The 127731-nt window shown below is 45.3% G+C and overlaps 3 protein-coding genes across 9 annotated transcripts in view; all 3 read right to left on the bottom strand.

Annotated features, from left to right (window-relative positions):
* Nucleotides 1-884, bottom strand: part of KIAA1549 (KIAA1549 ortholog) — a 135922-nt gene extending 135038 nt beyond the window's left edge. For 3 of the 4 annotated variants that reach the window (XR_006199058.1, XR_006199057.1, XM_042925960.1), the window contains exon 1: nt 814-878. Coding sequence is in view for 1 of the 4 variants with exons in the window: in XM_042925960.1 (XP_042781894.1) it covers nt 814-844 (31 nt within the window). In the remaining 3 variants the exon portion in view is untranslated. Of the gene's footprint in view, nt 1-813 lie in introns of all 4 variants that reach the window. The other variant, XM_042925976.1, reaches the window with a different exon arrangement.
* Nucleotides 885-33489: 32605 nt separating this feature from the next.
* Nucleotides 33490-43196, bottom strand: ZC3HAV1L (zinc finger CCCH-type containing, antiviral 1 like). Its single transcript, XM_042926022.1, has 4 exons — nt 42829-43196; nt 41824-41959; nt 36949-37207; nt 33490-35179 (listed from the first exon to the last, which is right to left on the bottom strand). The coding sequence occupies exons 1-4, from the start codon at nt 43194-43196 to the stop codon at nt 35046-35048; spliced, it is 897 nt and encodes a 298-aa protein (XP_042781956.1). The 3' UTR covers nt 33490-35045.
* A 7130-nt stretch (nt 43197-50326) lies between these two features.
* Nucleotides 50327-111780, bottom strand: ZC3HAV1 (zinc finger CCCH-type containing, antiviral 1). 4 transcript variants are annotated; one of them, XM_042925988.1, is made up of 13 exons: nt 111378-111780; nt 94800-94935; nt 89775-90027; nt 85109-86245; nt 84565-84663; nt 81133-81256; nt 77641-77815; nt 74483-74603; nt 69747-69849; nt 66930-67011; nt 66051-66181; nt 64639-64772; nt 50327-54242 (listed from the first exon to the last, which is right to left on the bottom strand). In XM_042925988.1, exons 1-13 carry the CDS (start codon nt 111683-111685, stop codon nt 53977-53979), a joined length of 3069 nt encoding a protein of 1022 aa, XP_042781922.1. In that variant the 5' UTR covers nt 111686-111780; the 3' UTR covers nt 50327-53976. The 4 variants fall into 4 exon arrangements, with proteins under 4 accessions (XP_042781922.1, XP_042781930.1, XP_042781935.1 ...); XM_042925996.1 differs by lacking the exon at nt 111378-111780 and adding an exon at nt 97340-98264; XM_042926001.1 differs by lacking the exon at nt 111378-111780 and adding an exon at nt 97015-97278.
* Nucleotides 111781-127731: the final 15951 nt, after the last annotated feature.

A 127731-nucleotide genomic window follows, 5' to 3' on the forward strand; every position in this document is an offset into this window, starting at 1 on the left:
GGTAGCTTGCTTCAACTTTTCTAGAGAGCAATTTGGCAATATGTATCAAATGTTAATATACGAATACTGCCTGGTCCAGCAATTCTATCTCTGGGAATGTATCCATCCTATAAGCAAATAATTAGAAAAGTACGTAAAGGCAGATATACAAAGATGCTCACAGCAGTGTCTTTTATCACAGCAAAAGCTGAAAGCCACGGAATTACCCACGAACGGAGAACGGGCTAAATAAAGTATAGAACATCCACAGCGTCAAACAAAATCATAATGTGGATCTACATTTCCTAACAACGTAAAGATTCGATGATAAAGTGTGAAGTGCAAAATAGCAAGTTAGCAAACAACATGGCGAGGATGATACCGTTACTTTGCGTGTATGTGTATGTGCCTGTACGTGTGAAAAAGAAGTCTGAGAGGAAAACCACCAAAATGTCATAATGGTTATCTCTTAGTGATTTTCACTTTCCAACGTACATCTTTTTGTACCATCTGAATCCATTTAATGTGCAATCGACTTTACATCTGAAGCTTCATCATATCGCTCCTCTGCTCAAAACCCTCCCGCCGCTTCCCACCTCACCTGGAGTAATGCCCAAGCCCTCGCGAGGGCCCACGAAGCTCCATCCCAGCGCCCACTTCCTCTACCCCCAGCACCCACCTGAGCACCTGCTGATCCCCGCCCCCACCTACTCACCTTTGAGCATCTGGGCCTCCTCCCCATCCCCCAACACCAGGCATACTCCCGCCTTTACGCTGGCCACTTCGTCTGCTGGGAACAGTTTCCCTAAATACCTGCTTGGCCCATGCGCTTACCTCCTTCAAATCTTTGATCAAATGCCATCATCGTGGGTGAACTGAGTCCTCCCCAAATTCCTATGTTGAAGTCCCCACCCCCAATACCTCAGAATGTGATCTTATGTGATTAGTTAAGATGAGGTCATAGTGGAAGAGGAGGATGGCCCCTAATCCAATGGAACTGTCCCTGTAAAAAGGAGAAATCTGAACACAGGCAAGCACACAGGGAGAAGGCCACGTGAGGATCAGAGGCTTACGGCCACAAGCCAAGGAATAGGGGACATGCCTGGAAACGCCCTCCCTGAGCGCCTTCGGAGGGAACATGGTCTTGCCGACCTAGATCTGGGACTTGTAGCCCTCAGAGAACCATGTGCCAATAAACTGTTGTTTAAGCCACTCAGTTGGTGGCATTTTGTTACGGCACACTCTAGCGAACTAATAGACTCACCTTCTCAATGAGGCCTCCCTAACCACCCAGATTAAAACTTCAATTCCTCACTCCCAAGCCCTCTCCCTGCTCTCTATTCCTTCCTGTGCTTATCACGGAGTCACACAGCATACAGTCAACCCGATGTATCCCGAGGACCCGCCACAGTGGCCAGTCACTCAAGAAAGGGTTGAAGAGTGAATGAGCAAACCACACAGAGGGACACAGGTAAAGTCTGCCCTGATGAAGCCTGCGGTCTAGTGGATGGAGACAGCGAATAAACAGACATATGCAACGTGTGGATAAGCACCACGGAGAAAAATAAAGCAGAATCAGGAGCAAGGAATTATGAAGGAGGTTACTGAATTTTTAAAACTTAGTTAGAGAAAGCCTCCCTGACCGCATGAGACCTGAGCAGACCTGAGGGATGCAGTAAACCATGCAGATAATATCAGAGATAAGAATGTTCTAGGCAGAGGGAACAGTACATACACATTATTGCCATGAACACATAATATTTTTATAATCGGGAAAAAAACCAACAAAGCTACTATAATCCTGAAAATGCATACAAATATTTAAAAGCCCCGTTTCCAGGGGCGCCTGGGTGGCTCAGTCAGCTGAGCGTCCAACTTCGACTCAGGTCATGATCTCACGGTTCGTGAGTTCAAGCCCTGCATCGGGCTGTCTGCTGTCAGCACAGAGCCTGCTTTGGATCCTCTGTACCCCCCTCTCTCTGCCCCTGCCCTGCTGGAATTCTCTCCCTCAAAAATGAATAAAATACTTGAAAATAAATAAATGCCTCATTCCAAGGACTAGGAAGAAGAATCTGATTTTACAAAGTCCTAAGGCTCTATTCAGCCTCTATTTAGGCCCAAGTCGAAACCTCCAACCCTATACCCCCAGTCCAGTCCCCGAACCCATCCTCCATCAAACAGTTGCCCAGGAGAAAAACATTCAATAATACACAGATGGTGCCGTGAGATGAGATGAAGGGAGAGGTGAAGGGAGAGGTAAAGGGAGAGGTGAGAGGAGAGGTAAAGGGTGAGGAGAGGGGTGATGGGTGAGGGGAGAGGTAAAGGGTGAGGTGGGGTGATGGGTGAGGGGAGAGGTAAAGGGTGAGGTAAGGGGCAACGGGTGAGGGGAGAGGTAAAGGGTGAGGTGAAGGGTGATGGGTGAGGTGAGGGGTGATGGGTGAGGGGAGAGGTAAAGAGTGAGGAGAGGGGTGATGGGTGAGGGGAGAGGGGAGAGGTAAAGGGTGAGGTGAGGGGCGACGGGTGAGGGGAGAGGTAAAGGGTGAGGTGAGGGGTGATGGGTGAGGGGAGAGGTAAAGAGTGAGGAGAGGGGTGATGGGTGAGGGGAGAGGGGAGAGGTAAAGGGTGAGGTGAGGGGTGACGGGTGAGGGGAGAGGTAAAGGGTGAGGTGAGGGGTGACGGGTAAGGGGAGAGGTAAAGGGTGAGGTGAGGGGTGACGGGTGAGGGGAGAGGTAAAGGGTGAGGTGAGGGGTGACGGGTAAGGGGAGAGGTAAAGGGTGAGGTGAGGGGTGACGGGTGAGGGGAGAGGTAAAGGGTGAGGGGAGAGGTAAAGGGTGAGGGGAGGGGTGAGGGGTGAGGTGAGGGGTGATGGGTGAGGGGAGAGGTAAAGGGTGAGGGGAGAGGTAAAGGGTGAGGGGAGAGGTAAAGGGTGAGGTGAGGGGCGACAGGTGAGGGGAGAGGTAAAGGGTGAGGTGAGGGGTGACGGGTGAGGGGAAAGGAAAAGGGTGAGGTGAGGGGTGATGGGTGAGGGGAGAGGTAAAGGGTGAGGAGAGGGGTGACGGGTGAGGGGAGAGGTAAAGGGTGAGGTGAGGGGTGACGGGTGAGGGGAGAGGTAAAGGGTGAGGTGAGGGGCGACGGGTGAGGGGAGAGGTAAAGGGTGAGGTGAGGGGTGACGGATGAGGGATGAGGTAAAGGGTGAGGTGAGGGGCGACGGGTGAGGGGAGAGGTAAAGGGTGAGGTGAGGGGTGACGGGTGAGGGGAGAGGTAAAGGGTGAGGTGAGGGGTGACGGGTGAGGGATGAGGGATGAGGTAAAGGGTGAGGTGAGGGGCGACGGGTGAGGGGAGAGGTAAAGGGTGAGGTGAGGGGCGATGGGTGAGGGGAGAGGTAAAGGGTGAGGTGAGGGGTGAGGGGTGAGGGGTGAGGTGAGGGGTGATGGGTGAGGGGAGGGGTAATGGGTGAGGGGAGAGGTAAAGGGTGAGGGGAGAGGTAAAGGGTGAGGGGAGAGGTAAAGGGTGAGGGGAGAGGTAAAGGGTGAGGGGAGAGGTAAAGGGTGAGGGGAGAGGTAAAGGGTGAGGTGAGGGATGACGGGTGAGGTGAGGGATGACGGGTGAGGGGAGAGGTAAAGGGTGAGGTGAGGGGTGAGGGGTGAGGGGAGAGGTAAAGGGTGAGGTGAGGGGTGAGGGGAGAGGTAAAGGGTGAGGTGAGGGGCGACGGGTGAGGGGAGAGGTAAAGGGTGAGGTGAGGGGTGACGGGTAGGATGAGGGGTGAGGGAAGAGGTGAGGGGTGAGGGAAGAGGTGAGGGGTGACGGGTGAGGGGAGGGGTGACGGGTGAGGGGAGAGGTAAAGGTGAGGGGACAGGTGAGGTGAGGGGAGAGATAAAGGGTGAGAGGGGAGGTAAAGGGTGAAGCGAAGCAGGCCTGAGGCAGAGAGGCCTGAGATCCCAGCCGGTGCCGTAAGCCAAGTGCAAGGGCTATGAGCCCTCTCCTGGCCACCAGACGCTGACACGTCCCCCTGCCCCAATCCAGATGTGGCCGCTGATGGTCTGCAGAAGCCCTTTCACCCCAGCCTGTCACCTCGGCCCACCCGTCCCCACGGTGAACACCTGCTGCGTGCTCCTGCCCTGCCCCCAGACCCCCACCCAACCAGCTAGTCCTCACCCAGTCTCACCTTGGGTGGTTTTTTCTTTTTTTAATAATTGTGGTTTAAAAAAAAAAAAAAGTATTAACCACCCACTTCTAAGTGTACGATTCGGTAATGTTACGTATGTTCACACCGTCGTGCGACCGGTCTCCAGAACACTTTTCATCTCGCGGAGCCCGTGAAACACTAACTCCCCTTTGCCCCCCTCCCCTCAGCCCCTGGCAACCACCGTCCTACTTTCTGTCTCCACGACTCTGACAACTCTGGGCACCTCACGGAAACGGAACCCTACAGTTTTTGTCTTCCTGTGACTGGCGTTATCTCCCTAAGGCCCATCCGTGTTGCAGCCTGTGTCCGAATTTCCTTCTTTTTTAAGAAGGAATAATTCCATTGTAAGGATAAGCCATATTTTGTTAATCCGTTCACCTCTTGACAGACGCTCGGGTTGCTGCCACCTCCACGTCAGCTTTGACACCTGTTTGCTTCAGCCACCTCCACGTGCTTTTGTAATCCTCGGCAGCCTCCCTCCCTGACCCTTGCTATCAGCACAGAGAAATTAAGGGCCAGGCAAAAGGCTTCCAAGTACGCTCAGGGCCCGTGGGGAGACACGGAGCAGGACCAGCTCTGTGACGTGCACGTCCAGCCAGACACCAGCTCAGCTCTGAACGTGCTACAGCTCCCTGCCTCAGTTTTCCCAAGCAACTTTAAAATCGGGGCTGTTTCGGGGCGCCTGGGTGGCTCAGTCGGTTAAGCGTCCGACTTCGGCTCAGGTCATGATCTCATGGTTCGTGGGTTGGAGCCCCGCATCGGGTTCTGTGCTCACAGCTCAGAGCCTGGAGTCGCTTCAAATTCTAGGTCTCCCTCTCTCTCTCTGCTCCTCCCCTGCTCATGCTCGGTGTCTCTCTCCTTCAAAAATAAATAAAAACATTAAAAAAATTTTTTTAATAAAAATAAAATAAAGTAAAATAAAATAAAATAAAATAAAATAAAATAAAATAAAATAAAATAAAATAAAATAAAATAAAATAAAATAAAATAAAATAAAATCGGGGCTGTTTACAAGTTAAAGACTCTTCAGTAATCAGGTAACAACTTAAAATGTCTGAAATGCACCCAACCTCAATGAGAAACGGCCGAGGCCGGAGCTTCTCAGCCCTTACTGTGCGTACAAATCCCTGCGAGATGCTGGTAACAGGTACATTTGGTAGACCTGGGGTGGGGCCAGAGACTTCCTGTCTAACAAGCTCCCAGGGGCTGCTGATGCTGCTTGTCTCTGGACCACACCTGGAGCAGCAAAGGCCTAGCACCTTCTCACCACCCGTTCACACCTGTCTCCTGGGCTTTGCCCAAGTTCCCCTCAAAGCTGGCTTCAGCAGATGGTTTGTTTTGTGTGTTTGAGGCTTTCCCCCTTTGAAAGCTCCCCAGAGGTATTTACCCAGCATTTTAACGCAGCCCTTCAGGCTGTCTGGCTCCAAAGTTAATCCTAGCACCCAAAACGATAGGGATGAAGGGTTCCTTCCACAGGCCCAAACAGGAGACAGGAGAACAAAGAAGCAAAAACCACTTCTAAATGACTCTGCCGATCACCAGGAGGTGGGGGGCTCCTGAGGCCCACCTCGAGCCAAGACATGCCAGGAGACAACCCTGGGACACCGTCGCCAAGGCTCTGGGCCACCCAGGGCTGCTAAAGCAACAAGCAGAGGGCACTCACCCAGCCTGCTACCAAAACCGGCCTTCCGACTTCCCCAGACCCCCGCCACTGCCTGGCAATTAGTGCCTTCACCTCTTGCCAGGCTCCTCTACAAACCAGTTGTGTTTTCTCAAGCCCCCGAATCCCACCCCTGCTTGCCATCCTCCCAAAAGATCATCTTGTCCACCTCTCTCCACAGAGCTATCCCCTCCCCAATGTCTGTCTCCAGAGTAGCCCCCCCATTTCTCCCTCCCGCCCTCACTGCCCCCTTTCCATCACCTCCTTTAGCCCCACAGAGTGTCTCATTACTCCTATTTCCTAACTGCACAAGAAGCCCCTACCTTTCCACCCCCCCTTTTACCTTCCCCTAACTTTCCGCCTTATTTCACTCCTTGAACGCACACAGCAACCCCCCCCCCACCCCAAAGTGGAAGATAGTCCTCTGCAGGCTGCTGGTCTGTCACCACAAAGTGCACCCTGGGGTTGGAAAGCCCTTCGGCGCTGACCCTCAATGTCTACAAATCCTGAGTGCCTGAGGGAGGGCATGGAGGCCCCAGGCACTTGAAGGGTTGGAGATGCTCAGTATAGCAGCTATTTACGGACTGGTATGGTAGTATTTCAGTATTTTCACTCCCAGCCAAATGTCCGTAATAAACGAATGGGTTATAAATCAGGGCAGGTCTAGTGAACCGTTTTGTGCTAAAGTTCCCTGGTCAAATGCAATAGGGCTCTTACACACTATGCACATAGATTCAATCCCTAAGGCAGGTGTATCTCAAGGTCTCTGAAAATCTGGATTGGCTCCAGAGCAGTCTGGGCTGACTCAGGCGCCAGTGATCTAACACCACTTACTCCCAGATGGTTGGAACAGGAGGCATTACCTCTTAGCCCTGAGCTTCCCCAACTTCAAGTGTATGTACGAAATCGCCTAAGGATCTTGTGAAAATCCAGATTCTGACTCAGAAGGTTTGGGGTGGGACCTGAGATTCTTTCCACATTTCTTTTTATTTTTTTAAGTTTATTTATTTATTTTGAGAGAGAGCGAGCATGTGAACGCATGGGAGGGGCAGAGAGAGAGAGAGGGAGTACGAGGAAGACCCAAGCAGCCTCCATCCACTCTGTCAGCACAGAGCCCTATTTGGGGCTCAAACCCACGAACCATGACAGCATGACCTGAGCTGAAATCAAGAACTGGATGCTTAACCAAGTGAGCCACCCAGGCGCCCCAAGATTCTGCATTTCTAACAAGCTACCAGATGGTGACGGTACTGGCCTGTGGACCACACGTTCACAGTGAGTGGCAAGGTTAGATTTTCACTAATGAGGAGAAGCGATGCCTAAAGCTCTAAGCCACAGCACTAGCACACCTGAAGCATTATCACTGAAGATGGATAAAAGGAAGAGACAAAGAAAAAGACCATGAGAGAGCAAAGTATGTGTCCCAGGGGTGGGGATGCAGGTGGTTAGAGGATTTAAAAAAAAAATTTTTTTAATGTTTTATTTTTATTTGTGAGAAAGAGAGAGAGAGAGAGCGCGTGCGAGGGAGAGGCAGAGAGAGAGATACAGAATCCAAAGCAGGCTCCACACTCTGAGCTGTCAGCACAGAGCCCAACGTGGGGCTTGAACCCATGAACCACGAGATCATGACCTGAGCCGAAGTCAGACACTCAACTGACTGAGCCACCCAGGCGCCCCGAGGATTTTCTTTAAAAAAGAAGAATGGAATGAACTGCCTTGAGCAAGTCACTGGGCTAGAACGACAGGACAGGGAGAGAGTGACACAAACATTTGCCAACATTCACGACACCAAACATTCACAGGACTGTCGCTGTCTGTAACCGGCTCATTCCAAGGTATCCAACATGTGGACTTGAAATATAAGAACTAAAAGGGAATTTAGAGACAATCTCAGTGACCTCTCCTTACAATGATGAAGAAACCCAGGACGAGGTAACTTGTCCACGGTCACAAAGCAAGTTATCAGCAGAAAAGAGCACACTCCACACTCGGGTCTGCTAACTCACAGTTCAACGTGCCTTCCAACAAATCATGCTGCCGGAGCACGTGGAAGAGAAATCACGTGAGCCGCTGATGGAAGGTGGGTGGTCGCAACTTGGAAACAAATTAGACCAGTTACGGCAGCATCCTCCTATATGAGAAAATCAACCTAATCATAATTGTAATTGCGGTAACTAGCTGCCTCTAGCACCCAGGGCACTGATAGACAACCTGTGACTCCCAGGTCCCCAGCGAATTTTAACAACTCCCTGGCTGGGTTCTGTTTTCAGGATTAAGCGAGGCATTTCCTGACAAAGAAGGTAGCAGCTGTTCCCAAGTGGCCAGGACTGAGAATTTAAAACGAAGTCCTCTATGCCCTTGGACTCCCATCCCAAAGAAAACCAAGCGAACAAGACTGAACAAAAAACAATTTCAACATCACAATTTTCAGTCAATCGTTCTAATCATGAAAAGACAATTGCAAGATATTAAGTGGTGTACCCCCCAAACGCTATTAGTTTTAAGCTTCTGGGATTACATTATCTGGATCAGTGGTTCCAAAGTTAAAGCGCCTAAAACTCAGCTATAAACTTGTTAAAAATGAAGATTCCCAGGCACCACCACCGAAGATTCTAATATAGATACGTCCAGGGTGAGCCCCAGAAATCTAAATTCTTAACAAGCAGCCCCACATCCCTTAGCGATGTTGATGCGGGAGGGCCAGGGATCACACCTGTGAAACATTTAAAGTCTTTGTAGGATACTAAATTGCTCAAAAAGTACAACAAATGCTCGCCTCAAAATGACCAATAAAATAAGTACATTAAGATAAAAATTTAACAAGCCATGAGAATAAATGCAATGAAAAAAGTTAGAAAAAGAAAATCAGATTTTGCTAATCAAAATAATCACAACTTCCGCATTTCTAAATTATGAAAAATTTAAAAGAAAATGCGTTAGAAAGGGGAAAGTACAACAAATGAGAGGAAAGTGGTCCTTATCCTTCATAAAGATGTAAATATACCCAACACATAAGTGATCAAAAACACAGAAAATTCACAGAATACAAATACAAAATATACAAAAAAATACCCAACCCAGAACTAATAAAAAAATTTAAGCAAGGAATTACAAATTTATTTTACAAAAGTTTTAAAAAAATGGGAATGCAAGCTAGTGCAGCCACTCTGGAAAACAGTATGGAGGTTCCTCAAAAAACTAAAAATAGAACTACCCTACGACCCAGCAATTGCACTACTAGGCACTTATCCATGGGATACAGGTGTGCTGTTTCGGAGGGACACGTGCACCCAATGTTTATAGCAGCACTATCAACAATAGCCAAAGTATGGAAAGAGCCCAAAAGCCCATCGACGGATGAATGAATAAAGAAGATGTGGTATATATATACAGTGGAGTATTGCTCGGCAATCAAAAAGAATGAAATCTTGCCATTTGCAACTACGTGGATGGAACCGGAGGGTATTATGCTAAGTGAAATTAGTCAGAGAAAGACAAAAATCCTATGACTTCACTCATACGAGGACTTTAAGATGAACATAAGGGAAGGGAAACAAAAATAATATAAAAACAGGGAGGGGGACAAAACAGAAGAGACTCATAAATATGGAGAACAAACTGAGGGTTGCTGGAGGGGTGGGTGGGGGGAGGGGGAGGGGCTAAATGGGTAAGGGGCATTAAGAAATCTACTCCTGAAATCATTGTTGCACTGTATACTAACTAATTTGGATGTAAATTTTAAAAAATAAAATTTAAAAAAGTTTTAAAAATAATACCCAAAACTGGAGATGATGAAGAGAGGCAACTGCATAAATTTTTAGGATTTCAGTGTTACAGCGTTACAGAAATAGTTGATTCATTCAACAACCACGTATGGAGCACCTAGTAGGTGCACCGAGCACCCTAAACAAAACATGCAAAGATTCAGCCTGGTAGGTCTTAGATTTAAATCACATTCTAACTCCCCTTCTAGAAATGTATGCCAAACACACACACACACACACACACACACACACACACACACACAAATACAGACAACAAATACAGACAAAGCCTTATCTACATATCTATTCATCATAGCATTATTTATAACAGCCAAAAAAGCTGGAAATATAAAAGAATAATTAAGGAAATTATTAGGAAGGAACACCATGTTTTCAAACAATATTTAATGAATAGGAAAATGCTTAAATTAAATAATGAGCGAAAAAAGTAGTAAATGTATTTGTGCAAATATTTCATTTCACTTTTTTAAGGTGAACAGCAACAAAAAAACTATTTAGTGTTATCTATGGGTTGTGGGATTATGAGTATCTGTTTTCTGTACCTTCTAGTAATTTCCAAATTCTCAGCAAAATTATCACATTCACAGTAACTATTATTTTAAGGACTTATCCCCGAATAAGATGAGGAAATGGAGCACAATTCTTTCTTTTTATACTGTGGACGTGGGATTGCCTAAAAAATACATTCAAAAGCAAGTCCAAAGTACTACAAGTTGTTTCCACAACAGTGAACAGTCAAGACCAAACTTATAAATGTTTAAACAAACAAAAAAAAGGGCACACTCAAAATGCTGAATGAAACCGAAGTAGGCAAGAAATCAATAAAACACAGGAATTTAAATATAGACTGAAAGGTGGACTCCATTTAACAGAGGTTAATGAGAAGACTGCCGAAGGAGATGGTTTTCAGCCGGCCACACGAGCGAGACTGCTGCCTAACCCAGGAAATCCCATGCAGGATTAAGACGTGCCACTTTCTGAACAACGCTCTTTAGAAAGAGAACCACCACAGCAGGGTTCAGCAAAGCCTCCCCCCATCCCCACTCTGATGGTGAAAAGACAACACTCAGGACGAGGAGCCAGAGGGTCCTAGTGGCACAGAGGAGACGTGGGCCAAACAAGTGAAACGCAACCTCTTCCCAGGATTCAACCAGCACTCGCCATGCCCAGGCCTCCACCGCTGTGGCTTCTCACAGCCTTCAACAAGGGGGTCAGGGGCCACCTTTAAGACAGGTCTTCTCTAAGGATGGCCCACGCCTTCCTGCCTGCCAACAAGTCCGCGCAGGGATCTGCACTCGCTTTGGGTTTCCAACTGGATCCTTGAGGACAGACGCCATGTCCTCCACTTCTAGCATTGAGATTCTATCACCTGGCCTAGAAGCAGCCATGCAAACCCGAGGAGCCCGGTACACAAATCAGCGAAAGGATGAAGTCTCCACTTCAGTGAAGTCGGCTCCAGCACCGAAATATAATGAATTTCACATCTCCAACTTGAACGTTTGCATTGGGGGTTGATGGGAAACAGGAATGACTTCTAAAGACAAGTTACAGAGGGACAATGCAAACAGCTAGATACTTTAAACTTAGCAAAAGAATTACTTCTACTCTCCACCCCATCTACAAGTACATCCCGATGGCCACGCTCACACAGGGAAGCTGTGCAGAAGTTAAATGCAGAGAGTGTGGAATCAAACAAACCTAAACTCCCGAAGTCTTAGCTTCCTCATCTGTAAAATGGGTATAATCGTGCCGAACTCAAGACATGATTGGATCATGTCTACAAAATGCAGCATCTGGCACAGAGGACGCACTGCGTAAATGGAAACGATTAGTGTGCCAGGTATCAGATGGGCTTTCTTTGCCAACTAAAGCCAAGGGCACTCTTCATGATTATCTCTTCTCACAGAAAGCCCGGAGTCTCCTCTCCTCTGAATAGGCAGAAGGCACTAATGAGAACTGACGGGCTAGGGTAGGCGAATTGCTTGCACTCTCTGTATACTGCCTTCAAGAGACCCGTTCTGTCGCCCATGCTCTGGTGTGGCTCCCTGAAGCAGGGTTAACCACCCCCCCTCCAGCTGTGGGAAATCTTTGTGGAGGCCTCAGGTGTCTATAAGCCTAGAGGTCATGGGGCAGTAGGGGAGAAATGGAAAAGTAATGAGTTTGCACTAACTAGCCAGTGACCTTGACCAAGCCAATTCTCTGTATCAGTCTCCTCTGTAGTAAGGGGAGTGGTTCCATTCTATGATTCCTGAAGTCCCCGCCTGTGTTTCTATTGCACCATCCCTTATGTGGCACTGGTTATAATTCCGACAGTGATGTCCAAGGGACACCTTCAAATGTGTTCCATTTCCTTCCAAAGCCATTTGGCAGTCCTTTGGCCCTGCTCCCATGAGAAGGGAGGATTCGGAGGAGATTCCGTGGCTCTGCTTGTGCTCACCGTGCAGAAGCCCTCCACCCAGAGCTGCTCATTCCACCTTTTCTTTTCTGCCCCCAAAGTGGTCGAGTGTGTGTGCCGGGCCAATCACCAGCTTGGAGCGTGTCAGCTCAGAGATGGTTTCCAGACCATCCTGTGTGTGTGCTCGGGGTGGACAAATAAACATTTCAGACAAGCAATATGAATTAAATCATTTCAACAACAAAACCCGCCCACATGCTCCTTCATAAATGACGCCTTTTAATACCATGCTGCCGAAGAGTCAGTAAACTGCATCTATTATAAAACAACCCTTACTCCTTTCATGCCCTGACACTTAAGAATCACAATATTTTCACACTCTATTGTACTGATGCATTTGCAGAAGTAAGAGCAATAGCTATTTCCCTGGAAAGATCCATGGCCAGGGCGCTTTCCAAGAGATTTTCTTTGAATGTTCTTTGTGTCCTGGTGCACTGGGGGACACCGCCAGCCTGCCTGCATCTGGGGGACGCTGGGCTACTCGGACTAAGGCAATGCCGTCTCAAAGCACACACCCCGAATGGGCCCCTTCGCCCCTACAATAAAGTATTCCCAAACATTTGATATACCACACTGATAGAAACATGCACAAATACAATTTCAGTGCCTGCATTTTGCAGAGAAAATAAAGGCACATTTGGAGAAGCCACAGACCCGCCTCCGGCTTCGTGGATACCAGGAGAGCTTTGCAGACCTTTGGCAAGACTGGCCAGAATCCGTTCGCTTTTTTCCTTTTATTTTCGCCGTGCCTTTTATTTGCTGGGCCCAAGAAGAATGGAAAAAGCATCTCAAGAAAGGAGGGCTAGGGAGCGGTGGAGAATAAAAGAGGGTGGGCGGGGAAAGCACGATTTTGAAAATAACAGCAATAAAAAAAGGCAGGGTCGCGGCCCGAGGGTCTCGGCGGTGCTTACCTGGGGCGCAGGAGACCGGCCGGGCCAGCAGCAGCAGCCAGAGGCCGGGGAGCAGCAGCCCCGGGCGGCGGCGGAGGCGGCGGGCGCGGCGGGCGGAAGGCCCGCGGCCGCTCGGCCCCGGGACCAGCGCGACCCCGGCGCGGGTCTTCCCCTCCATGGCCGCGCCTCGGCGTCGGCGCCGCGCCCCCGGCAGTCCCGGCCGGCGCCCCGGCCCGGCCTCGCGGCTCGGCGCTCTCGGGCCCGGGAGGGGCGGCCGCTGCGGCTGCGGCTGGGACGGGGCGCCGCGCACCGGCGCGGAGGGAGGCCGGCGAGGCGGGGGCGGGCCGGGGGCCGGAACCGCGGACAGGGGCCGCCAGCCGCACGCCGGCCTCGCCGCTCCGCCCCCTTCGGAGCCTCCGAGCCGCTGCTCGGCAACGCGCGGGCCCGGGCGCGGGGAGGCGAGCACCACCTCCCGGCCGGCCGGGCGCCTGCCTGCGGGGCGGCCGGGCGGCGGGCGCGGGGCTGGGGCGCGCCGGGGCCGCGCCGCGCGGGGCCGGTGCCGGGTCTCCCCCAGGACCCGCCTCCCGGGAGGAGGCGCGGGGGGAGCGCGGGAGGCCTGGGCCCGGCCGCCCCGCCCCGAACACCGGGGCCCGCGGCCCGGGTGGCCCCGCGCGTTCCGCCCCCGGGGGCGCCGGGAGGGAGGGAGGCAGGCCGGCGAGGAGGGGTCAGGGCCGGAAAACCTGGCAAGCCCGGAGAGCGGCGGGCCTCTCGCTCCTCCTCTGGCGCCTGGCTTCGCTCTGCTCCGTCCAGTGCGGGGCAGCAGGTGTGAGTGGGACGCCGGAGTTCGTAGGACAGCCTTCGGGGCTGCAGAGGGGACAAAGCGGAGGGAAGGTCGGGCTCCCTTCGCAAGAGCCCCACGTGCAGTATTGGAGGTGAGAAGAGCGCACGCACAGCTCTACCCGTCCTTTCTCCCTCTAGAGGTTCTGCCTCCGGTCTGGGTCGTTAAGGAGCCACCGGACGCTCTGGGCCCGGGAGGCTCGCCAACCCCGCGCGTAGTAGGTCTTCGGAAGGCGCCTGCTGAACCGAATTGCCGCGGAGCTGGAGAGAACCGCGCACGTCCAGGCCCTCTTAGGGAAAGCAGCCCTCTTAGGCAATGGAGAGATGTCAGGGGATGAACGTCGGGAGAGTCAGAGTTTGACAATGGAGGGAACGTGAGGAAAGCGAGGAAGGGAGTTAACGTTTGTCGAGTACCTGCTACGTGCATCTAACTGAACACACCTGGTGGTGTAGAGGTCTTGGAACGTGGAATTGGCAGTTTGGGTTCGTTGCGTCCTGTTAGGATGCTTGCACTAGGCAGGGGATGAAAGGTGTAAGCTGGGGGCACTATCTAATTGCCCGGGAAACTGTGATGGTTAAGTGGAAAATGTGAATCATCTCCATTGACAAAAGGGTCCGGCTTGCTCTCCAGTCGGGTTCCCAGCTCCAACCCTGCTGGGCAATGTGCTCCCTGGTGAGATTACTGGAGAATCAGTAATAGCCCTTCCTCTGAATGAGTCTGAGGCACCCTTCTAGTACCTTCCGTGTTAGTTTCAAGGAAGATAATTGAGAATAAAGGTTAAAGACCGCTTTTGTTGACGTTCCTAATTTGTTTTCTACTTTACCATGCCTCCCCATCACAAACGGTCCCATGTTCTCCTCTGATTCCCCACCGGCTCCATACCTTACCATCAGCCCATAATCTCCAGGAGTACCTCTGTGGAAACATTGCCAGGGCACCTAGGCGGCTCAGTCGGTTAAGAATCCCACTTCGGCTCAGGTCATGATCTCACATTTCGTGGGTGAACTCATGTCGGGCTCTGTGCTGACAGCTCAGAGCCTGGAGCCTGCTTCGGATTCTGTGTCTCCCTCTCTCTCTGCCCCTCCCCTGCTTGCACTCTCTCTCTCTTTCAAAAATAAATAAACATTTTTAAAGAAGAAGAAGGAGAAGAAGAAACATTGCCTGTTCAGGCAAGTCTGACGCCTGGATACGATGGCCCTAGATCTGTGACCTCTTATTCATGCCTGTCTTCATCCATTGAACTCATTGTATAAAGTGTCATTTGACTACAAACCACTGACTTGAGAGGATTTTTTTTTTTTTTAGAGAGAGAGAGAATCTTTTTTTAAATATATCATTTAATGCTTATGTATTTATTTTGAGAGAGAGAGAACAAGTCGGGGAGAGGGACAGAAGAAGAAGGGGAGAATCCGAAGCAGGTTCCACGCTGTCAATGCAGAGCCCAACGCAGGGCTCGATCCCACAACTCTGGGATCCTGACCTGAGCCGAAATCAAGAGTCAGACACTTAACCAACTGAGCCAACTAGGTGCCCCCTGAGATGATTAAATTGTCTTGTCCTGTCGTATTATCTTCTGTTATGAATGTATGCTTTGCCTCTGGAACCAAATTAATATGAAGTTCGAAGATGGTGTCATCCTGCTTAAGAATTCCCAGAGCACCAGTAAACCCCCGTTTTACTTGAGCCAGAATATCCACCCGTCCAGCGAAGAGTTCAACCTTTCGGACTTGGCCCCAACCTCCGGTCAGCTCCCACCTACATTAGAACCAGGGTGTCAGGGAAAGTAGGCTCCCTCTCCATTCTCAGCCAATTCAAAGAAAATAAAATATTTGCCCAGCCATTAAAAAGGGATTGACATCAGTGGGAAATAAAAACTGCAAATCTGAGATAACAGAAATGGCTCAATGTCACCAAGTCCCTATAGAAAGTCTCCTAGTTTCCACGCTCTGAAGGCGTAATACTGAATGTTACCCTGTTAGGATTTAGAGCATTCTGCCTGAGTGTCTAAGAAAATATCTCCTGGGCTCTAACCATCCAGCTAGCAGATTGGGCGACTTGGAAGTCCAAAACAGACTGGTACACAGTAGAAGCACATACATGCCCCTACACGTGTAAACACACACAGCCATACACACTTGTGTCTGAGAAGAGAAGACCTTAAGGCCTTAGGGCATTCATACCAAATTATGCAAAAAATAAATCCAGCAAACACTTCTGAGCACCTACTATGAACTACTAGTGCTGTAGGGAGATATAAAAGATAAAAACAGGGGCGCCTGGGTGGCTCAGTCGGTTAAGCATCCGACTTCAGCTCAGGTCACGATCTCGCAATCCGTGAGTTCGAGCCCCGTGTCGGGCTCTGGGCTGATGGCTCGGAGCCTGGAGCCTGCTTCCGGTTCTGTGTCTCCCTCTCTCTCTTCCCCTCCCCCATTCATGCTCTGTCACTCTCTGTCTCAAAAATAAATAAACGTTAAAAAATAAATAAATAAAAATAAAAATAAAAGATAAAAACAGGGGCACCTGGGTGGCTCAGTGGGTTACGTGAGTTCAGCTCAGGTCATGACCTCATGGTTCATGGGTTCAATCCACACGTCAGGCTCTGTGCTGATGGCTCAGAGCCTGGAGTCAGCTTCAGGTTCTGTGTATTCCTGTCTCTCTCTCTGCCCCTTACCCGCTTGTGTGCTTGCTCTCTCTCTCTCTCTCTCTCAAAAATAAATAAACATTTTTTAAATAAATGATAAAAATAGTGATTTTAGAGATTGTCTCCTACAATTCTCATTGTATAGATAAAGAAACAAACCAGAGAGATGAGTTTACTGACCTAGGGCTGAGCCCAAACTGGAATTCTCATCTCCTGTTTTCCAGTAAAATATAATCTCTAGGGGAGGAGGGAAAATTAGCCTGGGTTCTCAAAAGGTTTGCTGTCTGGTTTGGGGAGGGTGAGAGTTAGGATCAGTACCACCCTTAGACCTAAGCACAATGGGCCTCAGTTTCCAGAAAGCCCACTCTGGGCCTCCTCCAACTGCACCTCTCCCCCATAGGACAAGAAGTCGGAGAAGCCAAAGGAATACCCGACAAGGAGCCCACTTTCCCCCATGCTTGGGTACCTAGGACCCCAGAATTCCCTTCCTACTTGGCCCCATGCTCACTTCCAAGGCCCGTATGGCCTCTTATTCTCAAAGGGTGGGCCAAGGTATGTCTAGTCCCAAGGAGCAGCCAGGGGTAGGGTAGGGTTCAAGCAGCAGGTAGGGTGAGATGAACATGTGAAACCTAAGGGAATGAAGCCAAGAACCAGGAATGGGAAGAGAGGGTGGAACAAGTTCCATATTTGTATGGCAACTTGGCTGCCATATTCCTGCTCAGGATCTCCAGGAGTCTGGGAATTCTCCCTTTGAATCTAGCCTACAAGGTCATCATGAAGGTATGTTCATCAAGGGAGGAGGGTAGTAATATTTAATAGGTTGCTTGCTTGGCATATAACTTACTGGTATTTCAATGAATGCTATGTAAGCCTCCAGTTGTATTTTGAAACTGTGCCCCTTAATTCTTAGGAGTAGGATAGAAATGAAGACAGACTGACTACCCAAAATGTTGGAAATGACTGGAAGGCAGTAGGGGATAGCACTGAAAGTCCTGGACTGGGAATCAGAACAGCTGAGTTCTAAGCTCTGCTCTGTCACATAAAAGTTTCTTATCTCAGGGAAAAGCTACTCTCAAACCTCAACCTTTCTTATATGATGCCTGGCTTGATTATGCCTACCTTGCCTAATAATATATAAGTGTATCAAACCATCACATTGTATCCCTTAAACTTGTACAATGTTATGTGTCAACGATACCCCCAAAATCTGGAAGGAAACGGGAATAAGAACCATTGAGTTAGAGGTTTGAACCAATCTCTCTGCTAAAAATGAGAAGACAGGAATAGAGAAGAGAGAAAGGAGCTGGGGTAGAGCAAGGACGCAAATATCTGGCTAAAGGGTCTGGACATAATTTTGTAGGCCATGGGGTATCGTTAATAATTTTCGTGAGATATTATTAGAACTAGGCACAAGAAGGATCACTCTATTAACAATATATAAGATGATTTGGAGAGAGGAGAGAGTGGAGAGACCAATTAGGACAAGGTCTTAACTGTGCATGCCTGAAGTTTCAGGATCATAACATTTTTCACCATCAAATGGACAGAACTTTTAAAAAATTGATTATATCCATTTGTGCCATAGCGTGGGGGAAATAGGCATTCTCAAATTCTACTGGTGGGGGTATAAATTGGTAGAGCCATTTTGGAGGACAATTTGGCCTTATCTATCAAAATTTAAAATCAGCTCACCATCTGGTGTAGAAAATTCTATATATAATACACTTTTGCTTATCCCTTTTTTTCTTTTTCTTTCTTTCTTTCTTTCTTTCTTTCCTTCTTCCTTCCTTCCTTCCTTCCTTCCTTTCTTTCTTATCTTCTTTCTTTCTTTCTTTTTCCTTTTATTTTCCTTCAGTTTTTGATATTGTTGTTATCGTTTTTTAGTTAGGCTTAATTCAGATAGGTAAATTCAGTAATTTAATCAGGTAAAATTCACCTTTTTTAAAGTTTACATTTTAATTAGTTTTGGAAAATTTGTGAACTCCTATAGCCACCACCATGTTCAAGACATAGAACATTTCTGTTACCCTAAAATTTTCCCTTATGCCTGCTTGCAGTTTACCCCAACTCTATCCCAATCCCTGAAAACCATTGATCTAATTTCTGCTTCTAGAGCTTTGCCTTTCCCAGAATTTCATATACAAGAAATGATACAGTAGACTTGGTGTCTGGTTTCTTTTACTTATCATAACGTCTCTGAGATTCATCTACCTTGTTACATGTATTGGTTCCTTTCTATTGCTAATGAGTATTCCATAATGGTTGTACCACAATTTGTTTATCCATTCACCATTTGATGGACATTTTGGTTGTTTTTAGTTTATCGTTTCAGGGGGTTGTTTTGCTTGGAGTTTTTTTTTTTTTTTTTTTTGGTTTGTTTTTGTTTTTAAACTGTTTTCTTAATGTTTATTTATTTTTGAGAGAGAGAGAGACAGAGCGTGAGCAGGGGAGGGGCAGAGAGAGAGGGAGACACAGAATCTGAAGCAGGCTCCAGGCTCTGAGCTGTCAGCACAGAGCCTAACATGGGGCTTGAACTCATGAACTGCGAGATCATGACTGGAGCCCAAGTCGGTTGCTTAACCAACTGAGCCACCCAGGCAGCCCTTGCTTTTTTGTTTTTTGTTTGTTCTTGGGTGCTTGTCTGTTTGTTTGTTTTTGGCTTGTATGAATTCAGCTGCTATCAGTGTTTATTTCCAGGTCTTCATGTGAACATATGTTTTCATTTGTCTTGGGCACATATCTAGGAATTGAACTCCTAGGTTATGTAATAATTGTATATGTAACTTTAGAAGAAACTGCCCAATTGTCTTCCAGAGTGGGTATAGTTTACATTCTCACCAGCAATGTATGAGAGTTCCAGTCGTTGCAGATCCTTGTCAGCACTTGGCTTTGGTCAGTCCGTTTAATGTGGTAGCGTATGGAGTGATATCTCCTTGTGGTCGTAATTGGCATTTTCCTAATGACTAACAACCCTGAGCACCTTTTCATGTGCTTATTTGCCATTGATATTTCTTTTTTGGTGAAGAAACTCTTCAAATCTGTCACTCATTTTTTTAAAAAAATTTTTAATGTCTATTAATTTATTTTAAGAGGGGAGGGAAGGGCAGACTCGGTCCCATGAACCAAGAGATCATGACATGAGCTGAAATCAAAAGTCAGATGCTCAGCCAACTGAGCCATCCAGGTGCCCCAAATCTTTTACTCATTTTATAATTGGAACATTTGTCTTATCACCAAGTTGTAAGTACCGTTATAAATCCTGCATACAAATCCTTTTGTGGATTAGTATTTTGAAAATATTTCCTCCTAGTCCATAACCTATCTTTTAATTCTCTTAACAGTATCTGTCAAAAAGCAGAAGTTTTTAAATTTGATGAAGTCCAATTTTTATTTACTCCTTTTTTTGTGTCCTATGTAAGAAATCTTCACGTAGGGGTGCCTGGGTGGCTCATTTGGTTAAGCACCTGACTCTTGGTTTGGGCTCAGGCCATGATCTCACAGTTTCATGGTTCAAACCCCACATCGGGCTCTGTGCTGACAGTGTGGAGCCTGCTGGGGATTCTCTCTCTCTCTGTCTCTCTGCCCCTCCCCTGCTCTCTCTCTCTCTCAAAATTAAAAGAAAAAACTTTGTGGGTTTGAATGGCAATTAGAAAACGGATGAGACATATTCTGGATGCTAAATCCACTGATGAAATATAAAGAAAGAAAAGAATAAAAGACGGACGATTCAGAGACTCTAAGGCTACATACGTAAGGAGAGATGAAGGGAAGTCAGTTGGACAGGCTGGATTAGGGGGAAAGATCATGGGGGGCTGAGCGGTTGGCTGTGGAGGCCGGCCAGCACCCAGGGAGCAACGTTAACACAAGCAGTGGGCAGTGAGGGTGAGCTGAGGCTTGGGAGATAAGGCAGGTAGGGCTCAAAATACAGATACGGAAGTCATTTGCACAGAGCTGTTAGCTACAGATGTGCGAGTGAATGGCTGTGTCTGGGAAGACAGGCGAGAAGAAAAGAAGAGGGCCGAGGACAGGCCCCCAAGAGAGAGCTTCATTATGGAAAAGCTGAAAAGGAATGAAAAAAGTCAGAGAAAGACTCTGAGGGAAAGGCCTGGGGGAAAGTTTCAGAAGGGAATGGTCCGTGTCAGAAACAACAAGGACTGAGAAAAATCTCTTTGGACCTGATGATGTGGTCATGAAAAAGAGACTTGCCACTGAAATGGTGGGGGAGAGGGGCAAACAACTAGGGTAAAAGAATGAGCTGCTTGGGAAATAATGGCGGCCACAGAGAAGGGTACACAGCAGAGCTGAGACCTATTTTAGGACAGATAAGACTGATCATCCCTGGAGACAGGAGGGAAGGTGTCTGAAGACAGTGAGGGAATAAAGAAGTGCAAGGGAGGGATCACCGAGTACAGTCTCAGAGCTTAGAGGAGATGCAACCAAGAGGAACACGCACTTCTTTTGAAAAGGCAGATCCAGTGCCCAATGTATCAGCAGAAGGGCTTAATGAAATCATATTACAGTAAGGAGGGAATGCATGCTCCTCTCTCAATAAATGTAGAAAAACATACAGCATGTTGGGGTTATAACGTTAAATGGGGAAATAAAACCTAAATATAAAATGGTTTATGGGCTAATATAAAACAATATATATGACTGGAAAGGAATTGTGCAATACTTAAGATTGCTGTAGTAAGATGAGGGATTATGAGCATTTTACCCTTCGATGTTGTTGTTCCATTTGTCTTGTCGATAAAACTGTTTGGAATGTCTTCCTCCAAGAGAAGATGATCATGGGCCAAGATGGAGGCTTTACGTGGTCTCTAAAGTGTTTCTCACTCTTCAACACCACAAGTCGCAATTTGGGGTGACAGAATTTGAACTTTAAATGTGAAAATCCAGGGGCACCTGGGTGGCTCAGTCGGTTGAGCATCCGACATTCGCTCAGGTCATGATCTTACAGCTCGTGGGTTCGAGCCCCACGTCAGGCTCCGTGCTGACAGCTCAGAGCCTGGAGTCTGCTTCGGATTCTGTGTCTCCCTCTCTCTCTGCCCCTCCTCTTCTTGTGCTCTCTCTCTCTCGCAAAAATGAATAAATATTTTTTTAAAAAGTTTTTTAATAAATAAGTAAATAAATGTGAAAATCCAAAAAAAGGAAAAGATCGGCATGAGCTACAGTAGGTAGGAAAAGGGTCACAGACGGCATGGGTCTTAAGTTGGGTCTTGAGCGATGGGAACAATGGATAACATTTGTTTAAAAAAAAAAAAAGAGATGGGGCACCTGGGTGGCTCAGTCAGTTAAGCATCCAACTTTTGGTTTTGGCTCAGGTCATGATCTCAGGGTTCATGGGATTGAGCCCTAAGATGGGCTCCACATTGACAGCATGGAGCCTGCTTAGGATTCTCTCTCTTCCTCTCTCTCTGCCCTCTCCCCACTCCCACGTGTTCTCTCTCTCAAAATAAATAAATCAATCTTAAAAAGGGAGAGAGCAGGAGAGAGGGGATTACAGAGGAGAGAAAAGTAGAAAGGCAAGGCAAGACAGTAGAAATTAGCAGAATGTGGGCAGGGGCCACTTGCCTATCTGGAAGAAAAGCTATTTAGAAGGAATTTGGGGACAAAAGAGCAAATAGGTAGGATCTGATGAGCTTGTAGCAAGCAAAGAGTTTAGACCTGCCATGATCTAAACTAAAGATAGGTTTCCCCCGCTATTCAAAAGTAGGGCGCTCCTATGAAACCTTTCTTAAATAGAAATAGCACAAAGTGGAGAGTATATCCCACTTTCTGAAAGTTGGAAAGACATACATTAGTACAATAACAACTATTTTCATAAAAGTGAAAATGTTCTTTGGATTTCTTTCATTAGCAAAAACAGGTACTAATACAAGTCTTTTACAAAAGCGAAGTGGCCTAATGTGAACTTGCAGAAAGTGTAGGATACTTGTCATTACAAGGACTTCCTGCCTATCAAAAGGGAAGGAAGCCTTTGGAGGGAGTGACATTGTCAAAGCACCCATGACCATAAGTATAATGTTTAAAACCAGGGTGCTTGTCCTGGATGGAATGGGCTGGAAATGTCTGTCCCTCTTGCACAGTTTAGTAGCCATCATGGCAAGTGAGACTGTTCTTGAAGCACAATCCTGACCTTGCCTCTCTGTCTGTTGCAGTTTCCCCTAAAATCCTTCCCCCCCAACACACAAGCTGCCACTGACCAACTGGCTAAGTCCTCTGCCCACACTCTCCATGGTCATTTCCCACTATAGCCCCACACCCAGCAGCTCCCTGAGGCATGCCAAAAATCCACATTAGAATCACGGCAACAGTTGGTGAAAGCTGTTTTTAGAATCACCCTCATTCTCTGGCATTCTACTAACTCCAACTCACATATGACTGTGTTCTCAAACTCAGGGGCTCTGGCTCAAATTCAGAATGAGAAAAATGATAGTCGTCTAGCTCAGTCTCTTATTCTTCCGTCTTGTCGTGAGTTCGACCAACTACATGAGTAAATAAACCAAACCCATACTAACTATGTATCTGTCCTGATGACCCTGATTCTCTAGAAAACCCCTTCTTCCCTCAAAGCCCTCAATGGACACCCTTGCTAGGAGAGATCTCTGCTCTTGAACTTCTTGGAATTGCGGGCAGAGCATCGCTTCTCCAGAAAGCCTTCCTTGATCTGCCAGAGCTGGCTTTGTTGCCCTTCCTCTGGGCTGCCATAAGTCCCCGTGATGCCCCTGTCACGGCACTGACCACACAGGATAAGACTCCATGTGTCTCTGAGTCCTTCAAGGGCAGAGACCTTCTCATTCGCAACTATTTATTCCCTAGTGTCTAGTGCGGTGCATGGCAGGTTTTAGGGCTCAACTCATGCTTGTTGAATGAATAAGTAGAAGTACAAGTTTCCAAGCCAGCCTCTTCCCTCACCTCATGCCTCCCTGCACTCCAATGAACAATTCACCTAATTAATCAATTAGGTTAACTCAGCAAACTACCCTAAGGGGAGCATGAGTGTCCCCAATTCTTTGGTGCCCAGGCCAGAAGGGATACACTGACAGAGAACTTCTCCGACCTCAAAGGACGTCCAGAAATGCCAGATTCCTCTACTCTACACTATGAAACACCAATGGAGACTGCATGAAAAATATAAAAGGTCACTTCAGGTATGACATTACCTTGGTCGTACACAGAATTCAGTAGGCTATGGTCATTGGCTGCAGCAAACATTTATTAAATTTAGTCAACCAAGACTCTTCACAGAAATAGAGGAAAAACACGATCTCTGCCCTTTAGGAAATGACAATCTCCAAACAATAAAATATGCTTACAAAATTTGAATTTTATAGGCTCTGGATGAAGAGCATTGGATTGTGAGAAGCTGGGTAAAATTATCTGCCCACGAACAACTGTGTGTGGAACTCCTCTGCCCTTTAAAAAGGCAAGTTAAGAAATTTCTAGACCGGCGTTGTCTACAAGATGGAAAGTTTCTGGGACATTGGAAGTGTTCCATAAATCTGTGCCATCCAGTGAAGAAGCCACTAGCCACAAATGGCTCTGGAGCCCTTTAAGTGTGGCTAGTGTAACCAAGGAGCTCAATTTTTAATGTTTAAAAAAAATTTTTTTAATGGCTTCATGGATTCAACACACTATTTTTTTTTAAACGTTTATTTGTTTTTGAGAGGGACAGAGACAGACAGAGCATGAGCAGGGGAGGGGCAGAGAGAGAGAGGGAGACAGAGAATCCCAAGCAGGTTCCACGCTATCAGCAGAGAGCCTGATGCAGGGCTCGAACTCACAAACTGTGAGATGGTGACCTGAGCTGAAACCAAGGGTCAGATGCCACCCAGGCGCCCCACAGACACAACTTTCTACACCAGAGTTTTCTCATTTGTAAAATGGGAATAATCATCACTACCTCGTACCACCCCATAGCACCCTCTAATCTTCTGAGCATCAACTTGAACTTCGGGGTTTGGGTGTGATGGGCTTGTCTGCCTGAGATTCAGACCAGAATCGAATGCAGCCACCATCTCCTGTGACCATAGATGTCTGAGGGACTCCCGTGTACAGCACAGATTTGCCACCAGGTGAGCAAAAAATAAGACATCTGCCGATAAAACAGCTATAGTGAAGACAAACACTTCATAAATATAGATACAAAACTTTGAAAACTCCCCTTCACGCTTCAGATAAAATCCATTGCTCAGCACGCCCTGCAAAGGTTCTCAGACTCCTGCACGAGAAGTCCAGCCTGGGAGGACGGTCCTCTGGTGGCCCCAGCACCTGCTCCTCTCCCACAGCCCCCTGTCCTTCACCCACCATTGATTCGAAGCGCTCCTCCTCATGCCAGCCCTCCCTGACTGCTCCATTCCCATCTAAGAAGCCATTTCCCTTAGCCTCTTATTCCTGAGCACCTACTGCTCACAACTGCATGCTTCATTCTGCCTTCGGTTTCATGTCTATTTTGCCACTAAACCGTAATCTCCCTGAGGACGGACACTATTACTTCTTGTTAAGAGAGGAGTTTTTACACGATGGCTGATTGCTCAGACTCGGGCCAGGACTCTCTGTATTTGTGTTACATCTCCACTACTTGTTAGCTATGACACATTAGCCCCTTTGTGCCTCGGTGTCCTCATCTAGAGAATGGAACAATAATAATAATAACTCCCTCACGAAGCTGTATGAAGATTAAATGAATCGGTATACATAAAACTCTTAGAAAAGAGCGTAGCACATTGGCAAGCTTTACGTCAGTGTTAGTGTTAGTTAGTAGTACCCATGGCCACTATTTGGTCAATACCTGGTACAGGGTCCAGCACAAAATAGGGTCTCAGTAAATGAATGGATGAATGAATGAGTGAATTTCCATCAGACTACTACAGTGATGTTTTTACATTTTTTTAATATTTATTTTTGAGAGAGAGAGAGAGAGCAGGGGAGGGGCAAAGAGAGAGGGAGACACAAAATCCAAAGCAGGCTCCAGGCTCCGAGCTGTCAGCACAGAGCCTGACACGGGGCTCAGGGCTCGAACTCACCAACTGTGAGATCGTGACCTGAGCCAAAGTCAGACACTTAACCGCCAAGCCACCCAGGCGTCCCTGTTTGTTTGTTTTTTTTAATACTATAGTAATGTTTTGATCTTTTTCCTTCTGACCCCTTTCTGCCAGGTTGAAGCATTGACAATAATCTCTCAAAGCATGCTAAGTAACTATGATAGTGACTGGTCAATTTCTGATTAATGTGATTTTTCTTGTTTTTAAAGACACAGACACCAAGTTAATGAAGTACCTGTTCCCAGCTTCTGAGAGTTTTTAAAAATATTATACAATGACTTTGCAATACCCACAAAGTAATCTTCTGATGTTCAGTATTCATCCTGTTGACACGATGAATATATTCGGAGTTTCATGATCTGCTAGTCTTGTATTTCTGGAGATAAGTTCTACTTAGCCATGGTATAGTTTGGAACACTGGGTTTAGATGAAGACAGACCTGACTTTAAATACTGGTTTACCATTCATTCGATAACCATGTAACTTTGGCCGTGACTTTTCCGAGCCTTGGTTTCCTCACCTAAAAATGGAAATGTTAGTAGAATACCTACCTCATCGTGTTGTATGAAAAGAAGTTAAAAAATTGGGTCCCTCAGTAGTGTTATTGGCAGTAATAATATACCATGATAATTATTATTGTTCCGTACTTTGCTGGAATTTTATTTAAGAATTCTGTAACTAGATTCAAAAAATGAAACTGGCTTCTAATGGAATCTTTAAGGAATTTTCCTTGTCAGTGTTAAGAATAGCACCTACTTAGCTCACAGAATTAAAATGGGATCATGACATAGCTCTCATTTTTCTAAAAAGAACTTTAATTTTTTATTACACATTGTAGAAAAGGTAGGAGATACAGGGAATCAAGTTTATGAATATTAAAATTATCTATAGTCTCACTTAACCAGAAGAAGCATTGTTAACATTAGACTCTATGCTCTCCCAAGCATTTAAATGCATAAATGTGTGCACATACATACCCACATTAACATGCTGATAAAAAGTTAGGATCGGGCTGCACACAAAATTTTGTTGCACTAAACACTACATTATGAACGTCTTTTTACCTTAATAGGTAATACTCCCCAAACTCCCATCATTTTTAATGGAGGCATTGTATTCCAAAATACAAACCTATCATAAGTTGTTCAGCACACTCCCTAATGTTGGACAATTAGGTGGTTTCCTTCATACGTAATGCTGCCTCAGACATCGTGCTAGGTATTTCTATTGGCCCACGATCCACCCTCCACCCTTCTCCACCATGCTGTTTGCTTCGAGAAGCGAGACTTTGCAAGACTGCCTCATTGGGCTTCCTCCCTCTCTGGCTTCCGATGCATCTGGCCAGTGTGGGAGGGGGTGGGGGTGGATAACACCAGCAAGAAATCTGATCATGGAAAAGGAACCAAGGGTGTTTATTCCCCCAGCTCCCACCCTGAAAATACTACTAGTTGGCCGTGTCCTCAAGCATAAGAGCTAGAATGCATCTGGTGGGAGGTTCTGTCCTATGACTACTCCTGCCGGGTTCTTGGAACAGCTCCTTCCCTTTGTGCCTTCATGCTTAGGGTGGTATGGTGCCCCCACCACTGCTAGCCCAAGTTATGCCACCCACCTTTGTGGGTTTCCCTTGACCCTGCCTACCTCTTCATAGAGAGTCCTTCATTAAATTGTCTCCATTTATCCATTTTAAGTGTACCATCTCCTTCTTGCCAGGAACCTAACAAATATAAACAACTTTGTAAGTAAATTCCTGTATACATCTTTTATTATCATATGATATATTTCTCAAACTGGAATTATTTGATCAAAGAGCATGTGTATTTTTTTTAAATTTTTTAAATGTTTTTATTTATTTTTGAGAGAGACAGAGACAGAATGAGAGTGGGTTAGGGGCAGAGAGAGAGGGAGACACAGAATCGGAAGCAGGCCCCAGGCTCCGAGCTGTCAGCACAGAGCCCGACGCAGGGCTTGAACTCACGAGCCACGAGATCATGACCTGAGCCGAAATCAGACGCTCAACCGACTGAGCCACCCAGGCACCTCAAAGCATGTGTATTTTTAAGACCTTTTACAATATTGCCAACTTGCTCTCCAATATACCATTCCTCCAGCAGTACAGAACTTCTGCCCTCAGGCTCCTTGTCCAACTGGATATTATAATTTCTTTTCATCTTTTGCTATGTTCGTAAGCACTGCTATACTATAGAGACAGTCTCATCTATGAAAGTCTGTGTTGGGAGGAGATCAGCTAGTAATCATTGCGGTCTATTTGTTTTAGTTTTCCCTGCATAACTTTCTTGGTGTTTTATTCTATTACCTGTTACAAATTGACCGGTTAGCCCATATTTGGCCTTTAAGAATTCATTAAAATTATACCTGGTTTCATCCTACCCATGTGTAAGGATGCCACCTCTCCCCCATGCTCTGTCAAAGCTGAAATCATTTTTATGTCATGTCTTTCCATACACAACCTTGTCACTCTTTGGATTTCAGAACTTGACTTATGACTACTCTCTTTTTAATTAATAATTTATTTATTTTTTAATTTACATCCAAGTTGGTTAGCACATGGTGCAACAATGATTTTAGGAATAGATTGCTTAATGCCCCTTACCCATTTAGCCCATCCCCCCTCCCTCAACCCCTCCAGTAACCCTCTGTTTGTTCTCTATATTTAAGAGTCTCTTATGTTTTGTCCCCCTCCCTGTTTTATATTATTTTTGCTTCCCTTCCCTTATGTTCATCTGTTTTGTAACTTAAAGTCCTCAAGAGTGAAGTCATATGATGTCTTTCTCCAACTCATTTCGCTTAGCATAATACCCTCTAGTGCCATCCACGTAGTTGCAAATGGCAAGATTTCATACTTTTTGATTGCCGAGTAATACTCCATTATATATATATATATATATATATATATATATATATATACCACATCTTCTTTATCCACGCATGTATCGATGGACATCTGGGCTCTTTTCATACTTTGGCTATTGTCGATAGTGCTGGTAAAAACATGGGGGTGTGTGTGCCCCTTGGAAACAGCATACCTGTGTCCCTTGGATAAATAACTAGCAGTGCAATTGCTGGGTCATAGGGTAGTTCTATTTTTAATTTTTTGAGAACCCTCCATACTGTTTTCCAGAGTGGCTGCACCAGTTTGCATTCCTACCGGCAATGCAAAAGAGATCCTCTTTCTCTACATCCTCACCAACATCTGTTGTTGCTTGAGTTGTTAATTTTAGCCGTTCTGACTGGTGTGAGGTCGAATCTCATTGTGGTTTGGATTTGTATTTCCCAGATGATGAGTGGTGTTGAGCATTTTTTCATGTGTCGGTTGGCCATCTGGATGTCGTCTTTGGAGAAGTGTCTATTCATGTCTTTTGCCCATTTCTTCACTGGATTATTTTTGTTTTTGTTTTTAATTTTTTTTAATGTTTATTTATTTTTGAGACAGAGAGAGACAGAGCATGAACAGGGGAGGGGCAGAGAGAGAGGGGGAGACACAGAATCTGAAACAAGCTCCGGGCTCTGAGCGGTCAGCACAGAGCCCGACGCGGGGCTCGAACTCACGGGCCGTGAGATCATGACCTGAGCCGAAGTCGGCCGCTTAACCAACCGAGCCACCCAGGTGCCCCTGGATTATTTGTTTTTTAGGTGTTGAGTTTGATAAGTTCTTTATAGATTTTGGATACTAACCCTTTATCTGATATGTCGCTTTCAAATATCTTCTCCCATTCCGTCGGGTGCCTTTTAGTTTTGCTGAGACTTATGACCAGTCTCTTACTCTTGACTTATGACCAAGCTTGAGAAAAGTTACGATTTTGTAGGTTATCTGATTCTTCTTGTGACTTCCCACATCCTGAACTGAAGTGCAACTCCACATTTAATTTTTTGAAAATTTAAGTAAATCAAGAATATTTTTTTTAATTTCTTAAAAGCTTATTTATTTTGAGAGCGTACATGTGGAGGAGGGAGGGAGAGAAAGAGAGAAGGGGGGAGAGAGAGAAACCCAAGCAGGCTCCACGCTGTCAGCCTGGAGCCCAACAGCGCGGTACGCAATCCCACAAACCATCAGATCATGACCTGAGCCGAAACCAAGAGTTCGACGTTCAACCAACTGAGCCACCCAGGCACCCCGAACTTTTTGAAAATTTAAGTAAATCAAGAATATTTCTGTAAAAAACAAGACATAAAACCATATATTCATTACCACCTTCAATGTGCATGTACTTGCTAATGGGAGAAATTGAATCCTGCCTCTCGCATGCCACATGGAAAACTTCTGCTATAAATATTGAAGAGTAATGTGAATTGGCTAATAGTGCAAAAATGTGCCCCAGCTGCCATGTGTACTTGCAGTAAATACCACACAACTGCAGGTATGCCCAGAGCTACTGATCAGAAGACAAAGAGGAAGGGAAATGGATACTGGAAACCACTGATTGTGCAAGGATCTACAGTATCCAGGCAATCCGAAAGGCAAGGACCTAGAATATCCAGGCAATCCAAAAGGCAGGCCTTGACAGGTTGATTCGTTTTTGCTTCCCACACGTTTCCACCACAGAAACCCTCCACAAAGTCTGAAACTATATCTGTTTCCAATGATGACAGTGGTTCAGCCCACAGACCTGCACAGAGTTCACAAGCAATCATGTTTTGTGTTGAGGACGTAGGATAAGAGATGTGGAGAAGCATTTCCGTGGGGCCTGGGTGGTGTAAGTCATAAGCAGAGAAAACCTTTTAAAGCAGAGGCCCAAGGCAGGGTCCTCTCTTGCCTGGGTCAGGGCAGTACTGATTTAACTCATCTGTGTTTTGATCATTAAACAGGGTAGTATATCTAAAGAACTTAGAACAGCACTACACAATGGTATTATGAGTGATTATTACTTCCTTCTGAATACATTCCTGTATTCTCCCAAATTTCTACAATGATATAATACTTTATTTTCCAATAAATCTCTTGGAAAAATATTGCTAAATAAGAATAGAGAAATTCAATGATAGAGTAATACGTTATTTTACAAATAATAATGAATATGAGGTGATGGATGTGTTAACTAACCTTAGTGTGGTAATCATTTCACAATTATATACATGTATCAAATCATCATCTCATACACCTTAAACTTATACAGTGTTATATGTCAATAATATCCCAATAAAGCTGGGAAAAATTTTTTTTAAATAATAATGACATTCCGGGGGCGCCTGGGTGGCGCAGTCGGTTGGGCGTCCGACTTCAGCCAGGTCATGATCTCGCGGTCTGTGGGTTCGAGCCCCGCGTCAGGCTCTGGGCTGATGGCTTGGAGCCTGGAGCCTGTTTCCGATTCTGTGTCTCCCTCTCTCTCTGTCCCTCCCCCGTTCATGCTGTCTCTCTCTGTCCCAAAAATAAATAAATAAATAAATAAATAAATAAATAAATAATAATGACATTCCGAATCAATGTACAAAACTCAAAACAGTGCTTAGAATAAACATACTTTGAGCATATAGCAATAAAAATAAAAAGGAAATTGCATACACATATAAAATATAAATCAATTTTATTTATGAATGTATAGATGTATATAATTATAACAAAAATTACCAAATAGTGAAAAGAAATACATTAGAAGAACATATGTCATAACAGAGTTACTCAGAATTTAAGGAGGTTTTAATATAGTAAAACCAGTAACATAATCATGTTAGGTGGTTAAATGATAAAAATTATATGATTATACAAAGATACCAATTCTTACTAAAAGCTTCCAACAATAAATGTTTTTTCCCTTATTAAATAGAGAACATTTGTTTAAAGCCAACAATAAACTTCATATGTAATGAAGAAACATCAGAATTTATATTTTAACACAATTTTATTTAACACAAAGCAAAACAGAAATACACAAGAAAAGACAAACATGTCTTTTTTGCAGCTATGGTTTTACATTTGGAAGAAACAAAAAGGCCACCTAACACTGGTAGAACAAAGATAATTCAACAAAAGACAAACATTTAAAAAATTAATAGCATTCTAATGACAGAGATTCCCATACTGAGTAGCAATACAGATGTATTTAGCCAAGAAAAAATTAATGTAATAAGGGATATATAAGGCCTAGATAAAACCAAGAACAAATTATCACGAGAGAAATCAAGGAACCCATCAGTAAGGAAGCGATTTAATTCCTTGATGGGAGGAATTAGTGTCATAAGCATAAGTCTTAAGCAGTTCATTTTAGGCCTTGATGATTCCAAATGAAGCACCAAAAAGATGTTTACCTTAAATAACACATTCCTTAGGGGAAAAAAGACTTTTTGAAAATTAAAAATATATATGTGGGGGCAAAAAAGAACAATGAAGACCAGTATCATACTGATTCCATGGATTCAAACACAGAGTTTGATTCATTACATGACAAAAAATACTTCTTCACTGCGAAGTGTCCAAAAAGAAGAAATTACGGTTTTGTTTTGGCTCAAAGCTCGGGAGTTAAAGCAGAAAGCCTGGCAAAGCAAGTACTACTCTGAGAACTTTGAGAATGCTAAGAGAACGGCCTCTCTTGGGGTCAGGAAAGACTAACTAGCATTTTAAAGAATCTGGTTTTGCCAGGTTTCAAGGCAGGAAGAGGGAAGGAATGGCACTTAACAGGAACATCCTTTACAAACAGAGAGTCATAAAATAAAATGGCACATTCCAAAAATTACAAGTAGGTCAGTACACACAATATTGGTCTGCATTTTCAAAACTCAGTCAAAGGCCAATATTTAAAAACCTGAAAATGTATCATAAAATCTGGATCTGGCTTCTTTCGACTAGTTGGACAACATGACAGCCTGGGTCTGCTCGCCCACATGGGTATGAGAGGCAGGTGCCCCCTCAGATGGGCAACTTGCTACGACACGTCCTCTCTCCCCCCATTTCTCTTACAGCCAGCTCACATCATCCATTTAGGTCATCTGTCTCATCCAAGAAGGCATTTGAGTTTATGACTCCTACCTTGCATTGTGGGGACCAATGAAGGTTATGGCAAAAGATAGCATGTGATTAGATCTGCATTTCAAAAGCCCAACTGGGCACAGGGTGGAAGGCTTGGAGATGGTGGGGTGGGTAGAAGGTGGTAAGGAGACCAATGAAATCCACAAAAGCCTATTGTATGAAAAATTAAAATGGGGCTGCCATCACTGAAGGAAAGCAGGGGGCTACCTCACACCTTCTATAAAAATACTCTCACAAGACAGAACCGGAAAACCAAGGAGTCCTGGATCTGTGGCATAAGAGCAAGAGCTGATGAGGATTGGAAACAAGGCTGTGTGTAGGGGATGGAAAGAAAGGGGCAGAGGAGGACAAAAACTTGAGAGTTCTGAAGGGAAACTAATCTCCAACACTGGGTAACCAGTCTGACATAAGGAACCAGGAGAAAGACGAGTATGAGGACAATTTGTAGGGTTTTGCTTTAAGTTGGTAGTTTGTTGATACTCCAAAAATAAAGAAACCAAAGAAGGGACGAGTCTATAGGAAAGTTAATATTTAACCTAGGTTATGTTGAATTTGTGGGGTCTATGGATGTGCACCTTCCCTCATACACCCTGATAAATGACCAAAGAAAAATCATCTCCAATTCTCCTGTAGTAACTTTCCAACAGCTGAATCATGAGCTGGAAATGAGGGTCAAGTATAATTATATAAAATATCTTTACAGAATGAATACTAACAGAACTAAGCTTTAAAGGGAATATTATACATTCCCTATGTATTCACTATACATAAAATATTGTAACAGAGATTACAGAGGGCTAATAACTGCACATAAAAGCATAATTAGAAGATGTGTAAAAAAAAACACAATACTGTAAAAGTCCACCAAGTCTCTTAATAGACAGGATATACATTTATACCCTACACTTTCCATTAAGAATTTAAGATGGCTAAAAAAATTTAATGAAAAATTAAAAAAGAATTTTAGATGGCTTATAGCAAAAATACACATAGTAAAAGGATAAAATGTGAATAATAATAATAAAATGTAAAAATAATTTTGTAAAAAAATAGCACCAGGAAAAATCAGAACTAGGAAAAAGGAAACAAGGTACGCAGAACAGAAGGGCTTTCAGAAATACTGCTGTGGACAACCAAAGTGAAAAGATTAACCGCGTGACTCTCATTGTCCATGAGGAGAAAACACAGCAATTTCTCACTCTGAAAAGGATGTTTCTGCACACCTTCCCCAGTAGAGAAGACAGCATTTCATGATAAAACATGCTTCTAAACTAAATTAATGCAGCTTTACGAAAAACTCACTACCCTTGTCCCTATTTCTCAAATGTGTTATCGCAGGAAAGTTAAACTTAAAAACAAACAAAACTTTACACACTGACATTTGGGGATATCACAACAGGAAACCCAGAAAAAGATCTCATGATGCTGCTTCTCCGTACCCCTCAATGAAAACAAAGAACCAAACATCTGAGCTTAACTGGATGAAGGAAGCTGGGCGGGGTGGAGAAGGGAGATAAAGGCAACGTGAGATGGGTGAGGTATATAGGTTTCTGATGGTCTCTCCTGATCCACAGAAAGAATGGATACGACTTCGAGGAACAGAGGAACAACATACTGTTTAAACGGCAGCAATGGAGCTTTGGCAAAGAAATTTAATAAAAAACGGAGAGTGGACAGAGTGAGGTAGAAATCTTTGGTGAGCACTCAAAAGTTATAAAGCTATGGTACTGGCTGAGGACGGATCCACAGAGGCGGGTATCATATGAGCAGGTACAAGTGATATCCTCTCGTGAAAATCGAGGAACCTCATCGAAAGCCATGCCATATCAGCACAGAGGAGGGCCCCAGGAACTGAAGGGCAAACACGAAATGCACTATATAAGACATACAGAAAACACACACAGGAAAATACTCACTTGCATATACTTAAAGAAACGCAAACCAAAAAGACGGTATCCTTTAGCACCTACAAGCCTAAGCAAAAGAAGAAATTCAAAAATTCAGTATGGTAAGGATTTTAAGAGTCCTATTCAAAATTTGTGAGAAAGAATTGAAATATCCCAGAATAAGGGAAATAGTGAAGTAAGCGATCATCTGATAGTGTATCCGTGCATTCAAATGATTATACGTGATAAAATGCGAATAGGGAAAGGTGCTTATGAAACTTTAAGAAAAAACAAGAGTACAAAGTGTACGTATTCTAGAACTACCACTATGTAAACTGCGTATACGGGCGCATAGGAAAAACCCTGGGTGGGTCACAGAGCAAGTCAGCAGAACCCACTCCTTTTGGAGCTCCCGCCGGCCTGGGGAAAGCTCTTGGGGACTTCGGGCAGGATGGGCCATCTTCACGGTGCACGCTGGACCGACCCCAACCATACTCACGTCCTATCCTCTCTGCCTGCTCAGCGTCCAACCACATCCCCGACCACCGTCCTCTTTGATTTTACAACAACTTGTGAGGTAGGTACTACTACGACCGTGACTGGTAAATGATGAAATGAATGAGCTTACAAATTAAGCTCAACAGAAGCTTTGTTTTCAGACCTTCTAGTTGGACACGCTTCTTCTTTCACTGACGTCCTTTAAGGTTTACCTGCATGTGGTTTCTTGGCTGACTGAGCGGGGCCGGGCACCAGAGGGCTGGCCTCTGGAGCGCCGGCTACGTGTACTCCTGGCTCCTCAAGGCCCTGTGAACACTCAGCAGAAGCTGAATTCCCTAAAAAGAAGACGAAGAGATGAGCTTTCCCGGGACACCTCTTTTATCGCTCTCCATTTCGTTTTGTGTTGGGAGCATCGGCCCAGCAGATCAGATCCCAGCCAAAAGTCCCAACACTGCTCTGGATTTGGAGAGTTTGTGTTTTCTAGATTTATTTCACACACACACATACACACACACACACACACACACACACACACACACACAAGTTCATAGTTAGGAGAGACCCACTAAACAAGACCAGATGAGGGTGATGACAGGCCCTGTACCTGGCCTAGAAGATCCCCGCCATCATTCAGGCTTCCCTAGACAGCCTCCAACACTACCTTCAAACCACCCGATCAGGAAGTAAGCCACGACCATCCCAACAGAAGAAAACTCCGTATCAAGAAGCACCTGAGTGGCCCAGTCTGCTAAGCAGCCGTCAGCATGGAGCCCATTTCAGATCCTCTGTTCCCCTCTCTTTCTGCCCCTCCCCCCCCACCTCTCTCTCTCAAAAATAAATAAACATTTCAAAAGAAGAAGGAAGACAAAACAAAACTCCGTATCAATAGTTTGGAGACTCTGACTTTGCTGGTTTTGTTTTCCCAAATTCAGCAATTCTCCTAAGCCTACCACCCACTGAAACTGATTTCCAGCTATAAACAAATCGAATAGAATAAGTAACCTGAATGCATTGTAATTAAAAGTACACCAAACCACACTTTGTAGACCCATTTTTTAATGGTAGACTATGCAGCAACATGGGAAAATATTTATGATTCTTGATAAAGTGAAAATTTAAGATACTAATGCACACTTCGACCACAACTAGACCGGAATTTGTATAGTAACAGGAGGGACGGCCCTGCAAAATAAATGGTAACAATCATTGTGGATGGAGTGAGTGGAATAATGCAATTTATATCTCTACTCTCTACTTCCTAAATTTTTCTGTAATATGGTTAAAATTTCTTAATAACTAAAAAAGAACATACTTTCTTAAAAGTTCTCATCACGGGAAAACAAACTTTGTAACTATGTATGATGACAGATGTTACCTACACTTAACTGCGATCATTTCTGCTGTGTATACAAATATCGAAATACGTACCTCTGAAACTAATACAACGTTGTATGTTTACTACCTCAGTAAAAGTAAAGAAAGAAAAAGAAAACACTTGAATTCAAATTTAATAAAGAAATCCATTCCTGTGTTTTCCTTCCCTTTCTAGGCCACTGGCCCACCTCCTTCCTCTTTCTTCCTAACAAAGCTGTGAGGACAGTTGTACCTACTTCCTGGCCCCCAGCTTAGCGAGGAGGTACACTGCTCAAACCCTTGGGCAGATGTTATTAGCCGGCGGTGCAGAAACTAAACTCTATCCCTTCCTTCCTTTAGTTAGAACCACAGTTCTAGGGGCACCTGGGTGGCTCAGACGGTTAAGCGTCCAATTCTTGGTTTCAGCTCAGGTCATGATCTCAAGGTTTAGTGACTTCGAGCCCCACATCGGGCTCTGTGCTGACAGCGCATGCTTGGGATTCTCTCTCTCTCTGCCTCTCCCCTGCACGTGCATTCTCTGTCTCTCTCAAAACAAATAAGTAAAGTTTAAGAAAAAATTAAAAAAAAAAAAAGAAGAACCATAGTTCTCCATCAGAAAACATCAGAAAATATTGGTGGTCCGGTTTCCCCAAGGATAGAGCAAAACTTACAATGTGAGGTGCTATCCCCCCCAGACTCACTTTCTGGTCAAAACTATGTGTCGGTAGTGTTCTCCCTCTTATATTCTCACCTTGACTTTCAAGCACCTTGTGCAGCTTCATATGCTTGTAGGTAGAGATTATCTGAAAATTAACGACACTTGGGACACTCAGTCCTTGGTCCTGCAGCAGCTTCAGGGCTGCGGCATGAATGAGCTGATGGGACCGTTTGCATTTCTGAAGTCTGCACTCCCCTCTGACAAAGGACTTGCACACGTGAAACTTGTTGCACTTCTCCTTCATGTTGCAGTAGCCATGCAGCGCTTCCCCTTTGTTGTACAGCAAACACACCTGGCACAGAAATGAAGCGACGCTTGACACGTTTGTTTGCACTGTCATTTACGGCAATTGACGAAAGAAAAAAAAATTTATTTTTACGATTTTAGTTTTAAGTCATTTCTACACCCAACGTGGGGCTCGAACCCACAACCCCGAGACCAAGAGTCACACGCTCCACTGACTGAGCCAGCCAGGCACCCTGAGAAAACATTTCTGTAAAAGAAGTGTGATCAGCAGAGACTTGGGCCAACATATGTTAAAATATAAACGAACTGAACAGTATGACACTGGTTCAGGGATGTAGAGGAGATCAAGAAAAAGAGATCCTACACCTAGCCTCAAAATAAAAATAATCCATTCCTTAAAGATTTGATAGAGCTCCACAATAAAACTGTATGAGCCTCATGTTTTCTTAAAATTTTTTTTTTAACGTTTTTATTTCTTTTTGAGACAGGGAGAGACAGAGCATGAACAGGGGAGGGTCAGAGAGAGGGAGACACAGAATCTGAAACAGGCTCCAGGCTCTGAGCTGTCAGCACAGAGCCTGACACGGGGCTCAAACTCACGGACCGCGAGATCATGACCTGAGCCCAAGTCGGCCGCCTGACTGAGCCACCTAGGCGCCCCAAGCCTCATGTTTTCTTGTAGAAGACTTTTTAACTAATACTGTGGTTCCGTGCGATTTTAAATTTTTTCTTTTTTTAAAAAATGTTTATTTATTTATTTGAGGGGGGGCACAGAGAGAGGGAGAGAATGAATCCCAAGTAGGCTCTGTGCTGCGCAGGGCCCAACTCGGAGCTCGACCTCACCAACTGAGATCACCACCTGAGCCAAAATCAACAGTCACTTAACTGACTGAGCCACTCAGACACCCCTAAATTTTTTATCTTAATGCTTTTGTTGTTCAAAAATAAACACTATTCTGGCTTTCTGTATTTTCTTAAAACAGTTTTTTTTAATGTTTATTTATTATTAGTTTAATGTTTATTTATTTTTGAGAGGGAGATAGAGTGTGAGAGAGAGAGGGGGAGACACAGAATCCGAAGCAGGCTCCAGGCTCCGAGCTGTCAGCACAGAGCCCAACGTGGGACTTGAACTCGTGAACCACAAGATCACGACCTGAGCTGAAGTCGGACGCTTAACCAACTGAGCCGCCCAGGCGCCCTGTTTATTATTTTTGAGGGAAAGAAAGTGATCAGGAGAGGGGCAGAGAGAGAGAGGGAAAGAGACAGAGAGTCCCAAGCAGGCTCCACACTGTCAGTGCAGAGCCTGAGGCAGGGCTTGAACCCACGAACAGTGAGATCATGACCTGAGTGGAAATCAAGAGTCAGACGCTCAACCAATGGAGCCACCCAGGCAACCTGAAACCATTTGGATGAGTCATATTTTTTTCTAGAAATGTGTCCATTTCATTGAAGTTTTCAAATGTATTAGTATCACATTGTACGTATTTCCAATGTGTGTTTCAACACCACCAAGTAATTCTCAGAGGACAATGACCAGATGTCCCACAGATTTTAACTCCACCCGAATACTGTCTACCTGGACGTAGCGGCAGATCCCACAGGTTAAGGGCTCAGTCCCACGAGGCTGCCCCACCTCAAATGTCCATCTGTTGCTGCCTGAACTGCTATAAAGGTCATCACCACCTCCTCCTCCAGTTAATGTGCCAGAACAGCTCACAGGAGTCAGATGACCACTTTATTATAAAATGATATAACCCAGGAACACACAGGTAGAAGAGCCGCACGTGGAGACGTGAGGGGAGAAAAGGTGTGGAGCTTCCATACCCTCTCCTGGGGCCTCACTCTCCCAGCACCTCCGTGTGCTCACCACCCTGCACGCTGTCTGGAGGTCTGTCCTTTTGGGTTTTTATGGAAATTTCCTAACACAGGCATGATCGATTACATCATGGGCCACTGGTAAATGAACTCCATCCCTAGGCCCCTCTGCCCTCCCAGGGGGTGGAAGAGTGAGGGGGAGGGGATAAAAGTTACAACTCCCGGGGCGCCTAGGGGGCTCAGGTGGTTAAGCGTTCGACTCTTGGTCTCGGCTCAGGTCATGACGTCACAGTTCATGGGGTTGAGCTCCGCGCTGACAGCACAGAGCCTTCTTGGGAACCTCTCTCTCCCTCTCCCTCTCTGCTCCTCCTCTGTTCACACAGTCTCTCTCTCTCTCTCTCTCTCTCTCTCTCTCTCTCTCTCTCAAAATAAATAAATAAAGTTAAAAAAAAGTGTTGGGGAAAAAAAAAAAAAGTTGTTCTCCTGACAACCAGCTCCCATCCTTAGGTTACCAAAGGGCTTTCCAAAAATCACTTAACAACAGACACCTTTAGAGCTCTCATCATGTAGGAAATTCCAAGGGTTTTAGGAGCTCTATGTCGGGAATGGGGATGAAGACCAAATATATTTATCATTATAACCATAAGATCACAATGTTTGTCCCTATCGTCTTTTTATTGTGTGATATATCTGTTCCTGTGTACTGTGTCTTTAGGAGAGTGGTGGAAAGGGGTCAGAGCCATTTCCATACAAGAGATGTGGGGCACCATTCCTGATTCCTCCGTGGTCCCCGCTACCAAAGTGGCCATGCTGCGTGTCACAGGATACACACCTCCAGTGCTGGGTGACAGGACCAGGGGTGGGCTCCTGTCCCAAGTGCAGCCAGCCCACTGGCTGCTCACAAAACACTGCGGTAGTTGGGTATGACAAGACGAGGCTGGACCCAGGAGAGCAGGCACAAGCCATAAGGAAACGGGCTCAATAAGTTCAACAATGTAACAACGTTAAACATCTGTAAGTCAAACAATATCGTAAAAACTAAAAGGTTGGGGCGCCTGGGTGGCTCAGTAGGTTGAGAATCCGACTTCAGCTCAGGTCATGATCTCACAGCTCGTGGGTTCGAGCCGCACGTCGGGCTCTGTGCTGACAGCTCAGAGCCTGGAGCCTGCTTCAGATTCTGTGTCTCCCTCTCTCTCTCTCAAAAATAAATAAACATTAAAAAAAAATTTTTTTTTTTTAACTAAAAGGTAACTAGAAGTGTCGCCACCCCTTCTCTGTCAGAGAGGAAGGACTGGACTGGACCCCCGTTACTGCCATTCTCTTCTCCCTTCCTGCCAATAACCTGCTCCAGCTGTGGCTCCGGGTCCTTTTGGCAACATTGTTGGGATGTATCTGGCTTAAAACCATGACTGATCAAGTCTGGCTTCAAAGCCCAAAGAAGTGAGAAAGGAGATGTGGATGCCAAGGATAAACCCCGTGGCTAAGGCTGACTCCTACAGATTCTACTGCCTTGAGGGCGGCCTTTGCCATCTCACCAAAGGCTCCAGCTCATACCTCCAGCCTGTGACTTCCTTCCCTTCTCGACCCTGAACTACCTTAGCATTAACGGGGCACCACACTCACAAACGACCCTCCGGTTTCCCAACATCCCCCTTCTTCCCACCCCACCCCTCTTCTGGCAACTTGAATGTCTACGACAGCATCAGTGCTAGAGTAGAAAATTCTACTTTTCACTGGTGGGCTCTTGTAATATTTTCTTTGGGGATTCCAACTGTTTTGTTTTCAAAAAGTCTTTGTGTATAGCTAAGCAGATACAAATACGCTAATTTCACCATGACAGCAGTTCTAATGGGCACTGGTTAAACATTTGGAACTAAATCATTTCAAAGCAATTAAAATTGGTATCTAAAGCCCCAAGAAAGTAAATGGGGGAGGATACTTTCAACAAACGTGACCACAAAAGGGACCCGTATCATTACAGACATCTAATAGGGGTGCCTGGGTGGTTCAGTCGGTTAAATGTCTGACTCGTGATTCAGCTCAGGTCATGATCTCATAGTTTCGGGAGTTCGAACCCCAAGTTGGGCTCTGCACTGAAAGCATGGAGCCTGCTTGGGATCCTCTCTCTCTCTCCCTCTCTCTCTCTCTCTCTCTCTCTGCCTCTCCTCCACTTATACAACCCCCCCAATAAATAAACTTTAAAAAAAAGACACCTTATCAATTAAAGGGAAAACAAATGCCTCAACAGAAAAATAGGCAAAAGCATGAACAGGCAATTCACAAAACACAGGCTTCAGAGACAGATGTAAATTCAAATCTGCTATGTACTACGTGACCTTGAGCAAGTTAATGTAGCTGAGTCTCAGTTTCCTCACCTGTAAAACCGGGACAGGTTATTAATGAGCTAAGATATGTGAATGACTTAGCCTTCTGTAAGCAATCAAAAAACTAGTGGCTAAGAGCGCCTGGGTGGCTTAGTTGGAGCCTCCAACTCCTGGTTTCAGCTCAGGTCATGATCTCTGAGTTCGTGAGTTTGAGATCTCTCAAACAGCACAGAGCCTGCTTGGGACTCTCTGTCTCTGTCTCTGCCTCTGCCCCTCCCCCACTTGCTCTCTATCTCTCTCAAAAAAATAAAAATAAAATAAACTAGTAGCCATTTTCATTATTTCTTTACCACACGCGTCCATCACTCCTTGTGGATCAAAGCCTAAAATCACAGAGACTGCATAAAGGTCAGCACTGCACCATAACCTCCACCCATACACCTGACCTCTGCAAGGTGACTTTTGATGTTCTCGATCTCCTTCATCGTGCATTCAGTATGAGGGTGAATTCTTGGTAACTCACCTCTGGTAAAAGGCAGGGGTCATTCTGTAAAAGCAGGATCCGAAGCTGGGCCTCATTGAGGCCAAAAAGCCCATGGTTTTTCAGAACTTGGATGTTGACGGGTGTGTGGATATCATGGGAAAGGGTACAGGTAGACCTAGGAGAACACAGAGCTCTGGATCAGAGGCCCAGGTGAAGGGGCCAGTCCGCCAAAGTCCTGGCCTTCGACTCATGTGTGAAGTTAAACAATTTTCCCTGAACCCAAAGATACCACAGCTAATACAGCCAGCGCTAATAATAAAAAAGCCGAGTGGAAGCCACTCTCCTCCCAAGGTCACTTGCATTTTAAATCGGGATGCCTGAACGCCAGCCAAAGGCACCCCCTGCCCCAGTCACCTGCCTTGATGCCTTCTGTTGTTGGCCGGAAGGTGACTGACAGTACTTCTCCACCCCGAACAGCTGCCCACCCCCCCCCCCCACAGTCCCCCGACGTTGGGAATGAAGTGTGCCCCCGACCCCGCTTTGGGGAGCCTGAGTGAACCAAGGATGACCAGAGGCCTCAAAACACCGCCCTCGGTTTCCTGGGGGTCATTCCAGATCGGGCTTTCTAAACCCGGTGAGCACCGACTCACTTGGGTAAAACTTTGAGGTTACGTGCAAAGAAAGGAAGGGCACTCTCGATAAAGGGTCCGAGGACCTCACAGGTCCGCAAAAGCCCCCCAGTAGGACCACCGGAGTAAACGAACTCAAAAGTCCCAGTCCGGGTTTCCCGCGGCCGCGCCGCGGTTTCCGCGGGCAGGGGCTGGACTCCGGGGGGCGAGCAGCGGTGAAGAAATCCCGACCGATCGGGACGACTTCGGGCCTCGCTCCGCGCCGGAGCCCCCTCCCCCACCCCCGAGGACGCCGCGGGGGCCCCTTCCCGGGCCTTCCCTTCCGCCCTCCGACGGCGGGGCGGGGTGCACCCCCCGAACGAGCGATCCCTTTTCTCCTTCCCCCCGGGCCCCGCTCCCCCGCCGCCCGCCTCACCAGCAGTCGCGGTTCGGGCACTTGCCCAGCATGTGGCGGCGGCAGAGGTGCAGCTGGTCGCAGGCCTGGCACTCGCCGCGCTGGTAGCGGGCGCAGAGGCGCGCGGAGGACACGGCCACCACCCGCCAGGCGCAGGGGCCGCCGCCCGCGCCGCCCGCGCCGGCCGCCGCCTCGGCCTCGGCGTCCCAGAGGCCCTCCCTCATCTCCACCTCCTGCAGCAGGAAGCGGTCGGGCCCGGCCTGGCGCAGCACGTCCCGGAGCCGGGCCTCCGAGAGCTCCACGTGGCCGCGCAGGTCCCGCAGGAACATGCGGCCGCCGTTGGCGCACAGCACCTTGGTGAGGAAGGAGCACACCGTGGGCTCCGCCATGGCCGCGGCCGAGCACGGAAACCCGAGGCGGGCAGACTCCTCCCAGTCACGTCCACGACTCGGGCCCGAGCTCCCGGGGCCGGGCGGGGGGTGGGGGGCAGGGCGCGCCGCGGCGGCAGAGGCGGGGGCGGGGGCCTGCGGGCCACCCGCGGGCGCCACCGCGTTCACCGAGCGCCGGTCAAGGGGAGGCCTCGCCTAGAGGGACGTGGCTGGTGGGGGGAGGCGTGACCCGCGAGCAAATGAGAGGATCCGAGGTGCCCATGAGGGCTGCAAAGATAAAACGGGTAATGAGGTACGAGGGCCCTTAGGGGGTTGCCGGGGGAAGGACTCCGAGGGAGCCACCAGCGACATGTGGGCATGTGGCTGTCGAGGCCTTGAAACGTGACCGGTTGGAACCGAGAGGTGATGGAAGTGTAAGATACACGCCCTGGATTGCAAAGGTTTTGGGATGCAAAATATCTGATTGAGAACTTTCTCAGTCGTGTTCACTTGATGATATTGAAATAAAAATGTTCTTACAGTTTCATCTGTTTCTTTGACTTTTCTGATGTAGCTCCGAGCAAATTTTAAATTACATGTGGGGCTCACTTTATTGTCGTTGGACCACACCAGTCTAGACCTGTACGTCTACGAAGCAGCTATCCTTGTTGGCAACGATGCACAAAGAGAAGATCTCTTTTGCATTGCTGGTGGGAATGCTAGCTGGTGCAACCGCTGTGGAAAATGGTATGGAGGTTCCTCAAAAAGTTAAAAAGAGAACTACCCTAGCACCCAGCAATTGCACTACTAGGTATATATGCAAGGGATACAGGTATGCTGTTTCAAAGGGGCACATGCACCTCAACGTTTATAGCAGCACTATCAACATTAGCCAAAGTATGGAAAGAGCCCAGATGTCCATCGACAGATGAATGGATAAAGAAGATATGGTTTATATATACAGTGGAGTATTACTCGGCAATCAAAAAGAATGAAGTCTTGCCATTTGCAACTATGTGGATGGAACTGGAGGGGATTGTGCTAAGCAAAATTAGTTAGAGAAAGACAAATCATAAGACTGCGCTCATATGAGGAATTTAACATACACAACAGATGAACATAAGGGAAGGGAAGCAAAAAGAATATAAAAACAGGGAGGGGGACACAACATAAGACTTTTTTTTTTTAATGTTTATTTATTTTTGAGACAGAGACAGACAGTGCGAGCAGGGAAGGCGCAGAGAGAGAGGGAGACACAGAATCTGAAACAGGCTCTAGGCCGGGAGCTGTTAGCACAGAGCCCAACACGGGGCTCGGGCTCACGAATCGCGAGATCATGACCTGAGCTGAAGTCGGATGCTCAACCCACTGAGCCACCCAGGTGCCCCAACATAAGAGACTCTTAAATACAGAGAACAAACTGAGGGTTGCTGGAGGGGCTGTGGGGGGGGAGGGGAGATGGGCTAAATGGGTAAGGGGCATTAAGGAGGACACTTGTTGGGATGAGCACTGGGTGTTATACACAGGGGATGAATCATTGGAATCTACTCTGGGAAACATTATCGCACTATATGCTAACCAACTTGGATGTAAATTAAAAATGAATAAATGGAAGCAGCTATCCTTTCTGCCCAACAGCTTGCTCATTTAATGAACAGCTTTTGAGCCACCGCTCATGCTGTGACAGAAAACAGAGACACCTAAGACCTAACGGAGGAACTCAACCAGCTCTCTTACAGGGTGGTTGTGGGGATTAAACCAGTTGATGGCATGTAATGTAAAGAACATAAGAGGAAGGTGACTGACTGGCAAGAGGCCAGACCTTCTCTGCCATGCTTAGAAATTTGGACTTCTATCCTGAAGACGTTGGGAAGCGATTAAAGGAATTTCAGCTGGAAGTGGCAGGATCCCTCCGCGCAGAATGTTTCTCCTGCTCTAGATGTATCCTTTCTGCCTTTCATCTGAGATTAAATGACACGTCTTCAGCAAGACCTTTCTTGACCTCTCCACGCGGAATTTACCACTGATCGTGTCTCTTCTTATTTCTGTATTTGTAGAATTCAAGCAGGCGAAAGTAGGCAATCTGTTGGACAGGACAAAGTAGGCTTTGTCCTGTTCATTGCTCTGTCTGTAAACTTAAAAAACAGGGCCTGGCCATACTTAGGAGAGGTGTTTCAGAAAGATCCCTGGTAGGCGTGAGAAGAATGGATTTCTAGAAGAGCAGGGCAAAATAAGGAATAACCGAAGAGGATTTGAGGGACTGTAACTTCAGTTTTCATTGTGTTGGGATTGCAGTGGACAATCCAAGGTAAGAGGCTCAGTAGGCAGTTGTATTGTAGGCACAGGTCTAGAGTTTCCAAAAGATGCGGGGGATATAGACTTGAGCGACATCAGATTATTAGGTAATTGAAACGGCGAGAGTCGATAAGCTCTTTCCGCAAAATGGAAAGTGTGTAAAGCAAGCATGGGAGGATAGAGCCTTCTATTTTAGCGACATTAGAGAGGCAAGGGGAGGAAGAGAAAAATCCTAAGGAAAGCGGAAGTAGCCTTTCCTTCCTGCCTCGCCTAGGTCTTTTGACTACATCTGCACCTGGACTGTCTGCATAAGGTCTTTGTCCTCCAGAAGGAGCAAGCTTGCCGGCCGTTGAGGCAGGCTGGAATTGCCAAGGCATCAACACTCCAGCAAGAACCCTCGACTGGTGATGTTAGGGAATGAGTGAGGTGGGGGCCCACTCAGACCCCCAGAGTTGGTAGGAAGGTTATTTTAAACTAAAGACAATTTGAGATTCAGCAGATGTAGAAAGAAGCCTTCTTGGAGCTTCCCTTATTTCACCAAAGGCAGAAACTGCTGGAAGTGAGGCTGCCATAGATCCTCTCTCTGGGCAAGTTTCATGGCCATGAGGAAAAATAAAATAAAATAAAATAAAATAAAATAAAACAGAGATCACTGGCACCTGCATAAACAAACATTATCACAAACTTCCATATCTCGTTTGTTCCTCTGGAAACCATTTGTTCTTCCCACAGAAGGCTTTTCTCCCCTCTCCCTCTCCCCTATTAATTTAGGTACATAAACCGTAATCTTTAACGGTTTAGGGAGTCCCTTTGTTTCCATATGCGCGTGATGAACGTCCCCCCCCCACCCCTTTCTCTCCTGTTAATCTGTCTGCTGTCAGTTAAATTCACACTCCAGAAATTGAACCTAAGAGGATAAAGGAAGAGTTTTTCCTACCAGATAGTGGCTAAATATCCCAGGGCATTGTTCCTCAGGTGGAACAATTTCAAAGTGTATATTCCATAATTTCCCAAAAGTTTGTCAGTGGCATTGAGCCCCAGTTGCCCACGGCTGTAACCTGCTCATTAACATGCCCTATATTGCCTTCCTTTCCCTGACTCACCTCCCCACTTCTCTACCAGTGTTTCTTGGAATCACCTCCCAAATAATCTCCTTGCATACAATCCTTTTCTATTTTCTTCCGAGGAAGCCAGCCTAAGATAGAAACCGATAAAGGGAGCCTAGAGAAAAATGAGATTCATTCATGGACACAGAGGAGAAAGTTTCAAGGAGGAGGTGGTCAGCATTATAAAATGCTGCAGGGAGTTTCCCTATGAGAGTGTTGATAAACTAGGCAAGTTTATTCCAGAGGTATAATGAGAAAAGGCAGAATTCTGTAGGCTAAGAATAAAAAGAAAAATGAGAAAATCCAACTTTTTGTCTTTTATTTTAGAGAAAGAACCTGAGTGGGGGAGAGGGGCAGAGGGAGAGAGAGAATCCCAAGTGGGGCTCTATCCCACACCTCTGGGATCTTGACCTGAGCTGAAACCAAGAGTCGACACTCAACCGAGCCACCCAGGTGCCCCATGGGAAAGTCCAACTTTTTAAAATAAGTTATCTGAAAAAATAAGGTAGTGATAAAATAATAATTAGAGGAAGACGTAAGATGGAGGGAGGTGTTTTATTATAGGAGAGGCAAGCGTAGTTCTATGCCAAGTGAACAGAGCCAATAAGAAGGGAACGTTGAAATTTGGCTGAGAAGAATAATTCAGTGGGTGATTTTCATAAGGCAGTGGGAGAGGACAGGACATGGGAAGAATTAACCTCAGACGGAAGAAGAAAAACCATAGAACAAGAGGAAAAGAAGCAAGGATGAGTATATAAAAAGACAAGTTTGTAGGCTTAAGATGAAGGAGAAAAAGTCTAATAGCCATTTGTGTTGTTAAGTATAAGACTGAGAATGTGTGGAGGGGGGGAGTCGTCACGTGAGGAGGCTAGCGAAGGTCTAACAAAGCTGTCCTGTGGGGTTGGGGGAATGAGGGCCGAGAGGGCAGGTGGGCCGTGAGAGGGCTTTGCCAAAGTTGAATACCAGGTGTACGTAGTGGTGTTAATCCAAACAGCTCTGCAATTCTCTCTAAAAGTACTCAATATTAAAAATAAGTAAATAAAAACGAAACTACTCAATGTTTATAGAAACGGAATTTGACGAACATTGCTAGGTTTGCCAAATGGATGGGACATAAAGTCAAAGGTTCTAGGTGACTGAAAGTATTCGCCGAAGGAGTGGCCAGGTGCTGAAGGGGCTCAGAGCTGGATAAGAAAGGAAGTAAAGACCAGAAGGGGCAGCATGTGTGTAGGGAACGTGAGAGCAAGAGAGCTAAAGGCCATACAGAGGTAGGTTATACAAGTTTACAACGTCAGGGGCGCCTGGATGGCTCAGTCAGTTAAGCATCCGACTCTTGGTTTCGGCTCAGGTCGTGATCTCAACAGTTCGGGAGTTCGAGCTCCAACTTCAACTCCACGATGATCATGCCTGCTTGGGAGTCTCTCTCACTCCCTCTCTCTCTGCCCCACCCTGCTCGCTCTCTCAAAAATAAACTTTTTAAAAAGTTTACAATCTCAGAAGAGCAATTCTGACTAGCGGCAGGAGGGCGATGGACGTTGATGCCTGAAGTGTGAAGATGTTAGAGAAAAAGAGATTATGAGGATCTAAGGCTAGGAGTGTTGGCTATGTTGTCCACAATGAATGGTTGAAGGGGGAGAGAGGTGGGACGTCAAAGGGAAGGGTAGGGACTGTTCCTTAGAGAGGAAGCCTAGCAGAGTGGTTAACATGTGGGTTCTGGAGCTAGACTCCAGGGGTTCGGAAGGCTGGTCTGTTACTCACTAACTGTGAGACTCTGGGTAAGTTATTTGACTCCTCAGCAAAGGTATGGATTCTGGAATCAGAAGTCGTGTGATAACTAAAGTATGGGAATAAATGAGATTCATGGGGAAGAGTGTAAAGGAAAAAAAAAAACAAAAAACAAAAAACAAAACAAAGATCCCAGAGCAGACTATTGGGGAATGTAGAGTTTTGGGGCACAAAGGGAGAGACATCAGGAAATGGCTGAAGAGGACAAGAAGACTGACCAGAGAATGGAAAAGAGAAACACAGAGGGTTGAGATTCAGGTGGTATTTTAGGATTTAACTTTCTAGGATTCAGGTGGTTCCTTGTAAGGTGATACGTCCTCCAACCCAGATTCTGAAGCTTGTTCTCAAACGGCTGCCCGCTCCAGGCACACTTGTCTAGCACAGATTTTTGAACAAGTCACTCCAAGGGCATGCACTAATATCACTGTTAGAACCTTCTCAATGAAAACTGCCTGTTATTCCCTGCTCCTTCCCAGCCACGTCCTTCAACATGGTCCCGGTGGTTCTCTGCGCCTTTAGCATTGAGCATCGCTGGCCCTTTATGGTAATTTATCTTTACGGTAGCCAAGGCAGGACTCTGAACTGCTTGCTCCCTAGCTCTCCTCCCACCAAATGCTGGACTGAGTTCCACCACAGAAATCAAATAACGGCACCTTTTCCCAAATGCAGGACCAAAAATTAAGACTTTAAATAACATCTTCTCAAATAATCATTTCTGAAAAACGGGGAGCCTTCTATGACAAAGCAAATAAATAACTAGAAAAGACCAAATCTGCCCATGCTTGGTTTTGCTAGTATTTTTGTGCATTTGAATGTGGGTGCTTTGACAGCAATGGGTTGGCTACACATTGTTTCATTTACCTTGGGATACAAATCAAATGGGTTTCCCTTCACTTTAATCAAATTTCTGGTGGCTCAGTCGGTTAGGCGTCTGACTTCAGCTCAGGTTCTCACAGTTCATGGGTTCAAGCCCCATGTTGGGCTCCATGCTGACAGCTCAGAGCCTGAAGCCTGCTTCAGAGTCTGTGTCTCCCCCCACCCCCTGCCCTCCCCCGCTCATGCTCTCTCTCTCTCTCAAAAATAAATAAACATTAAAAAAAATTTTTTTTTAATAAAATATTTCTGCTGCCACATAGGGATTTTCTTCCTCTTTCTTTCCATCCAACCTTTGTAATCAAAAAAGAATGAGTGGAGGGGGCACCTGGGTGGCTCAGTCGGTTAAGCACCTGACTCTTGATTTCAGCCCAGGTCATGATCTCACGGTTCGTCAGATCAAGCCCTGCGTCAGGGTCTGTGCTAACAGCCTGATTGGGATTCTCTCTATCTCTCTGCCCCTTCCCCCCTCAAAATAATAAACTTAAAAAAAAAAAAAAAGTGGGGCGCCTGGGTGGCGCAGTCGGTTAAGCGTCCGACTTCAGCCAGGTCACGATCTCGCGGTCCGTGAGTTCGAGCCCCGCGTCAGGCTCTGGGCTGATGGCTCGGAGCCTGGAGCCTGTTTCCGATTCTGTGTCTCCCTCTCTCTCTGACCCTCCCCCGTTCATGCTCTGTCTCTCTCTGTCCCAAAAATAAATTAAAAAAAAAAAAAAAAAAAAAAAAAGAATGAGTGGAGAAGAGCTTTTAAAGGAGGGACTGATAAGACAATTCTGCCAATAACCATTTATATTTTTAACTTTTGGGTTCAGCCAGGCTCTGTTCCCTCCCCTGAGACCAAGAAAAGTATATTCGCAGTTTCCGCCTCCTTCTCTAAGCCCCTAGACAGAAGATGTGCCAACCAACTGTGGGCTTGTCCATCACCACCACCTGCCTTTCTTTGGCATTATCCTGACAGCTCCCTGGTCATCAAGTCCTGGAACGAAAAAGCGAGAAGGGACAAACATCTATCCCCCATCGAATAACTTAGTGTGTGCAGCTGATTATATTTTTGGAGATACCTAGAAATAAATATAGCAAATTCAGGCAGCAGAGCAAAATTAATATTTCTCTTTATTGGATAGTCTAGAATTAAGCTTGAAGAAGAAATACAACTGAACTACTGAAATATAAATAGTTGAGCTTACTTTATTCAACAAAAGGCATCCGAGGTATCAGCCAATCAAGAATTCAGGCAAGTATCAGGTATGGCACAGTAAATAAGACGGGTTGACTCGGCCCTCAAGGAGCTTACATTCTAATACAGAAAGTAGATAACTGCAAGGTGGACAGATGCTAAAAATGAACAAAGAAAGGCACAAAGACTTTTAAAACCTGGGGGTTTGGGAAGCAAGCATCTCATCTAATGTGGAAGACTCCTTATGGAGGGAATAGTAAACTGATCTGAGGATACTAAGACATGAACTAAGTCAGTGGTTCTCACGGTGGGATTTTAGAAATTGATAGGTTGTTGGTTTCATAATTATTGGGAACTATTCCTGGCATTGAGTAGATGCAGCCAGGGAGAACGCATGTCTGCAGTAGATGGGTTAGTCCCACACAAAGAAGAATTATTCGGTATCCTATACGACTTTTTAACGTCCTACTGGACATTTATGTAGGACCTACAGCGCGCCTGAGAGAATATCATTCATTTTTTCCTCTTAGGCAGTCCGTTATCCTTATTTCAGTTAAGGTAATTTCGCTCTGTTTCTTACAGATAAGATATATGGTCTGTTACGACTTACCCTAACACTTGTTTTCATCCTACGCTCACACATACCTCTAAATCTTTCATTTCCCAGTACTTCTTTATAGGAAGTAGCCTCTGGACAACTCTGAAACTCCAACCCATTCATTGTAAGTAGGGGTAAGTATCTACTTCATGATGTCGTATAGAATAGTCGTGCCTGAGCATTTACATATTGAAACTCATTTTATTGTCATTACAAATTTCTTTCCTTCTATTTCTCCATTATAATAGAGTTGGGGCATTAAATTGGTTCTTAAAGAAATCCATGTGTGTAAGTAGACTGTATTCCCTACGATTCCTCTCAGGCCAACAAAGGAGATGTGACAAAATGTTATTGCTCTGAAAAGGGTGAAAAGATCTGCTAGGGTTTATAGTTGCCACCATAAGTGGAGGGGAAGAGAGGGTGCTATTGGCATCGAGTACATGAGAGCCAAGTAGGCGGAACATCTTACAATATTCTGGACAGTTCCTCACAGTAAGAAACTACTACTGTGCACCCTATACGAATTTTGAATGTCTCGCTAGACATTCTTGTATAACCTACAGCTCGTCTGCAAAAAATACTGTATTTCCTCATTTTCTCCATCTCGACAATCTGTAGATTTCCTTGCATAATATGTTTATTTCAATTAACATTCTATTTCGATATTTCTCTTATAAGTACTATCATATGCAAACAAGTTATGCATCACTAGTTTTTATTCTAAGGTCCACTCCTTTCCCTGCTTTTTCATTTTCTTATACTTCTTTGTATAAAATCAGTTTTGATTTTCTACCTTCTTTTAAATTTACACATTAGGTATAAACATCTGACTAGGTCTTCTAACATAGTTGTGCCCAAGTAATGTGCTTTTTATTTCCCTTTTATGTTAATGTTAACTAATTTTAAATTTATTTCGGCAATTATGTGTAGGTAGAGTATATGACCATTGAATTGCATTTTGAGGATAATGAAACAGATGTTACAATGTATTTGTCATAAAAAAACAAAAACAAAAACGAAAAAGGCAGGAGTCCCAATTGAGAACCACTGAGCTAGGAGGAAAGGGGAACCAAAGAAGAAGGGAAGCCAGTGTGGCTTGTGTGGAAGAAAATAAATATCAGAGGGCAGGGAAGGGAGAAATCATAATCATGTGGGGCCATAATAAGGATTGTGAACTTTATTCCAAAAGCATGATCAGATCTGTGTTTTTAAAGATTAAGGAAAAAATTTTTAAATATGGCCATTGTTACTACTAAGTAAACAGTATCTCAGAAGGGGACAAAGAAATATTTCAGAAGTAAAATTGGACTTGGGAACAGCTTGGGAGAAGGAGAGGAAGAAGTCAAGAATGACTTCTGACTATACAACACTGAGGGAGAAAATGGTTCGTTTGAGGGAGGCAGGTAGAGAATTCCACCTGGGACACATTGCCTTAGAGGTGCCTGTGAAATATCCAAGCAAAGAGGTCTACTGGGCAATCAGAGTTGGACAAACTGCATCTCCGAAAATGTGAGAACCAAGAGCAGGAAATGAAAACTCCAAACAGGAGCTACCATTCAAGGAAAAAAACCCAAAAGTGCATTAGAGTAATTATTTGTGGCAAGCCTCCCAGAAAATAACACTGCCCTAAAAAAATCTCTATACATGTTACTGGTGGAGTCCTTGAAACCAAGGGGTTGTGCAGATGTCTGTACTGATCTACAATCTGACTAATACAAAATCAACTCTAATGTTAATTAACTTTTATAACCTGTCTGCTAGAAGGAATTGTAACAGGAAACTTTGGCGAATGAATGTTACACAATGTTGAAAGGGAAAACTGGAAGGAAAAACCTGATTCGTTATAAGGAAGGAACTCTTGGTCTAGGACCCTCAACTGCTTTAAAACTGTACTTACACTTGCAAACAATCCGTTATATGTAGAAAAAAGAAGCCCCTTGCAGGTGCAAGGCCTGTTTGAGGCGTTGTTTTCTTTGTTCTGATTCCGCGCTCACCAGGAAACACATCTCGCCTCCTTAAGGGGCCCACCCTCCAGTAGGGATGGCCCGGCTCCTAATTCCTTGGTGAGTCTCATCTGCTACACCGAACGACTACAAATAGCACTCAGGTTTATCAGTAATATTTGTGTGAATCTGGTTACCGTGACTCATATCCCCCCAAAATACAACTACTTCATGAAAGTCCAACCTGAAAAACCTTCTCTATAATCATATATATAAAAAGCCCAAAATTGGGCAGTAAACTCCAGTTGGTTGCTTCTCTCTGAGCCATACTTTGTGGCTCTTTTTATTGCATTCCAGAGAGTCAACCTGGATGGAGTCCCCTAAATAAACGCAGAGATAAAGAAATATATGCCCCAACTCAGATTTACTACGAAGGTGCAATACTGCAGTTACAGCTGTAATACCATTTAAGTTACCTTTTCTTCCCCCCTCCCCAGCATTTTCCAAAAAATACGCCTCCCCCTCCAACTTTCCAGTCTTCCATCCAAAGGCAGTACTGTCTTACATCCTTACATCAAAAGGCGTTTTTAGATTCCTCTCAAATTGCCCAAGTTAATTTTCTTGCAATTTAACCAAAACAAAGCCATTGCGTACAATAAACGAAGAGTAGCTGGGAGAGAAACTTATAGCAGTGACAGCAGTTTTAGGAGTCAGTCGTTCCCAGCTACGTCTAAGACAGTGGTTCCCAAACTTTAGGACACATTTGAATCCTTGGGAGACAGAAGTACCATTGCCCAGCTCTCACAGCAGAAACAGTGTTTTAGTTGGAATGGGATGCAGTCTGAACATTGGGATTGCTAGAAGGCTTCCCAGATGATTCAAATGTGTTAACAAAATTGGGGAACCATTGATCTAAGGCAATTTGATAACTACATGAGGAAATGTACAAGTTTACTATCTGGGGCAATCTGGCTCTGTAGTGAACAGAATGGTTATGGCCTCCTTTATGACGCTGTAGTCATCATTTCTAACTAATCACGCAGGCTTTGTCTAGTTCAGTATATTCAATCACATATTCTGGGTAAATCTGATCTTTCTCGAAGATGACAAACACGGAGGGATTCAACCTTGAATCCACATAGCTGTCATATGGTGGTGGAGGAGGGCTTATGCTTCCCACAGCTCCTTGAGTAAAATCTCCAACCAGGACTCGAGCTACAAACATCACGATGTTTTTGGTATCATACCGGCAATTTTTATGGGAATAGATGGCATCTTTTCTGAAGTAATTTCCTAGAAATAGAAAAAGAAAAAGAAAAAGGGTAAGAATTATCATAAAAGAAGGCATGTAGTTTGTAAGATTATGTATCCCATGGTGTTATCGGATGATGGGTGTTAACTACCCACGTGTCAGCAACACGTTATAGATACTTATAAACTTCCTTTGTACTTCCTTTGTACAAAAGTCTATCATGCAAGTAAATTTCAATGCCGTATATAGCCCTAGTGGAATTACCAAAACATTTGCCACTGTGCTGGGGCTCCCAGTGATGGTGTGAGCCACAGGCTACAGTAACCAAGCGGTGAGGTCACAGCAGCCCAACTCCTGCAAATCATGCAGGAGGAGTTGAACTGTAAATGATGAACCAAAGATACTCCATCAGAGGCCTTTTTAAATTGTGTACATTTTTTTTTTTTTTAGAGAGAGAGAGAGCAAGCCCAAGAGTGGGGGTGGGGGGAGCAGAGAGAAAGAGAGAGAGAGGGAAAGAGAGAATCTCAAGCAGATTCCACACCCAGTGCACAGCCGGACGCATGCCCCCCATATTGCATACATTTTAAGGAACAAAGCTCATTTACTACTGATGGGAAGGTCCTAGAAAATGTGGAAGGGAAAGGTATAGCACAAACCCTGGCAGAGCTTTTCAAAATAGTTGATCTATTGTCCTCAACTGTAAAACAACCTCGACACCACTGAGGTTTCTATACTCAGCAGACCAACAGCGATTTCCTGACAAAATCTCCTATTTTAGGGGTGCCTGGGTGCTCAGCTGGTTGAGCGTCCAACTCTTGGCTTTGGCTCAGGTCATGATCCCAGGGTCCTGGTGGGATCAGACCCTGCATCAGGCTCTGCACCGGGTGTGAAGCCTGCTTGAGATTCTCTCTCTGTTTCTCTCCCTCTGCCCCTCTCCACTGCTTGTGCTCCCTCTCTTAAAAAAAAATAAAAGTTTAAAATTTCCTATTTTTAGGGGTGTCTGGGTGGCGCAGTCAGTTAAGCGTCCTACTCTTGATCTTGGCTCAGGTCATGCTCATGCTCTCCCAGTTTGTGAGTTCGAGCCCTGCGCTGATGGCACTGAGCCTGCTTGGGATTGTCTCTCCTTCTCTTTTCCCCTCCCTTGCTTGTGCACGCGCTCTCTCTCTCTCTCTCTCTCAAAATAAATAAACTTAAAAAATAAATAAACAAAATTTCCTATTTTAATTTTTGTCATTGCCAGATACTTTTCTCTTTTTAACAGAAATGTGTATATTTGCAAATTCTGATTTTCTACGCAAAAGTTAGTAAGTAAAATGAATTCACTGTATTTATGGTAACAACTATTTACTACTTTTTCATTTATACTATTTATTTTTTATTACTGATTTTTTATAATTTTAGATGTTTGAACTCCAGAAATATTGCTCATCCTGAATAGGTCAGATACTGGCTATTCTGGGTAAATGATGTTCAACACTATCACTGACCTACCATTTCTGGCCCCGCTCTCCTTCCCAAACACAGTTACCAGCTTGGAGGGGATTCTCTCATCTGTTTCTGTGTATTTACATACACATATAACACATTTACTGTGGCACAGTTTGATGTTCTTTTATTTGCTCATTAATGGAATTATACAGTATGAACTGCTCTGTATTTTTTTCCACTTTAGCCCTAGAAATTTTGTTGTCACTTCACCTCACCCTACCTTATTCTTTTCAAAGACTGCCCAGAATTCCATTGTATGGATGTATCATAATTTAACTACTTCTGTACTGATTAAAATATAGGTTGTTGTCACTTTTTTGTTATTACCAAGACACTTCTCAATAAATGCTTTTAAAATATCCTAGTAAATACACCTTTGGTAGCCCGTATAAGTCCTTCTGTAAAACAGACTGTAAAACCATAATGGCTGAGTCAAAGGATAGAGCATATTAAATTTTGACAGATATTACAGACTGCCCTCCAAAAGCAGCCTAAAAATTTTAATAGCAATGGAGAAAGTCCGATTTCTCCACAACTTTGCCAGCATTGGATATCAACTATCCTTTTAATTTTTGCCAATACAAAGCGCAAAAAAAAAAAAAAAAAATCTGAATTTAGTACGCATTTCCCTTAATCCGAGTGACATAAAGCATCTTTTCATACATTTATTGGCGTATTCCATATCCTCTGAACTGCTTTTTCATATCTTTGTTTCCTGGTGTATTTTTGCCTTTCTTTTTTTTTCATTTTTTTAAGTTTATTTATTTTGAGAGAGAGAGAGAGAAAGTGTATTCGACGGGAGGTAGGGAGACAGAATCGTGCAGAGCCTGATGCGGGGCTCAATCCCACAAATCCTGAGATCATGACCTGAGTCAAAATCAAGAGTCAGACACGTGGCCGAGCCACCCAGGCGCCCTGCCTTTGTTTTTTAACTGACGTATACCCAAAACAAGCTTATATTCAAGACAGTGTCCACCCAGATCTTTTAATAATTTCATAAAGTAGGCCAGTAGGTAATTGGAAAATGACCAAAAACACAAACAAAACTCATCATCCCCCAACAATTCTACTGGGCCACACACTCCACCTCTGTCATTGCCAGCGACCCTCCCCCCCCTTCCCAGCTAGTTCCAGCTCCTTAGTTTTCCCAGATGGCCAAGTACGCATCTGTACTACTGTGTTAGTTAGCCCTTCTGCAAACAACCTGGGGTATACAGAGGCTGTGCGTTCTTTATTTGTATTATTTCTGACTCGATGGACACCCACTGCAAACTCTGTATCACACTACCCATCTCTCTGCATCATTATACATGAGTCTGCAAAGAACCATTCCTCACACATCAGTTTCTGGAACTTCTAAACAACTCAAGCTTTTTTGGAAGGAAATCTCTCTAAAACAGACACGTTTCTTGGATTTAAAAAATAGAACACCTTGGGGTGCCTGGGTGGCTCAGTCAGGTAACTGTCCAATGCAGTCAGCTCAAGAGCCCTGCATTGAGCTCTCAACTGTCGGATGTCTCCCTCTCTCTCTGCCCCTCCCCCAATCTCACTTTCCCTCCCCCACAAGTGCTCGTTTTCACACACACAAAAAAAAAATTTAAAAAAAAAGAACAACTTATTGTGCCCTTTCTTTTCTTGATGCGCCAGATGAATATATTAATCCCGATATATAGGGCGTTACAACACAGGGATGCCCTGTTGAGTTACTAAGGGGGACAGAGCCATTTACCCCTACACTAATGGTCTACCCGCAGCATGAAAAACAAATGTTAAAGTTGTGTTTGTGTCTTGTGGATCATTTCCCCTCTCATTCTCCACTTAAAACTGTTAACTTTCTTCTCGCTGCCCACCTCTAACATCTCTTTACTCCCACTCCATGCTTGCTGGGCTGAGAAAAAAAAAAAAGACAAAACAAGACACTGTTTTGAAATAAAACTAAATGATTCTGAGAAGCTCCCAAGAGTAAACGTACACAAGCTTCACTATAGGAATTTTATGACAACAACTTGGGCTGCTCGTAACACAGTTATTCGCTCTTTCCAATTCCAAGTCCTTCTTTCAGAAAGCCAACATTTCCAGATAACTGAACTCTAAGTTATCCATGTAAAAGGTGTCAAGTCAAATAAATAATACGGAGTTACTGGTAAAAATGTATTTGACTTAAAGCAAATGGAATAAAAACAATAAACCAAATTTTCATCCGTATTTGTCTTCAGTGTGCATCTGTAGTGCTTGATAAAGCCATGAAATTATTTGCAACATTCCGACATAGTTGTGCCTGTTTTAAGGGCACTGAGTTACTTTTATACTTGTTAAATTAATTTTTGTCTATTTTGTAATAAAGTCTGAGTCCTGATTTGATTATTCAGCTATTTTTCTTTTTTTTTTTTTAATGTTTATTTTTGAGAGAGAGAGAGAGAGAGAAAGAGAGAGAGTAAGTGGAGGAGGGGCAGAAAGAGCCGGAGACACAGAATCCGAAGCCGGCTCCAGGCTCTGAGCTGTCAGCACAGATCCCGACGCGGGGCCCGAACTCACGAACCGTGAGATCATGACCTGAGTAGAAGTCCGACACTCAACCAACTGAGAAGCTCTGAGCTGACAGCAAGGAGCCTTAGGATCCTCTCTCTCCCTCTATCTCTGCCCCTCCCCTGCTCACTTGCCTGCATGCTCACATTCTCTCTCAAAATAAATAAACATTTTTAAAAAATAAAATGAATCATCGGTTTTTAAGAATCACATTTATAGGGGCACTTGGGTGACTCAGTCAGTTGCGCATCTGACTTTGGCTCAGGTCATGATCTCCGGGTTGGTGAGTTTGAGCCCTGCTTCAAATCCTCTATCCCCCTCGCTCTCTGCCCCTCCCCCAGTCTCTCTCTCTCTCTCTCTGTCAAATAAATACACATTTTAAAAATACAGAAAAATAAAAATAAAAATCATACTTATATAATCTGGAAGTACATTTGCTTCATCCAGTGATCCAACCCTTCTTGCAAATACCTCTTACACGTGATAGATTCCCTGAACCCCAACATCCTCTTGATCCCTTCTGCCACCAAATGGATCTCGGCCACCCTACTTTTGCCCTGGACCCTTTTTTTTTTTAATTGTTTAATGTTTATTTACTTTTGAGAGATGGAGAGAGAGTGCGAGCAGGGGAGGGGCAGAAAGAGAGGCAGACACGGAATCGGCAGCTCCAGGCTCTGAGCCTGGAACCCGTGAAGCGCCAAGATCATGACCTGAGCCCAAGTCAGACGCTCGACCGACTGAGCCACCCAGGCGCCCCTGACCTGGACTCTTAACAACACCTTTAGACTTGGACCCGCTTCCTTTCTTACACTGCAGCCAGGCCCTGGCACTTGCTTCCCAAAGCCAGCAGAGGTTTCCGGTTGCCCTCCGGAGACACATCCCTCCCCTTAGCATGGCTTGCAAGGTCTTCCAGGATCAGACACCGACCTTATCGGCCGCATCTTTTGTCATTCACACCGGACCCACAGCCTCCCCGGCCTTTGTCAATCGCTGGTCTTCATAAACACTCTTCTCCCAACTTTTTTGTTTCGTTTTGCCTTGTTTTTTGCCTAGCTAGCTTTTGTTTATCCTGGAGGTCCTACTTAGACTTTACAACATGCTGTCTTCCTGTAATCTACTTTATCTTTTTTCTCACTCTCAGTGTAACTGATATAATGGGATAATATTGTGCTTTTTTGTTTTTCTTTTTACCATTCTTTATATCTAACCATCTTTTATTTTAGCCAGACACGTTCTCGGCCTCAGAGAGAAGAATCTTTGGAAGACATCTATAAGGAGAAAGGAAGAATCACGGTCAGCTTGTGATTACCAAAATAGGATCTGGATACGCACTGCAAAAAAATAATGGACTCTGTTAACTAGAAAGAACTCTGAGTAAGACCGGGGAAAGGAACCCTCTTCTAGGCTGGGAGTCAAAACGGGTCAAGTTGGCTCCAACTCGGTTATTCAGGGATCCTGGGCGGGGCCTGTCAGGGATGACAGAGAGGAGCCCCGTGGCAGAGGGACCCGTGTCCCACTTCCTGTGTAGAACGCCAACATCCCAATTCTCTGCGGGTCCCTTTCAGGTTTTCTACATAAAGACACTCACATTACCTTCAAAAATAACATTTTTGTTTCTTTCTTTCCAACCATTTAGCACTGGGAGGAACCTGGGTTGCAGAATCCTGGGAGATTTTAGATATGTTCTGATGCCCCCAGCACCCTGGATCCCAAATATGTTCCCTGGCCTTAAGGGCCTCCCATCTGGCCTCTTGAATCCAGTTTATAACCAGGACACGTCCCTCTTTGCTTAGCTACCCCCCAGACATGTGCCGTTTCTTCTAATTTCATGTTGCTTCTATTTCTTTATCCAAGTCTGAGTTTTTAATCATCTCCTCTGACTGTGAAGTTGAGTGGCTTTTACCTAACAATTGTTCTTTTTTTTTTTTCTTGAATTTTTAAATGTTTATTTATTTTTGAGGGAGAGGGGCAGAGCCTGAGCAGTGGAGGGGCAGAGAGAGGGGGAGACACAGAATCCGAAGCAGGCTCCAGGCTCTGAGCTGTCAGCACAGAGCCTGACGCGGGGCTCAAACTCATGAACCATGAGATCATGACCTGAGCCGAAGTAGGACACCGAACCAACTGAGCCGCTGAGGTGCCCCTACCTGACTGTTGTTCTTATCCTCAGTCCAGACTGCTCCCCTTAACATGGTCACATACGAAATCATACAGATAACAGCCTAAGGGAGTGGTTTCACACATGCACAAGGCGGGGGCTTTACTTTCCCTCAGAGAGGAACAACATCTCTGACATCTACCACTGGGCCTCTTTTAGGACAACTGTCTGAATTTTTTAAGATTACGGGCCCAGTGGTTCAAACCCGTCTATCTAGACAGGACTGGTACCATCACAGGTGACGCAAGTGGAATGTTGACATTAAAAATAAATACAGGGGCGCCTGGGCGGCTCACTTGGTTGAGAGTTCAGAGTTTTGGTTTCGGCTCAGGTCATGATCTCACAGTTCGTGGGTTCAAGCCCCGCGTTGGGCTTTGCGCTGACAGTGTGGAGGCTACTTGGGATATTGTCTCCCTCTTTCTCTACCTTCCCCCACTCGTGCTCTCTCTCTCTCTCTCTCAAAATAAATAAATAAACTTTAAAGATAGATAGATAGATAGATAGATAGATAGATAGATAGATACAAGCAAAACAAAAACACCTCCTAACTCGGTGTAACAGGAGGCAGGCCAAGTAGAAGCATCAATACCTTCTCAACGGAGGGTAGCATGGGAAACATGGGCACAGCTCCTGGATGGACCCCTGGCCCATCTGTGAGAACTGCAGACCCCATTCTTGTCTCTTTCTTCCACACCACCCACAGGGTTTTTTCTTGGCTCTCGAGAACGCTCCTCTTTTGCCAAGTTAAAGGAAAAGTGATAGCACGTGAGTAACACTATCAAACTATCAAGATGCACTTCAGAGGGTTTCAGTGCCCTGCCATTTACAAAATAGGAAAACCAGACTACACGCCCATGTATGTCACTATCAGGGTCAAAAACCTAAGAACACGTATATACTCGATTTCCATTTTCTAGGATATATATTCCTTTGAGTTCTAATATAAGAGAAACATTATCTCGCTCAAGATAGTCATCCCATAAGAGAAACATTATCTCAAGATAGTCATCCCATTTCTAGGTAAGTTTTACCGATGCATTTAAACTTCATAAACATGAAATTCTCATCAAGTCATTGGCTTAAAACCCTTCGTGAGCTTCCCATGCCCTTAGGGTCAGGTTTCAATTCTTTCCCGTGGGGCCGTATCTTACACCACTCATCCCCCACTTTTCACGCTGAGTCTCTAATGCAGGTAAACCCTCCTGGGCCGTTCCCTGGGAACACTTCTCCAGCCGGGTCAGGTGTCCATAGGACCCGTTCACTTCCTCTATAGTAGCTGCACATTTGCAATCACTTAATTAATTATGTGAAGTAATTTGGGGGGCGGGCATATCTAGTTAGTTCACATCTATGTCCCCACTACCTAGTGTACAGAAGGCACTCAAAAATATTTGCTGGCTGACTGGAGCGCCTGGATGGCTCAGTTGAACATCTGACTCTTTTTACATTTCTTTTTAATGTTTATCTATTGTAGAGGGAGACAGAGCATGAACGGAGGAGGGGCAGAGGGAGAGGGAGACACAGAATCTGAAGCAGGTTCCAGGCTCTGAGCTGTCAGCACAGAGCCTGACGCAGGCCTCAAACCCACGAGCCGTGAGATCATGACCTGAGCCGAAGTCAGACGCTAACCACCTGAGTCACCCAGGTGCCCCTAAACATCTGACTCTTGATGTCAGCTCAGGTCGTGATCTCATAGTTCGTGACATGGAGCCTTGCACCGGGCTCTGCAATGACAGCGTGGAGCCTGCTTGGGAATCTCTCTCCCTCTCTCTGCCCCTCCCCTGCTTGCACTCACTCTCCCTCTCTCTCTCTCTCTTTCTCTCTCAAAATAAATAAACTTAAAAAAAATTGTTGGCTGACTGACTGGCTTCTTACCTTTTGGAGTATGTGTGAATTTAATCTTAGTTGTAGGAGTTGAGCCCCCTTTGAGAATTGATACACTATTAATTGTTTCCTTAAGATGAGTGATTCTTTGTGTTTGTTTGTTTTAAGAATTACATGGCTGATACAACCCAACACCAAAAAATAACCTGATTAAAAAATGGGCAAAGGACCTGAATAGACATTTTCCTAAAGAAGACATACACATGGCCAATAGACGCATGAAAAGATGCTCAACATCACTAATGCGAATCAAATGCAAACGAGAATCAGATTTGATTCGCACAAATGCAAATCAAAACCACAATGAGATATCACCTCACCCCTGTCAGAATGGCTAAATTAAAAAGATAAGAAACAACAAGCAGTGACAAGGATCTGGAAAAAAGGTATGCTTGTGTACTGTTGGTGGATAAACCAGTACAGATAGACCGGAACGGCCACTGTGGAAAACAGTGTGGAAGTTCCTCAAAAAGTTAAAACCAGAAATACCACAGGATCCAATAATACCACTATTGGGTATTTACCCAGAGAAAACAAAAACACTAACTTGAAAAGATATATGATGCACCCCTATGTTTACTGCAGCACTATTTACAACAGCCAAGATATTGAAGCAACCTAAGTGTCCATCAACAGATGAATGGATAAGGAAAATGTGCCAAATATACATACACACATATATACCCATACCTAAATACATGTACGCACAATGGGATATTACACAGCCATAAAAAAGGAAGAGATCATGCCATCTGAGATAACATGGATGGATCTAGAGGTTATTATGTTAAGTGAAATAAGTCAGACTGAGAAAGACAAAGACCATATGATTCCACACATAAATGGAATATAAAAAAAGAAAGAATAAACAATCAAAAATCAGAATCAGACCTATAAATAAAGAGAACAAACCAATGGTTGCCAGAGGGGAGGGGACAGGAGGGTTGACTGAGCAAAATGAGTGGAGGGGAGAGGGATACAGGCCTCCAGTTATGGAATGAGTAAATTACAAGAATGAAAAGCACAACTTAAGGAATACAGTCAATGATACCGTAACAGGGATGTAACGGGACAGATGACAGCTACACTTGTGAACGTAGCATAAGGAATAAACGTATCAAATCACCAAGCTGTACTACACTTGAAAGTAACATTGTGTGTCAACTAGATTCAAAAAAAAGAAAGAGAGAGAGAGAGAGAAATTAAGTCAAGTAAAAAGTAGCTCAGGGGCGCCTGGGTGGCTCAGTTGGTTAAGTATCCAACTCGATTTCCGCTCAGGTCATGATCTCACGGTTCACGAGATCAAGCCCCACATCGGGCTCTGAGCTGACAGCATGGAGCCTGCTTGGGATTCTCTCCCTCTTTCTGTGCCCCTTCCCTGCTCTCTCTCTCTCAAAAATAAATGAATAAACATTTTTAAAAAGTAGCTCATAATTTAAATAAAATTAAACTTTTGAGATTTTTTTTTTTTTTTAAGTAGGCTTCATGCTCAGTATGGAGCCTAACGTGGGGCTTCAACTCACAACCCTGAGATCAAGACCTGAACTGAGATCAAGAGCTGGATGCTTAACTGAGAGCCATCCAGGTGCCCCTGAACTTCTGAAGTTCTAAGAAAGAAAGAAAGAAAGAAAGAAAGAAAGAAAGAAAGAAAGAAAAGGATTATATGGGAGAATTTAGGAACAGAAAGAAGGAGCTGAAAAAGACACTGTGTGTGTGGGCAGACCCACACTACTTTAGTCCCCAGGTGACCCAGCATGGCCTGAGACAGAGAGAGGCCTCTCCTCCCACGATTAGAACCTATCAGTGGCAATGGAAGGCTACTTCTAGTGGCTTCACAGGGTTGGACACAAGTCAGGAAGAGCCATAGCTAGAATGGAAGTAATGGCAGACAATGTAGCCGACAGGCAGAATCCTTTGCAAGCATGTCTGAAACTCTTCGGTCCTTCCACCCTGCAAAAAAACCCAAGACAGGAAGGAGCAGGACTATGGTACAGCAATCACATCCCAGGTCAATGTACCACTCTAATTTGGGCATTTAAGATTAACATGAGGGGCACATGGGTGGCTCCGTCAGTTACGCGTCTGATTTCAGCTCAGGTCATGATCTCACGGCTTGTGAGTTCAAGCCCTGCGACAGGCTCCGTGCTGACAGCTCGGAGCCTGGAACCTGCTTCGGATTCTGTGTCTCCCTCTCTCTCTCCCCCCACTCCACCACTCATTCTCTCTCTCTTTCTCAAAAAGAAAAACAAAAGATTAACAAGAGCTTAATTCTCCATGCATGCAAAAGCCTACACGTGCTGGCGAGGACAAATTCATGGCATATACCTCATAATAGAGCCTGAGATACGATTCTACTAGTGAGGCGTCTCTATTCTAGCACAAACCTCTTCCATATTTGTTTTCATCAGTCCCATGTAAGATCCAGTCAAAATTATTCGCACAGATAGACTCCACATGGGCGCGGCTTGTGGCACAAAACAGGATGTTTTCCCTTTTGTTGTTCATCTTCATCTTCTTCCTAATGAAGGAAATGTGAGACTTAACGCCCAGAGCATTCCTCTCCCCACTCCAGTTAATGACTTTAATCCCAAACCAAAGTCGAATTGCCTTAAAATTTTCTTGTTCCAGCTACAAAAAAGTAAATTTATGAAAACTTTTAAATGACAGACACATCTGGGGCGCCTGGGTGGCTCAATCGGTTGAGCGTCCGACTTCGGCTCAGGTCATGATCTCGCGGTCCGTGAGTTCGAGCCCCGCGTCGGGCTCTGTGCTGACAGCTCAGAGCCTGGAGCCTGTTTCAGATTCTATGTCTCCCTCTCTCTCTCTGCCCCTCCCCCGTTCATGCTCTGTCCCTCTCTGTCTCAAAAATAAATAAACATTAAAAAAAAATTTTTTTTAAATAAAAATAAATGACAGACCCATGAAATCAAAGAATCATAAAAGTGAAGCCGAAAGAGAGAAGTTCGAGTTTACACAATGAAAAAACCAGGGGTGCCTGGGTGGCTCAGTCAGTTAAGCGTCCGACTTCAGCTCAGGTCACGATCTCATGGTTGGTGAGTTTGAGCCCCATGTCAGGCTCTGTGCTGGCAGCTTAGAGCATGGAGTCTGCTTTGAGTTCTGTGTCTGCTGCTCCCCTGCTCATGCTGTCTCTCCCAAAAGTGAATAAACATTAAAAAAAGAAAAAAGAAAATGAGGGGCGCCTGGCTGGTTCAGTGGGTTAAGTGTCCGACTTCGGCTCAGGTCACCATTTCACATGAGCTCGAGCCCCGTGTCGGGCTCTGTGCTGACAGCTCTGAGCCTGGAGCCTCCTTCAGAATCTGATTCTCCCTCTTTCTCTGCCCCTCCCCTGCTAGCTCTGTCTCTCTCTCAAATATAAACATTAAAAAACAAAAATTTTTTTAATGAAAAAACGAACTAGACCCTGAAGACACTCTTCACTATAAAATAAACCATGGGGCGCCTGGGTGGCTCAGTCGGTTGAGCGTCCGACTTTGGCTCAGGTCATGATCTCGCGGTTCGTGAGCTCAAGCCCCGCATCGAGCTCTGTGCTGATGGCTCAGAGCCTGGAGCCTGCTTCTGATTCTGTGTCTCCCTCTCTCTCTGTCCTTCCCCCACTCATGCTCTGTCTCTGTGTCAGAAATAAATAAATATTAAAAAAATAAATAAATAGAGTAAAATAAAACAAACCAGTGAACTGGTTTTAAAGTACAGCTTGTAACTAATCCTTTCAAACTTCACGTTGAAACAAAAAGAAAAACAAAAAACAAAGAAAAACCCTGATCGTGTGGCCACCAACCTTTCAAAAGCATTCAAGAGCTTTGTATTCTTGATCTTCTTTATGTTTTCAATCTTGAAATTTTTCATGGAAGCTTTAAAACGCTCGCTTATTGTGTCATATTCCAGAGTCTGCTGATTGATCTCTAACAGCTGAGAAAATTAAAAACCATGTAAACGTGAAACACGAGACATTTAGAGCACGATATGTCCACACACGTGGCCCCTGATGCCATGGGGTATCCTTGCCAGGCCCCCAGCAGCAGGTGGGATAAGCTGGCTTAGGGTTTCCACATCTGGCAGTTCATTCTAGTCACGAACTCGCTGGCACTGGGCTGACTGATGGCTGGCAACGCACGATGCTTAAAGGCAAAGGGACGCCCCCTGGAGGTGTCGGACTTGGTGCAGTGACCTGGGAGGGCCTTAAGCTAGAGCAGGGACAGAGGCACTGAAGGTGTGTAAGAGGTCTGCACTCAAATCTGGAGCGTGACGTGGACGCGGAACGGTATAGAAGGAGTACTGCCCCAACCAGGGTAGGTGACGAGCTGAGGCAGTTTGTACCCTCCCCCAGAAACCTGCTTTTTAAGTCCCACTAACAGACGAGGCACTTTCACTCTCTGACTTCCCGCTTTTGTCATCCATGAAGCAGAGATCCTAATAGGTCAGAGGGTTCTCGCAAGGACGCGACCCAAAGGGATCGGGTATGGCAGGGCAGCAAGGTGACCTGGAGGGGGTGGCTGTTCTCTGGGAAAGTAACACCATTACCATTTGGAGGCCTTTGAATCTTGATCCATGAATTTCATAGAAGCCAACCGTTTTCTCATCCAAACACACAGATCTACAGCTAAGCCCCTTCCCCCATTTCTAAACAATTGATACACCAAAAAGCAAAAACCAGTACCTCATATCCATTCGAGCCAAACTCCTGCTGAGGGAACAATGTCGAGGTTAACGGCTCTGACAGGGTCTGCGCCGGCTGATGCCTACAAGTAAGAGAAAGAATTCACTTGGCTCCCTGTTCCATAGGCCCGAGTTCTGTCCCAAAATTCCAGTCACTAAGCCAAGGTTTCCCAGAGAATATTTTCTTTGTATTTTATTTTGGATTACCTTCCTGTGCATTCCTGGTATAGTTGTACTAGTAATTAGGCTCTTTTAAAATGCAGTTATTATCCAGGGCACCTGGGTGACTCAGTTGGTTGAGAATCTGACTTTAGCTCAGGTCATGATCTCACAGTTCATGAGTTCAGGCCCCGCGTCGAGCTCTGTGCTGACGGCTTGGAGCCTGGAGCCTATTTCAGATTCTGTGTCTCCTTCTCTCTCTGTCCCGCTCACACTCTGTCTCTGTCTCTGTCTCTCTCTCAAAAATAAATAAATGTTGGGGCGCCTGGGTGGCTCAGTCAGTTGGGCGTCCGACTTCGACTCAGGTCACGATCTCGCGGTCCGTGAGTTCGAGCCCCGCGTCGGGCTCTGGGCTGATGGATGGCTCGGAGCCTGGAGCCTGCTTCCGATTCTGTGTCTCCCTCTCTCTCTGCCCCTCCCCCATTCATGCTCTGTCTCTCTCTGTCTCAAAAATAAATAAAACGTTAAAAAAAAAATAAAAATAAATAAATGTTAAAAAAAAAAAACGCGTTTTAGGGGCGCCTGGGTGGCTTAATTGGTTAAGCAGCCGACTTCGGCTCAGGTCATGGTCTCGCAGTTCGTGAGTTTGAGCCCCGCATCAGGCTCTGTGCTGACAGCTCAGAGCCTGGAGCCTGTTTCAGATTCTGTGTCTCCTTCTCTCTCTGACCCTCCTCCATTCATGCTCTCTGTCTCAAAAATAAATAAACATTAAAAAATAATAATAAAAAAAAGCTTTTTAAATGCAGTCATTATCCGTAATGTGGTAAATTAATTTAATGTTATTTTCTCACTGATTCAAGATGTAAAAGCATTCCTTCCTTTTTATATTCCTGCTCAACCTTCAAAGGATCTAATATGCAAGCGAGCATTAAGATGTCTTACAGTGTCTTTGAGAAACTATAAACACTGGAGTAGACGAGAAGCACCAGGAAAAGAATCCTGCTGTCTTTCTTGTAGAAACTGAGGAAAACTCTTCCTGGCAGACAGTACACAGCTAGTAATTGCAGAATTGACAGGATTAGAAAACCACCATTTCATAACTGCTGATGAAATAAAGGATTGAAACGGTGACCAGCAAGAGCGACTGTAACCATCGAGAGAACAGAGGAGGAACAGAGGAGGAACAGAGGAGAGTACAGAGGAGGAACAGTGAGAAGTTGTTACAGAGAGGTCAGACTGGAATGACACAACCCTGTCTCGTCTTCGTCACTAAAAATAGGACAACTACGGGTGCCTCAGTGGCTCAGTCGGTTAACGGTCGGACTTCAGCTCAGGTCACGATCTCGCCGTTCCTGAGTTCAAGCCCTATGTCAGGCTCTGTGCTGACGGCACAGAACCTGCTTGGGATTCTCTGTCTCCCTCTCTGTTTCCGCCTCTCCCCCGGCTCTCTTGCTCTCTCTCTTAAAATAAATAAACATTAAACAAATTTTAAGGAGGACAACTAGACATTATGTGCCTCCTACTGTGATGTGACAGGAAGTACAAAGTAGCAGTTAAATTGTACCATTAACCAACAATGGAACCTTGATCTAATCAAGCCTCTAAATCTTGAACAAGCCATGAGCTCATAGAAATTTCTTATCAGATGACCCCACAGGCATTCAATTTGATACATTCTGAATGTGGGAAATTCTCTAAGGACGAATCGCTTAGTTTCTTAAAAACCAACAACAAGGGGCGCCTGGGTGGTTTAGTCGGTTGAGCATCCAACTTCGGATCAGGTCATGATCTCGCAGTTCACAGGTTCGAGCCCCACATCAGGCTCTGTGCTGACAGCTCAGAGCCTGGAGCCTGCTTTGGATTCTCTGTCTCCCTCTCTCTCCGCCCCTCCCACACTTGCACTCTGTCTCTGTCTCTTTCAAAAATAAACATTAAAAAAAATTTTTTTAATAAAAACAACAAAATGCAACACACACACCTTGTTTTGATAAAAACTGAAATAAATCAACTGTGAAAAAGTCATGCTTGATTTGACACCCACCTTGAAATCTGTTTCACATAACCACGTATCACCCGGGAGGGTGGGGGGAAACCCCAACCCCAAAACCCTTCATGAACAATGTAGATTTTACGGAGTTTCATGAGCACACAGAGGAGAGCGACACAGGATCCTCCACAGCAAAATTTCCTCCAAACAATCCCCTTCAATCAACTGTATCATGTCCAAATCTCCTTGCCCAGGCAACTAACGCTTCCCTCTCTTTGCCCATTTCTTCCTCAGCTGCCTACCCTCTACAAATCCACTCAACAAAACAAAAGATATGCAGAAGAACCCACAGGAACACAAGCCCCTCTAATGGTGCATCTGGTTATTTCTAGGCACACCCCTTCGATCCTGCCGTGCACAGTGAAGAGGCTGAGACCCGGGTAGCTGAGGCTCCCGCCAAGTCCCCTGTGAGTCAGAGGAAGAGACAGATTTCCTGCTCGCCTACCCTTTCAGCCACCCTGTACCGCTTCACAAGCATAGAGGATGCAAAAGGAAACTGCAGTGTTATGCAAGCAGGAAGATCTCAAGAAAACAGATGCAGGAGTAGATTGGGGAGATCGGCGGGTGAACACCTACAGCATCCGCCAGCAGGCAGTGCTTCTGAACACTTACTTGAACCCCCTTTTAATCTGTTCCACATCCTCGTAAGACACGAATTTTGGCCTTCTGACAACATTCTTTTGGGTCTTGGAAGCTACGTTTGTTTGAATCATCCCTTTAGACAGAAAAAAGAAAACAAACAAGAACCAAGAATTAGTTCTAGAAAACGTTTCTTGTTATTTTTCGTAGGCTAGGAATACAGCAGATCTTCACCACTGAACTGTGACATGTATGAATAAGAGAAAATCCTTTTGGATGGAAGTTTCTCGTGATTAAAAAGCTGTATCCTTCACTGCCCTCTTGTAAGACCCAGAAAACAAACAGGTGATGAGATGAGCAGTCAGCAATTAATCTAATCTCTAAATTGAAGTCAGACAGTAAAGGGGAGGACATGGGTAGCCAGATAACAGCACATCATCCATATAAGCTACCCTAAACCAGGCATTAATAATTATGGGTTGGAATGTGGTAGCTAGATCTTGAAGGATTTTTCTAGATCAAGTGTGAAATGTCATTTTTAATTCATGCATGTTGTAGACCCAGGTCCAAGTTGCAGCCAGAGTGAGCTCTTTAAAAAGCAAATCATCAGGGCGCCTGGGTGGCTCCCTGACACTGGTTAAGCGTCCGCCCTTAGCTCACGTCATGATCTCACAGCTCCTGGGTTTGAGCCCCGCATTGGGCTCTGTGCTGACAGCTCAGAGCCTGGAGCCTGCTTCCGATTGTGCATCTCCCTCTCTCTCTGCCCCTCTTCAGCTTGTGCTCTGTCTCTTTCCTCAAAAATTAACAAATGTTAAAGAAAGTGTTTTTTGTTTTTTAAGTAAATCATCACCCGGGGCACATCAGTGGTGTGCAACTCCTGATTTCAGCTCAGGTCATGATCTCCCATTTCGTGGGTTCAAGCCCCGCATTGGGTCTCTGCGCTGCTGATGCAAAGACTGCTTGGGATCCTCTCTCTCCCTGTCTCTCTCTGCCCCTCCCACGTTCTCTCTCTCAACACAAACAAATAAACTTGAAAAAAAAAAGTAAATCAACTTACATTGCTAGTGAAAGTATAAAATGGCACAGCCACTTTGGAAGACTGTTGGGCAGTTTCCTATAAACACCTGGTGCCTATGTGACCTAGCGATCCCACTCCTTCATACTCACCCAAGAGAAATGAAAACTTACACTCACACGAAGACTTGCATTTGAATGTTCTTAGTAGCATCATTATAATAACCAAAATGTGAAAATAACCAAACTGCCCATTAACAGATGAATGGGTAAACCAACCAAGGTACAGCCTTACAATGAAATATTACTCAGCACTGAAAAGGGAAGAACCACTGCACGTGCAACCGCACAGGTGAATCGAAACAACATTCTGAGTGAAGGGAGTCAGCCACGTGCAGAAAACACCACAAGATTCTACTTCTGTGACGTTCTAGGATGGACAGAACTATAGAGACAGCAAATGGGGGTGGGAAGAGTGACTGCAAAGGAGCATGAGGACACTTTTTGGATCGATGACTGGAAAGCTCTAGATCCTGATCAGGATAGCAGCTGCACGCCATCGGTCAGCACGCATCCAACTGCACGCTTAACACGGATGCACCCCATTGTAGCAATTCTGCTTCAGTAGAGTTGGTGTAAAGTGAAACAAACATAAACGATAAAAAGATCAAATGAGATCATGCCACAGCCCTGCTCCCAACCTTCCCGCCGCCCTTTGAAACCTCCAGCTCATCTGCAATTTTCGGTCTTAGCGCCAGCTCCTCCCTCTCTTGGGGGCCCTCCTTCCCATGGGCACAGGTGCTCCCTTCCTTCCAAAATTTCCTCCTGGGATACAAACAAGATGCTCTCCTAGGACTCCTCCAGTTCTCTGGCTGCTTCTTCACACTGCTTCTTTTTCCCCAGAGCTGGTATCACTTTCAGAAACTGCCTGGTATGTCAGCACCTAGAACGGTGCCTAGCGACATGGGTGGCGTTCCAATACTAGATTCATGAATGACAATATCAGAAACAGGAAAAAAAAGACCCTGGAATACCGCAAATGGCTCCAAACTAGTTTCTATGAACCAAGTGAACGAGAACTGCTGGTCACCTTTCTCCAGATTCGGGAACCAGGTCCATTATTGGTTCTTCTCTGTCCAACACCCATTTAAATTGCCAAAACAATAGAATAGTACCCAAAGAATAAAATTTTTTTTGATTTAAGTCATTCTTAATTTCACCATCCAACGGAAGAGATTTCTATTCCTTCCTATTGCCCTCTGGTTTTGGTCATGTGTGCACACTGTTGCACTTACCATGCATATTAATTCTTTTAAAAAAACTTTTGATTTGAGGGGCACCTGGGTGGCTCAGTCGGTTGAGCATCCAACTCTTGTCTTTTTTTTTTAATTTTTTTTTAACGTTTATTCATGTTTGAGAGACAGAGACAGAGCGTGAGTAGGGGAGGGGCAGAGAGAGAGAGGGAGACACAGAATTGGAAGCAGGCTCCAGGCTCTGAGCTGTCAGCACAGAGCCTGACACGGGGCTCAATCTCACGAACTGCAAGATCATGAACTGAGCTGAAATTGGACGCTCAACCTACTAAGCCACCCAGGAGCCCCAAGCGTCCAACTCTTGATTTTGGCTCAAATCATGATCCCAGGGTCATGGGATCGAGCCCCACCTCGGGCTCTATGCTGCACATGGAGCCTGCTTAAGATTTTCTCTCTTTGTCTCTTTCTCTCTCTCTCTCTCTCTGTCTCTCCCCCTCTCTGTCCCTTCCCCCCACAGCCCCTGCTCCCAGGCTCTCTCTCTCAGAAAAAAAAAAAAAAAAAGTACAAAATATAAAGAGGCCTCTGATGGAGTATCTTTGGAGCCTGGATCAGAATCCCTGCTTGGAATTCTGTCTCTCTCTTTCCCCCCCTTTCTCCTATACCTCTCCCTAACTCCTGTTTTCTCTCTCTCAAATAAAATTTAAAAATTTTTTTAAATGTTTATTTACTTTTGAGAGACAGAGATAGAGCACGACCAGAGGAGGGGAAGAGAGAGGGAGATACAGAATCTGAAGTAGAATCCAGGCTCTGAGCTGTCAGCATAGAGCCCAATGCGGGGCTCGAACAGACCGCGAGATCATGACCTGAGCTGAAGTCGGATGCTTAATCGACTGAGCAACCCAGGTGCCCCTCAAATAAAATTTTTAAAAAATTAAAAACAAAACAAAACAAAAAAACCTTGATTTGAAATACAACATCTAGAGGCACCTGGATGGCTCAGTCAGTCAAGCAACTTACTCTTGATTTTGGCTCAGGTCATGATCTGATGGTTTGAGTTCGAGCCCCATGTCAGCACAGACCCTACTTGGGACTGTCTCCCTCTATCGCTGCCCCTCCCCCACTCACACAATAGCGCTCTCTCTCTCTTTCTCTCTCTCTCTCAAAAATAAATAAACATTTGAAATACAACATCTAAAGAGGAAAAGTACAAACATAAACTTGGGAGGTTGCCTTTTTCACTTAACAATATCAAATTTTGACTTTACTGCATGGTTTTCGTAATCATAATTTTAACCAATACTCCAATGAAATTCAATACCCTGTTTTAATCACTATCCGACCACCCTACAGGCTGTTCCTCTACTATAGCATATCAAATAGGCTTTAATAAACATCGTCATGTTCATAGCCTTTTTTTTTCCCCTTCTGGTGAATTATTTCCTTAAAAAGATTCCTGAGACCATGAAAAGGCAATCATATTTTAATATCTCTTGATATGTATAACCAGATTGCTTTCCAAAATACAGTAGCTGGTATAATGGTTTTTGGAGGCTTAATACACAACAATTGGTACAGGGCCCAAATGCGAGGTACCACCTGGAATGTCAAGGACGCGAGAAAGTCTTCTTTACCTCTTTCAAAGCACCTGTAGGGCTGATCCTGAAAGGGCAACTACCCAACCGTATACAGGGAGCGTCCCAGGGGTGCAGCTGAAAGGACAGTACATTTAGAGGGAGGGCAGTTCCTGCCCTGATTTCTTACTAAACACAACAGATTGGTAGAAACTAAACTGAAAGCCTTCCCATGGCGGCTCAAACAAACATGGCAGAAGGCAAAGTCTCTAGAAAAAGGGATGGATAGGGGCACCTGGGTGGCTCAGTCGGTTAAGAACCCGACTTCAGCTCAGGTCATGATCTCAGGTTCATGGGTTCGAGCCTTGCGTCGGGCTGTGTGCTGACAGCTCAGAGCCTGGAGCCTGCTTCAGATGCCGTGTCACCCTCTCTCTTTGCCCCTCCCCCACTCACGCTGTCTCTGTCTCTCAAAAATGAATAAACGTTAAGAAAAATGTAAAAAAAAAGAAAAGATAAGAAAAAGGAAAAGTGATGGATAAAGCCACTAACCTAGACGATGAAGCCCAGAAGGAACAGGGAGGTTTTACAATTCTGAAGGCACCAATGGGTCCAAAGTCTCTACTGTAGTCATCAGCACCTGAACTTTTGCCTCGGCCTGGGAAACAGCCCGTCCATTTAGTCCAATGCCCGCATTTTACAGATGAGGGAGCTGTGGCCCAGACAGGCCAGGTGCTGTTCCCAGGGTTACGTAGAGAGCCAAGGCTCTCCAGCACAGGTCTCCACTGGCTTCCACACCACCATCCCGCGTGCCTTGCTAAAAAGGAACCCTGATGCTGTGTTCAGCGTGTATATACACTCTGCTCCCATTCCCACGTGCACACCGTGTGCCAGATTCCAACAGTAGGGGTCACTGCCAAACGCAGAGTCTTACCCATAAAACTCAGCTCGTAGCTCTGTGAACCCGCCTGAAATGGCACAATTCCCCTCGGAGAGCACAGAAAGAAAGACTCCAGGTACGAAGAGTCGACGTTTGCAGCTTGCTGTTTGTCGACCTGATTGAAAAAAAAAAAGGTAAAGACACTCGAGGGTAGGCTTTTAAGAAACCTCTGCCATTGTATCTTACACAATTGTATTTTAGCCACGGGACTTAAACAGGAATGCAGCTTGCCTCCCAAACCAGGCTGTAAAGGTTGCCAGGCTGGGGCCACGTCTCAAGGCCTACGTGAAGGGTCTAGACATCAGAATGGATGGGTAAAGGGAAGCGTGTGGATTCTAGTGAGGAGACAAGCTAGGCCACCATTCCACTGTCCCCACCCAACGCAGGGCTGGCAGACCAGGGCAGACTGCACGTAAGCCCGAATAGGAGGGGTTCCCAATATTTAATGGCAAGGAGACACTTGTTCATCATGATCTAAACTGGAGGAGTTAATGACAGCAAGTTCCTGCTGGCAGCCTATGATGGGGAGGGGCTACTGGTCCCTTTAATGACACTCTGGATTCTGAGGCTTTCAGCTACACATACCCCTACTCCTTCCCCAGTGAAGATGCCTGCCGGATATAAGGCGAGGGGGCCACAATGAAAGCCTTCAAGGAAAATGTCTTGAACTAGGTCTCTTTAGCCTGGAGAGGAGTATGGTAAGGGCAGGAAAGCTGGGTCCCAACACCTGTACACGGTGTAAAGCTGGAATAAACTAGAATGTGGTTCAGGAGGTAGCACCAGGACAAACGGGTGGAAGCGACAAGGAGGCTAAGGAGGCTAACTTTAGAAGAACTTTCTCAACCGCATTATCCAACAATCTTTTTTAATTTTTTTAAAATGTTTTTTATTTATTCTTGAGAGAGAGAGACAGAGCATAAGCAAGGGAGGGGCAGAGAGAGAGAGGGACACAGAATCCGAAGCAGGCTCCGAGTTGTCAACATAGAGCCCGACGCGGGGCTCGAACTCACAAGCCGTGAGATCATGACCTGAGCCGGAGTCTGACGCTCAACCGACTGAGCCACCCAGGTGCCCCACAGCATCCAACAATTAACCCCGTGAAGATGTTTGTTGCAACAGCTGCTGGGACATGATCTGTCAGGATCATTGTAAAAGAGACTACCATCCTTGGTGGGCAGTAGGAAATGAGGTATCCAAGATTAGGTAGATGACGGCCCGGGTAATTCACATGCCTTCCTACGACCCCAAAGAGCAGTGACTTGGGCAAACGCCTGTGAACACAGGGAGCAGCAAGGTAGGTCTGTCACCTCTGGGGACACTGGTTTGCCAATGCGAATCTCTGTCCTCATCTCCCATTCTGACAGCTGAAGTCCTATATCTCTGCAGGACCCCATTCTAGGCTGGAAGGAATTTACTCTAGGCCAGGGCCTTTCAAACTCTAATTTGTATGTGAATCACCCAGGAATTGTTTTAAAATGCAGAATAAAGGGGCGCCTGGGTGGCTCAGTCAGTTGAGCGTCCAACTTCAGCTCAGGTCACGATCTCGCGGTATATGGGTTCGAACCCTGCGTCGGGCTCTGTGCTGACCGCTCAGAGCCTGGAGCCTGTTTCAGATTCTGTGTCTCCCTCTCTCTCTGACCCTCCCCCGTTCATGCTCTGTCTCTCTCTGTCTCAAAATAAATAAACGTTAAAAAAAAAATTTTTTTTTAAATAAAAATAAAAAAAATAAAATGCAGAATAAAATTCTGGGAACTGGGTTTTAATTCTGCATTTCAAAGAGCTCCCATGGTGCCAATGTTGTTGGTCTGTGGACCTGATTTTAACGAGCAAGACCCTCACGTCTAGATCAGCATTGTCCACTGGAACGTTCTGGAACATTTCACTGGACATGTTCTCTGTGTTTTCCCCTGTGATAGCTGCTCGCTACAAGTGGTCGTAGAGCACTTAAATGTGACTATTGTTACCGTGGAATTGAATTATTCGTTTTGTTCAAATTCAATTAACTGAAGTTTAAAATTAAACAGCCACAAGGGGCTAGTGGCTGTCCTACTGGACACACCGAGGCAATTTCAGTGTCTGAGCATTTGGACAGCCTCTCAAGCTTCACACTTGGTTCTCCTTCGGGCCCTTCCCTCACACTGTACTCCAGTTCTGATTAAGTGAATGAATGAATGAATGCATGGTAGGGTCTTCGATTATTTTTTTTTCTCCCAAAAGACTTGAATGTGTATCTCATGTTCAGTAGCCAGGTCTTGGCTTTTGTCCTGTGCCTACATTACTGCCTTGATCTAGAGCTAAGGCGTGTCTTTGCCTCGGGTGGTTCTCTCGGGCCATAGGCTCCCTGCCCCTCTACACCAGCTGTCACAGGTACACCAGCTGGTAAACATCTCCTTGGGTCCGGATCCGCCTGATGCAAACCCCGTGACAACCAGGCCCCGCCCTCCAGCTGTCACTCTGTCCTGCACCATTGCTGCCCAGCTGCCCGTCCATTCAATCATCATCCTGCCCAACATCACTTCCTCTCCCTGTCTACCATCTATGTAGGGCCAGGTCTTGGTTAAGCACTTGAACTTCCTTAAAAGGATATCAAGTCTACATTCCGGAGAGTTCACAGTCAAAGCATATGCACCTGCCCTGGGTTGACAAAAGCTGCTGTTGTCTCCCTTTCTACTAGGGGGGGCTCCTAACCCAGAAATCGCAGTTGCCCCAACTCATATTAAAAATTCAATTGCAGGAGGGGCACCTGGGTGGCTCCGTCTGTGAAGTGTCTGACTCCTGATTTTGGACAAGGTGGTGATCTCACGGTTGGTGGATTCCAGCCCCCCGTCGGGTTCTGCGCTGACAGCATGGAGCCTGCTTGGGATCCTCTCTCTCTCCCTCTCTCTCTACCCCTCCCCCTCACTCTCTCTCTCAAATAAATAAGCTTTAAAAAAAGAAAAGAATTAATAGCTGTTGCTGTTGATGAATGCAATCCCGGAGTATATGTTTGCTACAAAATACACCAATACAGTGGTGTATAACGTGAAAACGCACTAGTTCAACTACACCCATGTGCCATGGGTAACCATGCAGGTGTCAGACATTTTATTAATATTTTTTCCTGAAGTGGCCGAGTTTAAACAAGAGCCTCCACAAGGAGGAACGGTACTCACCTTCTCCCCATATTGAACCCATCTGTCCGATTTGCTCCTCCAGTACCAAATCCATTTTGTGGCAAAGACAAAATTGGTCAGCACTGTGACAGATGAAGGTGTGGAGATACGCCGGATAGGATTACAATTACAAACCATCATCTGGAAGTTGATGTTCTTATTTCCGATAGAAAAGCTGAAGGGGAAGAGTTTCAAGTTAACAAAATACCACCCCGATGTTTATAGCAGCATTACCAACAACAGCCAAACTACGGAAAGAGCCCGGGTGTCCATCAACCGATGAGTGGATACGGATATAGTATATCTATGCCTATATATATATATATAAATACACAACGGAATATTACTCAGCCATCAACACGAATGAAATCTCACCATTTGCAACGACATGGATAGTGCCAGAGTGTATTATGCTAAGCAAAATAAGCCAATCAGAGAAAGACAAACACTATATGATTTTACTTATATGTGATATTTAAGAAACAAAACAGACGACCACATGGTCACCTGTGGTCATCAGGGGGTAAAAGAGAGAGGGGAAACAAACCATCAGGGACTCCTAATGACAGAGAACAAACTTGAAGGTTGATGGAGGAAGGTGGGTGGGGGATGGGCTAGATGGGGAATGGGGACGAAGGAGGGCACTTGTTATGATGAGCACGGGGTGTTGTATGTAAGTGACAAATCACTCAGTTCTACTCCTGAAACAAATATTGCACTGTATGTTAACTAACTAGAATTTAAACACAAATCTGAAAGGAAGAAAATTAAAAATAAATATAAAACTGTGCCCACAAAACTACTGATTGGCTTAATATTAGCAACTCATGGTAGGTCAGTTTTTTCAAGTAATACTATTTTTTTTCTAAATTTTTTTTTTTAACGTTTTTTTTATTTTTGAGACAGAGAGAGAAACAGAGCATGAACCGGGGAGGGTCAGAGAGAGGGAGACACAGAATCCGAAGCAGGCTCCAGGCTCTGAGCTGTCAGCACAGAGCCCGACGCAGGGCTCGAACTCACAGACCGTGAGATCATGACCTGAGCCGAAGTCGGACGCTTAACCGACCGAGCCACCCAGGCACCCCTCAAGTAATACTATTTAAATAGTTACATAATGTGGTCCAAGACCTTTTCAGGAAGCCAGGAAAGTCAAAGTTATTTTCATAATAATACTAAGACATTATTTGCCTTTTTTACTTTCATATTCTCACAGGTGCACAGTGGAGTTTTCCCAGAGGCTACACGATGTGTGATTCTACAGCAAATTAAAGAGATTTGCAAAAATATAAAACAATGGCATTTTCTAGATGAATTTTTTTGCTTTGTTTTGGAAAACACCTACTATTTATACATAAATAGCTACTACATATGATAATATATACTTATATAAACATAGTTATATAAAAATATGGTATTTATGTTACCATGTAATGAGTTTGTATTATTTTTCAATGAATCCATAAAAATTGAATTTTTCTCCGTTTTGATTTTTAATATGGTAAATACTGACAGGTACAATTCACATAAAGAGAGGTTCTGTGGGATTCTCAATATAGTTTAAGACTGTAGAGGGGACCCGAGACCAACAAGTGTGAAAATTACTGCTCTAAGAAACACCTCCTACATCAGTGGTTCCCAATGAGCAATGGAGACATTTAGCAATATTGAAAGACTTTTTTGGGGGGCGCCTGGGTGGCGCAGTCGGTTAAGCGTCCGACTTCAGCCAGGTCACGATCTCGCGGTCCGTGAGTTCGAGCCCCGCGTCAGGCTCTGGGCTGATGGCTCGGAGCCTGGAGCCTGTTTCCGATTCTGTGTCTCCCTCTCTCTCTGCCCCTCCCCCGTTCATGCTCTGTCTCTCTCTGTCCCAAAAATAAATAAAAAACGTTGAAAAAAAAAAATTAAAAAAAAAAAAAAAGAAAGACTTTTTTGGTTATAACAATAAAAATCTAGTGGATAAAGGCCAGGAATGCTGCTAAACAGCCCCCCAAAAGTAAACAATTATCTAGCCCCAAAAGTCAAGAGTGCTAAGGTTGAGAAAGCCAGAGGCAGATTTTCCTAGGGGGGAAAAACACACCTAGAAACAAGTAAGTAGCTGATGCTACCCTCTAGTGGCAAAATGCAGCAACACAGAATCTCCACCAAAAATTCACTATACAGATGACATGTTTGCAATTTCCCCCCAGAGAATTCCCTTATAGGGGCGCCTGGGTGGCTCAGTCGGTTGAGCATCCGACTTCAGCTCAGGTCATGATCTCGTGGTCTGTGAGTTCGAGCCCCGCGTCGGGCTCTGTGCTGACAGCTCAAAGCCTAGAGCCTGTTTCAGATTCTGTGTCTCCTTCTCTGTCTCTGCCCCTCCCCTGCTCACGCTCTCTCTCTCTCTCTCTCTCTCTCTCTCTCTCTGTCAAAAATAAATAAACATAAAAAAAAAAAAAGAATTCCCTTATAACAGGAAGGACAAAGAGGAGGAGGAAGAGTTGTTAACAGAATCATAAACACAGAAAACAAATTGGTGGTTGCAGAGGGGAGGGAGTGGGGGGATAAAGGGAAGTAAGGGATACAAACTTTCAGTTATAAAGTAAATCACAGGGATGAAAAATACAGCATAGGGAGTAGGGAAGAAAAAAAGAATTTCCTTTAGAAAGCTAGGAGGCACTTTATAAATACGGTCATGTATGGTATCACCCAATTCACCCCTGGCAAAAACAGGTAAGTTATCCTCTTAGATACCTCCAGGATTGAGAAACTAGCAAACACAAAGGAAGGTATAAAATGCTAAAGCAGACAACAAAATGTGCCCTAGAACTGTATGAAATTACTCAAATCGCGTTCTACAACTATGACATTGAGCCAAAGGCTAATTTTGAGCTACAATCACTGTACTTTCCATAGTCCTATCATGAGCTGACAGTAATACAAGCTGAACTCTGTGTTGTGTTTTTCTGCAGGACATACTGATAATAACTGTGTCACTGTTTAAATCATATAAATTTGTTGGGACACCTGGGTGGTTCGGTCAGTTAAGCATCTGACTTTGGCTCAGGTCATGATCTCCTGGTTTGTGAGTTAGAGCCCCGTGTCAGCAGGCTCTGCGCGGACAGCTTGGAGCCTGGAGTCTCCTTCAAATTCTGGGTCTCCCTCTCTCTCTGTCCTTCCCCCCAACCCCCCCCCCCCCGCCCCGGGTTTCACTCTGTCTCTCTCTCTCTCTCAAAAATAAATAAAAACATTAAAAAAAAATTAAATCACACGAGTTTGCAAATAGTCCCAGAATCCCTAGTATTAATTAGCCAGGCTCTTCGTGACCTTAAATCTACCCAGCTCGTGTTTTTCTTCATGAACTCGGCAGGCATTTGCCATTTTAATTTCCAGAGTTATCTCAAACTTGAAGGGGATTCTGAAGGAAAATGGTTTTTCCTTCTCACCGTAAGCCTAGCACTATGCTTCCCTTTGATGGCACTGTGGACCTCAGAGGCCACAGTCTGGCCACCAACTTACCTGCGGATCTGGGGGTCACAATAGGCCTTCTCAATGTTCTCCATGGGCTGGAGGTCCATCCAGGTGTTTGCAAGTAATATCTGCCACCGGTAAGGCAGGTGGAAGTGAACTTTGTTGCAGCTTGCTACAAAGACAGAGAGAGGGGGTCTGAGGATCTGGTGAGTGGGCGTTCTAACAATTCAACCAAGTTCATTGCTGACGTTCCCCATTGAGGGCTGCCTTTCCCACCCTGCCAGGCTTGCACGCTAACACATTTCCAGGCTACGCCTTTGCCCATTCCGGTTCCGGCCCACACTGCCCCATATCCGTTTGTTCAAGTTCCCTTATTACCAACAGAGACTCATCAAAAAACAAAACTTCCGGGGTGCCTGGGTGGCTCAGTCGGTTAAGTGTCCGTCTTCAACTCAGATCATGATCTCATGGTTCATGGACTTGAACCCCCCATCAGGCTCTGTGCTGACAGCTCAGAGCTTGGAGCCTGCTTCGGATTCTGTGTCTCCCTCTCTCTCTGCCCCTCCCCCAATCGCACTGTCTGTCTCTCTCTCTCAAAAACAAATGTTAAAAAGAAAGAAAAGAAAAAAGATAAGGAAAGGAAAGGAAAGGAAAGGAAAGGAAAGGAAAGGAAAGGAAAATTCCCCTCTCCCCAAAGAGCACTTTATCCAAATGGAAATCTGCGGTCATTATAAGTTTATTGTTACCCTCTCTGCACCCCCAAGGGGTATGTGTAAACAAATCGCTCTCTAGCATCAGCAACTGTATTTCCTTGAAGCCCCGGCCTAAGATTCAGCTCTTCCAGAAAAATTCCCTCACTCAACTCTATTCTTTCTTTTAAATTTTTTTTAATGCTTATTTATTTTTGAAAGAGATAACTGGACAGAGCGCGAGCAGGGGAGGGGCAAAGACGGAGACACAGAATCCAAAGCAGACTCCAGGCTCTGAACTGTTAGCACAGAGCCCGATGGGGGCTCGAACCCACCAACCACAAGATCATGATCTGAGCTGAAGTCGGATGCTAAACTGACTGAGCCATGCAGGCGCCCCGTGCAATTCTATTCTCATCTGATTTGTATTTTATATTCCCTTAGCCAGTACCCAGTATCCAGTTGGTACTTACATGATTTATGTACTTATTTAATGACCTTTCCTCATTTGTGGATGTTTGGATGCCCACCTTAATTACAAACTCACTGAAGAAAAGCGTGCATCGTTGTTTAGCTGACGCCCCCTTTGCGTGACTGGCATAGGGGTGCACACTCAATACACCGCTACAAAATGAATGTTTACTGAATGATAAATTAACATCATAAGGGGGCACCTGGGTGGCTCAGTCGGTTGAGCGATTGACTTCAGCTCAGGTCATGATCTCACACTCCGTGAGTTCAAGCCCCGCGTCGGGCTCTGTGCTGACAGCTCAGAGCCTGGAGCCTGCTTCGGATTCTGTGTTTCCCTTTCTCTCTGCCCCTCCCCTGCTCATGCTCTGTCTCTCTCTGTCTCAAAAATAAATAAAAACATTAAAAAAATTTTTTTTAATTAACGTCATAAGCCCATTAATACAGGAATACAAAAAACAGTTCTGTCCTTCAGTTTTCAGTATGTCATGTTTACATCATTTTGAAAGGCTCAAAAGATGTGTGATTACTTTGAAACCAAAAGAGGCAGATTTCGACATCCCAGGAAAACCCAGAGTGGCAATGACTATGGTCTGGCTGATTGAAAAGTATATAACCATTCATCAAGTCCGAAACTCACACTCCTTAGAATGGCTACTCTAAAACCAAACCAACTCAAAACAAAAAGCAAGTGTTGGCGAGGACACGAGGAACTCAAACCCTCGCACACTGCTAGTAAAAATGTAAAATCGTGCAGCTGCTGTGGAAAATGGTGTGGCAGTTTCTCTAAACATCAAACACAGAATTGCCAAAACAATTTTTTTAATGTCTATTTATTTTTGAGAGAGAGAGAAAGAGACGGAGTATGAGCAGGGGAGGGGCAGAGAGAGAGGGAGACACAGAATCTGAAGCAGGCTCCAGGCTCTGAGCTATAAGCACGGAGCCCGATGCGGGGCTCGATCTCATGAACCTTGAGATCATGACCTGAGCCGGAGTCAGATGCTCAACCGACTTAGTCACCCAGGCGCCCTGACAAAACAAGTTTTTAAAGAAACACAGAATTACCATAATATCCAGTGATTCCACTCCTGGGTGTATACCCCCCCCAAAAAAGCGAAAGGGAGCGAAAGTGCCAGGGACTGGAGGGACTGGAGGCAGCAGGGGAATGAAGCGTTGCTGTTCAGACGGTATTAAAGGTTTACTTTTGCAAGAGGAACAAGAGTCCTGGATTTTGGTGGCATAACAATGTGACTCTAACACTCCTGAACTGCACACTTAAACATGATTAGGATGGGGCACCTGGGAGGTCCAGTGAGTTAAACGTGACTCTTGATCTCGGCTCAGGTCATGATTTCATGGTTCGCGAGATCGAGCCCCACGTTGGGCTCTGCGATGACAGCTAAGCACCTGCTTGGGATTCCCTCTCTCTCTCTCTCTCTCTCTCTCTGTCTCTCTCTCTCTCTCTCAAAATAAATAAATAAACTTAAAAAAAATGATTAGGATAGCAAAATCTGTGTTATGTGTATTTTACCACAATTAATTAAAAATGAAGAAAAAAATTAAAAACTTGATTTTGAGAACACAGGGCAGCATCTTCCTTTTCCGGCACAGGTCAGTGAGTCTAAGACCACTCAGGGGGTCAAGCAGAGGAGATCCAGTGTGATGCACACATCTGGGGCTGAGCCATGAAAAGGAGAAAGTGGTAGGACGCTGAGAGGACAGCCAATTGTCCCAGGCACTGTTCCATGGGAAGCCTGGTGGGAGGGCACAGTGACCAGGTATGGCTCCTTGGCTGGAGGGCACACAGTCTGTGGCATGCAGACTCAGGCCATGTGTGAGGATCAACTGTGACGAGCCCACGGCCCAGAAGAGAGGCAATGCCTCAGTGGCAGGACCTGAGCTGTGAAAATGCGTCGGCCGGGAGACCTTTATTTCTGGAGATTTGTTTTTTGTTTGTTTGCTTTTAGTAGATGACAACATGGGTCTGACTAACTAGAATATTTTACCTAAAGCCAAATTACAAAAGGAAAAAGTCTACCATGCAGGGGTGGAGAACCCAGGCTGGCTGGGCAGTTTAGGGTCAAAACCCAACTTGGCTAGTTACGTATGTGAGGTCTTAACCTCTATGTGCCTCTAGTTGCCACATCTGTAAAATGGGTTAACAACAGAACCTACTATTAGGGCTGACGTGAAGTTCAAAGATGATGGACCATCATCAGGTATATGTTGACCATGCACCTAACATACACTAAAAGCTCAATAAATGTTGGCCGTATTACTACTAATAAAGCTTCTGCTTCTAGAAAGTCTTTAAGTAACTCACCAAGGTGACAACCTTTACACAGATGGTCAAGACAAATTTCCTGTGGGCTACAGTCATCCATCCTGGAAGAGCTGGTATTCTCAACGTCAGATGCAGAATCTATAAAACAAAAGAGAATGCACGTATGCCGATCTCAGTGTTTAAACCCAAAATCAAGACACCTGACCTCACAATGGGAAAGAGTATCTGTAACTGGGACCATGTTCGAGAAAATTCTAGATTCACGTGTTGCTCGTGAGAGCCTAGACAGCCCCTCAGTAAAAGCCAACATGAACATTTGGGTCATGTGAGAGTGATGCTTAAAAATAACCAAAAATAAACCAGGGCCAACCTAGTCCTGTTCTCAGTAAATGAGGCGGCTTATTCCACACGATACAACTGGTTGGTCCTTCAACCTTCATGTCAGTCTCCTCAGCAGTAACACCCCTTCACCTAACCTTCCGACTCTACGTCCCTTAGTATCTACTGGGGAACATCCAAAGAGAAGCCACCGGCCTGCTGCAGACACAAGTCATGGGGCCCCCTTTGTCCTTCAGTGACTTACACAGATCACAGCTTGGACCTACAAGGTCACCGGCAGGGCCAGCAGAGATCTGGGCAGGGTTCGGACCATGGGTTGCATAGGCTGCAGCTCTGTTGCTTGAGAAGGATGTAGAAGGTGGCACCTTGGGCAGAGTGCTGACTTGTGTGGGGGCAGGGGTCTCCTGAGGAGTTGGCAGGCCTTGGGCTCCCAGACCCGGACTTCCGAAGTACAGCACGTTTTTATCCCCTCTGCAGGTCAATGTGAAGCCAAAACCAGAAGCACCAGTCTTATTTACATCAGTGGTTTCGTCCGCAACTTGACTAGAGCCATTTGCTGTGCTGTGGATGGATTTACCAGGCCAAACTGTCTTCTCACTGTGGTTACTGTTCACAGAGGCCGCTGCTGGATCGGCGCCATCTGTAATTTTGCCAGTGGTCTGGAGACCACCGTGAGTAGTTCCAGTGTCCTGATTCCTAGGTAACGATTTTTCTCTCTGTCCGCTGGTTGTGGTTTTGTAATTTAGAGAACTTGTGGAAGCTCCATCTGGGGCCGCGCCATCAACATTATTATTGAAAAGCGAGAAATACTGGACATTCTGATTCCCGCTTCTGCCCTCGGCATTCGTGCCATCTGTGGAAAGCATCCCCACGCTCTTTCTGGTGGTTGTGGTTTCAGGTGTCTGTGGAGAAGCCAGAGGGGAGCCAGGGGCAGCCCGACTCTGGGCAAACAAACTCCCTCTCCCGGTGCCTTTGTCATTCAGCCAGGACGCAGGGCCCCTCCGGTTGGAAGCTGGCATTGGGTCAGAAGGGAGGGAAGTGCTGCCTTGATTCCCGAAAAAGAGATCCTCTGGACCGCCATTCTCTGAAAACCGCTGGCTTCTTTCCATTTGACCTGATCCTCCAAGATTATCAACCTTAGGCGAGACCGGGGAAGGCTGAGGGCAATCTTGACTTCCCAAATGCATGAACTTGTGGGCCAGCTCCCCTACGGGCATGTCATCCAGGGGAGGCCTGTGGCCGATTTGATCTGAACTGGGGGTGCTGGACTTCTGAGTAGAAGCGGAAGCAGGTGGGAGAAATTCTGGACCGCCCTGAAACGATCGTTCTCTGCTCTTGCTTCTCCCTCTGTATGCCACATCTCTACGATGGGAGCAAGGAGCTAGGAAAAGAAAAACACAAGGAAAATTAGCATTAACAGGATTAGGCTCTTGCTACGGTTCTTCCTCAGCTTTTCCGAGTTTGCTACCCAAGCTCTATTAAATTACTTGTCCCAATCTGGTGTGTAAAAATCTGGAGAAGCTTGTCAAGAGGACGAAGGAATCTGCTCTTGTGCTAGTAAGAAATACCACCCCATGGTCTCAGATAAGAGTCAGAGTGAACCTGGCTCTTCTCGACTTCTCTCTTGAGACTCAGATATGAGCCCTAAGCCCCCACACTCATAGGTGGGGCTGTCCACTATGCTCTGGTTCAAGCCAACAGTCAACCGCTATGGCGGACGGAGAGACCAACTAGTTCAAGTCAGGGAGGATTTTTCAACGCATTTAGATTTTGCCCATATTGTGATGAAGGTTCCCCAACAAATTAAGGATTCACAAAATTTTCCAGAGCTTTTGCCCGCTTGGGATTCTCTCTCTCCCTCTCCCTCTCAAAATAAATAAATAAAAACTTTAAAAAAAGAAACATTTAAAGAAAATAACTGGTGTGTGAGCTGTGTCCCTCGGGAAGGCGTGCATGTGTGATAGGTGTCGTATGGAGTATGTGTGTATGATGTGATCGTACGTGTGCTTGTGTGTGGTATGCACGTATGTGCATGGTGTGTTGTGTGTGCATGAGTGTGATATATGAGCTACTGTGGGGGGAGGAAGGGGAGGAAGAGGTCCTTTTCTTCAAATTTCAGAGGGCAGCAGGAATAGTAAAAGCAAACAGCCTTCTCCTGCCAACAAAATAGTTAATTAAGTAAATTAACCAGGGCGGATAATAAAGATCTCTCTCGCACACACTGAATTTATACTGGGAAACTACACCAGGAAACATCCTTCCAAGCGTTCCCCTGTTCAGAGAGCGCTGTGATGTGGGAGAAAAAACACCAGATGTGGGGCCAGAACACCTAACCTCTGCGCCCCTGTCTAGCAGCGTGAGGCCTTGAACGCATCACTTTTATTTACTCATAGTAAAAACGATTTAAGACTGCTTGCAATAAAAGTCATCTAAAATGTTTGAGCCTCGGTCTCCTTACCAATTAAGGCTAATAATATTCCTGCCTTTCTTTATAGCTTTGCTGTCAGGAACAATAAGGAGATATTTTGGGTGAAAATACCTGGTTGATTATAAAGCATTTCTCGAATAAGGAGGTGTTATTGTTTATTACGTATCATAGAATCTTAGAATTATGTATTCTATTTGTTTTATAAAATTCATGTCTTTCACAGCCATTTCACCAAGGCATAAAAAAATTGCAAGTGTTAATATCATCAGACAATGTGAAAATGCTCAAGAAACAGAACTGATCGGGGCACCTGGCTGGCTCAGTCGGTTAAGCATGCGACTCTTAATTTTGGCTCAGGTCATGATCTCACAGGTTCGCGGGTTCAAGCCCTGTGTTGGGCTCTGCGTTGATGGCACAGAGCCTTCTTGGGATTCTCTCTCTCCCTCTCTCTGCCCCTCTCCCACTCACACGCACATGCTCTTTCTCTTAAAGTGAGATTAAACATTTTAAAAATCTCAAAAAAGAAAGGAATGGAACTGACCACTTCCCACCCGTCGGAATGGCTAATAACCTAAAAACAGAGAATAACAAGTATTCAGGTATTGGTGAGGAGGTGGGGAAACTGGACCCCTCGTGTATTGCTGCTGGCAAGAGAAAATTGGCGCGGCTGCTATGGAAAATGGGATGACGGTTCCTCACACAATTAAACATAGAATTACCGTGTGACGGTAATTCTCCACACCCAGCTGCCTACCCAAAAGAATGGAAAGCCAGGTCTCAAGCAGGCCTCTGTGCACCCGTATTTCACAGCAGCATTATTCACAACAGCTAACGGTGGAAGCAACTCAAGGACCCAGCCATGGATGAACGGATACACAAACTGAGGCATACATACGGTGGACTACTATGCAAAGTGAAATAAGCCAGTGTCACAAAAAGACAATTCCTGTGTGATTCTACTTATATTTGGTACCCAGAGTCGTCCTATTCATCGAAACAGAAAGTAGAATGGGGGTTGCCAGGGGCTGGGGGGCGGGAAGAGGGAATGAGGTGTTTGTTTCATAGGTATAGAGTTTCAGTTCTGCAAGATGAAGGGAGTTTTAGAGATCGGCTGCAAAACAATGCGAATGTACTCAATGCCACTGAACACTTAAAAATGGTCTGGGCGGGGGGCGCCTGGGTGGCTCAGTCGGTTGGGCGGCCGACTTCGGCTCAGGTCATGATCTCGCGGTCCGTGAGTTCGAGCCCCGCGTCGGGCTCTGTGCTGACAGCTCAGAGCCTGGAGCCTGTTTCAGATTCTGTGTCTCCCTCTCTCTAACCCTCCCCCGTTCATGCTCTGTCTCTCTGTCTCAAAAATACAATAAACGTTAAAAAAAAAAATTAAAAAAAAAAAATGGTCTGGGCGGGAGGCGCCTGGGTGGCTCAGTTGCTTAAGCGTCCGACTCTTGATACTGGCTCAGATCAGGGTCTCGCAGTCGTGAGATAGAGCCCAAGTCAGGCTCTGTGCTCACAGATCATGGAGCCTGCTTGGGATTTTCTGTCTCCCTCTCTCTGCTGCTCCCCCACTCGCTCTCGCTCGCTCTCTCTCTCAAATAAATAAACATTGAAGAAAAAAAATAACAAAAATAAAAACTAAAAATAAATACATTTTTCCAGAAATAGTACTGAGGACTGTAATTAAATTGCATATAGTTTTGCATTAATGCTAGATTTCCTGCATTAATTGTATTGTTGTTATGGAAGACAGTAGAGTGGCCCGGTTTTGAGGAAGTGTGTGCTGATATATTTAGGTGTAAAGGCTCCTGATGACTGCATACCTCAAATGCTCTAACCACAAAAATGTTATATGTGTGTGTCAGCGTTGATATATCGAGACAAAGGGATAGAATAATTGTCACGGAATATTTTGGGGACAAAATGTTAACAAGTGGTGAAACTAACAAAAAAAATTGTCTTCCTCCCTTAAAAAAAAAGCTTCATCAATTAGCTTTTAAAACTCCTTTTTTAAAGTTTATTTATTCTGTGAGAGAGAGAGAGAGAGAGAGAGAGAGAGAGAAAGACAGCGGGAGCAGGGGAGGGACAGAGAGAAAGAGAAACAGAGAATCCTAAGCCTCAGAGGCCAATGCAGGGCTCAAACTCACGTACCATGAGATCATGAGCTGAAACCAAGAGTCAGACACTTCACCAACTGAGCCACCCAGGCGCCCCACCAATTAGCTTTTAGAAAAACAATAAACATTTTAACAAATCAGGAGGGGGGGGTGGTAGGTGGATAGTGGTTAGCATGAAAATCAAATTGCAAAATTGCACATATGCTATGATTATAATTATGCAAAAATTATGTATACATGTAGACAAGTCCTGAAAGGGAAAACAGTCTTACACGGGGAGATAGAAATGATTATAGGTAAAGTTACACTTTCCTTGTGATTTCTGCTTATTTCCGTTTCTTCTGCAAATGGAAAAGTAGAAAAGCATTTACCTTTGCCCCTGGGGTGTTTCTTTCGGCCGTGCTTGCTGTTGCAGATATCCTGGATGTTCTGAACCACGCTGGGGCTCAGCCCGTGCTCCCTCATGATGGCCAGCACCCTCCTATCCATCAGGTTATGGGACCTGAGGCAGTTGGCATAACCGCAAATCCCTCGGGTAAAGTGCTCGCAGATGTGGAGTCTTTCGCATGATGGATGCTGGTCACAAATAACTTTTCGACCCTCTCCCTTATAATTTTTGCATATCTGCAGAGAGAGAAACAAGAGCCTGAGACGGTAACACCTTGCCTCATCTGCCACACATTCATGAAGAAAAGCCTAAGTATGCAAAAATGTTGGAAGCAAGCAGGCATACAACAAAGGAGAAAATGCACGCGTCTTCCACAATCTATGATGAGTTGTATTCTACTGATGATTTATTTGGGGTAGAAGAGGCCTGCAAACTAACGAAAAGAAACATGAATTTAATAACCTTTTTGAAGAATCAAAATAAGATGGCCGGCCATAGGTAGGACCAAACAGGACCCAAAGGGAGCCCTCCGTCACAAAGGAACCCCAAAGAGGAAGGCTATCAAGTCTTACCTGCAGTTAAAAAGACACGTGGATCTGGGGCACCTAGGGGGTTCAGCTGGTTAAGCGTCCGACTCTTGATTTCGGGTCAGGTCATGATCTCAACTGTCCATGACTCTGAGCCCCATGTCGGGCTCTGCGCTGGCAGCTCAGAGCTTGCTTGGGATTCTCTCTCTCCCTCTCTCTCTCTGCCCCTCCCCCACTCACGTACACGCTCGCTCTCTTTCTCTCTCTCTCTCTCTCTCAAAAGAAATAAATTAAAAAATCAAAAAGACACGTGAGTCTTACAACTGTTGTCTCTACTAGGTAGAATGTGGCAAAGTTCCTCAAAAGGGCAAGTAAAGAAGGTAATTTTTATATTTCTTTTTTTTTTTTCTTTGAGAGTTAGACAGAAATGAGCTGGGGAAAGACAGAGAGGGGGGGAGACACAGATTCTGAAGCAGGCTCCAGGCTCTGAGCTGCCAGCACAGAGCCCCACATGGGGCTTGAATTTGTGAACCAGCAAGATGGCGACCTGGGCCAAAGTTGGGCGCTCAACCGACTGAGCCACCCAGGTGCCCCTATATTTCTATGTAAGTAGAAATATCTGCACATCTAGCTCTGCAGACATGTAGTTCCTACTGAAAAGAGGGCATAAGTGCTTCTTACTGAAATACTATCATGGTGGCCAGACCATATGATGCAGGACTGCAAGACACAGATTTAAAAGTCCGCAGCCCTACAACCAGCTAAGTGATCTCACCTGAATTACTTACTCCCCAGCCTGTTTCCTTTGCTGTGAAGGAGGAAAATACTTGCTCTGTCCACCTAACCCAAGATGTTGAGCAGATTAAATAATCAAATATGCAAATGTGCCGTGCAAAATATAAAATGGGCTACAGATGTTTGAATCATTACATAAAGAACCCTAAAGATGAAAACATTTATCAATGGTTCCAAGAGACTGAGCAAACCACCTCATTGGTTGACTGATTTATCTGGGCACAGGGACATGAGATTCAGACTCTAGCCAACAATTTAAGTACACAGACAACTTCGGAGACCTGATTCAAACAGGTATCATTGCTATAGAGCCTATGATCCAGATTCCAGACTCTACACCATCTGTGCTCCAGGTGTGGTCCCTGGATGGGCAGCATTAATTCCACCTGGAAACTTACATGCAAATCCTCAGACACTTCCCCATATCTTCGGTCAGAGTCACCGGAGGTGGGGCCAGCACTCTGGCTTAACAAACCCTCCAGGCAATTCCGACGCTCACTAAAGCTTGAGAACCAGTGTCCTTGAGGCTTGGGCAGAAAAACAATCAGCAACTTCACAAATGCCACTTTGGCTAACAATCCTATGACGGTCCTAACGAGTAAGTTAAGAATGCTCCTGCCTTTATTAGGCCAGAACAAATGACAACATGTCTTCCTTTCATAAGTACATTGTAATTTTACAAGCTTATATATCAGGAAGTCAGGTTTGCCGGATGCTTTCATGTTCTCACAGGTCAAGGCAAAGTGACAAAGTGTGAATATTTTAAGGTTTTTAGGACAGGAGTGTGTCTTGTCCATTGCTGCCTCCAAGATTTAACTCAGTGCCTATCACTTGCAGGCGCGCCTAAATGTTAGCAAAACAGCAAATGAAGCAAGACCCAGGAGGATTAAATGCCTTGTCCGAGATCACACAAGTAGTTGGTGGCAGTCAGGACTTTGAGAGACATGGAAGGACCATTGTTGACCAACTATTCCTTGCACTAGCTGAACTCTAGCTGATTCCTTCCTGCTGGACCCCTATGACAATATTCCACCCTACTCACCCACACTAGAACACTCCGGTAGGGACTCTCTTGCCCAACATTTTCGAATACACACTCATGCTACCAAGGCTCTCATCGATTTTCCACTACAGGACCCAGCCCCTCAGACATCTAGTCCAGGAAACAGGGCAGTCTCTCCGTCTGCAATCTCAGCCCTGACGAATGGCAAATGGCAATTAACTTCGTTAGCCGTGAGCCTCCCAGCCCACTAATCATGGGTACTAAATTCTTAAAAGGGAAAGGTGTCCGTGCCTCCTTCTCTGGACTGTGTGATAAACGATGACAAGAGCATTCTTCTAGGAGGACTTTCATAGTGCTTTTGTCAATGGGCTCTTCTGGGATCTCTCAGCAACCGCACCTTCTAGTAGGTTCTTAATTGTTGGCCTCCTCCCTAGAGAATGGAAGAGGTGCCACTGCCCTTATTCTCCAAGGACTTGATATAAAAAGTCCTTGGTGACTTTGGGAGAACTGAAGCAGAGATCAGATCTACTGAGTGACCTTCCCAAACTCCCAACTTTAACACGAGACTAAGGGTGGACCATGAGTCAATGCTCTTCTCAAGCATCCTAACAAGCCTTCATTCATTGTTCCATCACATGAAAGGAAAAGGGAGGGATGCCCCTGTTCATCAATGGGACCTTTAATGAGGTTGGTGTATAAGGTACATTCCCCATGCTGGTAGCCTTAGGGGGCTGGGCTGACACGTAGGCCAAAGACCATAGACATCTCAAGACAAGATCTCTAAACCTTGGGCTCCTGGAAACAGAGAGAGAGACAAATCCAAGTATCCAGGTGAAAGAATGCATGTGGCAGGGAGAGAAAATGGGGAATATTTTCCTCCCCTCATCCCGCTCCCCAAACATTTTTATAGAGTGCTTTGCATTCCTATCTTTCTTGAGCTCAGTGGTCAACTCAAAATCACCCCTCTTGTCATAAGCTTTTTCTTCCCTTAGGGAAACACATGAACTTAGAATCCAAAAATGCTTAACCTTCATGGGGCACCTGGGTGGCTCAGTCGTTAAGTGCCTGACTTGGACTCAGGTCATGATGTCAGAGTTTGTGAGTTCGAGCCCCGTGTAGGGTTCTATGCTGACAGCTCAGAGCCTGGAGCCTGCTTCGGATTCTGTGTCTCCCTCTCTCTCTCTTCCCCTCCCCTGCACTCGTATTCTCTCTCTCTCAAAAATAAATAAACATTTAAAAAAAAAGTTTAACACCTTCCAAAGGACCCTAATAGCTATCTTGTCTTATATAAAAGCACATCTGCATTCCAATCTTGCTTATCTTATCTCCGCCCCTTCCATCCACTCTACATGGGTCCTTTCATTATTGTTCTGTGCTTCTCTTCCAGCGTGAGGGTAACATCTCTGCTGGAGGACTCTTCTCAGGCCAGGTACCATTCTTTAAACACCATCCTCCGATTCAAGTCAATATTCCTACATGGATGAGACTGCCATTAACTATCTGCCATTGTCCCTCTCTTTCTTCTGGTAACAGAAGCTTCCAAGTTTTAGATGCACACATGGTTACCTATCCAGAAACTACATTTCCCAGCCTTCCTTTCAGCTAAGTGTGACCATGTGATAAGCTCTGGCCAATAAGATGGGAGCAGATGTGCTATATACAATGTCCAGGTCACGTCTTCTAAAAAGGAAACTGCCTTCCACTTATTTCCTCTTCACATCCCTGCTGGTAGGAAAATGGTGACAATAAGAACAGCCTCACTGTACCTGGAGATGGAAGCCACATGTTGAAACAAAAGAGAGGTTTACCTACTGGCCTGAGTCCCTGAATGACATCGTGGAATCCAGCTGCCCGACCCCTCCACTGGCTACCTGCCTACCTACATCTAGGCAAGACGAAAAATCAGCAAACTTTTTCTGTAAAGGACCGGATGGGAAATGTTTTAGGCTTTGCAAGCCATTTGGTCTCTCTTCCAACTACTCAGCTTACTATTGCGTTAAGAAAGCAGGAATGGACAATATGCAAATGAATGAGTGTGGCTATTTCCAATAAAACTTTATTTATAAAACCAGGTAGCAGGCCATATTTGCCCCATGGGCCATAGTTTGATAACCTTGGATCTAGACTATCAAGTGAGAGAGAAATAAAATTACATTTTATTTGTAGGGCGCCTGGGTGGCTCGTTCTGTTGAGTGTCCTACATTTGATTTTGGCTCAGGTCATGATCTCACAGTTCTTGCATTCGAGTCCTGCATCAGGCTCTGTGCTGACAGCTCGGAACCTGCTTGGGATTCTCTCTCTCCCTTTCTCTCTGCCCCTCCCCTGCTCTCTCTCTAAATAAATAAGTTTCAAAAATTCTATTTTATCTGGATCAGTACATTTTGAGGTCTCTGGTACAAAAGTGCTGCCTGTACCCTCAACCAATATACCCTGTCATCTTCCAAAACCTCAATTCAAAGCCCGCCTCCTTCCAGGAAGCTATCTAGATGTAAAGCGTCAACTATTCTTACTACCGCATCTTCAGATCACTTCACATAGGAAGGAAATTTCTGGAATCTTTGGGTCACTCAGCAATAGCCACCTGTTGACTGCCATCTGTAGAGCCTGGTGGGAACTTTGAGTCATTGTGTTTCAACACTGCCAATATTCTCTCTGCTGCTGAAACGAAGGAATCATAACTCACCTCCGGCATAAAAAAGGGGTCACTTTGGACGAGGAGCACTGCTAATTCCTCTTTGTTCAGTCCAGAGAGCTCATGATTTTTCAGGACCTTGAAGTTCTCTTCCGAGAGAACCTCGTGAGAATATTTGCACAGATTCCTGAAAGAAAACGATAATTGTTAGTGTCACCCCTTCACAGAAGTTAAGAAAAACAGATCATTCAGGGAACTTTCAGTTATCAATGTCCACATCCCTTGGTTACTAATCCTGCCTAAAGAATACACTTTAAAAATATAAATGGATGGGGCACCTGGGTGGCTCCATCAGTTAAGCTTCAGACTCTTGATTTCGTCTCTCTCTGCCTCTCTCTCCCAAAAATAAATAAATAAACTTTTAAAAAAAGTCAACAGGAAAAAAGGTTCCATTTCTCAAATATTTTAATGGTACACAATTATTCATCGCTTTACTTCTCATGTCTTATATACCGATGCATACCTTTATGATTTGTGTGACTGCAAAGTAATGGAAGAAGCTCTTAGCTGTAGGTGTCAAACGACTCTACAGAAGAAGAGGCAGAAATCCCCTTCACTCTAAGGCACTGATGATCTACGTCCACACCGCCCAAGAGAACACATTCATGATGATGGAACTGTTCTAGAACCTGAGCTTTCCAAATACGGCCACTGAGAACTTGAAACATAGCTAGTGAGACTCAGGAACTAAATTTTCTATTTTACTTTATTTTAATTAATTTAAATTTGAATAGCCACATGTGACTAGTGCCTACCATGTGGATGGCAGAGACTGAAGTTGCCAGTGTTAGAAGTGCAGCGGGAGAATCAGCGTCACCATCGCCTGGGAGCCTGTCAGAAATTCAGAATTTCTGGCCCCGCCCCAGTTATAATGAATCAAAATCTGCCTTTCAACAGCATCCCCAAACGACTTAATGACATTAAAGCCCAAGAAGCACTGATCTAGAGCATTGAAAAACCCTGACAGCAATGTTGTTTTCATTAGACAAACATAATTTGACAGTTATCAAGTGTCCACATAACAAACTCATTCCACTTTTAACTTAAATACACTACCAGTAACTGTTGCCAAAGCCCTCAGATTTATGGTATTGATAGTTACTAATATGATGGGAGGTTAATATTTTCTAGTTGGCACAACCATTATCAATTGTCAGGCGGTTAGGTAATGGCCAGGTTTTCACTATAAAAACAGCTACCTGGCTACAATTACCTTTGTACAAATAACCTTCCATCTTCTACGTTATTTTCCTGGGATTTACTCCTTTGGGAGTATTGCCTCAAAGGACACAGTAATTTTCTTGGCAGCTTGTGTTTCCTTTTGATCTACTGCTCTCCAGGAAACCTACCAGCAACCTGTGGCTTTGTCTATTTCCCTGCAAGCACATTAACAAGGAGTTTTATCACTTTTGCTACTTCAGTAGGCATGAAATAGACTTAGGCTTTTAATTTGCACTTTATTAACAAGGCTGAATATTCCCAAATGTTGTCTTGATGCTTTTATTTCCTTACTTACTCCTTCCTTTCCTTCCTCCCTGTCTGTTCATCTCCTTTAACTGTTTACCTAGTGGAGAATGGTTACTGACCTACAGATTTATAATGGATCATTGTATTTTTAAAAATTAATCTTTATCAGCCTTGTTTATTTCAAATAGCTTTGCATTTTTTCCCTTTTTACCAAGAACTTTAAGGTGGTTGTTGCTGAATTGTTTTATGATCAGACCCTTCCAACCTGCCTTTCACAATTTTAATACTTGACTCTTGATTTTAGCTCAGGTCATAAGCTCATGGTTTGTGGGCTCAAGCCCCATATTGGGCTCCTCACTTAGCAAGGAATGTGCTCGGGATTCTCTCTCTCCCTCTCTGTCTGCCCTTACCCTGCTCTCTCTGCCTGTCAAAAATAAATAAACTTAAAAAAAAAAAATCTTAAAGAATAAAAGTCCGGGGTGAGTAGAGCATGCGACTCTTAATCTCAGGGTTGTGAGTATGAATGAGCCCCACATTGGGTGTAGAGATTACTTTAAAAAGTCACTTATTCAAATGCTGCTGTCGGTGTGTAAGGCATTTCTGAAACTCTCTCGAACTGCCTTCAGATCTAGCTATGGAATCTCCTAAAAAAAAAAAAAAAATCACAGAAATCACGGAATCAACGACTTGCGTTTGCTACCATCTGAGCTCTTAAAACCCAACCAGCCCTCCCACGCACTTTGCTTCTTCGAGAAGTCCGGCGCAGCTCGTCAGTCTCTGGTGACAGTCTCTATCCTAGCCATTTTCTCAGGCAGGCCCTTCTAGGTCTCTGGCGCCTCTTGATAAAGCTGACATCGGCTCTCTCAGCTTGTTTGGGGGCTCTATGGTTTCAGATAACTTCTCCCAGCCCTCAGCACCTGGGCTAAGGCCAGCCTAAGCCCTCAGCAACTGGGCTGAGACTTCACCTTATCACTCCTCCCACCCCCATGGGAGGGGGGAATCTGAACGGAATCTGTGGCTGGGAGGGCCCAGCCTCCAGCCCAGGCCGAAAGCCCCTCCATTACCAGATGAATGTGAGACTCATTAAGTATAAGGCTTCTCATTCTACAGGCCATTCTCATTAACGACCCTCGTGGGAGGGAGCTGAAAATGACCTCGGTTGAAACAAACACCCCACAGCTAGAAGGTTCCGCTGGTCTGTCTCAGAGATACCTGACAACTGTTACTTGAAAGGAATTTAGAATCTTCACTTTCCTCTCAGCTCCAACCCAGATATCCTGCACACCGTGCCAAGACTATGTCCCCCTTTGTATGGCTAAATAAGCGTCATGGTAGAGGACAGAGCTCCGAGAGGCAGCCTTGGTCTAACCTGTCCTAGCTGAGGAGGAGTGGGGCACTTCCAAGGTCCCCAAAGTCAACAGTTCCTCTAAATAACTCAAGACCACCAGGCAGCCCAATGGGTCTGCCTGAAACCCGGAGTCAGTAGGCTTTTCCGAGCTCACCCACGACACTCCCGCCCGAAGAAAGAGCCCCAGCTGCCCGGGCCGGGTCCTGGCTGGGGCCTGAATGAAGGCTCAGTTTCACTCCTCATTTCTCTCTACCCTCAGGCAAACTGCTCATTCCTCCAGACTCATGACACTCACCTGCCACCCAGCTTCAGTCTGCAACATCTACGTCCAGCCTCTCTGACCTGCAGGCTCCTCCATGGGAGGCCCTACTCCATTTCCCCACATTCCCTGGATGTCTCCCAACTCCTCAGGGGCTTTCTCTTTGCCCTAATTTCAGCCTGTTGGGTCAGCCTCGGGGGTGGGGCGGTTCAAGCTCACCTGTTTGGGAGTTAAGCCCAAGAGTACAAAACCCAAGGTGTATTGCACGTTTACTGAGGGACGGCAACCATGCCTCTGTTATTTAATATAGTCACCGCAATAATCCTATGATGTAGTGGTTTACTTTTTACTTTGGGAGACTGAGGCTGGATAAAATGGGAAATCAAAGGTAACTCCAAAAAAGGAACCCCAATCTAAAAAAACAAACAAACAAACAAACAAAAAAAAAAAACCTAATCTGGTAAAAACAAAAACAGATTGAAACTTTTACAAACCCAAAAGGGGAAAAAAAAAAAAGAAAGGAAAGGAAAGGAAAGGAAAGGAAAGGAAAGGAAAGGAAAGGAAAGGAAAGTCATTCTGGCTTATTTAAACCGCTATTCCCCACTATTAAATGGAAAATCAATCAAGAGTGGAGTAGAAGGAGAGAGAATGCACAGAAATCACATTAAGGACATCGCATGTAGCAAGGACACAAGAAACGATAGAAACTATTTCTTACAACTTGCATTGAGGAGACAATTTCAGCCGAACCGGTTGCAGTTAGAGCCGGATGGAGGTCATGTTTTAGGTTTCAGGTGGCAGAACCTTCCTTCCCACTTTGTGCTGACCACTCTGCCCCAGCTCCAGGGCCGTAATGTTGACCAGGAGGCTTAAGTGGGGAAAAAGAGTGAAAATCTGCCATGGCTTCCTCGGGTTCTCTAAGCCAGTGGTTCTCAAAGTGAGGTCCCTCGACCAGCGTCACTGGAAGGTTGTCAGAAATGCAAATTCTCAGGTCCCATCCCAGACCTACTGGTTGAGTCTCAAACTCTTAGCGCTGGTCAGAGTCATCTAGAAGTTTTGTTAGAGGGGGAGCCTGGGTGGCTCAGTCGGTTAAGCGTCAGACTTCAGCTCAGGTCATGATCTCGTGGTTCGCAAGTTCAAGCCCCACGTCGGGCTCTGTACTGACAGCTGGGAGCTTTGGAGCCTACTTCAGATTCTCTGTCTCCTTCTCTCTCTGCCCCTCCCTCGCTTACATTCCCTCTCTCTTTCTCAAAAATAAGTAAGTAAACATTAAAAAAAAATTTTTAGAAGGTTTGTTAGAACACAGGTTGCTGGGCCCCACCCCGAGGTTGTGCTCCGTAGGTCTGCGCATGTCTAACAAGTGCCCAGGTACTAAAGCCGCTTGCTGCTGCTGGCTGGCTGGGGACACTTGCCAGTAGAGGCTCCAGCTACCTTCTACAAAGGACAGGGGGGCCTGCAGAAGGCGGGGGCACGGCCACAGAGAGTCCCCACCTCCCAGCACAGAGACGAGCTCTCCCGCAAACCATTATGAAGTGCTCAGAGGGAAAGCAAGTGTTGGCACAATTCTGCCTGTACTTGGAGCAGATAAACTTCAAACAGCGTGAGTTGGGGTGGGAGATGATAACTTTTTATAAAAAGGGCAAAGATGGCCTTGAAAGAGGCAGAATGGTCTCCGCTTCAGGGATCTCGGGCCAAAGCCTACAAACAAATGACCTTTTTTCACTCTTCCCTTCCAGCCGCAGAACAAAATGTTATTTTAACCCTGGCAATAAATCCTCCCCCGCACCTCAGATGAGGTCTGGGCGGCGGAGTGCCTCTCATCCCTGGCTACGCACAATCATCAACCAGGGAGTGTTCAGAAATACCTAAGCCAAACCCTCAGAGCCTGATTTAATTTGACAGGGGGTGGCAGGTGATGGTACTGTGCAGTGGCAACTGAGAATTGTTAGTTGGACTAGTCAGATCAGAATCTAAGGGAGGTTCCTGAATTAGACAGTCACCTCCAAGCTCTGACGCTTAGCGAGCTGGTAAATACAGAGCCGGCCCTGGACTCAACAACCAAATCAACGGGAAAAACATACCAACCTAAGGGAGAGTCTTGTTTTTTGACAGTGATGTGTCTCCAAATACCCCTTCCCTTCTCCCACTAGCCCCCTCAGCTCCCCAACACCTTGTGGGGAGGGGCTGATAAAAAACAAAGATATAGTTGATTTGCACAGAAAACAGGAAATAGCTCATCGTGATGTAAACCAGGTGAAAAAGGAACCAGGATGTGTGAAAGATAAAATCTAGAGAACGCTGATTTAAGAAGAAAATGTCACCCACCCATAAAAGCCCTAATGAAGTATTATTTCAAAGCCATGAGACTCCTGTTCGCTCTGTTTGTACAGCTGATGTTCAAGGTTAAGTTGCCATGTGACTAGAGGTAGGGATGGCTCAGTGAATCTGGAAGCCCAAGTAAGATGGCGGGGGAGAATCAGAGCAGACGAATAGAAAGCGCAGGAACAGGATAAGGGACGGTGTGGGGGAAGAGAAAGCATGGAGCTGAAGACAAGAACCGGCTTTAACCACAACTGTACTACCCGGAACACACAAGGTGCAAAGAAGAGAAGGTCAACTGACTGCTGCCACAGGGTGAGCTCAAGGGGTACCAGCTGCAGGCCTCGGCCTGGGGACAGGAATGCACCTGGTTGGCTGCAAGACTCTGGGCAGTGGAGGGTGATAGGAGGATGGGGGCCCACAGAGGATGGGAGGGGTTGGGGAGGGTGCTGAGGATCTGGGTGTAGTCTATTGTACCAAGGGTGAGGCACCCCCAAATCGTCTCTCTGTTATTGCAGACAATGCCCCAGACTCCAGCACCCTTAGCACTGCCTATTAGAATCACCTAGTGACTTCTAATAAATGCCAGTGCCCAAGCAATACTCCATACCAATTAAATCAGGATGTGCAGGGGTAGGAGCAGGGCATCTGTATTTTTTTTTTTTTTTTGAGACAGAGGGCGCAAGTGAGCGAGGGGCAGAGAGGGAGAGAGGGAGGGAGAGAAGGAAGGAGAAAGAGAGAGAGAGAGAGAGAGAGAGAGAGAGAGAGAGAGAGAGAGGGGCAGGGCTCACCTGAAGTGGGACACGAGCTCACGGAACAGTGAGATCATGACCTGAGCCAAAGTCAGATGCTTCACGACTCAGCCACCCAGGCGCCCTGGGCATCAGTATTTTTTTTAAAGATTCCTCAAGTGATTCCAATGTACTGCAAAGGTTGGACCCATCACCCTAAGTCCACATCAGGGCTGAGAAAAAGCATAGGAAGGGTAAAGCGTTGAGAGGTGGTGGTGGTGTCACCACAATGTTCACAATTAGAGAAAGTGACCCACAAGACTCCTCTCCTCACACATACCCCTTCTCCTTCTTCCCCTGCCATACTTCCCAACATAAATCCCTTTGGAAATTAAGAGGAATGTTAAACTAGAGGGAAAAAGTAATACACTATTTAACGGTGGTTTGAGGGTTCCTTTCGCGAGAGAGGAAGGGGCAGAATCCTCTAGAATAGCCTACTCTTCGCCACACAAAGCATGTGCTCCATAAATATATGCTGATGGAGGGGGCAAGAATGCCCCAGGCTTCCTGTAGGTCTTGTGGTTCTATCACAGAAAAGTAACAGATAGGTCGCCCTAACCCCGGAGAAAAGCAATACTTTTTTCAACTTGTGTTCAGCCTGCGCTAAAGAATCCATCTCATTTCTCTTTTATGCCCTCAAATGCCGAAGCCACATGAAACCTCGTTTTTGCAATCTACCAGGAAGCAGATCGGTGCTGTTTCTGAAAGTGTGGTTCACGGACCCCTGCAAAACAATCTGTAGGATGATGGGGAAAATGCAGATCCCCGGGGGCCCAGCCCACCCCTCTGAACCAGAATGTCTGATGTGTGACAGGGAAATCTGCATTTTCGTAAGCCCTCCCCAAGTGATTCAGATATATATCAAAGTCTGAGAAGTACTGCTCCAGAGCTGGGTACCTACTATCCACCAGGGGCTACCCAAGGCTGATAAACTCAGGGTACAGGAAAAAAATGTTACAACTCTTTACATGTATTTCTTACCTAAAAAAGTAAAAAAAAATATTGCCTGGGCTATAAGATGTGGAGGAGTAGGGGAAGATGGACCGGTTAACTCAGAAGGTGCACAAGATAGCCTTAGGCCTAATAGAAATTTTCTACACCTTGATCGTGGCGAGGGTTACATGGGGATATATCCGTTTATCAAGACTGCACCCTGGATACTTTTTTTTTAATGTTTTTATTTATTTTGGGGAGAGAGAGACAGAGCATGAGCAGGGGAGGGACAGAGAGAGACAGAGAGAGACAGAGAGAGACAGAGAGAGAGATTGGGAGACACAGAATCCGAAGCAGGTTCCAGGCTCCAAGCTGTCAGCACAGAGCCCAACGCGGGGTTCGTGAAACTCAAACTCACCAACCGTGAGATCATGACCTGAGCCGGAAGTCGGACGCTCAACCGACTGAGCCACCCGGGCGCCGCGCAACCTGGATACTTTAAATGGGTGCATTTTACTGTATGTGAATCACACCTCAATAAAGTTGATTTTAAAGTTCTTTTAAAAGATAAAAAAGTGAGGGGCACATGGGTGGCTCGGCCGGTTAAGTGTCCGATTCTTGATTTCCGCTCAGGTCATGATCTCCTATTTTGTGAGATCAAGCCTCGCACCGGACTCCGTGCTGACAGGGCAGGGCCTCTTGGGATTCTCTCTCTCACTCTCTCTGCCCCGCCCACCCCCCCCCCCAAAAATATTTTTTTAAAAAGATAAAAAAGTGAGTAAATATTTAATATACAAACTACGAAGTTACACGTTAGTTATGTGATTTTTTAAGTAAATATATTTATAATAGGAGTCCATGTTCAAAATGTTCTCTATTGACAGGAGTCAGGAATCAAAATGTTTGGAAATTACTCCCCTAGGTGACTTGTTACCTGATGCTCACAGTTGGTCTGAAATGGATGAAAATCTTTCTGAAGTGTGGCAGAGCCCAAAAGACAGTGAAACGGGTCTCCATTCTCTCCTCGAAACCTGAGTCCAGCTCCTCTGTTCCCGCTTGTTTGAAATGATTTCTCCCTGGGCCTGAAATCCTAGGTCCTTCTGGATTCCTTCACTCCTTTTCCACCCCCACCCTGGAGCCTTGCCAATTGCAGAGTAGCCTTTAGGTAGAGATCAGAGATACCCATTTGGAGGTAAATATGGTCAGGACCAGTAAGCAAATGAGAACCCTTTTATGGGAGGAAAACAAATCTGTATTTAGTTTCACCATTTAATGCTGCTATCTCTATACTATGTAAAAAGTAGAAAATCTATTGTTATCAGATGCTTCTCTGTCACTTATTCAACATTTTACCAAGATTCATAGGGCCGCCTATAATGTCGTTATGTTTCTTAGCTGAATTTCTGAAGAAAGCTGCAGAAATCGAAAGTCAGATTCGGCCAAATGAAAATAAACATGAAACAAATGTGAAAAGAGGATGAAAATTCCCAAATGATTCCTACGGGCCCCACACCCCTCTGGGCCCTGATGTCACAGAAAACAGCAGTCTCTATGGCCATCAGCCTAACCGCGAGACTCCACGGACTGAGGACAACTGGTAACAGAAGGAACTTCCAGAAAGACTCCTCGGTAAATACGCCACACATATGACAGGTAACATGCAAAAGTAAAAGGCAAACCTTTGAAACAAACATTGTGCTAAGTGAAAGAAGCCAGACACAGTGGGACAAATACTGTAGGATTCCATTTGTAAGAAATATCCAGAACAGGCAAATCCACAGAGACAGATTAGAGGTTGCCGGGGGCCGGGGAGAGGGGAAGACAGGGTGACTACAGATGGGTATAGGGTTCCTGTTTGGGGTGAGGAAAATGTTCTGGAACTAGATAGCCGTAAGGGGTGTACAACATCATGAATGTACTTATTGCCATTGAACTGTACGCTTTTTTTCCCCCAGTTTGAAGGTCATTCTTTTTTTTTATTTTAATTCCAGCATAGTTAATACACAGCGTTATATTCGTTTCAGGTGGATGTTATAGTGGTTCAGCGATTCTAACATTACTCAGTGCTCATCAAGGTAAGTGTGAACTGTAACACTTGAAAATGGTAAAAAAATAAATAAATAAAGACCATTACAAGCAAAAAATAAGACCAATAAAATGCAAAAGAAAAATGAAAGATGGAAATAAGAAGCAACTGCTAAGAATTAGGCGCCAAGGAAGGGAAACGTAAATTTGAGCATTAGGTCTTAGAGCGGCTGGAGACCCAGAAATATGTAATGAGTTAAAACCACGATGAGGTAAGTTTTCACATTACTTGTATTGGCACAAATTTTAAAAGGCTGACGATGTCTCCTCCAGCCAGGCTTGCAGGTTTTTGAAGGCCATAGCCTGCTGCCGCCTCCTTTGCCTGGCAAAGCAATAAAAGCTACTGTACCTCTTTATCTGTTCCCCGCCCCGCAAAAAAAGGCTGATGATTGTCAAACGGCGAGGATATGAAGCAAGGGAATGCTCATGTTCTCCCAGTGGTAGTAAAACCTTGTATACACACTCGGAAGACAAGTTGGTACCATCTCATAGAACTAAAGATAAACGTGGAAGTTCTACTATGAGACATCTAGGGAACTCTTGGTACACACGGAGAGACATCCCATAAAATTCAACGCATCAGGGTTTGTAACAGCAAAAAATCAAAGACAATCTATATTTTGATAATAAGAAAACATTGACATATAAAGTACACACATTTCCTACAAAAGAAAGCTCTGCATTTGAAAGAACTAAAGCAGGGGACTCGGGGCAAAATGGAGGTCCATGCAGCAAGTGCCCAAATGTTGAAAAGTAAACAATCAAGCTCTGAAGTGGTTCAATAAAATACGTTCCGTCTTCCTGTCTCAATAACATACTTTCATAATGAGCTGGAAAGCCAAGTTCGAACGGAGAATTCTCAGACTCCACCAAGTTCTCTGGTGGATATAGAAGGATATGGAAGAATGGATATAGAAGGGATATATAGGATATAGATAGAATAGGATAGAGGAGGATGAAGACAGTCGGCCCTGGCTTGCGACTCTGGCCTACCACTTCTCTCTTCTCACCCCCGGCTGTGTCCCACACTGCTGGAGCCATCATACGGAGGCAACAGACATGCCAGCCGCATGTAGGAAGACCTGGGGAAGAAGCCATCCAGGCTGTGGCTGTGGGTTCGGGAATTCCAGGGTCCCAGAAACCCAGAGCATGGTCTAGAATGAAAGTGGGGACTAGAGGTTCTAGATGGCCTCATGGACTCCTCAAAGAGTGCGCAGGGACACAACTAAAAGAGGGCCAGAACTAGGGTTGTAAAGCAGAGGCCCCAGGGCAGAAGTCCATCTTGTCCAGGTCTCCAGACGGTACAGAAACATAAACAGGGCTCTGCACATTAGGGGTGAGTCTCAGAATCATCATGTTGTGCACACAAAATAAGCCAAACACAAATAACTGTATGATCTCTTATGCGTAGAATCTAAAAAGTCACACCCACACAAGGTCAAATGGTGGTTGCCAGGGACTGGAGTGGGGAGTGGGGTTGGTAAGGGGATCCCGGTCAAAGGATACAAATTTTCAGTTATAAGATGAACAAATTCTGGAGCTCTAAGGGACACCATGGTGCCTGTAGATAACAAGAATGTATTCTCAACGGTTTTTATTTATTTTTGGGACAGAGAGAGACAGAGCATGAACGGGGGAGGGGCAGAGAGAGAGGGAGACACAGAATCGGAAACAGGCTCCAGGCTCTGAGCCATCAGCCCAGAGCCTGACGCGGGGCTCGAACTCACGGACCGCGAGATCGTGACCTGGCTGAAGTCGGACGCTTAACCGACTGCGCCACCCAGGCGCCCCTAGAATGTATTCTCAAAATTTGCTAAGAAAGTTGATCAGAAGTGTTTTCATCATTAAAAAAAAAAAAGAGGGAAAATTGATGAGGAGATAGATAGCTTAATTAGCTTGACTGAGGGGAATTATTTCATAATGTATACATATATCAAAATATCACATGGTGGGGTGCCTAGCTAGCTCAGACTCGATCTTGGGGTCAGGAGTTCAAGCCTCACTTGGGTATACAAATTACTTAAAAAAAAACAAAAACAAAAACAAAATACCACATTGTAATACCTTAAATATAAACAATGTTTATTAGTCCATGCTACCTCCATAAAGCTGAGGAGGAAAAAAGAACAGTTTATTTATCTCTAGTTATCACGTATAAGATGGGGGAGATGATCAAGAAAGAGAATTCGGGGGGAGGGATAACAGCAGTATTGTATTTCTGAAGTCGATTCATGGGTACACAGGTAACTCATTGTATGCTTTAAATATTTTCATGAGACTCAAATACCACATAATAAAAACTTCAGAGAGAAAATTACTTTAAAAGTAAACAACTTATGCCCTTTTAATTGGCATAAATGTAAAAAGTCTGATAATACGAAGTGCCAGCTGGCCATAAGATGGGGACACTGGGACTCTCAAACATGAAAATATTTGTCAGAATCTAGAAAAGTTGAAACTGCAACCATTCAACACTCAACACAGCAATTCCACTTCGTAATGACCCACTCTGGAAAAGCACCAGAGACATGTATATTCTTGACAGCATGGTTTGTTACAGCAAAAAAAAAAAAATTGGAAATATCCCAGATGCCCATTATTGGAGCAGTAGGCACTGAACTGTGCTATAAATCATATGAAATACTATACAGCTGTTAAAATGAATAAATTGGATCCTCATGTATCAACATGAATAGATCCCCAAAAAAGTAACACAGAGTAAAAATTCTAAATACATAAAACATGGGGCGCTGGGCTAACTCAGTCAACCTATCTTGGAGTTGTAAGTTCGAGTCCCATGTTGGGTATAGAGATTACTTAAAAATAAAATCTTTAGGGGCACCTGGGTAGCTCAGTTGGTTAAGTGTCTGACTTCAGCTCAGGTCATGATCTCATGGCCCGTGAGTTGGAGCCCCCATCAGGCTTTGTGCTGACAGCCCAGAGCCTGGAGCCTGCTTCAAATTCTTGTGTCTCCCTCTCTCTCTGCCCCTCCCCCGCTCATGCTCTGTCTCTCTCTTACAAAAATAAACATTAAAAAAATTTAATAAATAAAATAAAATCTTAAAAAAAATACAAAACAACACTACATTTTGTGTGTGTGTGTGTGTATGTGTGTGTGTGTACATATATATATATGTGTGTATATATATATATGTGTGTACATATATATATATATATACACACATATATACACACACACACACACACACACACACACACACAAATGTATGTGGGAGGAAATAATAAAAGCGTGGGGGGGCAGAACACACACCATAATCCTAACTGATGTTGCTTCTGAAGACTGGAGGGAATGAGACTAGGAAATAGAAAGTAGTTTTAGGCTTGTTATGGTTTTTATTTTCCTTTAAAAGATAAGCAAAAATGAAAAAACGTAAATATTTATTCTGAGAGATGAGTTGCAATCTTATTATATAGTACTTTCTTTTATAGAACTTTTGTTATATTACATATTGAGAGTATATACATACTCTGATGCTCGTCACATTATTCTTTGCAATTTGGGCGGGTTTTTTTCAATTTATTAAATAGTCAATTAAACCTCTTCCCATCTACCCACCCCACCCAAAGTTACAATTAACCAAACGGGAAAGGCATACAAACAGGAAAGAGCCCAGAGGAAACACCCACATTGGCAAAAAACCACAAAGCTAGTTGAAAACGCTCAGGCAGCCTGCTTTACACAGTTAAACAGTCATGCTTGAAAAACAAAAAACAAAAAAACTTGAATTAATGAAAGGTCGTACTTCATACAGCTACTTCACAACACAAGTGGCTAGTTAAGAAACCGCGCAGTGATCTGGATTCCACAGTAACTGCCAGCTACCTGCTATGCGACCTTCGGTAAATTTCTGAAGAGGTCTGGGCCTGAGTTTTATATTAAGATGGGATTTATAACACCTATCTCGAGAGCTATAGTAAAGACTCTCTTGGATACCATCTCCAAAGTGCTTATCATAATGCTTGATAGCTATTTGTTCAATGAATGGTAGTTATTGTTTGCGACAGACCTGGGATTAGAGCTCCATGTGTGGGCATGTATTTCAGTAAAGCAAAATAGAAATATCTAAACTGATGCACCAAAACAAATAAACACCCAACAGTGAAGCAAGCCCTTGTTGACTAACATGTACTGCTAAAAGCAATATAAGAGAAAGACTAGAACTGCAAGATAGATAGGAGAAATCCTATCCATGAATATAAAAGAATTTTTATATAAGGAAATATAAAGGAAATTTACTAAGTCCAGCAAAATGCAAACTGCCCTCAGGGAGAGAAAGGTAATGGTTAAGTTCAATATGAGTATCAATTGGTCAACAGATCCCATTAACCTGTAATCCACAAGGAAAATCCTTTAGACTTCCACATGTCAAGTTTTAGATGATTTTATTAATTTTCTAAGAAGGGGGAATAGTTTTAAAACATACTTGGGGAGGGGCGCCTGGGTGGCTCAGTCGGTTAAGCGTCCGACTTCAGCTCAGGTCACGATCTCACGGTCCGTGAGTTCCAGCCCCGAGTCGGGCTCTGGGCTGATGGCTCGGAGCCTGGAGCCTGCTTCCGATTCTGTGTCTCCCTCTCTCTCTGCCCCTCCCCCGTTCATGCTCTGTCTCTCTCTGTCTCAAAAATAAATAAAAAAGCGTTAAAAAAAAATTTTTTTTAAATATATTAAAAAAAACATACTTGGGGAAAAAACATATTTTCGAGGTTTTGAGTCAAAAAAAAAAAAATACTCCCAAGAGCCCTATTATGAAGACACAATGCACTTTAATGGATTAAAAATTTGTAATTCTCCTATTCAAAAGTGATGAAAAAGGAAATAAAAAATACAACTAGACCAATAAATAAACTAGACCAATACTTTACCAATAAAGTAAAAATTCATCACTTCACTAGTAAGTTTAAACTTATGGTTTAAAATGGTTTTGATGTTTCAAACCACACACACACACACACACACACCCCACACAAATACCAGAATAATATTCATAAAACAAAAATCTAAAGTTCCTTAAAAAAAAAACACTAAAGTTTTTAAACATATTGTGTGTAAGAAATTGAAAGTTTCTATGGGGCGCCTGGGTGGCTCAGTCGGTTAAGGTTAAGCGTCCGACTTCGGCTCAGGTGACGATCTCACGGTCCGTGAGTTCGAGCCCCGCGACGGGCTCTGTGCTGACCGCTCAGAGCCTGGAGCCTGTTTCAGATTCTGTGTCTCCCTCTCTCTCTGACCCTACCCCGTTCACGCTCTGTCTCACTCTGTCTCAAAAATAAACAAACGTTAAAAAAAAATTGAAAGTTTCTAAACATACTGGATATGCAACATTTTTAAACAATTATGGATTATGTCTTTATAGGTTTTTTCCTGAAGATTCAAGTCCTATTATAAGATAATCAGGGAAATTTGAATGCCAACTGGATATTAAAGTATATTAAAATTGTAACTGTAAAAAATTATAATTGTTGTACTGAGGTTATGTGAATAAAATAGAGTCCTTATCCTTTAGAGATACTAAAGAATTTCCAAAACACATAACATGTTGGAGCCGGGAACAGGGATGGAGAGGGGGAAATAAATGAAATAAGATTGGCCATATTGTGAAGACTGCTGAATTGAAATGATGGGCACATGGCAGTTCACTATTCTCTTTTCTCTAGTATATTTTGAAAATATCCAGAGTAATCAATTAAAAGAGAAATACGTATTTAAAACTAAAAGCCAATGCTAATTGAAGAATTTTTAGTAAGAGAACAGGAAAGAACCAAAAATAAATAAAATAAAATAAAAAGGTAACGAGGCCTTACAACTGCGTGTTATTCAGTAGAGTGCTAGAACATTCTATCCCTTTCTATCTTCTACCCTCCACCCTCCTTTCCTCCTCCCAGATTTCCTGGGTTACTGTGACTTAGGAGAACTCCCTCTACACTCATTTATGATGTACCTCCAACTTAAAAACATACTTTCAAATTGGTGTCTCACAACATATTCAATAATTTTTTTTTTAATAACGGAGCACATTCAGCACTTTTTAAAATTGTTTACCCTTTTGTCCCAAACTTTAAAAGAAAAAAAACTATCTCGTTGACCTCATCCATTTAAAACACCTGTATTTTGTATGCTTTTTACAACACATATATTGGGGGTTAGTAGTCTAAAATTTTTTCCTAAAAATCACAAGATCAAAAGATTGATGGCCACCATTTTGCACACCAAGACATCCCTTAAAAGTTTTTAAGAAGGAGCCAAGGGTGAAAAGTACTACTACATCAAGAAAAATTGAGCATAAGCGCACAGGGAGACAAAACACCGGGAGAAAGACTATGGTCGGAGACAATCGTTCACTAATTGAACAGACGGTCAACAAGAAGTGGGATGGGACGGAACTGGGCAGGAAGGGGACCAAGAGAAAGGCTTGGTGATTAAGGTATTGAGAAAGGTGAAGAGGGAGTTCTTTCCCGGAGGAAAGGAGAGTGACTGATTGGCAGCATATTCAGGTACAGAGGAGAGGAAGAACCCAGATGAAGCAGGAAGGCAGGGTCAGCCCGTGTACAAATGGGAGCCATCTTTGGATATGTGACAGCAGAACCCTAGGGAGTGAGCTCTCTTAGGGAGACACTGGGAAGACAGGTCAAAAGGCTTAACCCAAATTCGGGGCACACTAGATTTAGGAGGCCAAAAAAACGAACAAGGGGAAACCCAGAAGCAGCTGCCTGAGGGAAAAGCCGCACTATTTCAAAGTGGTCCCAAGAATGGGCGGTCACCAGTTTGGGCCATCAGGAAGACGTTGGGGCAGGAGCACTGGGAGAGGACACTGCAACATCGAGGAACCTTGAGGAGGCCCTTTCAGGGCAGGCGGTGCGTACTAGGTTCGCAGATCAGAAAAGTGCTAATGAGGGGCGCGGAGGCGGCAAGGAATGGACGCCCAAGCGAAAGGGCCAGCTCGCTGCGGTGGAGACGGATCCCGCTGCGGAGGGTGCAACACGCCTAGGGAGGAAGACAGCGCCGAGGGAAAGACTCAAGATTCCAGACAGTGGGGGCGTTTTCCTTCGTTCTCAAACCTGCCTCCAAAAGTTCTAGACCCAGGCTCGCCCCAAAATACTGTATCCCCGCAGTCTTCACCGGAGCGATATCGGGTTGGCCAAATTCCAGAAAAGATCTGGAGGCGCTGGACGGAGGAGAACCGCCACCAGCAGAAGCACGGGCGGGGCAGGGGCTCTCCCAGGGGAGCAGAGAGGCGGGACGCCGGAGGCAGACGCGGTCGGGTACGACGCCCGCGCCCGTCGCGGAGCAGCGGGCCCCCGACGGTGCTCCCAGACCCGGGCCTGGGGAAGCCGCCCCTTCTCCGTGCACTCACCTCTCCGACTGCGAATAGCGGCACCGGCCCAGCAGGTTGAGTTTGCAGAGGTGCAGGTCTTCGCACGGTCTCTGGCAGTACTTGCGACGGCAGACCCGGGCTCGGGTGGTGGCCACCACGAAGCCGGTGACCCTGGCCCTGTCGCCGGTCTCCAGCAACACGAATCGGTCGGGCCCAGCCGCCTCCAGCACTTCGCGGAGCTGCGCCTCGGTGAGCGCGATCTTTTCGAGCAGCGCGTCCAGGGCCATGCGGCCCCCGTGGGCGCACAGGATTTTGGTGATGAAGCAGCACACCTCCGGGTCCGCCATGGCGCGCTGCGCTGGCCGGCCGCGGCGCGGGACGCTGCTCCGGGGAGAATCGAAACTTATAGGAGCCCCGGGGGCGGGGGCGGGAGCGGGCGGTGCTGCGCTGGGCGCGCCCGGGACCAGCGAGCGCGCGCTCCTCGCCGCCGTTAGCTGAGCCCAGCGGTTTCGTTTTCCCGCTCGGCCCTGGGTCGGGAGGCCGGAACTCCCCGACCCGATCCCCGTGCCGGACTGAAAGTGAACCGCGACGGCAGCCGAAGGGAAAGAAAGCGAACGGCGCGTGCGGGTCTGCCGGCGACTTCCGCAACCGCCGGACCCCTTCGCTGGGTTCTTGGCTCCGCCAGGGTGACGTTCCCCAGCTGGGCACAGCGAGGCTTCTTCCGAAAGAATTGAAACTAAAAATGATCTGGGGCCCCGGTGGAGTTTTTTATAAGCCAGCCCGAGTGGCGAATGACGCGAGTCTTAGGAGCCCCCTGGAGGAGTTCTCTGTTCTCCACCCCACCCATTCCGGGAAAAGAACCGACCTTAGCGAGCGCTCGCCCGCAGCTGGGTGCCCGGCCTCCGCTCTTGGTGAATCTTCTCAACAACTCCAAGGATTAGATGCTATTATCCTAATTCTGTACTTCAGGAAGTAAGTAACTTGAGTAGACACAACCATTAAGCTGGAACCTGGATGTACCCGAGGTTCTCCAGATCTGGCCCCACGCCCCAGATCGTGGTCCACCTGGCCAGGACCGATGTGCACTTTCTCCCTCAACACCATGCCCTCTTAAAGAACAGCGATTATTGCTCTCGCTCTTTTTCGTCTTCGCAAGAGCTTTTTGAAGAACCCTCTCCCCCTTCTTGCCACTGTTTTGCCTGCCTGTGATCGGTAACTGGGGTGTCCCAGGTACCACTTAATTCTCAAGGGCAAGTGGTCACAGAGAGGCATGCTTAGACATATCCCGAAATTTCAGATGGGTTCCTCTCTTTGTGCGTTTGGACAAGGCCTTATCCCTTGTGGAGACCCTCTTGGACCCCCAGAGTCGGTATAAAGATTGTCTTAAAGTGAAAACATTCGGGCTACAGAAGATGCAGAAGGAATTTTTGCCTGAAATTCTCAATCTCAAAGCAGAGCCTCCTTCAGATACAGCTGCCATTAACCCCCTTCCAAGGGAGCTTCCTGCTAATTCAGCCGCCCAAGGAAGACAGACTGCCCATCCATTAGCATCAGAAAGCCCAATAGAACCTTCCTTATTCTCCCATTGAAGCTCTAAATAAACTCTTTTGTTAAATTGAGATAGATAAACTTCAGCTATTCCAGGACTTTTCCATTACTGGGAGCTCCCCCCACCTCCCAATGTGAAAATAAACCTTGTCTTTCCCCCTGTTAATCTATTGTCAGTTAATTTGCAGACCCCAACCACCATATCCAACCCTATCCAAGTTGGAAGAAGAAAAAGGTTTTCCATCCAACACTCCCAAGTTAAAAAAAAGGGGGGGGTCATTGATCAGATAGGAAATAAACCTTTTTAAAAAAATTTATAGAATTCATGGGCACCTGGGTGGCTCAGTCGGTGAAGCATCCGACTTCGGCTCAGGTCATGATCTCCCAGTTTGCGAGTTTGAGCCCTGTGTCGGGCTCTGCTGACGGCCCTGGATTTGCCCAAAGCCCTGCTTTGGATTCTGTGTCTCCCTCTCTCTCTGCCCTTCCCCTACTCACACTCTTTCTTCTTCTTTTAAAACTTGTGTGTATGTATGTATGTAATCTCTACAACCAAGGTGGGGATAGACCTCATGACCCGAGATCAAAATCACATGCTCCTCTGAGCCACGTAGGCACCCGCGTTTTGAAGAATTTAAGTTTACAACTGAATCCTATACATTAAAAAAAAATTTTTTTTTAATATTTATTTTTGAGAGAGGGGGCATTCTTCAAATGATCAACAGAAATTCTCAGTTTGGTAACTCATGGTGGATGAACTATGTCTCTCAGGAGTAGAGTTCTTTGGCATAAAAGGCAGCCAAACATGGGGCCTACACAGGATCATCTGGCTTGTTCCCTCTACCTATCACTTCCATAATTGTCTTCGATCCACTTGGCCTTATTTGTGTTCTAACAGGTTCCCAGGACAGGGTTTTCATTGTCAAATTCAACATAGCATTTTCCATGTGACCCTTACATTAGTTAGTCGCTCTGAACATGCAAAAGTTAAAAAACAAAAAACTAAAAACTGGTCCCTGCCCCCAAGAAGCTTGTATTTGAGAAGACATGAAAAAAATATTAAAACATAAGGGAATCGGTGGCTAAATGCTGCGATGGGTATATAGGAGAATGGAGGAGGAAGAGTACAGTCTGGCTAAAATGTTGGCAATAGAGGTCTAAAATTCTCAATTCAAATCCATGAAAAACAATTATAAGGGAAAGTGGGAAGGGAAGAGGCAGACATTTGGGGAAATTTTGAAATTCGTGCTGTCACAGGTTGCATTCCCCTGATAAGGAGTTGAGATGTTCAGACGATTCCCTGGGGTGTAGCACTGGAGAAAGTCAAGGGAAGGCGCAGACTAGGGCTATGGCAGCTGTCAGACAATGATACGGATCTGACAAAGTTTGCCAGCCCGATGGGGAGCAGGAGTGAAATGTTGCAGGATTTTGTTTTACCTCAATACCCGGGAATCATTGTCTCGCCGCTTCAGAGAATGAAGAGATGGACACAAATGAGCAGCCGGCAGAAGTTTATTAGAGTATCAGATTAGACAGTAAGAAGAGTGTGAAAGCTCTCTTTGCACAGAGGAGACATTCGAAAGTGAATGCCCAGGACTATAGGCAAGGGTCCTTGTTTTATAAGGTTCTGGTCCCCCCCCTCCCTTTCCCTCCCCTCTTGTGTCTTCTCAGGTTTTACCCTTATTGGCTTGACAACTCTAGGTGCTGGGTTGTCCATTCCTGATTGGCTCGTTTCCACTGTATGAGGGGTGGCCTATGGCCATATCATTCCTTGTGGGTCATACCTCTTTGGTCTACTTATTTTTAGTCAGGTCTTTTTGTCAAATTCCTGAGGGAAACCCCAGGGAGGGAAGGTGTGGTATCTGTTACATTCTTAAGAGGAACCTTATGCCCAGAGGGGTTTGCTGTGGTCAGACACTCCCAACATTGTTCCAAAATATGTGTTGTCCCCCCCACCCCGCCCAGGAAACTCAGGCCCTAATATTTCCCTCTCTGCCTATTTTATCCTATTTTTCCCTATCATGCTAACATTGGGCAGAAAAGCCCAAGCCCTTGTACCGCCGCCCTGCTCAGTCGTGGCCAGGGGCCACTGGACAAGTACATGACTCGGGCTCAAACACTGGAGCAGATCCTGAAGGGGCTAAAGCTGGAGGCTATCAGCTCCACACATCTTCTAGCTGTTGGGCAGCAAGCCCTGCCTTGAAGGGGGTCTGACTGACACACGCTTGTCCACTACAGTCACCCTGTGTGCCACATGGATCTATTTGTCCATCCGTATTCAGGGGACGGCTCCTTCAGGGCTTCGTGGGCCACTCTTCTTCCTGTAAGGAAACTTAGAAGAGGAAAATTAATGGAATGACCTCTAGCCCCTGTCACTGCAGTTGGTTGCAAGGCCACAACTAGCCCTTATCATAGCCCTCCACCAAAGGGACCCCGGGGTGGTTCAGTACCTTAACTGTCCCACTCTTGATTTTGGCTCAGCTCATGATCTCACGATTCTTGAGTTTGAGCCCCATGTCCAGCCCTGCATCCAGCTCCACACTGACAGCACGGAGCCTGTTTGGGATTCTCTCTTTCTCTCTCTCTCCCTCTCTGCCTCTCCCCCGTTCAAACGTGTGTATGTGTGTGTGCGCGCGCGCTCTCTCTCTCTCTTTCTTAAAAAAACAAATATAAAAAAAATTTATTTGAGCATCTCAAATAAATGCTCTGCACTTATTATGGGAGCACTGCAGAGATTTCCCTTCACCACTGCTTTCCAAGACTATAGCCACCCTCCATTTTCAGCTTGTACTGCCTACTGGGATGACTCATTCACAACCCCAACTTGGGCTTTTTCCTTCCTCCTTTAGCTGGTTATTGTGGGGCCCCCTCGTATGGTCCTAGGAGTAAGCTAGGGCTGGGACGCCAATGTAACCTAATGAATGACATGGAGACGTGGGCTGTGTATTCATGCAGCTTGTCTGTACCTTCTGGTCTTGGTTGTGCTCCGTATCAGATGGACCGGTTTCATCTTAGGATGGCTCTAATGTTAGGCCTGCCTGACCTGTCGATGTGTCCGATAGGACCTAGCTTGTGATGGCCCATTCTGAACCCATGATCATTTGTTTTCTCTACCGGGGCCCGGTAGCAAGCTAGGAGCTGCTTTTTAGAAGGAGTGTAACTCTTCACCGCAGTGGGTAGGAACTTGTTCCGTAATCCCAGGGGTCTACATAGTGATTCTACTGGGATGTGCCGCCAATGCCACACTTATTCCATCACTGACACCTCCAACACTGTAGGCTCTGCTCGATTATATAATCTGAACAGAAGGGCTGTTTGTATCACAGCCTGGACCTACTGCAGAACTCCTTCCTGCTCTGGGCCCACTCAAAGCCAACAGCTTTCCACGTAACCCAGTATGTGGGCAGCAGGACTGTTCTTAGGTATGAAATGTGTCTTCTCAAGAACCCAAAGATTCCTAACAGGCTTTGCATTTCGTTTTTTCCAGGAAGGGATAGGAGATGTAGCAAGGCGTCTTTCTGGGGGGAGGAGATGTCCCAGCATGCTGCTGGATCATCGGTCCCCCAGAATGTTTGGTGAAGTGGCAGGTCACAAATCGTTGTAGGACTTATCTCCCACTCTCTGGAGTGGGTACGTCATACCAAACCTCTAGCACAGTCTCCGCCTTTTCCTCCTCCTGCCTGGGCAGTACGGTATCATCCGTGTAATGGGTCAACGGGATGTTTGTGGGATGTCCAAACGTTCTGGTTCTCTTCAGACGATACCACAACGGAGGACTGAAGAGTGAACACAACCCCGTGGCAAAACAGGAAATACTTGCTCTCCATTCTGTGGGGATACGAACTATTTCTGACCCTTTTTTGTTGAATGGGATAGAAAGAATGCATTTGCCAAATCAGTGGCCACAAACCATGCGCCTCAGGCTGCATGGCTCTGCTCCAGCTAAGACACTACGTCTGGCACAACCGGTATTGACCAGGAGTTACCTCCTTGCAATAGTCCCTAGTCATTCTCTAGGGTCCATCCCATTGCTGCAGGGTCAACAATGACAAGTGAAACAGACATATGACAGCGACAACATTTCTTCATCTTTTCAATATTTAAGAGTGGCACTAATCTCTGACACCCCCCCTCACCCCTGGAATGCAATGCTATTTTGTGGTTACTATATTGGCCTGGGGAAGGGGGTGGGCGAGGTGTGGTTTTAGCCGCTCTGCTTGGCCTTCCCTACTGTGATAATTCTCATGCAACAGGACAAGGAGGTAATGCGAGCCCAACTTCCAAGAATGTCAATCCCAACTGCACATTTGGGGATGAGGGAAATGACAACCAGTGAGTCCATGGACCCAGAGGACTCATCATAAGTTGGACTCTTCTAAGGAATCCATTCGCTCCCGTTCTAACAGGGGGGCCTTCACATCTCGGGGTATCAGTTGACCTCTGACCTTCTACACAACAGTCACCCAAATATCTGGGTATCTCCGGTACGAATGTTGGCCAGAGTGACTCTATCTTTGGCTTGCCATCTTTTTTTTTTTTTTTTTTTAATGTTTATTTATTTTTGAGAGAGCCGGGGAGGGACAGAGAGAAAGAGGGAGAGAGAGAGAACCCCAAGCAGGCTTTACACTGTCAGTGCGGAGCCCAGTGCAGGGCTCGATCTCATGAATTGGGAGATCATGACCTGAACTGAAATCGGACGCTCAACCGACTGAACCACCCAGGTGCCCCTTTGGCCCACCATCTTTACTATGCGAGCTCAATGGCCTCTCCAGCACTGCTTGTTCCCGCCCCCCTAAAGAATGATGCATATATTCTGTGATCATATCCTGCAAGGAGAGCACTGGGAGATCTGTCATGGTCCCCAGCTCACTAATAGAGGTATAAACACGGACAACATAGTTGCCCCCTCCTGAAGCACAGGAGACGCCAGGAGGATAATTACTGGTAGGTATTAGTCACGTTAATGTATACACTTTGATTTTACTGCTCTGCTCACCCTCACATCCCTCTCTTTATAAAATCCATCAACTAAATCTGAACTTTGTGGAGAAGAGCTGCTCAGCCTCCGATCGTCACCAGCCTGATCCCCCCTGTCAGCAAGGTACCCTGAATAAAATTCTGCATAAACTGTATGGAGGCGCCTGCTTTGGTTTTTGGTCTCAAAGTGCTTTTTCAATTTGGAGGATACTGCATGGTTCCTCCACTCTCTCACATTCCCTTTCCCCAGTGCTGTCATCCACATAAATGTTGTAGATCTCTTTGGGGAAGGATTGGAGCCACTATTACAGTTCCTTCTCGCCATAGTGGGTTTTTAAAAAAATTTTTAAATGTTTGTTTTTGAGAGAGAGAGAGAAAAAAAACGACCAGGGGAGGGGAAGAGAGAGAGGGAGACACAGAATCCGAAGCAGGCTCCAGGCTCTGAGCTGTCAGCACAGAACTCAACACGGGGCTCGAACTCACGAACTGGCGAGATCATGACCTGAGCTGCAATTGGACGTTTTAACCAACTGAGCCATCCAGGTACCCTGGGTGTTTAGGTCCTTCTCCCTGGGGACCTGGCCACCTCTTCAGTCACTGGGTTCTGCGTCTGAACACTGGTTCAGGAATGGAAACCAGGTAAGGAATTGTGCACTTTTATTGGGGTCACGGTCTCTCTCATTGTCCTGCTCATTAATCCTTATTCTTTTTTTAGATTATACACAGGAAACAGTACTTTGCTGGCTACCCATCTACTTCCCTCGTTGGGAAATTCTGTTCTGTTCAAAATCTCTGAAGCTCTCCACAGGTCGGGGCTGCTGGCTGGCACTCTGAACTTACAAACCCCTGGCTTTTTCAGTTAAGGGCCATCGTCCAGGGTCTACGGCATCAGGGTCCTCTCGTCCCCGCTGCTATCGGTGAGTCAAGTCCTAGGACAGCCTTTCCTCCCATCCGGTATGTCCTATGGGGAAAGCACCACAGAACTATCTCAGTGTTGCTAGTGTCCCCCCTCATCGGTGATAAATGGGATTCCGCTGGGCTGTTCTCTGAGCCCAGTCCTCTGGTGGATCTTCTGCTGGCCTAACATAATGTATCTATTCTACCATGCCCACTTTTCTGAATCTTTTAATCCTTTCATCTACTGTATGCCACAAAAATTCCGGCATCTCAATATCACTCTTCACGGGCTGTCGCCTTCCCAGGCTTCTAGGAGGCACTTGGAAGCAATGTTGCTCTACCCCTCTGGCCTTGCCAGGATGCTAACTCTTGTATCCCACAGATGGCTCCTATGTCAATGAATTCTCCCATATGCTTGATAGAAGAGTTTTCTCCGAACGGGAAGGTTGGAAATCAGAATAGATGGCTCATTTTAAATTTTTTTTTTTTTTACTGTTTTTATTTATTTTTGAGGCAGAGAGAGACAGAGCATGAGTGGGGGAGGGGCAGAGACAGAGGGAGACACAGAATCCGAAACAGGCTCCAGGCTCTGAGCTGTCAGCACAGAGCCCGACGCGGGGCTCAAACCCACGGAGTGTGAGATCATGACCTGAGCTGAAGTCGGACGCTCAACCGAGTGAGCCACCCAGGCGCCCCAGATGGCTCATTTTAGAGGACTAACAAGGAAAGGGGACGAGAGGAGACGAGTGGGGAGGTGGCGGGAAAGGGGGAGGGAAGCGTGAGAAATTGTTCAGGTAGCCAGAGAGAGATTTTTTTGTTTGCTTGCTCATTTATTGCTGCTGTTTTACTAGAAGATCAGCAAATGTGCTGATGGGCAGTGCCCAGCAGAAGATGGGCAAATGTGAACATTTGGAAGAAATAAATCTGGGTAGAGTGCAGAGCTGCAGTTGCTGGGGCAAACTGGCCTGGTAGCAGGCTACAGGAGTCAGCTGAACCACCAGTCAGAGAGGGAAGCCCAGGGCAGCAACAAGCCAGCTATGCTAAGTCATAGAAATTAAAAGTCCATAAACATCAGAGGGGTGAGTCAGATGGAATGTCCAAAGTCCACGGCAAACAGATGTTCCCCAGGAGGTGTGGGAAGTCGAGGGAGGAGTCAGGCAGCCAGACAGGGGAGGGCAAAGGCGGGGAACAAGCCGAGGGGATTTCCCTCATTTGACTGAGCTGGGAAAGGATGGGGCTGCAGGTATTGGTGGAGTGAGAAGGGCCACTCTCCTCCGCGAGGACGAATTTACAGCCTTTGCTTTGGTGGTGTTCAAATGAGGAACTTCAGGCTGCCAACCTTCACCTGGTAGCACTAGTCTGAAAGCGGAGGCAACAGGTAGGAGTGACCTAAGGGTGGGGCCGATTTGGTGACGGTGCCGTGATGTAGCAGGCTGACTCCCAGTGAGTCTCGCTTTCTGATGTTTGCACCTGTATGTCAACCCCTCCCACACCAAATAGGAGAGATCTGTGTTTCTCAACAGGATATTAAAGAAATGAGCCTGTGAATTCCAAGGGTACATCATAAAAAAACTTTGTGACTTCCTCCTTGCTCTTTCTTCCATCACTCCCTCTGGGAAAGCCAGCTGTGACTTTGTGTGGACAATCGAGCAGCTCTATGGAGAGATCCCTGTGGCAGGGAACAAGGGCCTCCCACCAACAACCAGCACTAACTTGCCAGGCCAGTGGGTGGGTCACTTGGAATGGGATCCTTCAGCTCCCGTCAAGATGTTAGGCGACTACGGTCCAGCAGACAATTTGAATTTAACCTCAGGAAAAACTCTGAGCTAGAACCACCCAGCTGAGCTGCTCAGCAGAAACCACGTGTGATAAGGATATTGATTGTAGGGGTGCCTGGGTGGCTCATTCAGTTAAGCATCTGAGTTTGGCTCGGGTCATGATCTCGAGGTCTGTGGGTTCGAGGTCTGTGGGTTCAAGCCCTTCATCGGGCTCTGTGCTGACAGATCAGAGTCTGGAGCCTGCTTTGGATTCTGTGTCTCCCTCTCTCTCTGCACCTCCCCTGCTCATGCTCTGTCTCTGTCTCCGTCTCTCTCTCTCTCTCTGTGTCTTAAAAATAAATAAACCTTAGAAAACATTAAAAAAAAAGTATCTATTGTAAAGCTGTTAAGTTTGGGGGTAAGTTGTTAGGAAGCAATGGATAATTAATATAATATACCCACACACACAAAGTGACAAAAGTCCAAAACACAAAATAATGTGACTGTTTAGGGAAATCGGGTAGGTAATCAAGTCCAGAGGAAGACTGGAAGAATGGATTAAGTGAAGAGAGCAGATGAGAGGGACTGGGAAATAGAGCAGGTTATCGGGTTTGGGTAAGGCTGGACAGAGAACAAGGACCCTGAGATTTCTGAGACCTGTGTACATTAGGTCAAGGCAGTTCTGGCCATGGCAGGCAGAGAGAAACCCAGCACCGGGCATTATCTGGGTGGCCTTTCATGGCTTGGGCTTCCTCCTCGACTACTGTTTCCACCTGGGTTGCAACATGATTGAGGCTGTGCCGTGAACCCCAAGGCACTGGGTGACGAGACCACCAGGCTCTAAGCGTTTACGATGTGTTATGTGCTTGAAATAACATGAAGGCTTAAACAAATGTGGCATGTCCATACAATGAAATATTATTCAGCCACTAAGACGGAGGAAGTACTAATACATACGACAACACAGATGAGCCGTGAAATCATGCTAAGTGAAAGGGGTGCCTGGCTGGCTCAGTCATAGAGCCCGCCACTCTTGATCTCAGGGTCTCAAGTCCAAGTCTCACATTGGGTGTAGAGTTTAATAAAAATAAAAATAAAAAAATAAAAACAGATTTTAAAAAATATGAAACATGCTAAGTGAAAGAAGCCAAACATAAAGGGTTACATACCGCATGATTCCATTTATATGAAATGTTCAGACTCGGCAAATCCATACAGATAGAAAATAGATTAGTGGTTGCCAGGGGCTAGGGGGAAAAGGGGAATGGAGAGTGACTGTTAATGGGTACAGGTTTCTTTTTGGGGCGACTAAAATGTTCTAAAATTAGGTAATGGTGATGTACAATTTTGGGAATATAATAAAAAAACCACTAAATCATAGAGGCGCCCCGGTGGCTCAGTGGGTTAAGCATCTGACTTCACCTCAGGTCATGATCTCACAGTCCGTGAGTTCGAGCCCCACGTCGGGCTCTGTGCTGACAGATCAGAGCCTGGAGCCTGTTTCAGATTCTGTGTCTCCCTGTCTCTCTGCCCCTCCCCCACATTCTCTCTCTTTCAAAAGTAAATAAACATTAAAAAAAAAAAAAAAAAAGATGTTAAATCACCTGCCCAGGTCACAACACTAAAGCAAGTGAGAGAGCCAAGAACTGAACCCAGGCAGTTCTCCTCAGGCTCCACATTTAACCCACTATGTTACCCTGCCTCTTGCTTATAAATGATCTCAATAAATCTTAAGCAAATCCGTGAGGTAGATTTTATTTCCTTTATTTACAGAGGGGAAAAAACTAAAATACATAGAGGTTAAGTAGCCTGCTCAAGTTCACACAGGTAAGAAGCAGGGGAGATAGAGTTTAAATCCAGGCCCTGCTGAGTCAAAAGCACACAATCTTGTGTCAACTTCAGTTCACGATCCTGCATTTCAGCAGCTGGCTGACATAGGGAGTTCCTTCTTTCAGGGCTCACTGGATTGCAATGCCTGGTATCTTTCCTGTTTACATTATATTATGTTTATGTTGCTTTCTAATTTTCCAGTTATCTCGCCACCAAATAATTACATAAGCAATCGGAGGTTGAAATCTGTTTCTCTATATTCTCACATAGAAAACGCCTCTTAGTTTTAACAGGTATAAATGCACGTTACCTTGTATGTTGAAATAAATATTGACTCCCATGTCTTTAACTCATTCCAGTTAAAACTTTGGCCATACTGAGGCACCTGGGTGGCTCAGTGGGTTAAGCATCTGACTTTCGATTTCGGCTCAGGTCATGATCTCACAGTCATGAGATCAAGCCCTGAGTCAGGCTCCTCACTGGGCATGGAACCTGCTTAAGATTCTCTCTCCTCTCTCTCTCTCTCTCTCTCCCCCCCCGACTTGGGTGTGTGTGTGTGTGTGTGTGTGCACATGCTCTAGCTCTCTCTCTCAAAAAAAGAAAATTTGGTCATACAGAAGAATTTGGGGATTTTCAAATAGATGTCTCTTTTAAAATTTAGATTATGGAAATTTTCTTTTTAATTTTTATTTTTAAATTTTTTTTTTTTTTTTTTTTTTTAGTTTAGAGCGGGAGAGAGGGATACAGTGTGAGCTGGGGAAAGGGGCAGAGAGAGAAAGAGAGAGAGAGAGAGAGAGAGAGAGAGAGAATCTCAAGCAGTCTTCATGCTTATCGCAGAGTGATTATGGAGATTTCCCGTACAAAAATATAAAGGTAAATACACACATGCTCATCACTTAATTTCAACAATGATTACCTATAGATTTTCTGTCATCTAGTTCTTCAATTTATTAGTAGTTCAGCCATGACTATATTATCTTTTAGTACTGGTTGAATAATTTTTTTTTTTCATTTTTTTTAAAGTAGGCTCTATGTCCAATGCGGGGCTTAAACTCATGACCCTGAAATCAAGATTCACACACTGTACCCTCTGAGCCAGTCAAGCATCCCTAAATCATTTATAAGAAAACAAAATGTTAATAGGTGTCATTTCTTGGGTATGTATTTATAGCTAATTTAAGTTTTCTTCTTTTTAATTCTCAATATGTTCCAAAATTTCCATGGTGAGTAGGGAGCATTTTTGTGATAAGAAAAATCAAGTTATTTTAAAATAATTGAAAAGCATATTTCTTTGAAGAGTATGTATTCAAATGCATAATCCTGGAGTCAACTTTCTCTTGCTTAGAACAGTCAAAAAAAAGGTTCTTTCCCCATGAGCCCATATAATTTAGTGCAGGGAGTGGAATAAAAAAAATTTTTTTTAAATATCTTAAAGTAATCTCAACACCCAACATGGGGCTCAAACTCACAACCCCGAAATTAAGAGTCACATGCTCTACTGACTGAGCCAGGCAGGAGCTCCTAGAATTTGGGTTTTTTTTTGGTGTATGTGTGTGTAAAATTTGGTTTTTAAAACATTCTCTTTTTAATTTTTCTTTAATTTTTTTTAAATTTTCATTTATTTTTTAGAGACAGAGAGACAGAGCATGAGTGAGGGAGGGGCAGAGAGAGAGGGAGACACAGAATCCAAAGCAGGCTCCAGGCTCCCAGCTGTCAGCACAGAGCCTGATGTAGGGCTTGAAGTCACAAACCTTGAGATCGTGGCCTGAGCCGAAGTCAGACGTTCAACCAACTGAGCCACCCAGGCACCCCAATTTTTCTTTAATGTTTATTTATTTTTCAGAGAGAGAGAGAGAGATGGAGTGCAAGCAGGAGAGGGTGAAGAGAGAGGGAGACACAGAACCTGAAGCAGGCTCCAGAGCCCGACCAGGGGCTCCAACTCGTGAACCGTGAGATCATGACCTGAGCTGAAGTCGGATGCTAACTGACTGAGCCACCCAGGCGCCCCAGGTCTGAATTATTTTAAAAAACAGACCAAAAACCCAAAAAACACAGATCTAACAGGATGCAAGTTACAGATCATAAAATTCACCTGTTTTAAGTGTACAATTCAGTGATTTTTAGTAAATTTGCACAGTCATACAACCGTCATCACAGTGTAGATTATTTTTTCTAATCTCTCAGAAACTGCTGTTCTAATGCAACTACAATAAAGTTGCCAGTTCCAGCTTTGCCTCTTACGCATGCACCTAGCTTTTGTGTGTTTATGTGGCGATCTGTTTCACAACACCCTCGATTCAGCTGTAGTTGGGAACAATAGCTTCTTCTCAAGTACACCCAGAATGCCACGTTCTGCCCTTCACCATTAAAGCTACAGCCCAAACAGCCGCTATGGGGATTTAGATGCTTAAAGAAGTATCCCAAACTGCTGGAAATCAGAGACTATTTCGATAGATTTGGCAAGATCTTCAGGATTGCTTATACCATTATTGGCAACACTATCCTTAGACCCTCCTGAGGGAAGCCCTGCCCTGGACTCTGGGTTCTGACTGCACCAGGGGTGAGGAGGTCGTGGAGCCAAAGTTTGTTTTGTTTAAGTTTGTTTATTTTTCTAAAAGTTTATTTATTTTTTTGAGAGAGAAACAGAGCATGTGAGCTGGGTAGGGGCGGAGAGAATCCCAAGCAGGCTCCACACCGCCAGCACAGAGCCCCATGTAGGGCTCGAAACTACGAACTGGGAGATCGTGACCAGAGTCAAAGTCGAGAATCGGACGCTTAACTGACAGAGCTACCCAGGCGCTCTGGAGCCCTCTTCAGACTCCTTGCAGCCATCCTCACCCTGCTGTGGTGCCCAGGACTCTGAATTCCCTGCCCATACAACCCCAAACTTGTCTCCATACCTGCAGAGGTCTCTTCCCTGAGCCTATCCTGCCTTTAGGTCTGTCAGAGAGTGACAGCTGTCAGGAAAGTGGGTGAGTACTGTTTGCATTGGTGGGCTGGGTGTCCACACACATGCACAAAGCCCCTCGGCGTAGGATGGAGCCTGGGTTGAGAGAAGGGCATGGGCTGGCACCCGGGGCTGGCTCTCTCCACACTGCCCCCTCCGGCAACAGAATTCTGGGAAGTCTGAGAATTCTAAATTGGAATCTGACTTCCTTCTATATTTGTCAAGATAGGAGGATAAAACATTTTAGCTAACAGTTTGCTAGATTGATTTAAGATTTTTCAATATTTAGAAATATGGTGTGTGGAGCTCTATTTGTACAATTTCATTTACATGAAATGTCCAGAATGGGCTAATCCGTAGAGACAGAAAATAGAATAGGGGCTCCTGGGTGGCTCAGTTGTTTTGAGGTTCCGACTTCCGCTCAGGCCATGACCTCGTGGTTCAAGAGTTCGAGCCCCACGTTTGCTGTCAGCACAGAGCCTGCTTCAGATCCTCTGTCCCCACCTCTCTTTGCCCTCCCCCCTCTCATTTAATGTTTTAAATAAAAGTTAAAAATATATATATATTAGTGGTTGCCAGAGGCTAAGGTGAGGAGGGGAATGATGAATGACTGCTGATGGATATGGGACTTGCTGATTCTGGAACTTGATAATGGTAATAGATGCACAATTCTGTGAACACAGCTTTCCCCTGCCATCTGAACGTAGAGTGTTCCTATGAAACTTTTCCGAAGCTAAAACATCTTAAAGCAAAGAAGCAATTACTGTTAATTAATTAATTATTTTTTTAAGTTTTATTTATTTCAGTAATTTTCACACCCCACGTGGGGCTTGAACTCACGACCCTGAGGTCAAGAGTCGCAGGCATGCTCTTCTGACTGAGCCAGCCAGGCGCCCCCTACTGTTAATGTGTGCAGGAGAACTTTTGAGTGCTCCCAGATCCAAATAATCACCTCTCTGAGGCTTTTCTGATCCCTTAGGACACATCTTGCTAACAGAAGCACAAAATAAATTGAGATAAAGCACAGATGATCACAGACACAATTCGAAGCTCAGGTGGCTTGATGCTGAGATGCCGAGCGTGGTTCCGGGTAAAGGAGCTTGGTGGTGCCACTTTTGCTGCACTGGTGCATGCTGCTCTGCTTGTTGTGGAACAAATGTGGCACGCTCTTTTTTGCTTTTCTTTATAAAAGTGAAAACCCTCTTCAGATTTCTTTTGGTTAGCAAAAACAGGTACCAATGTAGGGTTTTCATAAAAGTGAAGTGGCAAAACATGAACTTTTGAAAAGCAGGGGATACTTGTACTAAAAGTCAGTGAACAGGGGCGCCCGGGTGGCTCAGTCGGTTCAGCCTCCGACTTCTGCTTGGGTCATGATCTCGCAGTTCCTGAGTGGGAGCCCCGCGTCGGGCTCTGTGCTGACAGCTCAGAGCCTGGAGCCTGCTTCGGATTCTGTGTCTCCCTCTCTCTCTGCCCCTCCCCTGCTCATGCTCTGTCTCTCTCTGTCTCAAACATTTTTTAAAAGTATGAATTTAGGAGCACGTGGGTGGCTCAGTCGGTTGAGCATCCAACTCTTGATTTCAGCTCAGGTCATGGGTCATGGGATCGAACCCCATGTTGGGTTCTGTGCTGAAAAGTGGAATCTGTTAAAAATTCTCTCTCTATGCTCCCCTGTGCTGCTTGCTCTAAAATTAAAAAAAAGAATTAAATAATAAATAAAAGGATGAGTTTAATATTTGGATGCTCTTGCAATAAGACTGCGGTAGGGTCCCCTCCCTAAAAAAAAAAAAAAGAAAGAAAAAACTCAAGGCAAACTGGATATACGCATACGTGACATCCCTCACGACCTTGTAACATGAAACCACTTAATCAGACTGCACGTTTGTGTGTTACCATATATGGGAAACAAAAAGTAAAAAATATATAAAAAACCAAGCCACGTGGTGTTCGGGGCTCACTTCTTTGGGTATGAACTCAACGAAGTTGTGCCAGCAGGAATAAAGTTGCTTCCTGGAAAGAAAAGCCTGATGTCACGACTCTCTGTGCAAGAATCCTGCTACAAGACAATTACAAAAGTATGCAGACTTCTGTAAAGAAGAGCTGAAAATAATTGGTTCTTTTTGAATGTTTTTATTTGTTTTTGAGACAGAGCATGAGCAGGGGAGGGGCAGAGAGAGAGGGAGACACAGAATCCGAAGCAGGCTCCAGGCTCTAAGCAGTCAGCACAGAGCCCAACACGGGGCTCAAACTCATGGACTGTGAGATCATGACCTGAGCTGAAGTCGGATGCTTAACCGACTGAGCCACCCAGGCGCCCCTGAAAATGATTGTTTTAAACTCAACCAAAAGTAGAGATATTTCTAATATTTGGAACCAAAAGAATTACAAGTATAGTGGTGGTGAATTTTCGCATTTCTTAAGTCTATGTTCCTGTGTCTGAATA

Source organism: Panthera leo, chromosome A2 (genome assembly GCF_018350215.1).
Source record: "Panthera leo isolate Ple1 chromosome A2, P.leo_Ple1_pat1.1, whole genome shotgun sequence".
Classification (NCBI taxonomy): Eukaryota; Metazoa; Chordata; class Mammalia; order Carnivora; family Felidae; genus Panthera; species Panthera leo.

Bases quoted from the DNA above. Each gene is read 5' to 3' on its own strand.
- ZC3HAV1L (XM_042926022.1), bottom strand. From the start codon at position 43,196: ATGGCGGAGCCCACGGTGTGCTCCTTCCTCACCAAGGTGCTGTGCGCC. The intron at 41,960-42,828 runs GTGAGGCGGGCG...GTGTTCTCCTAG, and splicing joins TGCCCGAACCGCGACTGCTG to GTCTACCTGTACCCTTTCCC. The intron at 37,208-41,823 runs GTGAGTTACCAA...TTTCTGTGCCAG, and splicing joins ACCCCTGCCTTTTACCAGAG to GTGTGTTTGCTGTACAACAA.
- ZC3HAV1 (XM_042925988.1), bottom strand. From the start codon at position 111,685: ATGGCGGACCCGGAGGTGTGCTGCTTCATCACCAAAATCCTGTGCGCC. The intron at 84,664-85,108 runs GTAAGTCACTGA...TTTGTTTTATAG, and splicing joins AGGTCCAAGCTGTGATCTGT to ATTCTGCATCTGACGTTGAG. The intron at 66,182-66,929 runs GTACTGGTTTTT...TAATTTTCTCAG, and splicing joins TTGGCTCGAATGGATATGAG to CTGTTAGAGATCAATCAGCA.